Genomic DNA, 144,179 nt, shown 5'->3' on the forward strand with positions numbered 1-144,179 from the left:
CATTATTTGTCATAAGTAACCTTCTGTCTTATGTAACCATACCAAACGTAACATATCATACTAATTTGAGTGTCCCGGATGTTCATTTACTATGTTATGTCTAGTCTATGAGACCAGGCTGGTGATTTACAATGGCAGGCTTTGGTCTTTCATGAGTGCACTTTTTAGAACTGGCTTTTTACTCTCTGCCATTCTTGGTTTGGTGCCATTGTGGTTAGCCTCTGGGCGGAGTGGCACCACTTGATTAATGATGCTGACAGAATGTTTGTACCAATAGACAGAGAGGGCCCAAACAGCTACTAATCTCTGTTGATATCCCTACATCCAACTACTGTCCTAAATTCATTGGAATTGATCTAGACTTAAAAATAGAACTACTTTCAACACATGAAATAATATAAATGTCAGATATGATACCACAAAGTGTTTCACCAAGTGTGAAATATGAAAATGGGAATCATTTTACAGTAAAGCAAGCAGAGAGCTCACTGTAACATCGAAGCTGTTCTCCAAAAAAAGTATAAAAACATTCATTTAGAATAATTACTAAATTAGACAGCTTGAATTATTTGCCATCTGCTAATGGAAACTATTTAACAAGACATGATATACAGGCAGATGTGGAGTTCCCTTACAGAAAGGAGATCAAATTAGCCCTGCTCTGGCCCTTTAATAGCGAGCTTGTTGGTATTAAACCATAAGATTGTTTACTTATGACATGATTAAAGACCAGAATACTTTTATGGTGTTTTTTCTTAAGGGGTACATCTGTATGATTCTAAATAACTTTATTACCTTTCCTAAGAAATTTACTGTCAGTAAATTATATGAAAAACAAAACACTGAAGGCAGACCACAGAGAACAACTTGTCAATCAAAGGCCCTTAAAACTACACTAGATGAATGGGCCTTAAAGTAGGGTTTGGGTGTTGGTTAACGCCAACAACACCAATCTTGCATAAAAATAATGTTTTTGGAATGCCTTTAGCCCCCACTGTAGTCCCTGGAGAAACGTCAGGGTTTCACTCACACAATGATTAACCTAAAATACCCCCAGTAGCTTAACTTCGACAAACATATAGAACATACATGGCAACTATGATGGCTAGTGAGAGTTGTTGAGTGTTCTTATTGGAGCTACTGTAGGAGGAAAATGTGTACTGCTGCCAGACCTACCGTGCCGTGAAAAAGTATTTGCCCTCTTTCTGATTTTCTCTATTTTTGCATATTTTTGATACTGAATTTTATCAGACCTTCAACCAAACCTAATATTAGATAAAGGGAACCTGAGTTTACAAAGAACAAAAAATATATATACTTATGTTATTTATTTAATTAACAGAGTTATGCAACACCCAATTCCTCTGTGTGAAAAAGTAATTGCCCCCTTACACTCAATAACTGGTTGTGCCACCATTAGCTGCAATGACTGCAACCAAATGCTTCCTGTAGTTGTTGATCAGTCTCTCACATTGCTGTGGAGGAATTTCGGGCCAATCTTGCATGCAGAACTGCTTTAACTCAGTGACATTTGTGGGTTTTCAAGCATGAACTGCTCGTTTCATGTCCTGCCACAACATCTTGGGATTAGGTCTGGACTTTGACAAGGCCATTCCAAAAATTCAAAAATTATTGCTTTTAGCCATTTTTATGTAGACTTGATTGTGTGTTTTGGATCATTGTCTTGCTGCATGACCCAGCTGCGCTTCAGCTTCAGCTCACAGATGGATGGCCTGACATTCTCCTGTAGAATTCTCTGATACAGAGCAGAATTCATGGTTCCTTCTATTAAGGCAAGTTGTCCAGATCCTGAGGCAGCAAGCATCCCCAAACATCACACTACCACCACCATGCTTGACCGTTGGTATGAGGTTCTTACTGTGGAATGCAGTGTTTAGTTTTCGTCAGGCAAAATGTGACCCATGTCGTCGAAAAAGTTATACTTTTGACTCATCTGTCCATAGAACATTCTTCCAAGAGTCTTGATCTTCCAGACACTGCATTTACCAACGGTCAAGCATGGTGGTGGTAGTGTGATGGTTTGGGGATGTTTTGCTGCCTCAGGACCTGGACGACTTGTCTTAATAGAAGGAACCATGAATTCTACAGGAGAATGTCAGGCCATCTGTTTTCCCCACCCTCAACATCCCCCATCAAACATGTGCCCAGTTTTTGGTCATTATTCTATTTGTCAATATATCTTGAAGACAGTAATACAACTTTATTTCAATGCCAAACACTGCTCTGTAGTGTTTGTGCGGTCAACAAACAATTTCTTTAAGCTAGTGCATGCAATACACTTCCTGAGAAATTACAATTTTTATTCAATCTTTGTGCCTCCATCAGAAGGCCATTTTGTTATCTGCAGAGAGGGGTATTTATAGAGGCAAGATATTCAGCGAAGGAGCATGATCCGCTCTGTGTTCTCACTCCTGTGGAGCAGGCAATTTCACTTTGCAGCACCGTCCGCAGCTCCAGCCATACCATTCCATCAGCATAAATGCCTCAAAAACACTTACACACAAACTATACAGGTGAGAAAAACACTACTTCAGTGGGACTAGGAATGGTTTTTTAGAGATGTACTCCTGAATTGTGACTTCTATTTTCTTTTCAGAATTTTATATAAATAAAGACTTCTGTGAAGACTATTCGAATGGATGTTTTTTTGTTGAGTTGTTGCGGTTTCTCTATCATTCAGTAGCATCGAGACACAGAGGAATTATTACAAAAACAGCCTTCAGGCATACCTAAATGTAATGATAATGGCTAATGGCACCCTCATTAATAACGGGGTGCACATTTATAAGCAGTCTCTTTAAATACAGAACATCTCAGAATATCAGGACTAACCATGGAGAGGAAAGGTTAATTCAAACATAATTTCACCTGACCAATTCTCTTGTATGAAATAATCAATATCCCACACTTAGCCCTCTAAAATAAGAATCACTTTACAGATACAATTATGGTTGTCCCCTCTCTGCCAGAGCCACTGTCAACTGTGTCTTTTAATTCTGTAATCAGTTGCCAGCAGGACCCACTATCGCCGTCTGCATGCCGCGCGCCAGTCAATACAGACATCCCCAAATACACACAGGCTGGTTTTGTCAAATGTTTTATTGAGTGTAGACATCTGGGCTACTGTAAAACATGCATTATCTCTGGAAGGAGGAGAGGAGCAGGTTGCATTGTCCCTGCTGTCAGCTGTGTCAGGCCTGGCACCAGTGATGGAGATTAATGAAGTATCAAGAGAGTAATACGCTTCTTCAAATGCTCCTACCATTTGGAGAGGGGGGCCATCCTGATCTTAAATAGCAAAATCTGTCAACGTTTAGTGGACCTGTGCTTTGGCAAGGGGGACTGTATGGAATTCTCCTGGACAGAAAACAAACAGGGATAATGTGGCAGTGTGGGCAGTAGGTAGGACTGAGACAACCTGGCAGGTAGCAATCACAATCTCCAGCTTCATTCTGTCTAAAACAAAGAAGACGAATTATCTAACGGCACAGTCCATTCTGGTAGCCGTCAGACTGCGACTGAGTCACTTCTTGGTCTTGGGCTGGTTTGGTGTGTTGAATTTGAAAAATATGATGTTTCCGTCCTCCACAACGTAGGTTTTTCCTTGTTCTCTGTATTTCCCTGCTGCCTGTAAAATAGAGAAACACAACACCTAATTAATGACAGTAATGAAAAACAAGAAATAGCTATAAATAGCAAATTAGCAATGAACACATGAACATCTCACTCTCTCCTGAAAACAGTATATACACACACACAGACGTGGTCATGTTTTATTCATGGGTTGACTAAATTCCCACTGAGTGAATAACCCTCTTCTCTGTCAATTTCCATTCATATGTACAAGTAAAATGTTAATAACGTTGTTTCATTATAGCATCCTCATACTTCTCAAGGAAACAGAATAAGTTCCAACATTTCTTTTGTATACATTAGATGTGTTTGTTCCCCTTCCCGGCAAACTCAAAATAATTGACTTGAAGTGCTAATACGGACGGGTTTATGCATTCTGGTTCTGCACAGAGCACAATTAATTAGAAGAATCAATGTCCCTTTAAAGGCTCAGGAGACCATTTAATCCAGACTCAATACCACCAGAAACACTGCTTGGGGAGGGAGACAGGGGGAAAAAATCAATGGCTATTTGTGATTCTTGAGTATGTATTAAACCAGACACGTCTAACTGGTTCATTTGCACTTGAAAGCAGCCATCTGGAGGAGCAAGCTTGGCTTAAGCAGATATGATTACTAATAATGTGATATCCCTGTACGCTGGCCTATTCAAACAGCCCATTCCCACAACTGGCATTAAATAGCATTGGCCTTAATGCTGCAGTCAGAAATGCTCCTTGTCCATATATATACGAGGGAACAGGGATTTGAAAGAGAGCATGCAACAGGACCTGAGGCTCTGATGTCAGGCTTCTATAACAATAATGTTCAAACCCCCAGAGCCCCGCACATTTCACCCTCTACTGACACTTTAGGAACTAGTAACCAGCGATACATTGCAGATGATTTATACACATTTTACAAAGACTTGAGGTAAAATATTATTGAATTATTAAAATGTTTTGGTACTTTCCAGATCCCTATAGGGCTAGTAATGTAGTGTATGAATATCTGCCAGACAGAGGATTTGGCTGGCCTTTGAATGAGCTGAGGGTGAGATCTACTGGGTGATAATAGGAGTCAGTATGCCAAGCTCTCACTGCATGCCAGTGCTATCACACATCTCCTGCACAGGATTTAGGAGGGATTACTGCCTGACACTCATCTAGAAACTCTGATCTCCACTTTGTCCACATCCCTAATTGTTTAATCCATATATTCCATTGGTGCTAAATGACTAAAATGTCAAATGTAAAATGTGAAACAAATACTTACTGTTACTTTTAGACCTGCTCCCTTTTAAACAGAACCCGGGCCAATTTCAGGTAAAAAGTATTCAATTACATCAAGGTTTCATCTCATCAACAGCTATTGGCTGGTGGTCAAGTTTAATCGTGTTTTAAGCTTAAGTACCACGACTATCTACATAATAGGACTGAAGGGCTTTGTACCCACTAATAACAGTTGTCAGTCAATGTTCTGGGGGTAAACCAATAGAGGCACTTCCTCCAGACACGTGCTAACCACTGACACGGACAGATTCATGTCCTGCTGTGTCAAGGGCAGGACCATACAGAACAAACCAACAGCGTCAGACACGCTAGTCACGGTGGGTGTCGGGAAATTGCTACAATCCATTGTGTGACATGGAACACTTTGGAATGTTGTTCCTTGCCCCGAGCTTTCTTCTGGAAAAAGAAAACGCAATACCAAATAGCATTACCTCAACCAGGCGGATGTGAGGTGTTACAGATGAGGCTAATGTCTTACAGTTACCGTGAGCATTACCACACAATCACAGACTGAGGGGGGGAAAAAAACATTTTAAAGGTCCAACGCAGCCGTTTTTATCTCAATATCAAATCATTTCTGGGTAACAATTAAGTACCTTACTGTGATTGTTTTCAATTAAAATGGTCAAAAAGAAACAATAATAGCTAGGACCGTCGGGGAGTGGTCTAAGTGGGGAGGGGAAAACTGAAAACTAGCTGTTATTGGCAAAGAGATTTGGACTCTCTTTCTTATTGGTCTATTAACCAATTTACCGCCTGGTGATGTTACCAGGCAGGCCAAAACTCCACCCCACCTAAACAGGCTGAAATTTCAGGCAGTCTTTTCAAACAGCTCTTACACTAAACGGGCATTATCATCATTTTCACCATTTCACAGTATTATTCCGACCTCATAGTGTGGAAATATATAAACCATGGGAAAATCATGTTTTGACTGCACTGGGCCTTTAAGCATTCAGCGACATAACCTGCTGTATTTATCGCAGAGCTATTGTCTTCACAAATTCACCATGAAATACAGTGATTATATTTGACAGAGCAGCACCCATTTAAAAGCCACATCCCAGTAAAAAGGTCAAAACAAACATTGGCAGTTATAAAATAAGATATGCAGGCCACATTTATGTGCTGTTCATCCGTGAAACAGTCCTTATGTAAAAAATGTCACACTTTATTTAACTTGCCTCTTTATATCACTGTAACAGTGCTGCTACAGTGGCTTGGGGATTTGGCAGCAAAGAGTGTAAAGCTAACGGTCTGCTCTATAGATGTGGCTGGTTAAGGCCTGGTGGGGTACAGAGAGCTTCCTCTGAGCGGCTGGTCTGAGGTACAAGAAAGGCCTACCATGAGCCTGTTAGAGTAGATTGGGATAAAGATATGCACAGCAGGAGTAGAATGGCAGTGTTTAGAGATGGAATCAGTTGGCTTGTCAGGTGTGCTGGCGGAGTGTGTGCAGTAATTTCTTCCCCTGAGTAAAGGTGAAGATCATTTGCAGTGCGAGCAGTGTAGTGACTGTCAGCTCCGCTGATCACAGGAGACTTCCCTCATCTCCTGGCGCACCCGGACGGCTCACCTTGACAGCGTTCTCACTGCCTCCCTCTTTAAAATCCTCAAATTTCATTACTTCAGCCATAATGAAGCCCTTCTCAAAGTCTGTGTGGATCTTGCCAGCTGCCTGTGGAGCCTTGGTTCCTTTCTGTCAGGAGGAAGAAAGAGAAAGGACACACAAGGTAAATGAATTGTTTTGGAGAAGATGGATTACAGCACAGGACTGACATGCTGTTTGATAGGGGGATGGTGACGTGAGCATGGCTAGGGGGTGTGTTGGGGGGTTATTCTTGCCTCGCTCCTGATTTTTGGATAGCACAACACACAGTTGTGCATTGGTAGAGCAGCCTTGAGGCCGATAAGGAGTCAGAGCTGCTATCAATGCCCACCAGCAATTTCTGATTCCCATTCCAGGGTGCTATTGATTTCTGTCCAAGCAATCTTGCCTCATTGTGGGTTGCAACTCTGGCCTCAGGTCGTCAGAGAGAGCGAGAGAGAGGCAGTGTTGCAGTGGGAGAGACACTGTATTGACCTGGCTGTATCATACCTGGCCATTTTAAAATATAAACTTTTACTATATTTTATATACAGTGTACACTGTCTGCATATGTATTTGTAGAATATAATGCCGTTCCCCCCTTTGTCATGTTTGAACTTCCTCAAAATGTTTTCATAACACAGCAGATGATTGAAAGGACATGTAAAAGATCCCTTTATGGAATATACATTTCAATTTACATTATAATGGAATGACCATGGAAAATATAACATTGGTTGTTTTTTATGTCCATTCCGAGAACCAAAAACAACCGTTTTCCCTAACTGTTTTAGAAATTCTTTCTACATTAAATCCCATTTAACAGTAGAAGTCACAACTGTCTCTGATAAAATACGCAATTTATATGCATTGAAATAATGCCGGGGGAAATTGACAAATGACCCAAATAAGTGACATCCCTGCTCTGCATCATTATGACTTGTGCCTGTCGACCTGCTCTCCCTCTCTCTCTGCTCTGTAGCACTGTGCTCCGAAACTGTTGAGCACCTTTAATTACGTATATAATCAGGTTGGGGTCAACATATTTCATGCCAAAAGAATGATGTGTATTTAATGACTCCAATACATTACCATCCCTATGCAATCTCATTGACGGAGTGCTTGTAAGTTTAACTACCATTAATCAGCATCAAGGTTTGTCTAGGTGGAGAAAAATAGATTAGGGGCTGATTTTGTCCTATGGCACACTACAAGAGATACACATCATAGTAGTTAACAGCTATGCAGAGCAGCCTGATAGATAATGGTCACCTCGAGGCTGCCTAATAAAGCATGCTAAAGGGCTTAGCAGCACCACGTTACAGAGTGTAGTTTTTACAATGTAAGATGTATTGGGTTAATATAGTTACTCACTGATGCTTACCTGACTAAATGCCTCTCACACACAATCAAGGCTAGCTGTAATCAGTTATATCAAAGGAGACAAGCCCATAGGAGAGAAAGGCTTGGAGGAGTTCTGTTACTTTCCTAAATACACTGAGGACATCACTCATGGCTGGGAGGAGGTGGCTCATATATTTAACCACTATGTCTCCCAAATAAAATGTTGCGTTTATTGTCAATCTAAAACTTTCAACTCAATGTTGTCTTTTTCTTAAGAACATCCTGTAAATACTTTCAGTTTAGTTAGTTGTCATAAATACTGCTCACGTTACTTACATGTGTTAGGATGGACCAATGCATCAGTATGCTACTCCTGACAGGTAAAATACATTATTGGGATGGCCCTTAATCCTTTTATTCCCTCTAAAACATTTGCACAATACCAGTGTGCCGAACCAACATCTGTATCGATGTAAATCCTCCTGTGATTCAGTGTCACCCAGCTCTCGGTGGGCTCAGTAAACTGAGACACAGGGAGGAGGAGCCCCCAGCAGGGCCCACAAATGGTCAAATGAAAAGCCACATCAATTTCAGCACAGACAACCCCCGTCACACAGATTAGGCAGGCACAATGCTAGGCCCCCTTATCTCCCGCGGCAGGAGGAGGGCAGACAGATCTGCGCTGGATGGAAACATTCTCAGGACGTAATGGGCAAAATCAATTGTTGCCCTCCTCAATCAATGTAGCCCCCACTTTCACTGTTCAGCAGCTCAGCAGTAATTGAAGTTATCCTTGGCCTGTAATGACTAGCTAAAGCAGGACCATGACAAAGTTGAAAGTGGCTGATATCAGGCTGGATGCCAGCAGGGTGGAACGGTGTGCGGCGCGGCCAGCTACTAGGGCAGGGTCTTACCCGGATGGTCCATGCATGGACCTCATCTGGTCCAGCTGTGAGAAGTACTCCAACTGTAGGGCTCCATAGCCAGCCTTGATGATCCTTGTCAGAACGCTGTCAGAATAAGCAGGGTGAAAGCAATATCAATTTTCATGTTGTTCACGGTGCTGTAAATGCTAGGTCATTTTGGGTATTTTAGTATTGCTTTGATTCGTAGCCACCTCTGTGGCAAGACCACATCAATCCCAATGTATAAACTCATTAAATAAATAAAATAGGATCACTTGGTTTAACATAGAGCATTTAATTCTCCAGTGATTTGTTTGATTAATTGGCAAGCTTGCCGTCTCATTTAGCACCTTTAAGAATTCATCCCAACGTCTCTCTGAGCTCGGGAGAAAAAATCTGCTGTCACAATTTCTCTTCCTCCATAGAGGTTTTCACATACGAACAATACACCCAAAATGTCCAAGTTATAATTATACCTGTAGATGACAGATGACAGTTAAAAACTTAATTTAGAAGAAAACCCTTTGACTGAGTTGTTCCCGTAAAGAGGGATCCTTGCTTTATAATGGTAATTACTCTGCCATTTATTATTCTATCAGCACATGCAATTAAAGGAGTGCGTGGAGGGCACAGTTGATAATAAAGTGTGGGGAGACTGAATGCTAATTAACCTCTGAGCCTTGTGCTCGGTGCAGTACTTCTGAATCTCCTCTTCACTCATGTCCTGCAGGACACTCTCCACTCCTCCGCTGAAGGGGATGACCAGCGCCCCGGGGTCGTGACTGTCCACCCACGTTTCACCAACCTGGACAGTAGACACAACAACACAAGCAGGTTGGAGCTTCATAGTGTTGGTGTTGACTGACAGGACAGAACAGAGCAGCGTTTGTTATCTGTCGGCTGGCCTATGCATATTCATGAGAGAACAGCCGGGCCTGTTTATCATGCCGTTTCGGAACATTGCCCTCCCAAGGTCGCCCTGCGATTGAACAGTTTCACTCTGTTGCTGAGTTTCTGTTATTAGCAAGTTCCCAGTTCAGGAATACGTTTATGTGACATGTCATGTGTAGGTATGAAAGAATACATGCAATGACATCCCATTAAGAAAAAGCAGATTGTTGACAATTATATAGTTAAAATGGCAATGTTTTACTCCAAATCCATTACTGTAGGTTTAATCTTTACTGCAAAGGACAAGTAGATTTATTTCAAACCGTTAGCACCCAGTCCAATAATTGCTCTAAGGCCTGGAGGACGGATGTAAGTATAGTATTCCCACTTATGAACGTCTTAGTCATTCACTTCCTTTAAAGCCCTTTTAAGAGGGTTTTTCTGCCCTGCGACTCAGCGGGACACCTGACATTGCAGGACAAAGATATCCTCACAGTTAATGGTAACTCTCTGCCAGAACAATGTGTGAGGAGGGGGGTCGGATAATTATGAGATTAGCCCCACACGCTTTCAGCCTGGCCTGGGATTGGACAAAACCCAATGAGCAGCATCACATAGACCCATTTTCACACTTTGGGCCCGACACAGAGAGTTCTTTAGAATCTCGATTGATTCTAAAGGCCCCTGTCATTATCTGTAATCCTACTTTCCTGTTTAAAAACATATAAGAAATCAGGGAGTGACCGCACAACCTCAATACCACAGCTATTCCAATAACAATGTCACCCGATTATCATCTAGCTATTGGATCACTGGTTCAGTCAATCAACTCTAGTGTATTTCTACCGCTTACAACTGAACAATACAATCAATGCTAAATATCGGACAAGAATGACAACTTCCGGGAAATGTCATAGCAGCGTCATAGCGGCGGTTGCTTGGATGCTTTTTTTATAATTTGATTTATCTTACTGAGTGATGCCTGAAGTGCTTCTTACACCATCAATATATTCTCTCTGCAGTAAACATAACTATCTATCATCGCCTAATATTTCACTTCCTGCTAACACTGAGGCTGTGATGCCCTAAAACTAGAGTTGAGGATTTGACAGCCGCCACTATGAGCTGGTCACCACTTCTCATGAAGGGAAAGAAATTACATTTAGTAGAAACCTCCAACTTGAAAGCCAAGGAGATGACTGCCTCTCCAAGAGGGGAAAAGAATCCAATCTGGGATAATAACAGCTGTAACCTGTCACTTTTAGGAGCCCAGCCGTCTATTCGCTGGCAGATTATTTGCATTCCTCAGGTATCGCATTCTCTACAGGCAGCTGAATAATGATTCACAAATCACTCTCCCCACACCAGTCAAGGGCTGTGATCCTGTGAATAGACCATTGTACCTGCGACTGTAATTGGTGAAGACTTGACAGAACCGAGCTTCGCCAGCCAAGTAACAAAGAGGCTCTTGGTGGAGTGCTGAGGGATGATTTTAATAATGCGGAAGCCAAGATGGAGAATGTGAGCGCCAAATGAGCACGAGGGTCCCTGAGTCCTCGCACTGAGTGACACAAGAGCAGACAAACACCTTGCCACAGGAACAAGGTACACCCCCTTATCCCAACAGAGGGAACGCAGCACTGTCAATTAAGAGATTTGATGTTCTGTCAACATGACTTCGCCGACCAATTTCACGAACTTCACCACTGTCTAGTCACGCCACTTTACAATCGTATTTACGTCCTCTCCAATTATTTGTGTGAGAATGCATCTTGACAAATGAATTGGGTAAATGTTAATGCCAAAACATAAAAAATATTGCTTCTCTCCAAATCAAGAGGCTATTCCATCACGCATACATTGGTAAATAATGATGTAAAAAGTGTCATGTGATGTCCCTCATGTCATAGGGGGGACCATGCAGTTAATAAGTGAAACGTTGTCTGCACTCAGATGGGCCTAGGTAGGTCCTGTATCTTAATGTGCTGACAACTTGATACTGAGTCAGGGCCATCTGTCTCAACTATGCACTCTACAATCTAAGCAATGCCGAGCTTAATCAGAAACGGACAAAATGTTTCACTTTCCATATACAGTTTACACAATGTTGACTCTATCCAAGAATGCTTCAAAGTACTCCTACAATTTGAGAAGAAAATATGTTCCTTAACATACTGTGCAATTGAGAGTTCAAATGTGTTGTTTGGAAAAGCAGGGTGACCACTTTCAAAGATGCCAAAATATCAAAGTAGTTTCAATACATTACTGGGGGAGAGAACAAAAGACTGTGAAAGAAAATACACTGTGTGTGTGTGTGTGTGTGTGTGTGTGTGTGTGTGTGTGTGTGTGTGTGTGTATGTGTGTATGTGTGTGTCTTGTCACTGTCCCATTATGCCTCAGTATAGAGTGCCATCTCTCACAGCTCTGCTAATAGAAAGATTCAGCACTTTCAGGTCTAGATCTCCTTCTCTGAACAAATGATGCCTGACATTTTTATTCTTTTTATAATGGAATTTCAATGGCCTTCGCTGCAAATCTAGTGGAAACTTTAGCATATCAAGTAGGAAAAATTAAATGTTAACCACGTTTTAATGTGATTAAGGGTGACAGGGACATTATTTCTGCTAATCACTCACCGACCTAAAAGGCTCAAACAAGACTGGGGAACAAGCCATGTTTCTGCTGCTTTTCCTGCTAGTCTCATAAATAAATACAAATATATATAATTTAAAGGAAAATATAATATATCAATATCTTCTTTAAAACCGGCCTCCTCCAACCATTTCTATTCCTAAATGTATTTATTTTCATCTCTATTCAATCTAATATATATTCATGCAAATTATGCATATTTTTGGTATATGTCTTAATAATACTCTAAAGGTCTTTTTATGTGGTCATGTTGTTTAGATTATTCAAAAGAACCACATCCTAAACATGCTGTTATTCGATACCCTAATAGCCTTTTTGTGCGTAGCCTTGATATTTTATTCCACAATACCTACACCTACAGTAATATACGTTATCAGCTCTACAATAGACGCCTGCAGCAATTACAATACGTCTGTCTATTCAACGGAACAACCGTTGTAAAGTAATGACAACCTACTAAAAACAAAAGAGCTTCCAGCACAGAGTAGGCTGGAATGAACACTTCCCACAGGGGTGCCTTGTCTATTTCTCTTGTTCTGTGAGAGAATCCTGAAGGGGGAATAATTCCTGTGTTTCCGCCTGCCTGGGGCTGCCCTGGGCTTTGTCACAGCTTTGATCTGCTTAAACGACTCAGGAGGGGGAGACAATGGGAGCTCCTAAAGTACAGGTGCAGCTACCTGAGCCTGTGACCTGGGCCTGTGTCTGACCTGCATTCATACGGACCGGCTTTATTATCACTGCTTAGTCAGGTAAGCCTGTAAAAGGTGGGGACAAAGGGACCCAGCACCTAGGCTCGGAGTGCCTCCTTTCAGATGCAATTGAATTCTGACAGGACTGAGAAGTAATCCTCTAACAATCTCTTCCTCTCCACTACATTACTGACCCACCCACAGGTGGACAGACACACAGCCAAACAAAGCTCCTCAGCACTTGAACCTGGATATCGCACGCACACACACACACACACACACACACACACACACACACACACACACACACACACACACACACACACACACACACACACACACACACACACACACACACACACGTGCTGCTGAAGGATTCCCCATCTGTCTGCTGTTGCTGGCTTGCATGCCATGCACCAACTAATAAAATAATAACCCAGAGGCTTTGTTTCCCCCCTTCTCTGTTTCTCAGTTCCCGCTGAACGCTCTGGAGCACACAGCATCTCGACCAGCTCTCCACCCCTCCTCCCTCAGTGGAGGGGGGAAATGAGAGGTATGAGCTCATGGTGCCGTTTAAGGCTGGGAAGTCAGCGGCTCTGTGGGACACTTTTCATCCTCCCAGTGGAGCGCTCCTGTGAGGACATGAGTGCAGAAGCTCTCTTCTCTCCGTGGCCACGGCTGGATGGAGAGGTGAAGAGAGGCATTACACACAGCCCTGAGAGGCAGGCAGCCAGCACATAACCTCTCTCACATCACAGCCAATATTGTGAACTTGTTTCCCTCTTCACGGCTGAGGGAAACAGAGCAGTACCGGCACAATGGGAAAAGACTTAATTAAGAGTATCCTCTTGCCTCTCTTTTCTAACACTGCACAACAAGGCCATTCTGACAACAGGCCTTTTCGACTGTTTCTTCGCTAACAACTTTCTTTCTTGAAATACAAATACTTGAAAACAAACATAGACGAAATTCATAGTGAATTTGGCTTTATTGAACGAACAAACACTCCCTTTAAATATTGTCCTTTAAGTGACAGAGGTCGCACTACAGTAGAATAGCTCCAACCTAGCTTACTGCAATTTGTACGGGGTAAAAAAGAAAATACGATCAGAAATTCAAACAGTAACTCCCAGGAGTACATACATACTACATCACCCTAAATAATTCTGTATATGGGGCAGCAGGGCTGTCAGTCATTGCAATTGACTGCGAGCAAGAACACGAGGGGGGAGAAAGTCATCAAGATGTGACAATTGTGACAAGAGCAGGCAAAGTGTAGCGCAGGCAGCAGAATGTGGCGCGGTGGATTTCTCCATCTCTCCCTCTCTCTTCCTGGATGACAGCTTAATGTGTACCACATGCAATATTTATTCTCATCTTGTGTCAGACTGTCTACCCGTCCAAGGGAGTACAAAGAATGGCACTTATTAGAATAAAAGCAGAGGGAAGGTAATCAAGGACATATGGAACATCAGCCAATCACGCCCCCCCCCCCCCCCCCCCCCCCCCCCCCCAACACCCCCCCACCCTGTCCCTTTTCTTTTCCTCCGTTTCCTTTTTCCATTCATAACAGTTCAACAATCACTCTGATAACAAGCTTTCAGGAACTGTATGTGGCAACACTAAATTCATTTATTTATCTCATTAAAGCTGGCAGGCTTCAGGACACTTGCTGTGACATGTGTGTTTTGTTTTAACCCTTATCACAAAGATAATAAACAACACAACTTGCCACAGCCATCAAAATATATAATTAGCCTGACTTAAAACACATGGAGATTCTTATGCTCTCAATAGCACAAAGAAGTCTTCCAAGGGCTTATTTTTTCCCATCACGGAGCCGCTTCTGAATGCTTTGGAAGAGGTTAGCATATTGTGTTACAACAGAAATGGCTATTCTTATTAAAAGAACAGGGACTGAATGAGGCTGTGATTATGCATTATATGCTGACACATGCTTTATGAAGCGGATTCAAACCAAATCCAGTGTTGTCACTGCAGTTGATCTAGTTGAGTGGCGCAGTGGTCTAAGGCGCCGCATCGCAGTGTTAACTGTGCCACTAGAGATCCTGGTTCGAATCCAGGCTCTGTCGCAGCCGGCCGCGACCGGGAGACTCATGGGCAGCGCACAATTGGCCCAGCGTCGTCCAGGGTAGGGGAGGTAATGGCCGGCAGGGATGTAGCTCAGTTGATAGAGCATGGCGTTTGCAACGCCAGGGTTGTGGGTTCGATTCCCACGGGGGGCCAGTATAAAAAAATATATATATATGCATTCACAAACTGTAAGTCGCTCTGGATAAGAGCGTCTGCTAAATGACTAAAATGTAAATGTAAATGTAGTTAGTAACACAGAAAGTATGCCAAAACGTAGTGACACAATAATCAATCATTATGTGTCCTATGAGAGGGTCACGAGCAAGAGGTAAGAGATCTTTACTCAGTTAAATGGGACTTCTGATCAGTATCTAACCTGAAGCTATTCCCTCTGGTCAAGTATGTAGCCAGGTTCACCCACATGTCATTGTTCCAATCTTTATTACACAAGGGGATCGTTTTGGGGAACAAGTCGCTGTCTTGTGAGGTCAACGGAGAACAAACGAGTGTCTGCTTTGTTCCTATGGCCAGGAAGGAAGGCTGTGACACTCACCGTTAGGATCTCATTAGTGATAACAACAACCGAACAGAGCCGTCCCTGCCTGCATGTCTTCCCCAACAAGCCCCATCAGACCCAACCAGACCAGACCACAACAAAGGCAGCAAGGCTACCCAATGTCTTCTACTAATCCAAAATGGTGAACAACGAAAGTGTGATAGACCAGGCAGACAGACCAGGGATGGTCAATAACAAAGCCAAGTGAACTGATCCTCTGGGACTTTATTAGAGACCATCTGGTTTTGGTTTACTCCTCTCTGAGCCTCTCAAAGTCGTTCACACTCATTACAAAGCCTAACTGAAGGCTTCCATTAGGAGTTAGTGTGGGCAGCAGGGTACATGTCTTCCTACCATGGGAACGTTTTTTCAGGATACCACAGTACACAAGGGGAGAGGGGACGGCTGTGCACAGAATGAAAGGGGACCCACTGATCATATATCTCCCACATCGCTTTGAAAGGCAAACCGTGACTCCCTAGACAGCAGTTCCTTAAAACTTGGATGGAGCCAGTGGTTTTGCACTCAATAAAGATTCAATTCTGTTTATGGGAATTATGGTTTGGAGTAACAGAAGTGGCCTGCTGCCACCGCTTTCCTGTAACGGTTTTCTCAGCAGATCACAACAAGGCTTTCCCTCTGTGACAGTCTGCCTTGAAATCTCATGGGGACCAAGATGTGCTCACTTGCCAGTTCATTAACAAATCCTCTAACATTAAAGAAAATGTACAGTTATCATTACTCTGCACCAAAATAAAAGTTCAACATAAAGTCAATCCTGAAATCAAATGAATAGAAGACCTGAACAAAACATGGATGAGTAGGTTGTAGAGAGAAACCGAGGGACAAATGGAGCACATCCTCTAATGACAGTGAGATCTTAAAACTAAACGTGGCTAGACCATCACCCTGCTGAGACTCACTGCAGAGGTACCTTTAATTTAATTGCCAAAGCACCATCTACAGGCTAGCTGGGGTAGTTCACTAAGCAAACATACCTGCTGGTTCACTTTCCATATCAAGAGAGAAATGCACAGACAGGCAGTAAGAACAAAGTAACATGTCTGGAGACACAGGACATATGCAGAAAGAAAGCAATAAACATACGTCCATTCCACAGACAGACAGACAGTCACGTGCCTGACACTCACACACAGACAGATACACCCCTTGTATGTAAAAAGCCCCCTGTGAAGAGCCGTACTACCCTGCCATTCCTCTCCCCGCTCACGGTACAAACGCTGCACACTCAGAGAGGTCACGCTTTCCGGTTTTCTTAAAGGTCAACTTAAGAGGCTCCAATTTACTTTAAAGAACTTCATGAAAAAAATAACTCTTCACAAAAACAGGCTGGCTCTCAAGTGGAGCTTTGCATTTCCTAAATGTGATGGCAGTTGTTTTTCTGCTAAGGACATTGGATTAACTATCTAATCATATCAAGCCTAATGAAAATATTAAAGGTTGAAAACTCCACCGACCAGGAGCTTTTAAATTACCAGCTTGTGCCTTGACAAGTGAAAACATACAAACAGCAGACAAACACCCATATTATCAACTGAGGAGTAATGACCCTCTCTAACACACAAACAGCAGACAAAACACCACATTATCAACTGAGGAGTAATGACCCTCTCAAACATGTTCCAGGCAGCCTACTGACGCCGAGGGAAGAGGAAGCCTCTTGGTAGACTCTTGTAGATGCCATTCCCTATCACGCAATGCCTCTCAGTCATAAACACATGACAAATGCGGCCTTCATCATTTTTTACGAGCGGGGATGTGCAGGAGGCAGCTCATGGCTGGAGGGGAGAGGGGAGCTGCGCGAGCAGCAGGCAGCCCCCGCTCCACAGAGGAAAGCTGCATGGTAAAGGCTCCTCTGGAACATCACTCGGCCAGCCAGCCTTTGATCTCCACACCGCAATTACGCCAACATCCAAATGAGCATGGAGTCGCCTCCGAAACAGACTTCAAACATGCACATGTACACATTCTCATACACACGCACTGTACTGTATGGAATTAGACCCACGTGCTCCTCTCTACAGTAAATGATGTACCGTCTCCAGCAGAGAACCTGTGGATGAAAGGGGGCCCTGTTCCCTCTCTGATCCCACCATTAATGATGGCTGCTTGCTAACGCTAATACTGTTCATTCTTGTTGAAATGGGGTCAGCTTGGTATGGAGTGGTTAGAACACTGCACTCCAAACAGGGAAATCATGGTCTAGCAAAAGGACGTGGGCTACTAACTAGAGATGAGATGAGTGACATCCGAAAAGTGTCTAACATAGCGAACAATTATGTAAATCTGCTAGTTAGCTAGCTAGTTAGCCATGCTGTCAAAACAAACTATTTTACTTAATGTCAGTTTGTTCTGCTGCTGACATCTGCCTCTTACTAACAAACACTTGAATTGGCCCCTTCTCTGTCCATAACAGTGAGAGGCACACGACAGGTCCAACTCAAAAGTAGCCTACCAGTAGGCCTATTCAAACTCTCTGCCTGGCGCCCGTAGCCAGCACAGTGCACTGCATGCAAAAGTCAGGTGAGTGCGCGCTTCAGGCGAGAGGGCGGGGGAGGATTTCTTTTCGAAGTTTCAAGAGACATTTTATAAGCTAGTTTGATTTGCAATTCATTACATTAAAAAAAAATCTATTTTTAAAGAGACTGAATAAAATAAAATAATTCCACCTAGCTGCAAGGGTACTTTCTCATAGGAGGGCAAAAGGGAAAGTGCTCGAGCGCTGGTTGAGCCCTATCTGTGCACGTGCTTGTCTGTCACTCAACAAAAGGCCTTTTTCATTTGCAATGCTATCTGAGCATTGTGATCAAACAAGAAATTATTGAAATGGAAAGTGTGTAGCGAAAACGTATGCTTGTGACAGAAATATGACAACATACTATCAACAATAACAACTGAAAAGTCTGCCTGAAAGTGAATATGTGATTAACATACATTGCAAATACTGTACTATGTACAGTTGAAGTCGAAAGTTTACATACACTTAGGTTGGAGTCATTAAAACTCATTTTTCAACCACTCCACAAATTTCTTGTTAACAAACTATAGTTTTGGCAAGTCGGTTAGGACATCTACTTTGTGCATGACACAAGTAATTTTTCCAACAATTGTTTACAGACAGATTATTTCACTTATAATTCACTGTATCACAATTCCAGTGGGTCAGAAGTTTACATACACTAAGTTGACTGTGCCTTTAAACAGCTTGGAAAATTCCAGAAAATGATGTCATGGCTTTAGAAGCTTCTGATAGGCTAATTGACATAATTTGAATCAATTGGAGGTGTACCTGTGGATGTATTTCAAGGCCTACTTTCAAACTCAGTGCCTCTTTGCTTGACATCATGGGAAAATCAAAAGAAATCGGCCAAGACCTCAGTTTTTTTTTTTTAGACCTCCACAAGTCTGGTTCATCCTTGGGAGCAATTTCCAAACGCCTGAAGGTACCACGTTCATCTGTACAAACAATAGTACGCAAGTATAAACACCATGGGACCACGCAGCCATCGTACCGCTCAGGAAGGAGACGCGTTCTGTCTCCTAGAGATGAATGTACTTTGGTGCGAAAAGTGCAAATCAATCCCAGAACAACAGCAAAGGACCTTGTGAAGATGCTGGAGGAAACGGGTACAAAAGTATCTATATCCACATAAAACGAGTCCTATATCGACATAACCTGAAAGGCCGCTCAGCAAGGAAGAAGCCACTGCTCCAAAATGGCCATAAAAAAGCCAGACTACGATTTGCAACTGCACATGGGGACAAAGATCGTACTTTTTGGAGAAATGTCCTCTGGTCTGATGAAACAAAAATAGAACTGTGTGGTGCAGTGGTCTAAGGCACTGCAACGCAGTGCTAGCTGTGCCACTAGAGATCCTGGTTCGAGTCCAGGCTCTGTCGCAGCCGGCCGCGACCGGGAGACCCATGGGCGGCGCACAATTGGTCCAGCGTCGTCCAATGTAAGGGAGGGTTTGGCCGGCAGGGATGTGGGTTCGTTTCCCACGCGGGGCCAGTATGAAAAAAAACAACAAAAAAACATGTATGCATTCACTAACTGTAAGTCGCTCTGGATAAGAGTGTCTGCTAAATGACTAAAAATGTAAAAATAATGACCATCGTTATGTTTGGAGAGAAAAGGGGGGCCTTGCAAGCCGAAGAACACCATCCCAACCGTGAAGCACGGGGGTGGCAGCATCATGCTGTGGGGGTGCTTTGCTGCAGGAGGGACTGGTGCACTTCACAAAATAGATGGCATCACGAGGAAGGAAAATTATGTGGATATATTGAAGCACCATCTCAAGACATCAGTCAGGAAGTTAAAGCTTGGACGCAAATGAGTCTTCCAAACGGACAATGACCCCAAGCATACTTCCAAAGTTGTCAAAATGGCTTAAGGACAACAAAGTCAAGGTATTGGAGTGGCCATCACAAAGCCCTGACCTCAATCCTATAGAACATTTGTGGGCAGAACTGAAAAAGCATGTGCGAGCAAGGAGGCCTACAAACCTGACACAGTTACACCAGCTCTGTCAGGAGGAATGGGCCAAAATTCACCCAACTTATTGTGGGAAGCTTGTGGAAGGCTACCCGAAACGTTTGACCCAAGTTAAACAATTTAAAGGCAATGCAATTTAAAGGCCTCCTGTAGCTCAGTTGGTAGAGCATGGCGCTTGCAACGGCAGGATTGTGGGTTCGATTCCCACGGGGGGCCAGTATGAAAAATGTATGCACTCACTAACTGTAAGTCGCTCTGGATAAGAGCGTCTGCTAAATGACAAAAAAATGTTTTTTGCTACCAAATACTAATTGAGTGTATGTAAACTTCTGACCCACTGGGAATGTGATGAAAGAAATAAAAGCTGAAATAAATAATTCTCTCTACTATTATTCTGACATTTCACATTCTTAAAATAAAGTGGTGATCCTAACTGACCTAAACCAGGGTATTTTTACTAGGATTAAATGTCAGGAATTGTGAAAAACTGAGTTTAAATGTATTTGGCTAAGGTGTATGTAAACTTCTGACTTCAACTGTAAATTAATACAGTGCTGTACGCCTGAAAAACGGCCCTGAGTGTCCCGAACCAAAAAAAGACAAGACTGGCCTGTGTGCTTTCTACTGCGCTCCTATTTCTTCTCTGCTCACATTAAAAGCTGAGATTGCAATTTGTCTTGCTGTTTGCTTTGAATAGTCCTTAACCGTATCATCATCTCAACTGTTCTGGGGAAAAACACGGGAGCATGGCGACAGCCAAATGGCAGTCTGGCGTCTCAACAGCAGACTGCCTGCTATTAGGGCTGAGAGCAGCATTTAGTGTACATTTAGGGGCAGCTAAATCTATCTGTAATCATCTCCATACAGGTGTGGGCTCCACTCTGGACAAGGGAAGTGACCCATCACTTGTCAATCAGAAACACTTTGATGTCTGCATTGTTCCACGCTAAGCCCTCAGGACACAACGGCACTACTGTTTGCCCATTCGGAAACGCCCGAAATTTATTGCATTTTTCACAGTTTAAAAAAACCCAACAGGTAACATGAAAAAAGTATTCCTGCCCATGACTGATGTTCCGCACGTCATGAATCATCTGATTTATGTGTTTCTGCTGCAACGTTCCCTCCTCCCGCTGTCAGACAGACAGACAGACAGACATACTATCATGTCAGGAACATTTGAACAAACAGTCATCGGGTAAACAACTTCCCTCCGAATCGAACGCGTCTGCCAAACAAAGCAGATATAAACAAACGCAGAGACAAACTGTTTGACACCAAATCCTAGAGGGCAATTGAAAAAGTGTGATACCAATCCACAAGTTAGTGGTTATTGACAGTATGTGACTGTAGCGTAGATAAGACAAGTATTCTTTTGACCTGTAATGGCAATCTCCCACTCTGCTCTCCCTGTGGCCAGATCACAGCTCCACTCTCCCCAAGGTGCTCAAGTGAAAAAGCCCTCTCTCATCACTCATATGGCCACACTAACATTCTGCAACAGCCCACGGCTACACCATATGGCCCATATCTCAGGTACTACATGAACGGGACATCGAGCCACTGTTTACCAGACCAGAGCTAAACAAATAGATTTGGAAACATTCTGACACAATCTCGTTTAGTATGAGGTCACCTCTTGAGTTTATGAGACAGAGATAAGTCAGGCCGGGCTTGAGATGACAAGTCAAATAGAACCATCCCCCTGATTACACCAAGAACCCCTCTGACGTGTTTATTAGGAAAGAAATACGGTAGGTTAAAGCACATGTTTGTGAGTCACTGTGAAATTCTAAGTTGCAGTTGTCATTCTGATCTTACTTGAATTCCATGTAAAATATTTATTTGGACATGGAGAGTCAACCCAGTAAGACATAAAGTATTCATATTTTCGAAGAAAAGCAAACAACATCTGTAAACAGTGAACTCTTCAGACAAAACCAAACATTTGGGGGAAAACAATTGTAGACATCACAATATTTCAAGAGAACCATCCTTATGATTTATTGGCCCTCTCCATACGACATTCATTCCTTTTTTGGCTTTGAGTCTATGAATGTAAAATGTTTTGCCATTTAAAGCCTTTCCCCCTTTGATTTCGTATGGAAACGAGACATTTTTGATGGAAAATGGAAACCATATGGTCTTAGTACTTAATGAAGTGCAGAGGTTGGGGCTGCTTTGGGTTTGCAGGGTTGGCTGTGACTGGAGTGTCAGAGGGGGCTGAGTGCCATCTCATTGGTTTGGTGTCAGTAGAGCAGCGTAGGAAATGTAGTAGTAGACAAACTAACTCCACAGTGACTGGGGGATCACTTTAACATGGGGAGAATGAGGAATCTTCACAATAGGACTTTACTCTGAGCACTGTAGGCCTATTGCATCTAACATCACTCATAACTATCTGCAGTTACTGGTTAGAAGGGGGACACGCTTTTAAAACTGTTATTTAATATTGGAAATTGACAATGGCAGTTATTTGGAAAACATTGGTTAAATGTCTCACAGTTTGAGCTGATATTACATAAAATGATAATAGGAGCCATCAATTCATGGTTATGGATGGGAGAGATGTAAGGGAGTCAACAATTAATAAGAAAATACACATTTGTAAAATGGGAAGGTCCATGGTTGTCCATGCCGCAAGTAAAATCAGTGGGGTTCCACCCTATTTCTGAGGACTGACTTACCATTTGTTCTTTCGTCTGATGTAGTCTTTCTCTGAGAGGTTAATGAGGTAAATCATTGGCTTGGATGTCAAAAACAAGTATTTGTTCAACACTTCGATCTGTGACAGAGCGAGAGAGAGAGAGAGAGAGAGAGATAGCGAGAGAGAGGACAAGAACTGAGGTACCAAATTTTCCAAAGTAGCCTTTGAGGAGGATGCGGAGTAAAAAGTGAAGCCAAATCAAATTAGGATCTTGTCTGGACTCTGCAGGGAGCCTCTATAAAGCGTTTAGATCAATATTAGGCCGGACTGATTTCATTAGTTTGTTAAAAAAGTAAGATAGAAATTCCTCCCCAAAAAGACAGCATGCACATTAAATTGTGATTTGCTTATCAGACCCGTTTTGCTCAAAAGCAGCAGTCTGACTTTCAGGCCAGATGAAAAGATGAGCCTGATAAATGGCATTAATACATTTGAGTGTAACATCAAAGTCTTACCTCCTTCTCAGTCCAATCGCGACAGTAGCGGGCATGTTTCTTTTCATCCGCTACCCAGTTCTTGATTTTGAGCATTACATCCTGTTTGGGATTGAAAGAGAATGAACAAGAAGCCATTAAAGGAGATGAAAAAGAATATAAACCCAGCAGGGTACAGGGTAATTATTTCCTAAATGCATGGCATCCTGATGACCAAATGAACAATACCTGCTCTTATTGAAACAGGAGAGGCCAGGCTTTGACAGGGATGGCACGCAAAGGCCCCCCTCGCTCTCTTAAAACATAATAAAATGCCCTCTAGTGAGTCTCACTAAGTTCACCTGTTTGGCACACACTATATTCAATAAATGCCATCCAATAATAAAAGAATGAGGAGAGAAAGACAGGAAGAAAGAGAGAAAAGGTAAAGCTAGTTGGTTAGTAATGTGTGTATTATTTTCTCTGCAGTGAGCAGTCATATTGATATGCACTAGTCAGGTACTAATTACACACTGTTCCTACTGGAGAAAATATTAGGCTTTTTCAGCAATGTTTGCCACGTTCATTACTGAAGCAGTTGTGGGTTGAGATCCCACAGGCAAGACTGGGCCATGACAGGATCTGGGAGCGGGAATGGGTGGGAACATGGGAGGGAGGCAGTTATAAAATGTGTAATAAAGAAATTGAGCCTATTATTGTTGATCCGGCCTCACAGAAATTAGCGGAACACATTCTTTTTGTTCCTTTCAACTTAACCTCCCCCTTCATATAAAAACTCCTCCTCCCGATGCAATACTCCCCCTACCTCCTCTTTCCTCCCAAACCCTCGCAGCACTTCACAATCACACTCCCCTTTAAAGAACAGAGGAAAAGAGCCTGCTAGAGCCTCAATTACACAATGGCAGAAAAAGCTCCACACACTGACCCCCAGCCAGCTGCATTCACTCTCTGCACATCTCTCTCCGCAGGAATTCTAAAGGCCTTTTAGTCAGGCAGCCAGAGTGCAGCCAGCAGGGGAGAGAGCAGGAAGAGCTTCACACACTCCACCCGCGCCGGCCCAAGTCTTCACAGAGAGATTAATCATGTGTGAAATGGAAACAGCAAACGGCCAGCGACATAGGCTGAACCCGCTCCAGGTTTCCCTCATCAGCTCTGGGCCTCCGTGCAGCGCTCCTCTAACAGGCAGGTGTTAATAAAAGGCATATGGGTCCCACAGGGGTCAAACACATACGCCTGCCACCAGGAAACACTGCTGGGGGTCCTAGCTGCTGAATATTATTGTTTGTTACGGACAGGGAATTCTGGGATTTAGCGGACAAAAGCAATGAAACATTGTCCTTGTTCAATGTACATTATGATCTCAAATGGATTTAAGTGATCATAACAAAAATATTTTAATATGAGTTTGAATTGCCCATTATGTTGCAACATAATGCCTATTGTGTTTCACAATATATAAAGACATATTTGCTTGTGAGCCCACAATCAGCCAGTTGAATTCATGCTGAATAAATACATGCATGGTTCAACTGGCCGAGTATTCTCAGAAAAAGGCAGATGGCATGGTTTCAATCACTCTTGAACAACTGTCTATTTTGTAACAGGAATAATCAAGCTCCAGTTATAAAACACCCCATGTTTGTCTCAGTCCTATCAATATCCAACACATGTAGGTAGCTATAGAATATTGAGTAACATAATTTTTTGTATAGAAATGTGTATAATATGTCACACTACAGAAATGTAAATCTGTATTTAAATGTGTGTTAATTCAGAATTCAGGCATATTTTCGAAAGAGAGAGGACTAAGTGAGGAGCTCTGGCAAAACAAGCTGCAGCTACAGAAATCAGTGCCTAATTCTAAGTTCTCGTTAATTACTCAGTAAGTGCCAATTATTACAGTTTAAATTCAAATACATGGTATTTACCTGGTTACTTTATGGTAGTCAAGGCACTATAAAAGGACGTGCTGCTAAACCATTTGTTTCTTTACATGAAGGAGAATCATGGTATAAGGTGGCGGAAGTACTGCCTACATATCCTGCCCTAAATCTGGACATAAACAGAAGAATGAAGGATGCTCTCAGTAAACCCCTCCCCCCAAAAAATCAAACTCAGCTGAATGTGTCAAATACCAAATTCAGCCTGTAAGAAATGCAGCCTTTGATAAGGACCATTCTCTCACTTCTAAAGGGGCTTTCTATAGATTTTGCTTGGCAAGGCATACACAACCTTTGAAAAGTAATGTAGATTATTTTTATTCATTGCCTAAAATTGTCAGCAATTATGTGCGTCAGCGGCCACCTGCCTGGCCTGAATGGCTGCCCGTCTGCCGGGCTGCTAAGGGGGATTACTCTGAGGGGGACCGACCGGCCGGGGCCCCTGCAGCAGGTGAAATGGCCATGCTTGTTAGTGTAATGAGCGGTCAGAGGCTCCATGTTCCGGGGTTCTGAAATTGGGCACGCCGCTCCCTCTGAAAGGCCAGATTACCTCGCTTACTCGCCCATTCTGCATCAGGGTCACACTCACTCTGCCCTGCACAGAGCACATCATACAATCACAACAGAAGCAGAACTACCGCAGTAAATACTGCAAAGCTTCATTATATGTCAATATGATTATGTAGCTTTGGCTCCGCATGCATTTCGACATGATATACAGTATATTTCGATGGCCTCTAATCTTACACAGTCTATTTTGTGTCTCACCGCGGAGAACCGAAGAATGTTCTGTCAAAGCACATTTATTGTATTCATATCTAGATGTGGGATTGTGGGTCACCCATTGTATGGCCTCACCCAATTTCCAGAAACTGCTGTGGGTGAGAGAGCGAGCTAGTGAGAGCTGTGCTGTGATTTGAGTATTACTTCAGATGAAAAGAGGCTTGTGGAAACACTTTCATTAGCCCAGCACTGTGACCCAAGGTTAGCAGCTGAATAAGTAACTCTCTATTAATGATTTCTACAGCAGAAAACCCCTGACCCCTGATCACTTTCAATCTCAGAAAAAGAGAAAGAAATAGCTCAAAGGGAGGAAGGAGACCCTATGAAAGGGGGAAGAAGAACAGAAAATAAAATAAAAATACATTTTTCCTCATTGACAGTGTGTGTGTGGAACGCTGGGTTATTATTTGTGCTTGTGTGCTGTGTGGGAGCTGCAGTGGACATGCTGGGACATTGACTCACGTATTCAGGTTTGAGTTTCTTGTTGCTTCCCCTCACGGCCACCTTCTCCAGCTTCTCCATAATGGACTCGATCATCTCCTCATCCTTCAGCCTCAGCTCTACATGGATGATCTCAATGTCCCCTCCACGTGGACAATGTCCTTAAAACACACCTAGAATACAGCAACAGGATCACATCACTATAACACACTACCACATACACAAGTACTTGAACCTTTGCTGTAGCTACAGAGATACACACGCACACACATACATACCACAGGAAGTTGGTGGCATCTTAATTGGGGAGGACAGGCTTGTGGTAATGACTGGAGCGGAATCAGTGGAATGGTATCAAATACATCAAAAACATGGTTTCCAGGTGTTTGATGCCATTCCATTTGCGCCGTTCCGGCCATTATTATGAGCCGTTCTCCCCTCAGCAGCCTCCACTGATACCTACATACATACACGCACATGCACACACACACACACACACACACACACACACACACACACACACACACACCTGCTGCATCATCAGGATCAATGGCATCGACTGTTTCCCAGGTCACACGTTGAACTATGAGTATTGAGATCCCCAACAATGATTACATTCTCAGGGGAAAATTGGAAAAATAAATGCATCCTCTTCAAAAAGCACAGTGGGAGAAAACCATGGTAAATGTAATAGCCCAATCACAATCCTTTTGACCATTCTACAAAATACATACTTTATTACTGTATTTGTGAGCACTACTATGAATGATCAACTTGCAGTGTCATGGTAAATTCTTTTAACCGTTATGGGCTCCCCTTTTTACTTACATGGAAAACTTCAGCTCTTTGCCAACTTTAGTATCACAATATGTGAGTGTAGCCAAAGGCGTTTCTGTTTTTATTGTGCTGTGAAACAAAACAACTTTCTGTACCTGTGCCTGTGGCAGAATGTAAATCTGTATGGTGTGTAGCTAGTTATTTTCTAAGAGTGTCTGGCACAGCCTCTAAAAATGGTGAGCTATAAACCAAACACAAACAGTTAAATAATGCCCACCTAAAAAAATACAAAAATGTATTCATAACTAAAATGTTACTGTAAATATGAATACATAAATAAAAAGTGCCTTCCCTCTGCTAATCAATGGCCTAAATGCAATTGGCTTGACGGTGATTAGATAATGAAGCACTTAACCACATAAAATAGCCAGCCACTGATGATGTCCTCCTCCTGATTCTGGAGAAGAGGGTTCCGGCCATGGGGCAGGAAGGGGGGTAGTTGGGTGTGGGGGTTATCTGTCAGACGGGGACTGACATCCTTTAACACCAGTGATGGCCATCTCTCTGGCCCACTATCCACCATGTCATTAATTAGTGTCAGCACAGTGATCGTTATCATTCACCCAACTGGCAGCTGACAAAAATAATTTAAGGCTTCTCGGACATCCGGCTGATATATAAACCTGTTTTCTGAAACTTTTACTTCTATTAAGCAACATGTAAAACACCATGTAACTAAATACTAAGATGTTGTTTCTGTGTATGGTTAAGCTCATTAGCAGTATACCCTACACGTCTTCTACCTGACAAGCATTAACGATTCGTTTTTTGAAAATCATTAAAACTGTTTTAGTTAAACACTGACATCTTCAGTCACGATAATATGAAGCTTTATCATCCACCTGTGTAGCAGGGTTGTGCTACATTCAGAGTTGAATTGAGAATGCCTCATAAATTCCAATTCAATTCTATAAGTTGAATTACATTTGTAGTAAACAGGACACAGAATTGCAATTTGAATTTGAATGAAAGGAAATAGAATTGAATTTAGTGAAATTAAATTAAAATGCCTCTTCTATTCTATATTAGGTGTAATCTATAACAAAATACATATTGTACATAAAACATCAAACATATCGTTATATACATGCATATAAAATATTGTTGAAACAATAGATTTTCAGGACAAACTCTTAAAATGAATGATTAAGGAAAACAAAACCTATATGCAAATATTCAAAGTTATTATATTTAATGAATCACCTTTTTAAAAAAAAGTAAAATGGGGAAATGCTACATTTTCCAGAATCCATTAGTTTAACCCTCAAGTTGGCCCTAAAGCTTTCAAAAAGAAGCCAAACAAATGAAATGGTTTGTGGACATATAACTGCTTATTTTAAGCACTAACATTAAAAGAGTACAGTATATGAACATTGTTTCCAAAGAAAAGTGATATACTATTTGGTATCCAGTGACCTGTCAGATTCAATGAAACGTTCATGTTCTATGACTGAGTGGAATTTATTTGAATTGCACTGAATAAAATTCTACTTCCTGTCACTCAAATTCAAATTCTACATCACGTGGGGTTTGGCCAATTCAATTAGAATTTTAACTCATGAGTTGAATGGGAGTCAATTCCAACATTCTGAATTGAGCACAACCCTGCTGTGTAGTGTGTCTGTCAGGACATTGAAGCTCAGGTTAAAGCAATTGCTGTGTTGATGGATGATGCACGCTATGTTAGGCATCTGCGTGTTGCCAAAGAGTTACAATACTTAATTCGAACAGCACTCCTGCTTGAAGTGTTGACAATTCATTGTAGAGGACTGTTGACAGTTGAGGCACGGTGAGGAAAGTACGTCATTTGATTGATTCATGCCACTTATCATGGCCGTCATACTTCTGATTCTGAACAAGTTTCAACCATGATTCTTGTTGGAAATGCTGATGATTCATGGCACGGACGGATGTTTTAACAGGTATTAGAACACCACTGCAGTTTCCTGAGTCTTCCTTGTTTTTTAAACAAATTGAGTTACGTACTGTGTTATATTTAAGCAATAAGGCCCGAGGGGGTGTGGTATATTGGCCATATACCACAAACCCCTGAGGTGCCTTATTGCTATTATAAACTGGTTACCAATGTAATTAGAACAGTAAAAAGTATTTTTTGGTCATACCCGTGGTATACCACAGCTTTCAGCCAATCAGCATTCAGGGCTCGAACCACCCGGCTTATAATGAGTAATATGACTCTCATAGTTCTCAGCTACAGTTGAAGTCGGAAGTTTACATACACTTAGGTTGGCGTCATTAAAACTCGTTTTAAAACCACTCCGAAAATTTCTTGTTAACAAACTATAGTTTTGGCAAGTCGGTTAGGACATCTACTTTGTGCATGACACAAGTAATTTTTCCAACAATTGTTTACAGACAGATTATTTCACTTATAATTCACTGTATCACAATTCCAGTGGGTCAGAAGTTTACATACATTAGTTTGACTGTGCCTTTAAACAGCTTGAAAATTCCAGAAAATGATGTCATGGCTTTAGAAGCTTCTGATAGGCTAATTGACATCATTTGAGTCAATTGGAGGTGTACCTGTGGATGTATTTCAAGGCCTACCTTAAAACTCAGTGCCTCTTTGCTTGACATCATGGGAAAATCAAAAGAAATCAGCCAAGACCTCAGAAAGAAAATTGTAGACCTGGTTCATCCTTGGGAGCAATTTCCAAACGCCTGAAGGTACCACGTTCATCTGTACAAACAATAGTACGCAAGTATAAACACCATGGGACCACGCAGACGTCATATCGCTCAGGAAGGAGACGCATTCTGTCTCCTGGAGATTAACGTACTTTGGTGCGAAAAGGTGCAAATCAATCCCAGAACAACAGCAAAGGACCTTGTGAAGATGCTGGAGGAAACAGGTACAAAAGTATCTGTATCCACAGTAAAACGAGTCCTAAATCGACATAACCTGAAAGGCCTCTCAGCAAGGAAGAAGCCACTGCTCCAAAACTGCCATAGAAAAGCCAGACTACGGTTTGCAACTGCACATGGGGACAAAGATCGTACTTTTTGGAGAAATGTCCTCTGGTCTGATGAAACAAAAATAGAACTGTTTGTCCATAATGACCATCGTTATGTTTGGAGGAAAAAGAGGAACGCTTGCAAGCTGAAGAACACCATCCCAACCGTGAAGCACTGGGGTGGCAGCATCATGCTGTGGGGGTGCTTTGCTGCAGGAGGGACTGGTGCACTTCACAAAATAGATGGCATCATGAGGAAGGAAAATTATGTGGATATATTGAAGCAACATCTTAAGACATCAGTCAGGAAGTTAAAGCTTGGTCGCAAATGGGTCTTCCAAATTGACAATGACCGCAAGCATACTTCCAAAGTTGTGGCAAAATGGCTTAAGGACAACAAAGTCAAGGTATTGGAGTGGCCATCACAAAGCCCTGACCTCAATCCTATAGAAAATGTGTGGGCAGAACTGAAAAAGCGTGTGCAAGCAAGGAGGCCTACAAACCTGACTCAGTTACACCAGCTCTGTCAGGAGGAATGGGCCAAAATTCACCCAACTTATTGTGGGAAGCTTGTGGAAGGCTACCCGAAACGTTTGACCCAAGTTAAACAATTTAAAGGCAATGCTACAAAATACTAATTGAGTGTATGTAAACTTCTGACCCACTGGGAATGTGATGAAAGAAATAAAAGCTGAAATAAATCACTCTCTACTATTATTCTGACATTTCACATTCTTAAAATAAAGTGGTGATCCTAACTGACCTAAGACAGGGAATGTTTACTAGGATTAAATGTCAGGAATTGTGAAAAGCTGAGTTTAAATGTATTTGGCTAAGGTGTATGTAAACTTCCGACTTCAACTGTACCTGGTTTATATAAACATAGGCTACAGAGTTGTCAGTTCACCTGAGGAAACATCGTAGGTTCATACTCTCTTTGGTAGACTTTGAGATTCAACCCAAGCCACCTACCCAGAGTCCTCTCTACACTCTTAGAAAAAAGGGTTCCAAAAGGGTTCTTCGGCTATCCCATGGATGCGGTAAAGAGGTCAATGGAACGCAGACCGTGGGGGGTAGAAGAAGGACGCCGGATTGGCGCACATTCAACAAATCTGATCTAACAAAGTGGATATTCGTCCAATCCGTCATGATTGATGCATTGTAACAGGCCCAAAATGTGGTTACTAAAGTCTGATTTGGATACATTAGTCTGTTTTCGCTGCATAACATTTAGAAGTAGTCCCTTTTCTGCATTAGAAGAAGTCACTGCTAAATACTAATTCCTGTTCGTATAAGTTGGTAGTATAGCTAGCATAGAGAAATCGGTGGTGGTAGTCAAAGTCGTTTTTTAACTGTAATGCAGTTGATTGGTGACGATGACGTGAACAGGTATAGGGGTTGACATCCATACAAGCATTATACTCCGATTTTTACCTCAACATAGTGTGAAATACACATATAAACAATATCCTAAATGTGGGCTAATTTTGCTGGGGGGCAATGAGGAGATTCAGGATCTTTCCTCCACTGCATCTTTCCCCCACACGTTTCCATTGTTTTTGTCGAGTTTTGTTGACCTCTTTCCCACATCTATAGGAGAACCCTTTTTGGTTCCATGTAGAACCCTTTTGGGTTCCAGGCAGAACCCTTTTGGGTTCCATGTAGAACTCTCTGTAGAAAGGACTCTACATGGAACCCGAAATGGTTCTACCTGGAACCAAAAGTGTTCTTCAAATGGTTCTCTTATGGGGACAGCCGAAGAACCCTTTTATGTTCTAGATAGCACCTTTTTTTCTAAGAGTGTATGTCCAGGTTATTGCCCAGCTGAAAGGACCATTACACAGTACCTCCACAGCCCAATCCCTACTCCCCACCCTTACCCCTGGGGAGGGACAGTCTTGTCTGGAAGCCAGACTCCCTACTATGCAGAGAAAATCACATCTCTGACTGACCAACAACATGCCTAAATCCCTGCAAGTCCTGCTTGCAGTATAAAAGTGGGGAAAATTACTTTCCATGAACATAATCAAGAGAAACAATCAACATAAGTCCATTCTTTATGTGCTTGTTCCACTGTCTTCTTCTGACACTCGGACATTACACAACAGTATGTGGATTAAAAGAAAACAAGCAATCTATGGATATGCAACTGCTTACATCGCCATTAAATCATTTTGAACTACGATAGCGTGATTAGATCGACAACAAAATTACAGATGCACATGAAATCAAACTTTCCAGTCTCATTCGAGTCAACCGAAGCTCTACACTTTGGTGCAAGCTGTCATGATCATGCGTGTCGTTGTCGTGCTCATGGTAAAATGAACTTATCCAATTACACTTTGCCTAATCAGGCTGTTTTGGTTCCTCTCCTCTTCCAGAGGTACTCCACAGTATAAACAGTTCACTTACGCCACACAGAAAAGGGCTAATCAGTGGAATTATTGTTTTGCTGCTCCAATTTGCCAGCTCCCAGTTCTACACTGATTGGACTGAAAATGTGCTATTGTGTGCACGGTCCCTCCATTAACTTAAAGTGAAAATAATGCAATGTGAATCATTTGTGAGAGTCATAAATGTATATACAGACAAAGGATTCTGATTCTTTTTTGGGATAGATAAAACAAGAATGCTTGTGAGGGTTAATTGTTCTATAGGCTATATCTCTAATATATATTTGTTGGAAAGGCTGGACATAACAGTATTATAACTATAATAATAATATTTTGACACTGTTAATCTTCTAAATAAAAGCCCTCACAACAAACAGATAAATACTATATCAAGAAAAAGCTACATTAAAACAAAGAGCATAATTCTAACTCACTATTACACACACAGAATTCCTAAGTGGATTGTGATTTTGGCCACTATTTGATCAAGATCAAAGCTAAAGAAAGAAGCTCCTCTGTACTTCTAGGTTTAGGAGCAGCTGATCCACCACCCCTTCAGTGATCTACCGACAGTCTTTACTGAACACTACATTCCAAAGTAATTTACTTTTATTTCCTATAATTTCACATTTACATCACACCAGGCCCATTCAGGCCTTAGTAACTGGGCTACTATCTATGCATGAGGAGAAAGAAGGAAGAAAAAAACAGACGAGGTAAATCTCCACAATTAGGCCTTTAACGACTGGGTCTGGGTAGGCCTCTGTGAAGACGGCACTTATGAGACTGCGGCGCCACACAAAGCCACAAGGAAGACAGTAAAGAAAAGAAGAGGGGGGAAGAGAGCCTGGTTTCAGGAGTCAAGTCTATCTTCCAATTAACATTTTACTGCTTCATTTCAAATACTGTATGTTTTGTAGAGACCATTAGCAGGTGTGCCTTTATTGACAGAACAAAGGGCTTTATCTTCTAAGGGCCCGCGTGGCTCAACAATGCTCTGACCAGAGGACGGCTGAAAGGAGTGGAGTCTGGGGAAGCCTTGCCTCAGCAAAGTCATGGGATAGGACTCTTATGCTAGACCACCAGTGAGAGCACCAGTGGGAGCACCAGTGGGAGCAACAGTGAGAGCACCAGTGGGAGCACCACTGAAAGCACCAGTTGGAGCACCAGTGAGAGCACCAGTGGGAGTACCAGTGTGAGCATCAGTGAGAGCACCAGTGGGAGCACCAGTGGGAGCACCAGTGGGAGCTAGGGACTTTAGGGGGAAACAAAGCAGCAGAGCCTATCTCTCTAACATACAATTCACAGACATAAGAAATTACAAATAGGTATTAAACAAGGTTTGTTATGTCTCTAGTTCAAATCATTTGGCACAATAACGGGCTCATTGTTTGTCTGTACAGCTTGTTTCTCCTCTGGGGTGCTGACATGTGAGCTTTCAATGAACCAGGGTGACAACTGTTTCAAGAGGCCACATATTTTCAGTTTGTAGAGGTGAAACACTTGAAAACATGCAGCTAGGGGCTGATGTCATGACTTTTCTGTCAAGTACAAAGACAAGGAGAGACAGGAGAAACATGTCACAGGTAAATACTGATCAAACTGACTCCTCTAATGTTGCTACCTGGAGAGGCTATGTTGTCAACATAATTCAGTCAAATTACAGTCCTCACTGGGGCCGAGCTCCCTGCCATCCAGGACCTGTACACCAGGCGGTGTCAGAAGAAGGTAAAAAAAATTGTCAAAGCCACTCAAGCCATAAGACTGCAAAACAAGACTGTTAAATATCTAATCAAATGGCATTGACCCTTTATTGCACTAATTATCTTGCACTGACTCTGTGTGCACACACTGGAACCTACCCACAAACTCACACATACTTACACTGAGATCCCAACACACACATACAGATGTAGGATCTTAATTTGAGCCAGTTTGCTACAGCAGGAGAATAATCCTGCAGCAACAGGAAATGTGAATTATTATGTGGATTATAATGAATGCACATTTTTGTAGGGGTTGATAAATTTTTCATTAGGTCAAATCGAGTCTGAAATTTCAAAGTGGGAAAGACAAACTTTAGAAGCCTTTTTAAAACTCAAATACACTAAAAGTTTGCATTTCTCAGCAATAAAAGAGCGATCAAATTAACATCCTACATCTGTACACGCATACTACATAGGCCCCGTGTAGCTCAGTTGGTAGAGCATGGTGCTTGCATGTGTACATATGCCCACACACACATAGCACGCGCACACATACATACTGATGCCACACTCACACACACATTCACGCTGCTGCTACTGTCTATTATCTATCCTGTTGCCTAGTCACTTTAAATCAAATCAAATCGTATTTGCCACATGCGCCGAATACAACAGGTGTAGACATTACAGTGAAATGCTTACTTACAGGCCCTTAACCAACAATGCATTTTATTTTTTTTATTTTTTTAAGTGTTAAGTAAAAAAAATTCAAGCAAATAACTAAAGAGCAGCAGTCAAATAAAATAACAGTAGGGAGGCTATATACAGGGGGGTATCGGTGCAGAGTCAATGTGCGGGGGCACCGGCTAGTCGAGGTAATTGAGGTAATATGTACATGTGGGTAGAGTTAAAGTGACTATGCATAAATAAATAATAAACAGAGTAGCAGCAGCGTAAAAGCGTAAAAGAGGGGGGTGGGGGTGGGGGGGCAGTGCAAATAGTCTGGGTAGCAATGATTAGCTGTTCAGGAGTCTTATGGCTTGGGGGTAGAAGCTGTTGAGAAGCCTTTTGGACCTAGATTTGGGGCTCCGGTATCGCTTGCCGTGCAGTAGCAGAGAGAACAGTCTATGACTACGGTGGCTGCAGTCTTTGACAATTTTGAGGGCCTTCCTCTGACACCGCCTGGTATAGAGGTCCTGGATGGCAGGAAGCTTGGCCCCAGTGATGTACTGGGCCGTGCGCACTACCCTCTGTAGTGCCTTGCGGTCGGAGGCCGAGCAGTTACCATACCAGGCGGTGATGCAACCAGTCAGGATGCTCTCGATGGTGCAGCTGTATAACTTTTTGAGGATCTGAGGACCCATGCCAAATCTTTTCAGTCTCCTGAGGGAGAATAGGCTTTGTCGTGTGCAGATGTTGCCTGTAATCCATGGCTTCTGGTTGGGGTATGTACGTACGGTCACTGTGGGGACGACGTCATCGATGCACTTATTGATGAAGCCAGTGACTGATGTGGTGTACTCCTCAATGCTATCTGAAGAATCCCGGAACATATTCCAGTCTGTGCTAGCAAAACAGTCCTGTAGCTTAGCATCTGCATCATCTGACCACTTTTTTATTAACCGAGTCACTGGTGCTTCCTGCTTTAGTTTTTTCTTATAAGCAGGAATCAGGAGGATAGAGTTATGGTCAGATTTGCCAAATGGAAGGTGAGGGAGAGCTTTGTATGCGTCTCTGTGTGTGGAGTAAAGGTGGTCTAGCGTTTTTTTTCCTCTGGATGCACATTTAACATGCTGGTAGAAATTAGGTAGAATGGATTTAAGTTTCCCTGCATTAAAGTCCTCTGCCACTAGCAGCGCTGCCTCTGGATGAACGTTTTCCTGTTTACTTATGGCCTTATACAGCTCATTGAGTGCAATCTTAATGCCAGCATCGGTTTGTGGTGGTAGATAGATAGCTACGAAAAATATAGATGAAAAGTCTCTTGGTAAATAGTGTGGTCTACAGCTTATCATGAGATACTCTACCTCAGGCGAGCAAAACCTTGAGACTTCCTTAGTATTAGATTTTGTGCACCAGCTGTTGTTTACAAATATACACAGACCGCCACCCCTTGTCTTACCGGAGTCAGCCGTTCTATCCTGCCGATGTAGCGTATATCCTGTCAGCTGTATGTTGTCCATGTCGTCGTTCAGCCACGACTCAGTGAAACATAAGATATTACAGTTTTTAATGTCCCGTTGGTAGGATAACCGTAATCTTAGGTCGCCCAATTTGTTCTCAAATGATTGAACATTGGCTAATAGGATTGATGGAAGAGGCAGTTTACTCGCTCGCCGTCGGATCCTTACAAGGCACCCCGACCTACGTCCACGATATCCGTCTCTTTCTCATGCGAATGACGGGGATTTGGGCCTTGTCGGGTGTCTGTAGGATATCCTTCGCGTCCGGCTCATTGAAGAAAAAATCTTTGTCCAAAACGAGGTGAGTAATCGCTGTCCTGATATCCAGAAGCTCTTTTTGGTCGTAAGTGACGGTGGCAGAAACATTATGTACAGAATAAATGACAAATAACGCGAAAAAACACACATAATAGTACAATTGGTTAGAGGGCTGTAAAACGGCAGCCATCTTCTCCGGCGCCACTTTGAGGCTATGCTACCTCAATTACCTCGTACCCCTGCACATTGACTCGGTACTGGTACTCCCTGTATATAGCCACGTTACTTTAACTCGTTATTGTTATTCGTTATTCAATGTGTATTTATTCCTTGTGTCACTATTTCTATTTATTTTTTATCTTGATCTTTAACTCTGATCACATCTTTACTAATGCTGCAGAAATGTGCTTGGAAGCAGCATCCAGATCCATTGGATGTAGTGATCACAATATAGTAGCCATATCTAGGAAAACCAAAGTTCCAAAGGCTGGGCCTAATATAGTGTATAAGAGGTCATACAATACGTTTTGTAGTGATTCCTATATTGTTGATGTAAAGAATATTTGTTGGTCCATGGTGTGTAATGAGGAGCAAACAGACGTTGCACTTGACACATTTATGAAATTGCTTATCCCAGTTACTAATAAGCATGCACCCATTAAGAAAATGACTGTAAAAACGGTTAAATCCCCGTGGATTGATGAGGAATTGAAAAATTGTACGGTTGAGAGGGATGAGGCAAAAGGAATGGCAAATAAGTCTGGCTGCACAACCGATTGGCAAACGTATTGCAAATTGAGAAATCATGTGACTAAACTGAAAAGAAAGAAGAAGAAACTACACTATGAACCAAAGCTAAATGACATAAATAATTATAGTAAAAAGCTTTGGAGCACCTTCAATGAAATTTGGGGGGGGAAAAGGCAAACTCAGCTCCATCATCCATTGAATTAGATGGCTCATTCATTACAAAACCGACTGATACTACTTTAATGATTTTTTTCATTGGCAAGATTAGCAAACTTAGGCATGACATGCCAGCAATAAACACTGACACTACACATCCAAGTATATCTGACCAAATTATGAATGACAAGAATTGTAATTTTGAATTCCGTAAAGTGAGCGTGGAAGAGTTGAACAAATGATTACAAAAGTAATTCTGCTACCTACGAATAGTAAAGCCCCATTTACTGGCTCAAATAGCCAACCAATCATACTGTTACCAACCCTTAGTAAAGTTTTGGAAAAAATTGTTTTTGACCAGATACAATGCTATTTTAAAAGTAAACATATTGACAACAGACTTTCAGCACGCTTATAGGGAAGGACATTCAACAAGCACAGCACTTACACAAATGACTGATGATTGGCTGAGAGAAATTGATTATACAAATAATCTAGGGGCTGTTTTGTTAGACTTCAGTGCAGCTTTTGACATTATCGATCATAGTCTGCTGCTGGAAAAACATATGTGTTATGGCTTTACACCCCCTGCTATATTGTGGATAAATAGTTACCTGTCTAACAGAACACAGAGGGTGTTCTTTAATGGAAGCCTCTCCAACATAATCCAGGTAGAATCAGGAAATCCCCAGGGCAGCTGTCTAGGCCCCTTACTTTTTTCAATCTTTACTAACGACATGCCACTGGCTTTGAGTAAAGCCAGTGTGTCTATGTATGCGGATGACTCAACACTATACACGTCAGCTACTACAGCAACTGAAATGACTGCAACACTTAACACAGAGCTGCAGTTAGTTTCAGAATGGGTGGCAAGGAAGAAGTTAGTCCTAAATATTTCAAAAACCAAAAGCATTGTATTTGGGACAAATCATTCACTAAACCCTAAACCTCAACTACATCTTGTAATAAATAATGTGGAAATTGAGCAAGTTGAGGTGACTAAACTGCTTGGAGTAACCCTGGATTGTAAACTGTCATGGTCAAAACATTTTGATACAACAGTAGCTAAGATGGGGAGAAGTCTGTCCATAATAAAGTGCTGCTCTACCTTCTTAACAGCACTATCAACAAGGCTAGAGGCTCTAGTTTTGTCGCACCACAAAGAGGGACTTAGGAAAATTGCAATTGGCTCAGAACAGGGCAGCACGGCTGGCCCTTGGATGTACACTGAGAGCAAACATGAATAATATGCATGTCAATCTCTCCTGGCTCAAAGTAGAGGAGAGATTTACTTAATCACTACTTGTATTTGTGAGAGGTATTGACATGTTGAAAGCACCGAGCTGTCTGTTTAAACGACTAGCACACAGCCAGACATCCATACATACCCCACAAGACATGCCACCAGAGGTCTCTTCACAGTCCCAAAGTCCAGAAAAGACTATGGGAGGCGCACAGTTCTACATAGAGCCATGACTACATGGAACTCTATTCCACATCAGGTAACTGATGCAAGTAGAATCAGATTTTAAAAAACAGATAAAAATACACCTTATGGAACAGCAGGGACTGTGAAGCAACACATACATAGGCACAGACAAATGCATACACACACATTATAACATACACACTATACACACACGTACACATGGATTTTGTGTTGTAGATATGTGGTAGTGGAGTATGGGCCTGAGGGCACACACTTAGTGTGTTGTGAATTCTGTAATGAATGCATTGTAATGTTTTTAAAATTGTATAACTGCCTTAATTTTGCTGGACCATAATGGGATCCATAATAAATACAAACTCTGCATTGTTGGAAAAGGACCCGTGAGTAAGCATTTCACTGTTAGTCTACACCTGTTGTTTACGAAGCATGTGACAAATAACATTATATTGATTTGATTTGATTCACTGGCTGCTAACTTCCTGTGCATGTTTTCACATGCGAGAGGGGAAGAGCACATCTAAAGCGCTTGCATTCCTGTACCGCAATTCTCCTGGTATTCAAAGCAGTAAAACTACTTTATGAGTGAGTCTGTCAGGAAAAGCACATTATGGCCGTCTTCCCTACATCAAAACACTGGCAATGCAGACAGGATTATTTATGTTGATATGTTTTTATATATATATAATGAAAAAAATGTTGATAGCAGACTTACATGTAGGACTCATCTCACTTGTTTTGGGTTATTTTGTTTCTCAACAGATTGCAAAAATGGAAAATACATCTGTATCTTAAAAAACAGTTTAAAGACATCAGAAATTGTGTGTTTGTATATCTCAAGGACATACTCATGTTTCCGGCAAAATACCATATTTCAGAATTGATTGTAAAGAAATTACAGTATTTCATCCTATGAATATCAGTCGGCTACCTCAAGGTATCTCCCATTCCAATTTAATCTCAAGCCAATTGCAGTACATCCAAACAAACCAATGTATCAAATGCGTATCCTTTCAGCAATATTTTTGTCACTGAAAATGGGTGCCAAAGTGAAGAGCTGACATCTGACTGGAAAGATAACCTCTCAGTCTAGTTGGATATTTATGCAGTTGAAGAATGAATGTACTAGGGAGGCTCCAGTTTTCATTAACTCTGATAGACAATAATGGTGTTCATTCGCTTTTCATTTAAGTCCCCTCTGTCATTTATTTTAAGCCAGTGGGTCCGAGAGCGCCTTGATTGAAAGGAACCATCATATGCACATCACTGTTTTCCCACATCATTCAGAGAACAAACCATTTTAGATTCTTAACTACCATAGCGGTGCTGATTGCACAGGCAGCAGCAATTTCCTAACCAACCGCCACCTGAACAATGATGTGTTCGGCTTTCAGACCCTTCAGCCTTTCAAAGGTGAATCATTTCACAGTTTGGAACGAGATCTCCATAGCAACTCCTCTTTGAGGGGTTTAGAATCACCATCCAATAATTCTATGATCATCGGACCCAGCCATTCCCAATGGTTCTTTTCACAGCAGACAGGGAAGGGGGGCAGGAGGAGGAAGCAGAAAAATTCTACAGTCTATTTCAGGCAATTCATCCGCCAGCCCCATTAGAATTCAAAATATTTCGACCTTCAATCACCAAGCATGTTATCTGGAGATGCTGTGATCTCCAGTCAAGATGGGTAGACGTTTTAGTCTAATCACCCACGATGAGTGGAGGCTGACAAAAACTCTTCATTCTGCCAGAATCCAAATGCTCATTTAAACGGTGAGACAGTATATATCAACACAGGCCACAAACACACTGGAGGAGGATTCATGGACTCCACCGGTAAATAGAGCAAAATGCTGTGGATCCGCTCTGTGTCTCTAGGAAATCACATCACTCTGTAAAACAGCAGATGATATAATTGCAGGAGCATACACAACAGCACACAGGCTGCATTTCTAAAATAAATGATTGTGCTCTTACAGAACATAAATAGGAAGTAACTTATCCCATCATTTCTTTGCTCTGCCGATTAAATGCAACTCTGAAAAGGCTGTAATAATTGAATATACATATGTAGAATAGCTGGGGTCACTTCAGATACTATTTCTCTGAATACTGGAAATAGTTTGGAGTATGTTGTAATGACTACGAGTACAAATCCCACCTTATTCAAACTGCTCAACAAAGCAGTGACAAATGCTCACACATACAAAACATGAGTCTAGACTCTAGTTCAACATGAAGTACCTCTCCAGTAATGTAAACAAAGGGAAAACACAACCACTTGCACATTTTGTGGCTGTCCCACTGAACAAACATTTCTGTGGATGCAGTGTGACTATCTACAAGCATTTCGCTACACCACAAGAATTCCGCTACACCCGCAATAACATCTGCTAAATATGTGTATGTGACCAATAACATTTGATATGATTTGATTTACTAGGACGCTACAGAGTGCTGCCAATTCATTATGCTTTCATCACAGTTGTTTCCTTTCCATCATAAACAGTATTTTACAATGTTACTAGTGGATGATTCTGTTAGTCATATTTCTAATTAGGGGACACAGACACTAGTAGTGCCTAAAGGTCAGAAGTTGGGAATATCATTAAACAAAGCCAAAGAAATAAGAGGGTGAGTTGTCATCACCAGAGCTTCCTGTCTACAACTTCTCTGTGAGTCACATGATCACCCTCCACACCAACACCAGGGCGGCCTCCACACAGGAAGGCCAGCATACAGTCTCATTCCCAGACTCCCTTTGACATAATTTGGCAGATGGGTAAATAAAGACTACCAGTATCTGGGTTGTTGACTGGCACTTTCTTAAATTCAGATTTTCAAGTTCAACCTTTTTTATTTATCAAATTACAGACAGCAAGCACTCTCTGAAATACTTAATATTACTGTAACAGATTCAATACTTTCTCAATATTTCCACATGTAAGGTATAGTAATGCCTTGCTCTGCCTGTCTCTGCTGGTTTAAGTAGAATCTTGTTTAAACGTGTTCAAGGCATTCACTTAGAGTGAGAAGAGTGTGAGCCAAGAAAAACAGCTGTTTTCCAATTGATTGACCACATCCAGTCTTTGCGGATGAATGTACTACAGTGTATACTACTGATTTGGCTACGCACATTGAGCAATTAATACACATGGATGAGAATGACTCACAACTATGTACAGTATCAGGCTATGGTAACAGACTATTCATAAGCATACGATTTCTGATACTGCCTTTGGCCTGCTCATGCAACGACTAGGGACTAGTCTGTGAGCATCCTGTTTCTTCAATAAATAGTTGGAGATCAAACCAGTGTGAATTAGGCCATGTGGGGAAGCATGGTTGCTGGTGAGGGACACAAAAGAGTCGAGCAAGAACGTGTCTGTGTCTCAGGAAGAGGATCCAACAGTGTTCCAGTCACTGCAGAAGCACTGGGAGCACTTACTCTTCAAACCAGTCCCTTATGAAATGTGGGAAACTAAGGCATTCAACAGAATCAGCTTTCAGGATGCCATAATACCCCTTAATAGTTTTTGGAAGGTTTCGTTAAAAGCAAATTCAGTGTTTATACAGTTTTTTCAAAACCATAGGGGTTAAAAAATATTCATAACATGCGCACTACTGGGAGAATTGAGCAACTAGATCTGACTTGACTTCAAAGTTCCAACGCTAGGCTGAAAAGCCTGTTTGACAACTGCCTGGCTTCAATAAGGCTACAGCTGAGGTATGTAAAGTCGGAGAATGCACTGTTTAGAGTATAATCATGCACTTCATCAATATGCCAACAAGTTAATGATACAAATATACATCAATGCGAGAGTGTTGTTTGACTATAAAACAAATCAAAATAGGAACCTATCGCCCTTGACAATAATTAAATTGAAATTCGGGGGGGAAACTATTGTCTATGTCATTTAAGCTAGCCCTTTGTCTCCAAGGAATATGAAACAATAGCATGTAGGCCTACATTTACAAAGGGTTTCCATAATGGTCATTGGGAATAAACCGAAAGTTAAAGGGTTCCGTTTTACGGCTGATCTCCTGTACAGTATGGTTGAGGTTTCACAAACCTCCACTTCATTTGATCAGGATCAGTTCAACCAGTCCTCCAGTTTGGCACAGGCACGTGCACTAACAAGCACTTCACTGACACTCAGTGAGCGCTCTGCTCTGCACTGGAGCAGTAGCCCTTTGTAAGATGTTTGGAGAAACTCATTTCTAATTTTCAGACAAACATACCGTTCCAGACAAGAAAAAGTGTGCTCACCCCAACCGTATAATCAAGCAATATAAAAGAAGTGCCTGGAATATTGCAGCCTGTACTGCCTAACACCAGATAAAACATTTCTATAATTGCAAAACAAAACCAGCAATGTTTAATGGTTAACTTGTGGAACATACCGCTTTGTCTCTAAGGAGTCCACAGAGGGAAAACAATGGTATGTCAAAACAGATAGTCGTAAAGTCACAGTAAAAGCATCCACATCATTTCATCCCTATTTAGAAAGACTGTTTTCTACACACAGAAACAACAGAGTTGGCTTTGGTTTGAGGATCTGATTCATTCTTCCTGTCAATACAAAAGCAAGCACATACAGTGCCTAGTGAAAGTCTACACAACCCTTGCACAACTTGCACATTTTGCTGCCTTAAAATTAAATTTAAATTGTTTTATTAAATTGGGGAGTTTCCTAGCGATCTAAACAACTTACTCCACACTTTTAAAGTGAAAGAAAAATAATAGAAAATGGTCCAAATTAATACAAATACAAAAATGAAGAAGTCTTGATCGTGTATGTCTTCACACCCCAGAGGTAATCCTTGGTGGAAGCACCTTTGGCAGCCATTACAGATGTGAATAATTTTGAATACGATTTTACCAACTTTGCACAAGTCTTAGGGCAACATACAACATACAAAATTGCTCAAGCTCAGTAAATTTGGTTGGCTCAGTAAATCATTGATGGACAGCAATATTCAAACCTTGTCTTTGATTTGCAAGCAGATTTAAGTCAGGACTGAGACTGGACCATTCAAGAACAATCAACACCTCTTGGAAAGCCATTCTTGTGTGTCTTTTGCATTCAAATGTAATTGTCCTGCTGAAAAATACAACTCTATCCCGGGGTTAGGTATTCAGAAGACTGAGGCAGGGTTTCCTCTAACTTTTTACTGGGCCTTTGCTCCTTCCATATTTATTTTGATCCTGACAAACTCCCCACTCATAACATGATGCTGCCACCACAATACTTGAAAATACAGAGAAGCAACATTGCATTCACTCCACATTACTGGCCTGTATGGCAAAGTGAAAAGAAGCCTGTGTTAAAAAATCCATTCCAAACCATCCATTATGTTTGCAACAAGCCCATTAAGTAATAGTGCAAAACAACACAGCAAATAAATCCACTTTTTGGTCTAAATTAAAAAACTAAAGGTTTGGTTAAAATACAATACAATACAACAGAGTGAAACCCTCTGTATTTTCAAGTATTGTGGTGGCAGCATCATGTTATGGGTATGCTTGTCACCGGCAGGGACTGGGGTGTTTGTCAAGATCAAAGAAAATATAAAAGGAGCAAAGCCCAGGTAGAAAGTTAATGGAAAACACACCTCAGTCTTCTGAAAACTCAACCCTGGGATAGAGTAATATTTTTTCTGCAGGACAATTACACACAATTGAATGGCAAAGACACACCAGAATGGCTTTCCAAGAGGTGTTGAGTGTTCCTGAGTGGTCCAGTTTCAGTCCTGGCTTAAATCTGCTTGAAAATCGGAGAAAAGGTTTGAATATTGCTGTCCATCAATGATTATCGACCAAATTGACTGAGCTTGAACAACTATGACAAAAACAATGGATAGACCTATATGTTGCTACGCGACGCTCCTCAGCTCGGCAACAAAAACAACAACAACGGTGGTGGGGCAGTCAGTGGTGCTGTTTCCCCCTACTGCGGATTCAATCTCTAAGGCAGCAAAATGTGAAGACTGTGCAACGGGTGTGTAGACTTTCACTAGCAACTGTACGTAAGCACATATCATTTGACGCAAAACCGAATAATAACATCTTGGAAATACATTTCAATGCATCCATAAGTACAATGTCAAAACAGAGACATTCAGGTAGATATAAATATAAGCCTCTGGGAAGCCTCTAAACGGTGTTTAGAAACAATATTAACATGGCTGCTTCTCCCTGAGGCCACTGCAAACAGGAGACAACACAGTATCACAGGAAACATATTGTACCTGTATCTTTAATCTGAATATCACACATTTATCTAGTGATGTAACGTCTATATAGTACATGTTATACCAGTTAAAAACAGTACAACCTCACTAGAACAGTGGTTTCCCAGAGACAGTAGACAAAAGTAATGATTACAACGTATCCTCTGTAGGCAAGTCTCACCTAACATGACTTTGTCCTAGTGAATAAATCATTGCTATAGCTTAGTTACAGTGGGTGGTCCTCAATTGCATCAACAAAAGCAGACAACCTCCTCTCAGACCTATTCTCTAAGGAAACGATATCCTTCCATACCCAACACACCCTTTCATGGAAGTCATTTTCTTTACACTCTGGAGCGGCCACTTGATACTGTACAGTATATTTCAATGGTTTGTTACAATAGCTAGGAAAGGAGGCTGCATTGTGATGTGTTTCTGTGTATTTGAAGAGAAGATAAACTAATACCTTTTTAATCACTGGAGAAATCGTAGCCATGTAGAAAGCAAACGGCAGTGTGATATCTGTTCTACGGCTGTGAAGAAACATGAAAATGTCACAAGCAACACATTTGAGATATTCATCAGAGTCCTGAGGTAGTTCACAACGTACAGTCTGTCACACAAAGTCAGTTGAAAGGCTATTGGAAAATGGCCTCGGATCTGAAATGACACACTTATACTGTCCACCAAGTAATCCCTTGCAGAGAGGACCTTGGAAAAATATGAGAAAATTGTCTGTATTTTAACCCTGTCCATTTGGCTGATCTCTGCCTGTCACAGCCCAGTCACTAATCAGAGCTCTTTTCATATAATGGCAAAGTCAATAGCTGCATACAATCAGTAAACACATTTTAAAAATAGCCTCCATCTGCATTTTAGTAGCAGCAATTTCAATTATTCTAGCGTGTAACACTTTAATTGTGTAAGACAAAGACTATGTCGGAGGCACAAAAGAACTTCAGGCATTGACCTAGACAAGTGAGAAGTATTTTGTGGGGGTTGTTTTGCGGATGCACTCACATCTGTGTATTTACTGAGTATACAAAAGGCAGTTAGTGGGCATGATAAACCGAAAGCAATGCTGAATTGTACCTGACTTACAGAAATGGCCTTTCAGCTTTCACTGAACAGTGTCAACTAACCCTAAAAAGCCATTTATCTGCACAAAAATGAAGGCAAACTCAGCAAAGTTTCAATATATTTAGTGTGATGCAGGCTGGTATTGCATTGATTTCATATAATCTATAGGATATTTCATATAAAACACAGAAAAAAAATCTTAAAGTCCCAGTGCAATCAAAAATGTGATTTTCCTGTGTGTTATATACACTGGAGTATACTAAACATTAAGAACATGCTCTTTCCATGACATAGATTGGCCAGGTGAATCCAGGAGAAAGCTATGATCCCTTATTAGGAAGGTGTTTCTAATGTTTGGTATAATCAGTGTATATTTCCACACTATGAGGTTGGAATAATACTGTGAAAATGTGAAAATGATGATAATGCCCGTTTAGTGTAAGAGCTGTTTGAAAAGGCTGCCTGAAATGTCAGTCTGTTTTGGTGGGATGGAGTTTTGGCCTGCCTAAGGGGTATCCTATGTACCTGGTTTGAGGAGTTAGCGTGGTAACTTTGGTCAACTCTGAGTTCAACTCGGGATAACCAGTCATACATAAGTGGCTCACCTTTTAGCCAGGTAAATTTCAATGGCAACGAATCCATCAGAACTAACCTGCTCCGTGGCAGGCTAACTCACGGCTGAATACACTTACCTTGAATGAAATCACTGAGCCGCGAGTTGAGGACCAATAAAATCAGATTCCCTCCCTCTTGCAAAGATTGCATCATCATCCCTTCATTTGAGGAAGACGACTGATTAAATATTTAATTAACAAATGTTTTTTTGTGTGTTAGAAAATAGTAAAATGGTAAAACACCTATCACATTATTTAGTAATGACAGAATGCATTTCAAACGTAAAACTTTTGTATGACCTAATACGATTATTTTATCGATAGGAGTGGGATGAAAGTTGCTCATGCATTGTAAGCACACCAAAGCACATCAAAGATGGCATTAACTATAAGTAATAAAATAAAGATGCCACTTCTAAAAGCCTATTTCACACTGCTGAATTTGCAAGATACATTTTCCTTCATTTAGATTTTGGCACAAATGAAAACGTGGCACTGACTTGCCCATGGATTGATGGTTTCAACATTGTCTCAATGAAGAGTTCGGTGTTCGAACAGCGACATGCACGCGCAGCTACAAGCCTGCTAGAGTTAGCGGCAGGCGGACAAGCAATATCCACCATCGTAGTACGGATGAAGCCTGAGCTGGAATGTGATGCTAACTGAAGCTGGTTAGCTTTAGAAAACCCTGAGTAGATCTAGCTTGCTTCGCAGGATACCCCTCTGGTGACATCTCCAGGCGGTAAATTAGTTAATCGACAAATAAGAAATAGAGTTCCAAACCTCTCTGCCAATAACAGCTCGTTTTCATTTTACAGTCCTAGCAAAAGTCTTGCTTAAGAAATTGCTCTTTGCTAAGAAGCTATTTTTGTTTCTTTTTGACCATTTTAATTGAAAACAATCACAATAAGGTATTTAATTGTTACCCAGAAATGATTTGATATTGAGATAAATACAGCTAGATTGGACATTTATTCTTACTGTATTTTTGCATATAGGCTACTAACCTTTCTTGTGCTCAACCATAATCAACTGTGACATTTTGGGATCAAGTTACAATAATCTGTGGTCACAGGAAGCCACTAAAGACTTCCCTCTGAGTCTAGTTTTATTTCCCAACCTAAGAGTATGCTACCGATTGTGTGCAGTGAGTCTACCAAACCAGACACGGCCCCTTTCATTCCCTTTTCTCTGAGTCCAGTTCAGGGGAAAACTCTGCATAGGAATGTGAGTTTTGGGTCTGCACTATCCCTGAATGTTGTGTTTATCTTGGAACCCAGCAGACAGAACCATATAGGCCTCAGTAGAAAAGCTCTGTCAACTGCTTTCAACAAGAAACTACAGGGAGTTATGAAGTGCATTTTCTCTTTGCTACCTCATGTAAATTTAAATCGGAACACTTTCCTAACCAGATGAAAAGTGTGTCATTTTACAGAGTGACATGCAGAGCGCTATAGTCTGACAGGAGGGACTCACATGTCATGTGGAAGATGCCATCGCGGGCACTGATGTGGGAGAGGAAGGCGTTGCCCAGGCCCTGGCCAGCATGAGCTCCCTTCACCAGTCCTGCTATGTCCACCACGTTCAGGAAGGCTGGCACCTTGCTGCAGAACAGGCAGTGGGGTTAAGGCAGTGGAAAGGAAACAGGGGTTATATAAGTCAGCTAATGTTTAATATAACCAACAAAATACAGAAACAAGCCCACAGTTTGTGAATCAGTCTTTCTTAAGTTTTTGGATATGGATCAACACTACCAGGGTAGATTATTGGTGGTCAAACTTTCTAAGATTTCAATGAAAAATACATATCCCCCCAAAAAAGATGTTTGTCTCTGGCTATTGGGTATTAGCTATTTATCAGAGTAAGTGGTAGCCCTTGAGCCTCATGTCTCTATCAGCCTTCACACTCAATGTGGATAAATGAGAATAAAACCCAGCACAAGCCTGTACACAAAGACTGGTTCTACACCTCGCAATCATACTCCTACTACAACAACAGAGGTCGGTAGTAGTGCCATACCTTGATTTCATCATCAGGCACCTACACTCTGGAATGTATGGTTTGAGACACAAGAGCTATGACTAAAGGGTGCTAGTGTTTATGTCATATTGCTCATGGAAAAGTCATAGCAGAGTCATAAAGAAACATTTCACATTGCTCAGTGCTGAACATGTTATATTGCACTACCGTCAACCCCAGAGACAGAGAGACGTTGATTCACTGCTGTGATTTATGTCCCTCTCACATTAAACCAATAGGCTGGTCTAACCTCGCTCATAATGACATATGATAGCCAGCCACTGACACTTAAATGCTATGGCCTCTTACGTAAAAGACCAAATAACATGACAAACTGCAGTTATCATTATATGTATAGTAAAGGACTGGCAACTCAATGTCAACAACATTTCTGTATCTTCTTGCGGTGACCTATACATATTTGCCAGAGAGCCCAAGTCTGAAGTGTGAATAATATGTGAACAGTGAGACCCCATACCTGACAGGCTTGTGGAATTGGCACAGGAAATCATAGCGTTCATCTGGAATGGGCACTCGGCTTTCATTTGGGTCAATGGTGCAGAAGGGGAAATTTTCAGCTGCAACTTGACTCTTTGTCAGTATGTTGAAAAAGGTTGACTTCCTAGAAATAAAAACAGCACAGAGGTCAACACATCCCAGAAACTGTTGGTGGATCCAGATGGATTGAGAGTATGATGTTGGTTTATTCAAAGACCTCAGTAAAGCCTACAGGGCAGGAAGACAATTTCATCTCCACTATGAGAAAGAGGTCAATCTAATATATTGAACATTTGATCTTCAGAATCATAAATGGCCTGATTGTGAAACATTAAACCCAATTACAAGGTCAGATAATCCCATAATAGATCAATTGTGTTTGGAATCCAGGGGAAAATTACGTTCCTGACAGATCTGAGCTGTTGAACGGGTACAGCCAAACATAGCCCCATGTCGTGCTCACTGAGAGATTTCTGTTCCACAGCACAAGCACCTTAAGAGTGCTTCAGGTTGTGCTGACTACTCAATGAATGCAAGTGTAATAATGGCAAGGCAGTTAAATATAATCCATCCCCTCACCTGGTGCGCTCCACATTTCAAGGATTGGTTGGTTTAGACTCCAAAGCCTACAGGACTGGAATTGCCCAGATATTGCTGTGATGCAGCATGGATTCATCATATATCACAGGATTGTTCCAACTGTTATCATATATTTCAAGGATGTTTTAGATCACCCTCAGAAATATACAATCTGCCTTAGATTTACATTTGTTATTCTGCCTACAGTGGTGGACAAAAACATGTCACTTCAATCAGCTCTCATGTTGCTATTCATCAGCCCGTCACAGTGCATGAGGCCAGGTCAACAGCAGTGGTGGCTAGGCAGGGTGGGGAGCAGGGTGAGTACAGTGGTCATTTTGAAGCCCCAGGCCTGCTACTATTTCATACAGGAGAAATGATCTCCAATGGACACTCATGTTACCATCCTGATCCCTGTACAGTGGAAATTACAAGAAAAAGCCGAATACCATAGCGTGAGAGCTGTTGCTGCTTGGTAGGCTTTAGGATTTTACACCATGGTATCGTTTGTTGTATGTCTTTATCTGGGTAGGATCTTATAATACCCATTAATCAATCCAAAGCATTTTGTGTCTGTTTGTTCTAATCTTTTACGTTTAAGAGTGGGTCAATATTCTGAATTATTGAATGAAATTAGGCTAATATAATCCCAGACATTACTGGTGCAGGGTTTGCGACCTTTAGGTTCACGTGTACAGGAAATGCATGCACTGAGAGCCTAATGGCATGTGGCCTGAAATGAACTGGTCAATGAATGAACAGAATACCTTTACACTGGGTCATGGGGGCCATAAGAATACATTTAGTACTGTACTTAAAAATGCATAGGCCATGTTGTTAAGCAGTCCAATCTATATTTCCAGTTTACATGTAAAGACTATAGACATACCCTACATTGGGCAATCCGGCGATTCCTATTTTCAAAGAAGTCCCAAACCGTCCAATCAGTGGTGGTGGCTGCTGTCTATCACCTCCCTTCTGCCAAAAAAAACAATGTGTCAATGTCCATAGAGAGTGAGAGCTCATGGCATTATGTAATCTAGGTGACACATTCAGTAATCTAGGTGACACATTCAGTAATCTAGGTGACACATTCAGTAATCTAGGTGACACATTCAGTAATCTAGGTTACACATTCAGTAATCTATGTTACACATTCAGTAATCTAGGTGACACATTCAGTAATCTAGGTGACACATTCAGTAATGTAGGTGACACATTCAGTAATCTAGGTGACACATTCAGTAATCTAGGTGACACATTCAGTAATCTAGGTGACACATTCAGTAATCTAGGTGACACATTCAGCAATCTAGGTTACACATTCAGTAATCTAGGTTACACATTCAGTAATCTAGGTTACACATTCAGATTTGGCCTGAGCTACTGTAGTATACACAAAACACACCTTCTTGGGAGCCATGTCTTTTTCTTCAGTTTTCACTGCCTACTAAATCTACTCACAATTTACAGTGAAAAAACATATATTGCTGGTAATGTAAGCTCTAGAGACATGAAGCTAATAGCTGTCTAGCTAACACCATTTTCAGTCGACCGCACTCACACTGGCTAACGCCTCACTCTCAAAATAGGACATGCGTCTGGTCGAAATGAAAGATGACACTGGTAAATGGCTAGCTGATCCATGTTTCTACATTTAGAACACACTTGTTAATATTAGGCCTACTGTATTTATGAGCTGAGCCAAGCTTAATTTTGTCATAGAAAATCTCTGCCCACATTGGCAAATATGCACTATATGCACTGGAACATTGGTAAATACTTGTCATATGTGCTTGATTGTGTTGTCTGACACCACAGAACATAGACAACATATGCACACACCAATATCAGTAACCATAGTAGTTATTACAGGAGTCTATCCAAGTGTCAGGCATATAACCAAAATGACAGTCCCTCACACACAATATGACAGTGGCAGGGTGTGCTGGTTAGGTTGCACCTCTTATCAGGGAGAATTTAAATCGGTACAAGTAAGCAGCTGTTGGATTATAGCTCCTTTAACAAGGCAAACAGGGGCCGGGTGGCCATCTGGCATTTCGGGCAAATGCCAGATGGGCTGGTCCATTTTAGCCCAGTGGGCTTGTGTGGGGGCCTCAAGGAAAAAAATGGGCTGTGTGTTTGAAATGTCAGGGCCGATTTCTGGTTCCATTCCGCCCCTGAAGGTGAATCTTCTAGCCTACTCCTTGCCACAGCCTGGTTTATCAGTATGGTTTATCTCCCTCCCCAATAAAATTATATTTCATACTGAACACGAATTGGATTCTATGTCTGCCTGTTATACACCATTATATAGTGAATATAAGTCTTTCCCCACATATTGTTTTTTTTTTTTACTCCCTTGATAACCAGAAAAATTACAAACATCGGATGCAAAATGTGAAAGGCGTCCAACAATCCTTACCGTGCAAGAGCAGGGCTGACACGGAGGATAAACAGGTTGAATACTGTACATTGAAAATTCATGGAGAACAGCATGGCATGCAAGTCTTTGCATATGCAAAATAGACTCACATCGATGATCTGGTGCGTTAGTCTACAAATCGTATAAAAAGAGATACATCTTGATACAGATTTTACAAGACACAAATAACACGAGTTTATGAGAAAATATTGTTTTCTATATAAAATCGGCTACCATCACCATGACCCAAACAAGCTTGTAGGCTAGGCCTACTTTATTTAAAATTTCTGTCGGTTTTTGTAGACTCTCACACACCTGTTTTCAGATAATGATATCAATTAACATATAAAACGACTTACAATTCAAGCATGGCATCATTGCCCCTAAATTGTTTCCCCTCTTAGACAGAAACAGGTGTAGGCCTGTGGACCTCCACCACTCCCGACCATGAGATTACACCGATTAGTTAATTGTCCACAAATAAACTTTCCTCAAAGCCAAAGCAAATTAATCCGTGCAGGGACCGACCAGAAAACGTGCTCTAATCCAGCACCCTGAGTCGTTTAACATGCAGAAAACGAGCCTCTAATAATCTAGATTTGAAGCAAGTCAAAGGCCTTTTGTACCAAGAGTTTAAATGAATAGGTTTGGATTAATCATTTATCTTTTCTCGTTGAACGCCTTGATGGATGCACCGTCACTTAGCCTCACCACAATAGATGCACAGCGTTTTGTTCTACCAAATAAATCATTCTCATTGTTTAAGGTACATTGATCAATCTAATGACTTGTAATAGGCTCCTAATTGCCACAGAAAAGTGCTCTCGGATGGAGTCCTGCATGCGAGATTAAACTCAAAATTCCCACTTGAATGACACTGTTTAAATATTTTCCATGACAAGATTTCGTCAAGGATGCTGGCATTGCGTAGGCCTACCAACTATTACGCAGGCTATCACATTGTTATTATGGTAGGCTTACATGACGAAATTCCAATTTACACTGGCATTCAAAAAGGCAAAAAAGTCAACACAATTCAAAATGAGTATGTGCAATCATATGTGAACCAACACCTGTCATTTTGAAAAATAATCTAATCCTAATTGTTTTAGTGCTATTTTGTTACTATCTGCCTGCACCTCTAAAGTTTTTGTTCGTTTTATATTTCCTTACTTCTTCATAATATTTCCAGAAGTGTTTCAATAATGAGTTAGATGTTGAATAATGTGGGAATAATCACTCTAATTAAAAGCGAGCACTCCATCGAGGGCCTTATCTTCGCCTTGCTCATTGATAAATTATTTCTCTTTATTTAGAGCCAATACATAGAAATAAAACACAAAGAGACAGATAATACCAGCATATCATTATACATAGCAAAAATAAATAACAAATAATCAACAATGAATGACATGGTCCTCATTTTAACCAAAGTTGCATTACACTACAAAACATTTAGAATTGTAGTTTAAAGAAAAGAAAAAGAGAAAGAGAAAATAATAATTATACACATCAGACACTCACGCTGTTCGAGACACTTTGGCATTACAATCAAATTTGTTAATGCAGAATCGACATTTAATAGTGCTAATAGCACACCACAAAAATGGCCATGATTGCAAAAATGAAGCACTTTTCTTGGCTCCGTTCGTTGGATTTGATGAAATTGTTTTATATTAACCGCTCCAAAGGTGGGGATTTAAAGCAGAGAGAGCCTTTTAACAAATTGCGCTTGGTTGACTGGCAGCATTCAAGCTCAATAATGGTGCATTATTCGCCCGTTTTGAATACTGTAATGCACAGCTTTCGGCGAAGCCTTTCTCTGGAAAATTGCTTTAAGTTTTGAAGGGATGATAATTCACACCAAAGCAGGCCATTGTTACATTATGTCATTACCCCGAAATGTTTTAACAAGCTGTGAAACACGTTGACATATATTGCATTGTGATCTTTAAAAAATGTATCAATTCCAGGGAAGAAAAAATATATAGTCATTTGGCGGAAAAAAAGGTTAACGTTGATGCGCTCCCCATGTTTTCTCAATGGTTCAATTGTATCTCCAAACGTTATATTCAGATAGCCTAAATCTTTAGTGTGCAATGCTCTATGGTTTCATTGTGCCATATTAAATCAGCCTGCATCGTTGAATGAAATGCATTCGCCAGGCTGACATGAGGGAAACAACATCTCATGTGATTATTATGACAATGTCTGCAATATTTTTCGAATAATTTTATTTTGGTACAGTTTACAGGCTGTAGCCCTTAGAACATCAACCACTCATCAAGTTAATTGTCACTTTTTAATTAACCCAAAATCCCAACTGTACAGCCTCAACACACGCGCGTAAATTGGCACAGACAGACAGTGGGACGGGCGCGAGCGCATTCCGCACACACACACATAGATTTAAAACATGTCCACAATAGCCTCTTAAACGCACACATGGCAACACCGCTTCAGCCTATGGAAACTTTTAAGATAATTCACCTGTTGTATGACATACCTTGTATTGCAAGCGTCTCCACTTTAGTCAGCCATTATTCGTTGATAATGGGTCGGCTTATTGCACTTCTGGCCGGCTGATGAGTGTATGGGAACTTCTGCTGAACTTAATGGACGGTGTGAGCAAGCACATGCCCTGCGCCTATGAACACGATTCCATTCCTGAAAGTGCATGACAGCTTTGGTTTTGACAAATATGAAGGCACTGCAATTCGCATAGATATCTTTTTTTAAATAATCACCAATCCCCTCATGTCATGTCATGAAACATAAAACATTTTTGGGACTCCACGAGGGATAAAAGCAGGGGCAGCTATACATCAAAACATTATATTTTACAAGTATGTGCATATAGGCCTAGAGAAAACAATTTATATAAGAACCTGCAGTTGAAATAAATAAAAAATACAATTGGTCAGAAAGCTTTATGAAATGCAACAGAATGCGGCTTCATGCACCGGAAACAAAATACCTCTAAATAAATCATATCAAATTCTTACCTCTGGCAGAGAACTAGCTTACACCAAAATGAGCTCGATTCTACAATAAAGAGCACATTGAGCCTTGATGGGAGAATACATAAAATGTATAAAAATACCAAATCGTATCTTGCTTGACAGTCAAATCCGCACAACTGTTATTGATTGACGTGAAGCTTTAGCGTTTCTGTCCTTGGTCGAATCTCTCATTGGCTCACTTCGTCCTCTTGCCAAGAATCCAGCGCTTAGATTGGCTGCTTGCTTTTGCCAGCTGTACTTCAAAGAACGCGCTCTCTACAACTAGGTAGTGTAGGAGCTCGGAGCTCGGAGCCAAGAGAGAAATCGTGTGACTACGGAAAAGCAAAGTGCCTGAGTCGAATTGGAAAAGTACACTATTGCAGAACTGTGACCAATTCAACATAGCAAAGACCCTGGATATGGCTACGTCTATACTTGGGGTAAGGCGACAAAATATTGGTTTTCAATTCCGTGCGTAAAACATGCCTAAAGTAGGCTTTATACTTTCACACTTACTAAAAAGTATAGGCTACTTTGCGGTCATTATTCTTTTATCGTTGAGTTTTGTTGTTACTGTAGGTATTGAAAGTGCTTGTTTAGATGTAATTGTGACTCAAGTATCTGTTTATAGACAACTTTCCTCAATCAAAATAATTTGAGCTTTTGCTAACTTTCATAATAGGTTACCCACATGAGCAAACTTTCGAGACCTGCAGTAAACTCTCCACTGAGTGACATTACTGTATTTCCTCCATGATTGTGTCTGTTTATTTGGTTCAGTGGATATTTAGCTCACATTTCGATACACTCTTTATGAATGAAAATTTTTCACTAATTGCTATCCAAACAAGCACAACAACCGAACGGTTAGACGACCACATAGGCAGACGCAAATTATACTTATAGAAAATACATGTATCTTATTTACAGAAAGAAAATTGTAAATGTTGCTTGCAATGTTCTAAAGTACATTGATGTATGTCTTTGCAGGAAGAACCACGATTTGGAACTACACCTCTAGCTATGCTGGCTGCTACTTGTAACAAAATTGGCAATACCAGTCCCCTTACCACTCTACCTGATTCCAGTGCTTTTTCAAAAGGCGGATTTCATCCTTGGAAAAGATCCTCTTCTAGTTGCAACTTGGGATCCAGTCTCCCTGGATTCACTGTAGCAACAAGCCGCGGATCGACCGGACTAACATCAACTACTGGCACAGGCAACAGCGCGTTCTGCTTAGCCTCCACCTCCCCGACCACCTCTGCGTTTTCCACAGAGTACAGCAGTCTGTTTTCCAACTCAGCGAGCATTTCGTCCCAAGAGTCTGGGCAGTCAGCCTTCATCTCCAAAGTCCACACATCAGCAGAAACCTTGTACCCGAGGGTAGGGATGGCACATCCGTATGAGTCGTGGTACAAGTCTGGTTTCCATTCAACCATCTCGGGCGATGTTACTAATGGGGCGTCCGCGTGGTGGGACGTTCATACCAACCCTGGCTCATGGCTCGAGGTCCAAAACCCTGCAAGCTCGCTGCAGACCTCCCTGCACTCCGGGACCCCCCAAGCCATACACTCTCAGCTCAGTGGCTACAACCCTGACTTCTCCACTTTGACACATTCGGCATTCAGCTCAACCGGTATAAGTCCCACGGCATCGCATCTTCTATCAACTAGCCAACACCTGTTAACACAAGAGGGATTCAAAACAGTCATTCCAACATACACGGACGCCTCTGCCACCAACGCTATGATTTCGGGTTCCAGTTCTGGTTCCTCAAGGTCATCCAGGAGGTACTCCGGCAGAGCCACATGCGACTGTCCGAACTGTCAGGAGGCTGAGCGGCTGGGGCCTGCAGGGGCCAGCCTCCGGAGGAAAGGACTTCACAGCTGTCACATTCCAGGCTGCGGTAAGGTGTATGGCAAAACCTCTCATCTTAAAGCGCATTTGAGATGGCATACTGGCGAGCGGCCCTTTGTCTGCAATTGGCTTTTTTGTGGCAAAAGGTTTACAAGATCAGATGAACTTCAGAGACACCTCCGTACCCACACCGGTGAGAAAAGGTTTGCTTGCCCAGTATGCAACAAGCGCTTTATGAGGAGCGACCATTTGAGCAAGCACATTAAAACCCACACTGCCGGTGGTGGAGAAGGCAAAAAGGGAAGCGACAGTGACACCGACACCAGTAACCTGGAGACCCCCAGGTCCGAGTCCCCAGAACTCATTTTAGACGGGGTAAACCCGAGAATCAAGGGCCCATCTCCTCATGACGAGCCCTGAATGGCTGTTATTTGAATGACCTTGAAACTAACTTTATAAAGCAAATTACCAGTAGGCTATCAAAACTGGTACATGTATTAAAAACGGGTCTGGGTTTGAGAGACAGTATTGGACGAAAATAAGATTTTACGCAAAGCATTTGAAAATAATAATAATTTGATCTTAATTGAATATGTTCAACTCGTTATTCACCATCAAACGAAAAGGATAATTATTCTATATTATATGAAATTACTTAACTATAAAGCTGTCAACTTAAAAATTAACCGGAGTACTTTTTACGATCAGTGCGTAAAAGGGGCGAGCTAACCCAAATGAACTTGGTTGGCCCATGTGAGTCGCCATCATATTGTACATATTGACAACAAACGATGTGTTATTTTCATGTAAATGTGAATTATGATTGTTTCATTCGTGTTTGGGATCCTGGAATTCAGGGAGTTTACTTTCAATGCACTTTGTGGATATGTATGTACACAGCTTTTTCAATTCAGTTAACCATTTCATTTCTTTGCTACAAATATATAAATGTTTACTTGTATAAAGTCACACGTATAAGCCTTTCATTTTGTCATAATTAAAATGATCTCAAATCTGAGGCAGTAGTCGTGTGATGGGAATGTTTCACTATATTGTGTCCCATATTTGTTTTCATTATGCGAAATGAAAATAAATGATAAACAAAGGTAATTTATTTGATGGTATAAATTGTAAATATGAACGATTGCCAAACGTAAAATGTAGATAGGCAAGAGTGTTCCTTTACATAAAATCAATCATACATTGCTGATATAGGCAATCGCACATTGACGTGCATTCTCTCTGAGGAATAAATCAATAGTTAATGCCCCAGAAAAGACATTTCATGCCCAAATGAAAATCTTGTTAAATGGTATTAATTATGACTTGGAGCACATTGCAACCCCATGTGTCTTGTATTTGCGATTAGAGATTCGTGTATTATCAAATATCTAATTAATCTCCGAGACATCATTTGTTCAGCTTTACTTTATCTGGGGGCTTCCAGGGGGTTTTGATGACAAAGGCCTCCTGAATATTTATTTTAATTGTCCAAATTAACTGATTTAATTTGCATGTCAAACGGAAAGATGGCAGTCCAAGAATAAGGATAAAGCATCTCTAAGCTTTCCTTTAAACTCTACACTTGATTTGATGTTATGGGAACTGTTTCTAAACTTTTGAAAAGAAGAAGGGGTAAAAAGCCATATGCAAATGATGAATTTGAAATGCTCTTGTCGCGGCGCAGTCAAATGGTTCCTGCATGTTATTTGAATATCAGTGGCCCCGTATTGAAAGGGTTCAAGGATGCTCTCTGACTTCTTTGTGCTTACCCAGTGCAGCGTCCGATCTCAAAGAAAAACCCGGGGAATAATTACAGCGTGAGCCCAGGCCTGGGAATATGTTAGGGAGAGGCATCTCATCTAGATAACCTCTTTCTGAAGAGGAAGTTAAATTGACCAGAAGGCAATAGAGGAAAATTATTTTCATTTCCTTTTGTGTGGCTGGCTTTGAGGAGATCACGAAAATAATAATAAAAAATAAAATGTAAATTTTTCTATAACCACGAATTCGAGTTTAAGAATAAACAGCTTAAATTGTCAAAGACTAGAAAAGACAACGTATTATAGCCTATATTTTGCATTTAATATAAATGTGAACTTTTAAATGTAGCCTACAGGTGAAATAAAATAGGCCTATTCAATAGGCTATTATAATATAACCGAACATTAATGATAAATTAATGCAACCTGGAGTTAAAAGTTTATGTTTATTTGTGATAAAATAGAGGTTTATTTGCAGTGACTTTCTTTATGTTCTTTTTATTTATTTTTTGAAAAAATATTTTTGGTTATTTGGCCGCATAGGTACATTAAGTAAATTACTGTTTTTCTTGTGGGCAAATATAATATTTTCATTACACACTTTAGTGGATTTGAATTTCGTTCCATTTTCATGAAGACATAAATAAGTATTAGGCTGTAATTCATTAGCATAGTTTGCTATTATATGGCTACAAAAGGGCGTTAAATTCAACACGAGCCAAGTGCGTCAAAATGCTTCGGGGAGAGAGACGCCTGGGGTTGCGGACAGTAAAGTGCTGTCATTTATCGCTTTGTTGCTTTTCCATGGAATGCCCTCTCGCTGAGCATTAGGCAGAAGTCATCTTTGTTTTCAAGACACAATAAAGAGAGATCAAAGAAGAGAACCAGTGCGACTTTACCGGACACGGGAAACATCTCACTGCTCAAGGCCTCGGGCCATTCTCCTCTTGTCCCCAGGGTCAAAAAATGTCAATTTCACAATGGAAGGTCACGAAAAAATATTTGTATTGTGATAATGATAAAATAACAATTCATCAAACCAATTGCCATAGGTCCACAGCATTTAGGTACACACCTCGCACCATCATTGCAAAAGGTTAAATAGTCTGTCTATACAGAATATACTAATCTGAAGCGACTGAAATAAAATAAAACATGCAAGCAATTCTCGACTTTCCTTTTCCTGGTCAGGAATTCTTATCAAAGCATATCATATCGACGCAGTAATTATCAATCTCATTGTTATTGTTTGCCATAAAATATATGGCTCCAAAACAAATACGGACTGGTAGGTTACACAGTTCAATATGTCAAATCTCAAATGAACCCCAATGACCTCATTCTTTCTTCTGTTTTATCCGTCATGATGATAATGTCATGCAGGTAATGCAACAAGTAATCTCCAAAGGCCGACAGGCGCGCAATGTTGCGTAAATCATGGGCAGGAAGAATAAAGTTACATGCATTGATTTCGATTCAGAATTGGGTATTCATTGTTAAATATTTGAAACAAACTTGATGTCTACACACTAATCACTTACGCAGGCCTAATCGTATGCATCGCATAAGGAACAATCATAGATTGATTGTCATTAGTCAACCATGCCCCCGTTTAGGGCACTTCCAAAAGACCACTGTGAAACAAGCCTACATAATTAGGCTAAACTTGTAACACATGTAATGAAGCACGGTCACAACCATGTGAGCACTGTTGACTATATTTAAAGTTCGAGGTGCAATAATATTCTTATAGTATTCTGAAGCGGGTTCTCGGGACTGAAGTGACAACCATGAATAATAGTGCATGCAAGACATGCATTTGTTCAATAATCTGACAAACGGAAAACATTTCTGTGGTTCAAGTTATTTTAGGTATACTGCTGCCCTCTAGTGGAGGAAAATAAGAACTGTATTTGAGGAGCAGGGGTGTAATCACTAGTCCAAACAGTTTCAAAAACTGAACGTTTTTCAACTAAAACAATAGTTTCTATTGGACACATTCAGGTAGGTCCCTCCCCCGTTTAATTCCGTTTGCTTCTGTTCAACATTTTGCAACAGAATCGGCATAGTCTGAGTCACTGCTGCTCCCACGGGGGTATGAAAAAAAAGTGTGTGCACTCACTGACTGTAAGTCGCTCTGGATAAGAGCGTCTGCTAAATGACTAAAATGTAAAATGTAAATGTTGTAATGAATACGCCCCTGCACTCATTTTACTGTAGCAGCCAGCTAGCAGGTAACACCAAAACATGATGGATACTATAGGCTACTAAAACGTTGGTTTCTATGTGTTTGTTTAATGTTTAATAAGTGGCCCCCCAAGAAAAATCTACATATTAACAATAGCATCATAAAACCTTCAAAACATTACACTTTCGTGTCAAAAATGTTTACATCAGCAAAATAAAAAGGTATCACTGGCCCAATTTGTAAGATTGTCTACTCTCACAGTTCAGTGTTTTCTCTCAGCTCTCCCCCTGCTTCTGGCTCGTTTCTGCATCTCCCTCCCTCCCTCTGCTCCTACTCCTACTCCTCCCTTTGCCTCCCCTCTCTCTCCCTCCCTCTGCTCCTACTCCTCTCCTTCTCCTTTGCTTCATCTCTGCTCCTACTTCTATTCCTCTCTCTTCTACTTTTCATCTCTCTCTCTCTCTCTCACGCTCTCCCTCCCTCTCTGGGAGCTGCTACTGGTTCTCTGCCTCTCCCTGCTGTCGTGTCTGTGTCTCTCCTGACCTTCATCTTTCTCTCTGGACAGTACTTTCTGGCCTCGCTCCTGCCTGGCTCAGTCCTTGTTTCTTTCTCCTCTCTGGTATCGTCTTTGTGCTGTTTCTGTCTGGAGGTTGGGCTCCGTGACCTGCTCCTGTGAGAGGAGCCCTAGGTCTTACTCTTGACTCATCCATCACTCTCCGTGTTGTTATCACCACAGGAGTCATTTCTCTTGCCCTTCTTCTTTCTCTTCTGGCTCTCAGAGTCTGAGTCACTGCCGCTCCTACTTTCACTGGAGCTGTCAGAGTCTGAGTCACTGCATCTCCTACTTTCACTGGAGCTGTCAGAGTCTGAGTCACTGCTGCTCCTACTTTCACTGGAGCTGTCAGAGTCTGAGTCACTGCATCTCCTACTTTCACTGGAGCTCTCAGAGTCTTTGTCTTATTTTACAATAAGCATATTATATTCTAAACAACTAAATCTATGAATGGTGGTGCTCTCCTACCTGAGGAGCTTCTAATTTCTGTTTAGTGGTCAACGACTTCAGGAATTCAACCTCAGGATCCTCCTCTTCTTCATTGACAACATACTCCTATAGCATAAAAACAATTCGTAATAAATCAAACAATTAAAATAAAAAAGCATGCATCAAATACTAACAAAACATTAATAAAACTTCATAAAGAAGAGATGTCACAAATGTTTAGAAGCGAAGTAAGTAAGAGTAGAACAACCCCTGCTTCTGTTTGAGGGGGGATTATGGGGGAGGGGGGTTAAACTATATACTATTGCATCTGGTGTTGCAACACTCCTATAATTTTAGCAGTTAGTCTCATCACATCTGCCCAATTGACTAAACTTGCAGCGACTGGAAGAGCTCAGTGGTTTACTCTGATAATTGGCCATTTTTCAGCAATCACATTTAGACCGGGGATCTGCCATGGATATTGTTTGTCTTTTTCTTCAGGGTGGAAGAGGAACAGAAGATTACCTGCGATGGATCACAAACAGTAGAATTTCTTCCAAGGACACATTTCTTCAGGGCAAACACACTGTTTCACATCTCCACCATTAACTCGGAGGGGTGCATCGACGGACCTGTTAGCACAAATCACAGCCTCAAAGTCCCATTGATGTCTGTCCACATCCGTCACTGCTTCCACAGTGGGGAATTCAGGGGCGGCTTTGTTAACAGAAAGGGACACCAAATCAACTCACTCGTCTTCAGGCTGAGCAAATCATACAATATCACTCTCCCAAAGCAGTGGTTAGTGGAATCAGAATACACAAGAATTGCATTTTTCTCCCAGCACAGGAGGGGCTCCATTATGGCCCTCCACCATCAACACCATGCGCAAGACTCTCCCGCGGTAAACATGAATTTACTACTTCACTTCCTGATTGTAGGAGTCAGAATCAGCTCCACTCTGGAAGCTCTACAGGACACCAGGAGTGATGAAAACTACTGCTACAACATGTTACAAGACTTTCCACAAATGTCCAATGTAATACTGAATGCCCATTCTATTGGACAAATTATTATTGCAATTTGGCTGCAATAGATGCATCATAGGTTCTTTATTCAAATTATTTCAAAGTCGGTGCAAAAAAAAGAGAGGATCATTTCATTGTTAAGAATGAAAATATGAATATAAACGTCATAACATTTAGTTTAAAATAAACAATTAGCTACATCTGTGAAATATTATTTGGAATTACCAGTCAACCTTTTTCCTCTATTTATCCAGGTAGGTCAGATTGTTATTTGTACCTGCTTCCTCTGTGGGCGCAGCGCTGGCATTGATCCAAGACAGGCGGAAGAGAGGGCACTCTGTCTGTATTCACATGGCCCTATTTGTGACACTTGACGCATCTCACGTTGCGCACCTGAAAATCACAGGTCATTAGACTGGACTTATCCATTCATTCCATCACTTATAACACCTCCCATACGACCCAATTGCAATGACGACAAGCAAAGCATATATACTACATAGACACCTGCCATAATGTAAATTAACACATCGTTATCCCGAGTTAAATATAATCCTTTACTTTAGCACCACCAAGTGTCAAATGCCATCACATTTATTTTGTTAATAGGATAATATTTAGCCTAGCACTGAGGGTAATCACATTTAACAGCAGATTGTCATAAATAGGTATGTCATGAGTTAATTCAACACAAATGGGAAAACGGCACAATATTAATCTATGCAAAAGTTTCATATATTCACCTGAATTCCAAATGGTTGATCTCTAACAGCCATGTCATCCTTGGCATACGTACAAAGATGAAAGCGAAAGTATCACCAAATGCAAAGGTCAACTAATAGTAGGACTCAAGTCATCTGAATATTTATTTTGATCAACACAATTCGCAACTTACTTCTCTCGAGGGGACGTCTTTTGCCACGCAACTTGATTTCTGATTCTCCTTCCTGTAAAATAATATAAACATGTTACATTTTGAACAATAATAAACTAACATATGCCTTTAAATCTACAACATTGACCAAACTAGCAATGCTTGCTTTGAGAAACAAGTATGCAACTGTGAACAAGAGAGGGACTCTTATTAAACATTGCACCTCCTTGGTCTCCTCTTCTCAGTAGTGCAGAGTGTGGGAGGACGGAGTGCAGTCATATGGTTTCATTTGTATTATTCAGTATGGTAAAGATGCAGAACCAAGATGGATGTAGTTAACATTGTCTGCCGCAGGTGGAACTTCATACATGAAGTTGAGACCATTCTTCACACGATCATCTCCCATCAACAGTCTATGAGAAAGGTTTTAACAACTCAAAAGGCAGACAATGGTTATATCTGTTATATTATAAATTAGAGCTGTGAATTTACACAAGACAAAATATATGGTCGAAGCACGGGACATGCGTTCGAGTTCGTCTGATGCAGTGTAGCAATCCTAGCGAATTATATTATACATTATAATTCCCACCAAGTGGGTTAACCCAGCCTAAATGGCACGATGCATAGGTTGTTTGCCTGTTACTCTGCGACCAGAGTTTGCCTCCGTACGCCACAATTTATTTCAGTGGGGAAATAATGAGACTAAATAAAAAGGCCTATGTAAAGGCATAGATGGAACAATGGAGATCAAATGTATCTCGAACATGTTGTGTAGCCACAGATCATTGGACCATCTGTAACCAACCTGTTGTTCTAAGCGTCTTGTTCTTTTAGATACGAATTCATTAGATCCTCCTGCTTTTTCGCGAATGTTATTTTCTGCTCTGCTATCCATACCTGTGTGATGATACAAGGGATAAAGTTGGCGAAACATAACCAAGTCATATATTTTTTAGATAGCTATGCTATCTAATTTGCCATAATTGTCCTCATAACCAATTTAAATCCTAACGTTAGCTATCTATGAATCAAAGTGATACATGTCAGATGGGCCGCAATTCATTTACCTAGTAACATTTAACAAGTATATTGTCGGCTACAATTTGTGATCCGGTACTTGGCTGCAGCGACAGGTAACATGCACCAAACTGAAGTCAACTGATTATTTCAGATTGTAGTCTGAGCCTAGCAATGTCCAGTGTATGGTTAAATGATCGTGTGTGGGGGGCAGAGAGAGTATTGGAAGAGAGTGCTGAGGAGGACTGAGGAGGCCCTTCTTGGCATGGATTTTGTCAAGTGAATATCTGCCAGCTGAGCTCCAAAAGTATTGGGATAGTGATTTTTGTTGTTGTTTTGCTCTGTACTTCAGCACTTTGGATTTGAAATGATACCATTTAATATGAGGATATTTTCATCCATATCGGGTGAACCGTATAGAAATTACAACCATTTTTATACATAGTCCCCCCATTTTAGGGACCAAAAGGATTAGGTCAAATTCACTTATGTGTATTAAAGTAGTCAAAAGTTTAGTATTTGGTCCCATATTCATAGCACGCAATAACTACATCAAGCTTGTGACTACAAATTTGTTGGATGCATTTGCTGTTTGTTTTGGTTGTGTTTCAGATTATTTTGTGGCCAATAGAAATAATGGTAAATATTAATTTGTGTGTCTGTAACTTTCTCACTCATCATTATTCACGATTCATTCAGGATGATCAGTAATCATGGTAGCATCCACATTAATGTATAAGTGTTTAGAAACATATTATATTCTTATTTACAATAAAAGCAACTTCAAAATGCCACAATACATTATTAACCATTAATTTCTATTGGGCACAAAATAATCTGAAACACAATCAAAAGAAACAGCAAATGCATCCAACAAATTTGTAGTCACAAGCTTGATGTAATTATTGCGTGCTATGAATATGAGACCAAATACTTAACTTTTTACTACTTTAATACAAATGTAAGAGAATTTGTGCTAATACTTTTGGTCCCCTAAAACGGGGGGACTATGTACAAAAAGTGCTGTAATTGCTAAACGGTTCACCTGATATGGATGATAATACCCTCAAATTAAAGCTGACAGTCTGCACTTTAACCTGTCCCATGTGGCTCAGTTGGTAGAGCATGGCGCTTGCAATACCAGAGTTGTGGGTGCGATTCCCATGTGGGACCAGTATGGAAAATAAACTATGAAAATGTATGCACTACTGTAAGTCGCTCTGGATAAGAGCGTCTGCTAAATGACTCAAATGTAAATGTAACCTCATAGTCATTATCCTTTCAAAGTGCTGGAGTACAGAGCCAAAACAACAACAAAAATACTGTGCAGTATATGTTCCTGTCTGTAGTTTGTCATTCTTCAACTAAGTATTGCTCTGGTATTTGTTAATTATTGCTGGTAAAATAAAAATGCATTGCACTATGAAGCACAGAATGAGGACTCATCAATGTGATGGTTATGTCTTGGCAGACTTGGTCTGGAGAGAGCTGAGACTGCTCAGAAGACTGTGGATGTTATTGCTGAGCTGCTGGAGATATATGTCATGGGAGCAAACTGCATGAAGGACCAGTCTGGCTTTACCTACCACAATAGCTTCCTCATCTCATACAGGACTGAGTCCTGGGTGATTGAGACGTCTGGGAAGTACTGGGCAGCAGAGAGAGTGGAAGGTAATTAGCTATCAGGGTTTGAGCTTGCCCAACTTGAAAACTTTTTTTTGTTGGTAATATGTTGTATCCTCCTCTAGATGGATATCGTAAAATCTCCAATTAATACTCAATAACAACCAAGATAAATAAGGAACACCCTGGGAGTATGCCAAGAGCCAAGGCTGGTGGGATGGGAAGGCCCCGTTCAGTTTCGCTGAGACGTATTCTTTCATGACTACAGCCAGAATAGAGATGTCTGGCAGCCATTACTGCGAAGTGCGGAACCTACTGGAGAGAAGCAAAGGTTAGTTGGTTAAATATGAAGATTATGTACATCTTTAGGTTTAGTTGTTTGGGTCAAGTGTAGAAGAATTGGGTTTGATGAGATAATTTGAAACAGCATTGAATCCATATAGCATGCGAACAATTGACAATGAATCAGAGTATTTAGGACATATCACAGCTGAGACGATGATGGATATCCTGAGGGACAAGGAGAGTTGCATCAACATGGAGGGTGTGTTCATGACAACAGGAAGCATGGTGTCTGTCGTACCAACAGACCCCACCCTGCTGGGGGTGCACTACATCACTGGAACTCCTGACCCTGAGAGGTACAGTATGGAGCTCACACACCCTACCTAGCAATGTTATTGTTCCATCTCAAGTTTATGCAAATGTATGTCAAATTAAGGATCCTTTCTCACCCAACAGGTCGGTTTTCAAACCTTTTGTCTTTGTGAAAGACATTAAACAGTTGAAGCAGACTAGCTCTCCATGTCATGGTCCTGATGACCCTGTGAAGAAGATACCCCACTTCCAGAGCAAGCCACATCGCAAACATCCATTGTTTGTCGAACATGAGGGGGTGGTGGTGGCTGCAATCATTGATAGCACCAAGGTACGAAACCTTTCCAAATCTATACATCTTAACTCTTTAAAGATTAAGCAAATATTTGGCTTAATTTTGGATTGTATTATTTTTAGGACAAAGGAAAGAAGATCATGCAGAATATGAGAGTTAGAAAATGAGAATGTGGCTGAGATGGAGAAACTGTTAACAAATGGTAATGTCACGAATTCCGCCGAGACTGCTCCTCCTCCTTGCTCGGGCAGGCTTCGGCGTTCGTCGTCCCCGGAGTACTAGCTACTACCGCTTGATGTCTCGATGTTTGTTTGGTCTTGTCTTGTTAGTGCACCTGTTTCGTGTTATGTATTGATTAGGTCACCTATAAGTTTCCTTTAGTTTTGTTTGCAGTTGTGTGTGATTGTCCGCCTGTCCGTTGATGTATGGTATTTGTTCTCGTGTTTATAGTGTATTTACGCACTGTATGCGTAATCGCTCGCCTCCAGTGTTTGAGGCCCGTTATTTTGTATTGTCTTGTTGACTAGTAAAGTCGTTTTGACTGAGCTTCTGTGTCCTGCGCCTGACTCCAACACCGCATCCACATCAGCTTGTGACAGAATCACACACCAATACTATGGAGTCAGCAGGAGCAGCTTCGGCGACCGAGTCGCTGGAGGATCAGGTCAGCTGCCAGGACGCTAGGATCCAGCAACTCGGCTCCGCCATGCAAGAGGTGATGAACACCCTGCGCCGATGGGAAAGGGGAGGCGTGCCCACACCTCCTACCTTACCACCACCATCGGCCAGCCCCACCAGACCAGCTCCGGAGTCCAGTGGGATTCGGCTCTCGCTCCCGAGGGCGTATGATGGCACCGCAGCTGGGTGTCAGGGGTTCCTCCTTCAGGTGGAACTCTACCTGGCCACCATACACCCGGCGCCCTCGGGATACGAGAGCGTTTCTGCCCTCATCTCCTGTCTCTCCGGCAAGGCGTTGGAGTGGGCCAACGCCGAATGGAGGGGAATAGACGCCGCCACCATCAGCTACGCGGAGTTCTCCCGCCGCTTCAGGGCTGTGTTCGATCACCCTCCTGAGGGTAAAGCGGCGGGGGAGCGTCTGTTCCACCTCCGACAGGGGAAGAGGAGCGCACAGGAGTTCGCCCTGGATTTCCGGACTCTAGCGGCGGATGCGGGGTGGAATGAGAGGGCCCTCATCAACCACTATCGGTGTAGCCTACGTGAGGACGTTCGACGAGAGCTGGCCTGCAGGGACACCACTCTATCCTTCGACCAGCTGGTGGACATGTCCATCCGTCTGGATACCCTGCTGGCCACCCGCAGACGTCCATTCCATCCCCCAGCATCTCCGAGCCTAGCCATATGGAGCTCGGGGGTGCTGGCGCTAGAGAGAGGAGGAGAGAGAGCCCGAGGGGGGCAGTCCCCTGCACCAACTGTGGCCGTGGAGGACACACTGCGGCTAGGTGCTGGGGAGGGTCTCCAGGGAGTCGGGGCAACAGGTCACGCACTGGGGAGTCATTCCATGTGAGTAGGCGCCCCACTCACCCAGAGCTCTGTTGTTCACTTGTGTATACCTGTGGTATTTCCTCAGGTTGCATCTCATTCCCAGCATAAGGCGCTAGTCGATTCAGGCGCAGCTGGGAATTGTATTGATCGGAAATGTTGTATTAAGTTAGGGATTCCCCTCCTGCCCGTTGATGCACCCTTCCCTGTCCATGCCCTAGATAGCCGCCCGTTGGGATCTGGGTTGATTAGGGAGGTCACAGCGCCATTAAAGATGAAGACGCAGGGGGGTCATGAGGTGATCATTCAGTTGTACCTGATCGACTCTCCTGCGTATCCCGTGGTGCTGGGGCTTCCTTGGTTAATCACCCATGACCCCACCATTTCGTGGCAACAGAGGGCTCTCAAGGAGTGGTCTGACCAGTGTGTTGGGCGATGTTTAGGTGTTTCCGTTGGGGCGACCACGGTGGAGAGTCCGAACCAAGTGCCCGCAATGCACATTCCCCCTGAGTATGAGGATTTGGCACTCGTATTCAGCAAGGCTAGGGCGATGCGATTACCACCTCATAGACAGGGAGATTGTGCGATAAACCTCCAGACAGGTGCGGCACTCCCGCGGAGCCATGTGTATCCTCTGTCTCAAGAGGAGACGGCGGCTATGGAGACATACATAGCCGAGTCCCTGAGACAAGGATACATACGGTCCTCCACTTCCCCTGCGTCCTCGAGTTTATTTTTTGTGAAGAAGAAGGATGGAGGGTTGCGCCCGTGTATTGATTATCGTAGTCTCAATCAGATCACGGTTAAATACAGTTACCCTCTTCCTCTGATTGCGAGTATGACTGAATCATTACGCGGAGCGCGTTTCTTCACAAAACTGGATCTCAGGAGCGCCTATAACTTGGTGCGCATTAGGGAGGGAGATGAATGGAAGACGGCATTTAGTACCACCTCAGGTCATTATGAGTATCTCGTCATGCCATACGGGTTAATGAATGCTCCTTCAGTCTTCCAATCATTTGTGGACGAGATCTTCCGGGACCTGCATGGGCAGGGTGTGGTAGTGTACATTGACGACATCCTAGTGTACTCTTCTACACGAGCCGAGCATGTAGCCCTGGTGCGCCGAGTGTTGGGTAGGCTGTTGGAGCATGACTTGTATGTCAAGGCAGAGAAATGTCTGTTTTTCAAGGAGTCCATCTCCTTCTTGGGTCATCGGTTGTCCGCGTCAGGGGTGAAGATGGAGATTGACCGTGTGTCAGCCGTGCGTAACTGGCAAACCCCAACCACTGTTAAAGAGGTGCAGCAGTTTTTGGGGTTTGCCAATTACTACCGGAGGTTTATCCGGGGTTTTGGACAGGTAGCAGCTCCCATTACTTCCCTGCTGAAGGGGGGCCCAGTGCGTTTGCAGTGGTCGGCTGAAGCGGACAGGGCGTTTGGTAAACTGAAGGACCTGTTCACTTCGGCTCCGGTGCTGGTGCACCCGGACCCCGCTTTAGCGTTCCAGGTAGAGGTGGACGCGTCAGAGGCCGGGATTGGGGCAGTACTGTCGCAACGCTCAGGCACGCCTCCTAAGCTCCGTCCCTGCGCTTTTTATTCTAAAAAGCTCAGCCCGGCGGAACGTAATTATGACGTAGGGGACAGGGAGCTGTTAGCCGTGGTTCGAGCTCTAAAGGTGTGGAGGCATTGGCTTGAGGGGGCTCAACACCCTTTTCTCATTCTGACTGATCACCGTAACCTGGAGTACATCCGGGCAGCTAGGAGATTGAACCCTCGTCAGGCTAGGTGGAACATGTTTCTGACCCGGTTCGTGTTTAAGATAACCTACATCCCAGGGTCCCAAAACGGTAAGGCAGACGCCCTGTCCAGGCGGTATGATACAGAGGAGAGGTCCATTGAGCCCACTCCCATACTGCCGGAGTCTTGTCTGGTGGCACCGGTGGTATGGGAGGTCGATACGGAAATTGAGCAGGCGTTACGCACCGACCCTACTCCCCCAGAGTGTCCAGTGGGTCGGACGTACGTTCCGCTCGAGGTCCGTGATTGTCTCATTTATTGGGCTCATACGTCACCCGCCTCTGGACATCCAGGTATTGGCCGGACAGTGCACTGCCTTAGTGTTAAGTACTGGTGGCCAACATTGGCTAGGGACGTGAGGATTTATGTCTCCTCCTGCTCGGTGTGCGCTCAGTGTAAGGCGCCTAGACACCTGCCCAGGGGGAAGTTACAACCCCTGCCCGTTCCACAACGGCCGTGGTCTCACCTCTCGGTGGATACCACTATTCTGGTCGTTGTGGATCGGTTCTCTAAGGCCTGTCGTCTCATCCCAATGCCGGGTCTCCCTACTGCCCTACAGACTGCTGAGGCTTTGTTTACCCACGTCTTCCGGCACTACGGGGTTCCCGAGGATATAGTGTCTGATCGGGGTCCCCAATTCACCTCTAGAGTCTGGAGGGCTTTCATGGAACGCTTGGGGGTCTCGGTTAGCCTTACCTCGGGGTTCCACCCTGAGAGTAATGGGCAGGTGGAGAGAGTGAACCAGGATGTGGGTAGGTTTCTGAGATCATATTGCCAGGGCCGGCAGGAGGAGTGGTCGGGGTATATCCCCTGGGCAGAGATGGCTCAGAACTCTCTTCACCACTCCTCTACTAACCTGACCCCTTTCCAGTGTGTGTTAGGGTATCAGCCAGTTCTGGCACCATGGCATCAGAGCCAGATCGAGGCTCCTGCGGTGGATGAGTGGTTTCGGCGCTCGGAGGAGACGTGGAACGCTGCACACGTCCATCTGCAGCGGGCCATCCGTCGGCAGAAGGCGAGCGCCGATCTCCACCGCAGTGAGGGTCCAGTATACGCACCTGGTGATCGAGTCTGGCTCTCGACTCGAAACCTGCCCCTTCGCCTGCCCTGCCGGAAGCTGGGTCGGCGGTTTGTGGGGCCATTTAAAGTCCTGAGGAGATTGAACGAGGTTTGCTACAAGTTACAACTGCCTAATGATTATCACATTAACCCCTCGTTCCATGTGTCTCTCCTCAGGCCGGTGGTAGCTGGTCCACTCCAGGACAATGAGATAAGAGAGACTCCTCCGCCCCCACTGGACATCGAGGGGGCTCCGGCGTACTCGGTCCGGTCCATCGTGGATTCGAGACGTCGGATGGGGGGTCTACAATATCTCGTGGAGTGTGAGGGGCACGGCCTGGAGGAACGGTGCTGGGTGCCTAGGAGGGACATTTTAGATCCATCCCTCCTGACTGAGTTCCACCGTAGTCATCCCACGCGCCCTGCTCCGCGTCCTCCTGGCCGTCCCCGAGCCCGGGGTCAGCGCACGGCTGGAGCCGCGCGTCAAGGGGGGGGTACTGTCACGAATTCCGCCGAGACTGCTCCTCCTCCTTGCTCGGGCAGGCTTCGGCGTTCGTCGTCCCCGGAGTACTAGCTACTACCACTTGATGTCTCGATGTTTGTTTGGTCTTGTCTTGTTAGTGCACCTGTTTCGTGTTATGTATTGATTAGGTCACCTATAAGTTTCCTTTAGTTTTGTTTGCAGTTGTGTGTGATTGTCCGCCTGTCCGTTGATGTATGGTATTTGTTCTCGTGTTTATAGTGTATTTACGCACTGTATGTGTAAATCGCTCGCCTCCAGTGTTTGAGGCCCGTTATTTTGTATGGTCTTGTTGACTAGTAAAGTCGTTTTGACTGAGCTTCTGTGTCCTGCGCCTGACTCCAACACTGCATCCACATCAGCTTGTGACAGGTAATGAATACCCTACTTCGGTTGTGCACCTGTTTTCTAACTCAATGTGTTTTACAGTGTTTACAGCAGTGGAGGCTCCTCTGATGAGGAAGGGGAGGGCCAATCTCCTCAGTGAATTTCATAAAAATAAAAATAGTGAAACATTAAAGATAAAACTATACTAAATATATTCACGTCACCAAATAATTGATTAAAACACACTGTTTTGCAATGAAGGTCTACAGTAGCTTCAACAGCACTCTGTTGGGTAGCACCATGGTGTAGCCGGAGGATAGCTAGTTTCCGTCCTCTGGGTACATTGACTTCAATACAAAACCTAGGAGGCTCATGGTTCTCACCCCCTTCCAAGGACTTACACAGTAATTATGAAAACTTCCAGAGGATTTCCTCCAACCTATCAGAGCTCTTTCAGCATGAACTGACATGTTGTCCACCCAATCAAAGGATCAGAGAATGAATCTAGTACTGAAAGCATACAATCTGGTGAGTAGTTGACTCAAAAAGAGAGAGAAAGACAATAGTTTAACAGTTTTGAACAAACGAATTTCTTCCAAAATGAAGAAGTAAGCAAGAGAGAGCGAGCGAGAGATAGCTAGCTATATAAAAAAAAAAAAAAATCTCCCACTTTCACTTACTTAGCCAGCAAATGCAGCTAGCTAGTTTAGCCTACTCAAACATCCGGCACAAACAGAGAGGGATGCCATGTTAGCTAGCTGGCTATGGCTATCCAACACTGGAACTTTTCCAACTCAAGGTAAGCTTTTGGTTTTATAAATGTATTGCCACCTGGGCTCGCCGGTGTAACTGCTAAACTGCTTGCTGACAATACACTGTATGTACTGCATGATTGTAGCGGGTTTACTAACGCGTTAATACTAGTAGCAATATTGACTATGATGTTAGCTAATATGGTGACTACAATGTAGGCTGTGTGTAGCGGTTAGCGGTTATGATATGAAGGTTTGGCTTGGAAAGGTTTTTTCGCCTGGTCAGACAGCTGATGTGTTGTGCACTGAAGTCCACAAACGAAGGGAAAAAGTGAGGAGAGCGCGAAGATGCGAGAAGGAATCATGCTGTTTGTTTGTGGCTGCTATAAAAATAAACTGTGTTTGCATGTGATCAGGGGTATATTCATTCCGCCGATTCTGTTGAAAAACGTTTCTTAAACAGAAGCAAATATGTCCAATAGAAACTCTCATTTGCAACTGTTGGACTAACGATTAAACCTTAGATCAGCAAGATACAAGCAAGTGTGCAAGGTGGTATTGAATGTGTCACCTTGATTACTCACACTTTTTCTCTAGAGCTACCTTGATTACTCACCCTTTTTTCTCTAGAGCTGTGCACTTACGTTGTAAACTTTCATTCATAAGCTAGGTTGTAGCAACCACATGATGGGTATAGGGAACATGAGTGTCATGTAGTAGCCTAAACCTATCCATGTTATATTGAGCTGGGTGAATGGAATATGAATGACAGTCATCCAATATTCTGTAATAGAAATAAGGCCATGCTCATAAAAAATAATTGTCCTCCTTGATCTTAAAATGACACCGACCGCCACTGGTTTACAGTAAAATTTCGATGGGTCTTTCATATCTGAATGGCCAGGGGTTGTTTCAAGACCAACCCTTGCATATCCCACTATGCAAAATAATACAATGAGTATACCAAACATTAGGAGTTGAGGCGAGAGCTTGGCCTTGTTTTACCATTGAGCTGTTTACTGAGTGATTTGTATAGATTTATTTGAAGTAAAAAGACAGGACATCTTTTCATTGTCACACTACTGCCTTCAGGCATCCTGTTCCACTCTGAAAGGCCCTGCAGGTAGAGCCACACCCACACTTTACCACAACATGTATCCATCAGTTCTGTTTGAACCCAGTATAAAAGGAATCACATAAGCCAGAGGTGCAATACAGCAGTTTTTGCTAAAAAAAAAAACAGGCTGCAAATCATAGAGGAACATGCAGCAGTAGTTAACTTCAAAGTGCATGATACCGTACATTCTCTTTAAGTCAAGTGACATGAAAAAATGTATTGACAAACCATCATTAAAACATTCATAATGCAAAACAAGGTGAATACATGGCTCAATTAGCTTATTAGCAACAGTAATAAGCACAACCCCATTAAGGACAAAGTAACATGACTCCAAAATAACTCCAATAATAAAGAATATTGCATTTAATCTGGCACATTCGGTATTGTACTCCTTTTCTCTCAACAAACCTAAAACCAAAACAAACTGGAATGATAATTTGGTGTATTTAAAAATCCCAAAAGAAGATACATTATCAGAATAATGTAAATAAAAATAAATTTAAAAAACAATAGCCAAGAATCAAGGCAACAGTAAACATGTTGTCCCCCAAGAATGATTCAGAAATAAAAATATTGACTGGGCGGAGCTTATAGGTCCTTATGGGAAACATGTTGCTCATGAGGGGCTGCCTTCAGAAAGTATTCAGACCCCTTGACTTTTTCCACTTTGTTAGGTTACAGCTTTATTCTAAAATTACAATTGTTTTTTCCCCTCATCAATCTACACACAATACCCCATAATGACAAAGCAAAAACAGTTAATTTTTTTATTTGTGCTAATTTATTACAAATAAAGAATGTTAATATCACATTTACATAAGTATTCAGACCCTTTACTCAATACTTTGTCGAAGCACCTTTGGCAGCAATTACAGCCTCGACTCTTCTTGGGTATGACACTACAAGCTCGGCATACCTGTATTTGGGGAGTTTCTCCCATTCTTCTCTTCAGATCCTCTCAAGCTCTGTCAGGTGGGGATTGCTGCACAGCTATTTTCAGGTTTCTCCAGAGATAATAATAATAATAATATAATATGCCATTTAGCAGACGCTTTTATCCAAAGCGACTTACAGTCATGCATGCATACATTTTTGTGTATGGGTGGTCCCGGGGATCGAACCCACTACCTTGGCGTTACAAGCGCCGTGCTCTACCAGCTGAGCTACAGTGGACCAGAGGAGATGTTTGGTCGGGTTCAAGTCCGGGCTCTGGCTGGGCCACTCAAGGACATTCAGAGACTTGTCCTGAAGCCACTCCTGCGTTGTCTTGGCGGTGTGCTTAGGGTCGTTGTCCTGTTGGAAGGTGAACCTTCGCCCCAGTCCGAGGTCCTGAGCTCTCTGGAGCAGGTTTTCATCAAGGATCTCTCTGTACTTTGCTCTGTTCATCTTTGCCTTGATCCTGACTAGTCTCCAAGTCCCTGCCGCTGAAAAACATCCCCACAGCATGATGCTGCCACCACCATGCTTCACCGTAGGGATGGTGCCATGTTTCCTCCAGACGTGACGCTTGGCATTCAGGCCAAAGAGTTCAATCATGGTTTCATCAGCCCAGAGAATCTTGTTTCTCATGGTCTGAGTCTTTAGGTGCCTTTTGGCAAACTCCAAGCGGGCTGTCATGTGCCTTTTACTGAGGAGTGGCTTCTGTCTGGCCACTCTACCATAAATGCCTGATTGGTGGAGTGCTGCAGAGATGGTTGTCCTTTTGGAAGGTTCTCCCATCTCCACGGAGGAACTCTAGAGCTCTGTCAGAGTGACCATCGGGTTCTTGGTCACCTCCCTGACCAAGACCCTTCTCCCCCAATTGCTTCGTTTGCCGGGCGGCCAGCTCTAGGAAGAGTCTTGGTGGTTCCAAACTTCTTCATTTGAAGAATGATGGAGGCCACTATGTTCTTAGGGACCTTCAATGCTGCATAAATGTTTTGATACCCTTCCCCAGATCTGTGCCTCAACACAATCCTGTCTTGGAGGTCTACGGACAATTCCTTCGACCTCATGGCTTGGTTTTTGCTCTGACATGCACTGTCAACTGTGGGACCTTATATAGACAGGTGTGTCCAAATCATGTCCAATCAATCGAATTTACCACAGGTGGACTCCGATCAAGTTGTAGAAACATCAAGGATGATCAATGGAAACAGGTTGCATCTGAGCTCAACTTCGAGTCTCATAGCAAAGGGTCTGAATACTTATGTAAATAAGGTATTTCTGTTTTCGCTTTGTCATTATGGGATATTGTGTGTAGATTGCTGAGGAAATTGTTTAATTTAATCAATTTTAGAATAAGGCCGTAACATAACAAAATGTGGAAAAAGTCAAGGGGTCTGAATACTTTCCGAAGGCACTGTATGTACAACATGTCATGACTGTAGCTCAAACGGGACAGGAGATATGCTTGTTCAAAGTTTTCAGTTGATTACTATAGCGCCCTTGGGCCAATCAGTGTAATTTTGTAAATGCTGGGTCTCTATAGCAAGACGCATCATTCACCCAAGTTTCGTCAAAATCGCCCAATGGTGTCCGAGATATCACGTGACTAATAACGTACAAACGGACGGAGACAGATCCTTTGTCCCCCCTCAATTTCATCATGGGGGAACAAGGTTCAATCAAAGATAAAATTCTGCATCCATAAATTTGGACACCATTCGATCTACATTATTCAAATGTATTAAAAATAGATCTAGCTGCCATATAAATTATGGCCAAATGAAGGGTATTTAGAATACACAGCAACATTAGACATATGTTTTCAATACCTGACAAATACCATTCTTGTCATCCAAACTAAATAAAAACATGTTAAATCAGAGCCTTACGGTATACGAGTGTCATAAAGGGGATACCAGCTAGTCTGAGACGATAATGATATTTGACATCCGTAATTTGGGCCGATCATTATTATCTCTGCCTCTTTGACAACTGTTAAATCTCGTTATGCATACAGTACCACACAAAAACTCACAAAAAATAGTCAGTTTAAAAGAAAACTAACAAGTGCTCAATGCTTGTTATGACTGCACACACCCATGTGCAAAACAATACAAGCATTTAAAAAAGCAGCAGACTCTTCAAGTCAACCAATACTGCTAGTGCTCGGTAGGTAGCGACCTGGATTCAGGTCTGGTAGATAGCTGATCCCTTTTTCATTCTGTGCCTCTGGAAAACCCTTGAGACTGGGCCTACTCAGGGCCCACCTTACGCTGGGAAACGGTAGTGCAGCTCGTCATCTTGGAAGCCGTACTCCTGGGTGATGTGCTGGAGCACCCCACCCTGTTGCAGCCGGACCCCGTAGAGCAGTGCCGCTCCTCTGTCCTGTGACAGACCCATCTGCAACAGCCACTCCACCAGCTCACTGCCAAGAAAAGTGTCCACCACTGTCCTCTCCCCACACCTGTGGGTCAGAGGAAGGATTCACCAACGGGCCAGTTAGGCACTCCCCACAGCTGCCAGGTCGAAGAGGAATGAGAGAGAGAGGGAAGGAGAGGGAGCAGATACAGTGCCTTCAGAAATAATTCACACCCCTTCACATTTTGTTGTGTTAAAGTGGGATTAAAATGGATTTAATTGTCATTTTTTGTCAACAATCGACACAAAATATTCAAACGTCAAAGTGGAATTTGTAAAACAATTCATGCAAAATAAAACACTAATATATCTTCATTAGATAAGTATTAAACACCCTGAGTCAATACATGTTAGAATCACCTTTGACAGCGATTAAAGCTGTGAGTCTTTCAGGGTACGTCTCTAAGAGCTTTCCACACCTGGATTGTGCAACATTTGACCATTATTCTTTTCAAAATCCTTCAAGCTTTGTCAAATTGGTTGTTGATCATTGCTAGACAACCATTTGCAGGTCTTGCCATATATTTTCAAGCATATTTAAGTCAAAACTAACTGCCATATTCACTATCTTCTAGGTAAGTAACTCCAGTGTAGATTTGGCCTGTGTTTTAGGTTATTGTCCTGCTGAAAAGTGAAGTCATCTCCCAGTGTCTGGTGGAAAGCAGACAACCAGTTTTTCTCTAGGATTTTGCCTGTGCTTAGTGCCATTCAGTTTCTTTTTTATCCTGAAAAACTCCCCAGTCCTTAATGATTACAAGCATATCCATAACATGATGCAACTACCACTATGCTTGAAAATATGGAGAGTGGTACTCAGTAATGTGTTGGATTGTATTTGTTCCAAACATAACACTTTGTTTTCAGGACAAAACGTGAATTGCTTTGCCACATGTGTTGCAGTATTACTTAAGTGCCCTGTTGCAAACAGGATGCATGTTTTGGAATATTTTTATTCTGTACAGGCTTCTTTCTTTTCACTCTGTCATTTAGGTTAGTATTGTGGAGTAACTAAAATGTTGTTGATCCATCCTCAGTTCTCCTATCAAAGCCATTAAACTCTAACTGTTTTTAAGTCACAATTGGCCTCATGGTAAAATTTCTGAGTGGTTTTCTTCCTCTCTGGCAACTGAGTTAGGAAGGACACCTGTATCTTTGTAGTTATCCATGCTCAATGGGATATTCAATGTCTGCTTTTTACATTTTTTACCCATTTACCAATACGTGCCCTTCTTTGCGGGGCATTGGAAAACCTCCCTGGTCTTTGTGGTTGAACCTGTGTTTGAAATTCACTGCTCAACAGGGACCTTACAGATAATTGTATGTGTGGGGTACAGCGATGAGGTAGTAATTTAAAAATCATGTTAAACATTATTATTGCACACAGAGTGAGTCCATGCAATTTATTATGTGACTTGTTAAGCAAATGTTGACTCCTGAACTTATTTAGGCTTGCCATAACAAAGGGGTTGAATACTTATTGACTCAAGACATTTCATCTTTAATTAATGTGAAGAAAAAAAACTAGAAAAAAAAAAACATCCACTTTGACATTATGGGGTATTAGGTGTAGGCCAGTGACAAAAAAATCTCAATTTAATAAATTTTACATTCAGGCTGTAACACAACAAAATGTGGAAAAAGTAAAGGGGTGTGAATATTTTCTGAAGGCACCGTAGCCAGGATGGCACACCGAAACAAACGCAAGAGAGATGTGCTCAACACAATCCATGCACCAAAACTAAATATTTATATTAGGGATGATCAATGGGTATAATGCTGTTGTTACAAAAACTGTCAGACTGTCAAAACATACGCAAAGTTGTGAATAACTGCATAATATGGGAGGTTTCATATATACTGTGAGACGTTTTAGGAAATACACAGTGGGTGCACAGTGAAAGCAGTGTCTATTGAATCCCTGAGCAGAGCAGCCCTGTAAGGTGACTAATTGACCCCTCACCTGTTCATCTGGACAATGTCCCGGACACACTGCTCTTTGTGGCATCTGATGAATTGAGTGCAGGTCATCATGATGTCATCAGATACAACCAGTTGAGGCTGCTCCTCTGGCTTCATTCTATGCCACAGACAGGATATCCTGGGCACAGGTAAAAAAAAGTATTCTCAAGGCTTCTTATTCAATACACAGCTCACTACTCGATCGTATGAAATGCATGTCAGGGGGCTCTTACTTCTTTTTAAATGGCAGTATTATCAAATGTTTGTCCAGCCCAAAAATCCCGAATGAGATGAAGCTCTGAGAACAAAAAACACAGATATGTAAACACCACCACCATTGAGTAAATACAGTGGCTCCAAATCCCAATGTGTCTAGGGAGACCTACATGTACAGTACCTGTCCATAGTTGACCACAGCACAGAAGAACTGCAGCTCTAAGTAAAGTCTCCCAGGGACTCGACTAAAGAGCCACCACAGGCAACTGGACAGGTTCTAAAACAGGGGAGAGAGATTCAAACAGGGATCATCATACTCACCCAAAATTGAAGGACAGGACAGCGGTAAAACAACTCAACATACAGGCTCATTTCCATGTAAAACACAGGCCATTTCCATGTAAAAGGACCCATGAGCACCAACATGTGAAGTTCATAGGAGCACATCAAATTTGGTGTCAAATGAAAGCTAAGAGCACATTTTAGAGAAATTAAGGCATATATATTTTCCAACCATTCATCCTAAAATTAGGAATAAGCGAAGGCTTTGATTTCTGGTCAAATCTTAAAAAGGTATTAGAAAAACATCAAAACACATTAAATGCTGAAGTTAACAAAATGTACACATTGGTTTCCTTACCCTGTAAGTAGTCTATGGACAAGGTATGAAAGCAATCCATGCTTTGGTTTAGCTGCCCTGGCACCGTTTCCATTTGGCATAAATCCCATTCAAGTCATGGGACCGATATTAGCATTTTTCACGCATCATGTTCAAATCATCCGAAAGTATCTAAAAACAAAGTCACTTATAGATGTTTTGAATCGTGATGTGCAAAAAATGCTAATATCGGTTCCATGACTTCAATGGGATTTGTGCCACAAATGCTAAAACGTTAGCATGTGGAAACAGTGCCAGGGAAACTAAACTAAAGCATGGATTGCTGTCATACCTTGTCCATAGACTGCTTAGTGCTTACAGGGTAAGGAAACCAATATGTAACTTGGGAATTTGGGTGAACTATCCCTTTAAGACCCTTGCCAACTAAAATCAACATTTACATTTAATTTTGCAGAAATTATTTGCCTTCTGAAAGTTTAAGAAATATTGCCTAGTGTCTTCTCATTCTGTTACAAAAAACCCACATATCTTTAAGATAACAAGTAAAGGTAGACCTACCAATTATAGTGTTTTTACTGATAACAATTTTGTTAATGATTTATTAAGGGATTTAAACGTGTCATTCTGTTATGAAATCCATAACAGAATGACCGAAAAATCAGTAACAGAATGACTAAATTAGCTGAAATGGGAAATGATATTAGTCACAAACCACAGTTGGGTCACCTGTTATTGCCCTCCCTTCCACTGGCATACTGTTCAGCTCATAATTGTAAAAACAGTCTGGACAACCCTTCCCTCTCTCTCACCCAGTCTTTCTCCCTGTCTACCTTTCTCTTCTCTCCACTTAATAACCCTATCAGTCCCGAGACCCCAGAATATTTTCATAGATAGCTTTTAATAGTGGTCCTCTGTAGCTCAGCTGGTAGAGCACGGCGCTTGTAACGCCAAGGTAGTGGGTTCGATCCCCGGGACCACCCATACACAAAAAATGTATGCACGCATGACTGTAAGTCGCTTTGGATAAAAGCGTCTGCTAAATGGCATATTATTATTATTAATAATTTGTAGCTGAAACCATTCGGACTTTACAGACGTTTTTGTAAAAATCACACAGACTAATGGATGCAGAAGAAATAGATGAATCCAATTGTACAACCCAGAAGTCTGTAGCTCAAACACACAATGTTTAAAAGGGGTTAGAAGTCCAAATCGTGTCGGCATCGCGGTAGGAATCAATGGGTTAATGTCACCTCTCCCAGCTCTTACTGACATCTACCCATGAGCCCCCTCGCTTTCCATTTAATGTAACCAGCGTCCTCACCCACTGACCACAGACAGACACCGGATATCCATGGACGTTGAAAAGCAGTTGACATTTTGTCAGTCCAAATCTGAACCAATCATAGACAAGATTGGACAGCACATTACAGTACAGTAAAGAAACATAGAGTAGAGGTCAGTAAAGTACAGTAGGGTTTCCTAACAGTCTCAGCGTCATTCTGTAATAGTGAGTCACTCACAGCTAGTAGGCTGACGGTCAGTAGCAGGCATAGGAGCACATGGCGGGCCACTTGTCTGTCTGCCACCTGCCTCTGCTGCTCCTGGGCCAGTAGACTGCCTGGGGACTCACAGCCAGTCCCACACTGACCTGAGGGAGACCACAGAGCAGACCCACTGTTACTGACCCACAAGGTAATGACTGATACTGTAGGTTAGTTGACTGATTCATTTGAAGTGTGAAATTTGTTTAACAACATTTTACATAGTTTGTATACAAGAAGAAGAGATATGACACAATGAATTCAAATGAAGACTTGAGGGATGTAACGTAGGTTTCTTAAATCACTACCTGGCTGGACGATAAGTGTGTCATTCATGTTTGTGCTGACAATCATATCAGGCATGGGCTGGGACAGAGCACAGTCACACATATGGCACTCTGACAACACACACAGACATTTTTTTTTAAATCAGCATCATACACTTGATTAACTAGTATTATATACGTCATAAATCCAGCTAACATATACCTCTGTTGATGCTTCCGGTTCCGGCTGGCTCAAACATGTCTGGGATAGTTTGGGTATCTGGGCCACTCTGGGGCCTCAGATCCTCAGTAGTGCCTAGCATAGAGTCTCTCTCCAGGACATGGTACTTTGAGTCCCACGTGCCTCGACGGAGGCCCACCAAAGAGCACCCGCCCAGCACTATGCTGAAGGCAAGCACAACTGAGGTGCAGATGACCTGCAGAAGACACAAAGACAGAAGGTCAGGATGATGAAGTCATGTTCTATGAGAGGTGCTGTCTTCTTTCCCCAGTCTGTCTCACCTGGGGTCTTCCATAGAAGAAAGCTGAATCGATGGTGTCAGGCATCCTCACCCCAGTCATGAGGAGCACTGCTGCCACAAGGGCTGGGACTCTGTTGACATCAGATACAAACTGTGTTTGAGCAGCAGATTAAACAAAAAGGTCCCTTGGTTTCCAATAATTCAATTATTCAGTGGAAAACTCATGACTCACCCCCAGCCTGCAATCACCAGGAAGCCTGGCGCAACCTTTAGCTCACCACCTCTCTTCATCAACACAAGGGAAAGTGCTATCAGACCTAAAACAACACAACATGCACTCTATGGTGAGAGTATCATTGCTAGACTTAAAATCACAGTATGTTAACATACTTTATACATACAACACAAATGCATACTATAAGAGAAAATGGTGGTAATATAATGTTGATGGTCGTGTGTGTGACAGACATACCTGGCCATACATAAGTACTGTACAGTGAGCCGTATAACAGTGTGAATGTCAACACGTGTCCAATGAAGCTGTCTTGTCTCACAACAAAGTTCCACAAGATCATGCCAACACAAGCTAGAATCTAGATGCACGGAGAGGCAAAACGTCAATAGACAGCAGCAAGCAATCACAAGACGACATTTAGACAGTGATATTGCTATTACGGCTTTGTACTATGGACAATATGATATGTACAACATTATTCAGCTTACTCAGGCTGACTGGCTCTCGTTCAGGCAAAGGAGAAGTAAGAAATGTGCACTCAGGCTATCCGGAAGACTAAAGCTAGTTACTTTAAGGAGCAGTTCTCTCTCTGTGGGTCTAACCCCAAGAAGTTCTGGAAAACGGTGAAAGACCTGGAGAATAAACCCTCCTCACAGCTGCCCATGTCCCTTAATGTTGATGATGTGGTTGTTACTGACAAAGAGCACATGGCTGAGCTCTTTAATCACCATTTCATTAAGTCAGGATTCCTATTTGACTCAGCCATGCCTCCTTGCCCGTCCAACATTTCCTCATCTCCCAGTCCTTCTAATGTGACTAGTCCTGATGCTCCTCCCTCTTTTTCCCATGCCCCGCTACAAAGTTTCTCCCTGCAGCCGGTCACTGAGTCTGAGGTGCTAAAGGAACTCCATAAACTTGACACCAAAAAACCATCTGGTTCAGATGGTTTAGACCCTTTCTTCTTTAAGGTTGCAGTCCCTATGATCGCCAAGCCTGTCTCTGACCTTTTTTAACCTGTCTCTCCTCTCTGGGGAGGTTCCCATTGCTTGGAAAGCAGCCACGGTGCGTCATTTATTTAAAGGGGGTGATCAAGCTGATCCTAACTGTTATAGGCTAACTTCTATTTTGCCCTATTTATCAAAAGTGTTGGAAAAACTTGTCAATATTCAGCTGACTGGCTTTATTGATGTCTATAGTATTCTCTCTGGTAGGCAATCTGGTTTCTGCTCAGGTTATGGATGTGTCACTGCAACCATAAAGGTCCTAAATGATGTCACCATTGCCCTTGATTCTAAGCAATGTTGTGCTGCTATTTTTTATTGACTTGCCCAAAGCTTTTGATACGGTAGACCATTCCATCCTTGTTGGCCGGCTAAGGAGTATTGGTGTCTCTGAGGGGTCTTTGACCTGGTTTGCTAACTACCCCTCTCAAAGAGTGCAGTGTGTAAAGTCAGAACATCTGCTATCTCAGCCACTGCCCATCACCAAGGGAGTACCCCAAGGCTCGATCCTAGGCCCCACACTCTTCTCAATTTACATCAACAATATAGCTCAGGCAGTAGGAAGCTCTCTCATCCATTTATATGCAGACGATAGTCTTATACTCAGCTAGCCCCTCCCCAGATTTTGTGTTAAATGCTCTACAACAAAGCTTTCTTAGTGTCCAACAAGCTTTCTCTGCCCTTAACCTTGTTCTGAACACCTCCAAAACAAAGGTCATGTGGTTTGGTAAGAAGAATGCCCCTCTCCCCAACGGTGTGATTACTACCTCTGAGGGTTTAGCGCTTGGGAGTATGGGTAGACAGTACACTGTCCTTCTCTCAGCACATATCAAAGCTGCAGGCTAAGGTTAAATCTAGACTTGGTTTCCTCTATCGTAATCGCTCCTCTTTCACCCCAGCTGCCAAACTAACCCTGATTCAGATGACCATCCTACCCATGCTAGATTAGATTACGAAGACGTCATTTATAGATTGGCAGGTAAGGGTTCTCTCGAGCGGCTAGATGTTCTTTACCATCCGGCCATCAGATTTGCTACAAATGCTGCTTATAGGACACATGACTGCACTCTATACTCCTCTGTAAACTGGTCATCTCTGTATACCCGTCGCAAGACCCACTGGTTGATGTTTATTTATAAAACCCTCTTAGGCCTCACTCCCCCCTATCTGAGATACCTACTGCAGCCCTCATCCTCCACATACAACACCCGTTCTGCCAGTCACATTCTGTTAAAGGTCCCCAAAGCACACACATCCCTGGGTCGCTCCTCTTTCCAGTTCGCTGCAGCTAGCGACTGGAACGAGCTGCAAAAAACACTAAAACTGGACAGTTTTACAGTTGAAGTCGGAAGTTTCCATACACTTAGGTTGGAGTCATTAAAACTCGTTTTTCAACCACTCCACAAATGTCTTGTTAACAAAGTATAGTTTTGGCAAGTCGGATAGGACATCTACTTTGTGCATGACACAAGTAATTTTTCAAACAATTGTTTACAGACAGATTATTTCACTTATAATTCACTGTATCACAATTCCAGTGGGTCAGAAGTTTACATACATTAAGTTCACTGTGCCTTTAAACAGCTTGGAAAATTCCAGAAAATGATGTCATGGCTTTTGAAGCTTCTGATAGGCTAATTGACATCATTTGAGTCAATTGGAGGTGTACCTGTGGATGTATTTCAAGGCCTACCTTCAAACTCAGTGCCTCTTTGCTTGACATCATAGGAAAATCAAAAGAAATCAGCCAAGACCTCAGACATTTTTTTGTAGACCTCCACAAGTCTGGTTCATCCTTGGGAGAAATTTCCAAACGCCTGAAGGTACCACGTTCATCTGTACAAACAATAGTACGCAAGTATAAACACCATGGGACCACGTAGCCATCATACCGCTCAGGAAGGAGACGAGTTCTGTCTTCTAGAGATTAACGTACTTTGGTGCGAAAAGTGCAAATCAATCCCAGAACAACAGCAAAGGACCTTGTGAAGATGCTGGAGGAAACAGGTACAAAATCATATATATCCACAGTCAAACGAGTCCTATATCGACATAACCTGAAAAGCCGCTCAGCAAGGAAGAAGCCACAGCTCCAAAACCGCCATAAAAAAGCCAGAATACGGTTTGCAACTGCACATGGTGACAAAGATCGTACTTTTTGGAGAAATGAACTCTGGTCTGATGAAACAAAAATAGAACTGTTTGGCCATAATGACCATCGCTATGTTTGGAGGAAAAAGGGGGGCCTTGCAAAGAAGAACACCATCCCAACCGTGAAGCACGAGGGTGGCAGCATCATGCTGTGGGGGTGCTTTGTTGCAGGAGGGACTGGTGCACTTCACCAAATAGATGGCATCATGAGGAAGGAAAATGATGTGAATATATTGAATCTCAAGACATCAGTCAGGAAGTTAAAGCTTGGTCGCAAATGGGTCTTCCAAATGGACAATAACCCCAAGCATACTTCCAAAGTTGTGTCAAAATGACTTAAGGACAACAAAGTCAAGGTATTGAAGTGGCCATCACAAAGCCCTGACCTCAATCCTATAGAAAATGTGTGGGCAGAACTGAAAAAGCATGTGCGAGCAAGGAGGCCTACAAACCTGACTCAGTTACACCAGCTCTGTCAGGAGGAATGGGCCAAAATTCACCCAACTTATTGTGGGAAGCTTGTGGAAGGCTACCCGAAACGTTTGACCCAAGTTAAACAATTTAAAGGCAATGCTACCAAATACTAATTGAGTGTATGTAAACTTCTGACCCACTGGGAATGTGATGAAAGAAATAAAAGCTGAAATAAATCATTCTCTCTACTATTATTCTGACATTTCACATTCTTAAAATAAAGTGGTGATCCTAACTGACCTAAAACAGGGAATTTTTCCTAGGATTAAATGTCAGGAATTGTGAAAAACTGAGTTTAAATGTATTTGGCTAAGGTGTATGTAAACTTCCGACTTCAACTGTATCTCCATCTCTTCATTCAAAGACTCAATCATGGACACTCTTACTGACAGTTGTGGCTGATTCGCGTGATGTATTGTTGTCTCTACCTTCTTGCCCTTTGTGCTGTTGTCTGTGCCCAATAATGTCTGTACCATGTCTTGTGCTGCTACCATGTTGTGCTGCAGCCATGTTGTGTTGCTACCATGTTGTTTTCATGTTGGGTTGCTGCCATGCTATGTTGTTGTCTTAGGTCTCTCTTTATGTAGTGTTGTGGTGTCTCTCTTGTTGTGATGTGTGTTTGGTCCTATATTTATATTTTTAAATCCCAGCCCCCGTCCCCGCAGGAAGCCTTTTGCCTTTTGGTAGGCCGTCATTGTAAATAAGAATTTGTTCTTAACTGACTTGCCTAGTTAAATAAAGGTTAAATAAAATACAAAAATGATATGGACATACTGATACAATATGCATATGGGATGGATGTTTTGTGAAAACTAACAGATTTTCAAAAGGAAAGCCTTGCCTGTGCCAAGACCAGATTGACCGTGAACATGTGAGGTAGTCTCTTAAATTTCTTACTCAGGAACATGACAGTTACTGTCCAAGCCTGTAACGAAAAAGATAAGAGATCTCAACATTAAATATGCTTGTCTACACATACCATACAGAAAATGACAACATACTTCTTAATGTAAACTGCAATGGCAATTTCATAATCCCAGATCATAATAAACACCATATGCATTCTAGAGCAGTAACATTCAGTGAAACTACATCACAGCATATAAGAATGGTCATATGACCAGTCTAGAATGTCAAAAAATGGGCAGCCGAATGAGAACAAGAACAGAAAATAAACAGTCCTACATGAAAAGCTGCTCTCTGTGTTGCATCATGGAGGACAGCTGTTTTACTAGCATTGTGTTGCCTTGAAGAAGTTAAACTGAGGCAACATTATACGAGGAAGTAAGCCTCAAGTATCATATTATTGGCACCAGACAGAGACATCCTGCTGATGACTTTGAACTGCCTGGTTGCAAGTCATATCCCTATCCCTGCTGTTCATAGACTCCCTGCTCTAAGCTTTTCAATATCATTGTTTCCATTTTCAAATACTGAATCAATGTAGCCTAGTCTAGATAGTATCATCTAACAATATCACCTGATACCCCCCTCAACTACTGTCCCCCAATTGCCCCAAATACCACAATATGAATGGGATAATGTGAAAAGAAGCTTTAGTACAATCAACACTATAATTTCCTGAAATCCGACCACCCTGTCTGAAATGAAATAAATAACCAGCACAAAGCCAGTTGAAAAGTAAAGATTACAGTTAATGATAGTTCTTCTTTCATAATGATGGGAGGCAGGGAAAAACTCACCAGTGCAACTAAGCTGATGATGCTGACATTAAAGCTGACATTCTGCAGCGAATCCATCAATGGCTTAGGGTCCATCCATGGTATTGTCAGCAACCATGCAGAAACATACATAATGGGAGCTGAGAGAAATGTGCTTATTACCATCCCTGAGGTAACCTGTTTGAAAACAATACACAAGAAAATGTGACACTGTCAATGTCTTCATATGACATACATTTCTATCCATATAGGACAGGGTAGGTGACTTACAACTTGTAGCTCCATGTTATAATGAGCAGCATAGATGGCCACACTGGGGGCAGTAGGGAAGACTCCATAGAGGAAGGCATAGTTGGAGAGGCTGGAGTGTTCGAGACTAGAGCTGGTGTTGTCAGCGTCCAGCAGCTCCACCATCTCTCGACAGATCAACGGCATCACCAACCTCCAGAAGAAACACATGTTATTAAGTTTCATTGTAATGTTACGATTACGAAATGTTACAAGAGAAATGCCTGATTCATTCACAAGGAATCATCAGGTAAGAAGGAAGATACTTTATTTTCAATGGTCTGGCTTGTAGCCTGGTCCCAGATCTGTTTGTGCTTTTGCCTACTCCATTGTCATGGACTCCATTGTTTGTAAACAATGTGATTGTAAAAAAGCACCGTATAGCTTCATAACATGGTTAAAACAAAAACATGTATATCAAGGATGGTCAGTCTGTTCATCCATAGCTCTGTTACATTTCTCCAGCCCCATCCCTCAGCTGTTTACCAAAACAGTGGTGGGGTATCCGCTTTGTTATTGTTTGAACTGCAGATTGCCCCTTTAAGATTGTATGAGAATAAATAAATGTTTGAAGGTCAAAATACTGAAATGTGGATTGGTGCCAGTATTCAAGAATGTTTGTATTATACAAAACAATGGTAGTCATGTACCAAGGTTGCTTTGTGTGTAACAGACCTATACAGATCTACAGTTAGTTCTGAGTCAATAACCAGCGAGGAATAACATTACACAGAACACCTAACACTTAATTACAAGAAGATGTGCTGTCCTGACACTGTATGATTACAATGCTTTTTTAGGTACAGTATGAATGTGTATGAACTGTAGGCCTATTATGAATATTCATTATGGTAGCCTACATGTGTAATAATCTAGGCTAATATTCTTAAACTCAACCAATCCATCCTAAATCCCCTGAAACACTCACAGTTTTGCTGTAATGAGCAGGATAAGGGCTACAACCGTGGACCTGGTGAGCTTCCCCAACTGGCCCACCATGGAGAGGCCCAAGTAGAACAGAGCGGCTCCTCCAAAAGAGTTGGCCAGGCCGTCCACAAACTGCTCCATGAAAGCAGGGATCTTCTGATCCAGGATGAAGTGGAAGATAATGCCAATAACAACCATTAAGACTATGGGGTTCTTCAGAACCTGCAGGATGACCACACCCACTATCTTGAGTTTGCTCTGCTGCCGGTCTCTCTGGTCCCTCCACTTCTGGATCTCACAGAAGGCAAAGCCAATGGGGTTGAGAAGCATGAGGGACACTGGTGCCACCAGGTAAATGTACTGTAGGTACTCTGGGTGTGTGTTCTTGTACAAGGCCTCAACTGTGAAGAAAGGTACAGTTCAGGAAGTTCCCTTTTAGGGAGGAGAGCAGAGTGAAATCAGACTTTTTGTCACAAATCAACAAGATTTTTAAGTATGACATCAAGACATCTATTTCCTTTGTTCTGAGGTTCTGCCAGGAGGCTAACAATTTTAAAGGACTGAAACTGAAAGGATGGAAAGATTAATACAACACTCACCAATCGGGTATCCCAAAGCAAAGTCATTGCTTTGAGTAGCAAAGATGGAGAATAGGCCAGCTTTGCTGAAGCGAGTGTCAGGATTGGCAACCATTAGTGTAATCACACACACAATGAAAAACACAGACACCTTGGCGATGAGAATACTCCACAAAAATGGCCAGATGACATTCCCAAAGTCCAACAGTACCATGTTCTTAAAGAGCAATGCTGGGAGGGCAAACTTAGAAACAAAGTTCCCCAATCCTTTGGCCTGTGTGGATGTGATGATGTTTGCTCGCCCAGCAATGTAGCCACACAAGATGATCCCAAAACACTCCAGGAGTGCTGGAAAGAGCTTGTCAATAGACATGGTGGGAGGGGTGTCAGAGGGATCCAAGTACCCATATGAAAGGTTGAGGTTGTTACTGATGGCAGGGACCTCCATTGTGGCGCTGGTGGTTTAAATCCTCAGATATCAGCTCTCATGCCTGGCCACGCTGATGGGGTTGCTGGTGTCACTACCAGTTACTGAAAATTTTAAATACTTGGAGAACAGTCAAACTAACATTTCAATTTGGAGTCCCTAAAACTGCATCGTTGGGAAAGGGCTCGTAACTAAGTAAGCACTGTTGTATTCGGTACATGTGACAAACAACATTTAATTTTATTTTGATTTGAACCATCTATACATGGTAGTTACATAGGTATACCTAGCTTGTCAGCCTAATGAATTTCCCTACAGACTCACGAAGTTGCGTCCCGAAGCTAAGGTATAGCCACAATTTACAGCGGTTGCTAGATGTAACGTTAAGCACAAACAGTCTACAGTAGCTCCTTTGTAGCTATGTATCCTTCTCACAATGTAAAATGTTAGATACAAGGTATCACTCACAAAAAATGTAGATCAACTGTTCTATAATACACGTTAGTGAAAATATGGATAAACATGCATGCACCCAGGAATCTGAGCTAATTTAGGTATGATAAAAAATGGGTAGCATTGCTATTAGCTTGATGAAAAATAGAGCGCCATTCTGTAAAAAAGACTTACGTAGCTAGCTACTCGCAGCTACAGATAATCATGGCATGGAGTTCGAGGATTAGCATGCTAAATTACCTAGCTAGCTAGCCAATTCACCTTGCTCTAGCCAGTTAGTACGTGCGCTATTTATAAATAGGTGACATCATGATACGCTAGTTTGCCAAATGCCAATGTACCGGGTGCTATTTGGACTAGTCTACAAGTAACTGTAAAAAAAGACAAGACAACTTACCGGTACCTCTCTCTATGTCATAACACACCGCAATTTCCTTCTTGTTTTGACAGCAAACTACTTCACCAATCACATTAAACGACATGGGGGCGGGGGAGAAACAATTTTGCCTAATGTTGCACATGGGCCTCTCGCGTGGTCAAAATGCAGTCTTTTGAAGTATTCAGACCTCCATGTTTCACATGCAGACAGTACTTGTTGAGATACTATTGCATTTTTGATAGCATTGATTGTTCTTTCACTTGTCCATAAGGATCTTCTTTTATCCAAAATATGCACAAAATCCGACTTAGTAAATAGATATAGAAAATTGACAACCAGAGTCAAGTATAAGCTTTATTTAAATACTGTATTAAAGATTAATGAAAACATATAACAAAATACATTGAGGAACTACAAAAAATACCTTGATTACAAAAAACTTGATTAGAATGGTCACACAGATCAACTGCTCTATAATACACATTAATGAAAATATGGATAAACATGCATGCACCCAGCAATCTGAGCTAATTGCAAACCACCCAATAATAATTCATGTTTATACTGATTAACATGACGGTCAAAAACAGTCTTCATACAGCAATATTTGACTTTTAGAGTCACTAGGGCCCAGATCTTTTCAGGGTCAGGTCAATAAAAACGTCTGGCACTATACATAACACACCGCAGACCTCTAGGGCGTCATGCTGAGCTCAATGAGACGGCCTGCGAACACCCCCAGTGTGCCAATGATACACACCGCCATGAACACACACAGCAGAATGTGATCCAGCACCATGGCTACAAACTTCCACTCTTCAGCAGCCTGGGGAAAGAGGAGAGCAGTTAGAAACACGTAAACAGATATCTTTAAGGATAAATCTGTGGGAAGGATGGAAATTAATTCCAGAGTCTTACACTGTTGGACTCCTCATCAGATTTCATGGTCTCAGCGATGTACTTCACCCCCTCAATAGCACTGCGTACGTCTGGGTTCTTGGTGATGGGGGACTGGTAAGTGACTGCAGTAGGGGTGGGTTTGCCTGAGATGTCTGAGATGTCAAAGTCAGCACCATAGATTATTTTATCCTGTTTCTCCTTTGCAGGACGTTTCATTGTTGAGAAAAACATGAGGTTGGGAATGGTGTCAATGAAAATCTGGGATGAAAAAATAAGAGAGGACGTTATACTAAGACTGGTAAAATACATACAATGTGCCAAAAGGCAAATTAATGTTCATATTAATTCAGATACTTATCTGGCTCCTCAATCTAACAATATCATGGTCAAAGCAGAAAATACAGTCAACAATAAACAGTTATACAGTAAACAACTTCAATCATCTATATTCTGTCACTAGATGGCAGTACTGGGGAGGGCACATTTTTGGGGGGTACTTTTATGTAGACTTGATACCACAGTGTATCTGCCATGTTGTCTCATGAACAATTTGTGAATTCTGTATACTTAAAAATACATCCATTTCTAAACTCTCACACACTCATAACATTCACAAATCAGAATGCACAAGTCATCCTGTGGCTGTGTCATGTCATTTACAATGCAAATGAACCCAAATGTTATTGTTAGCAAAGCACCATGCTATTCAAACTTAAGACACTCTAAGACCGTTCATATGATTTTTAGATTTCAAAAACCCATTGGTAGAAATGTGCCAGCTGTGCCCACCTTGCGAACCCAGGGAGACATGGTGTGAGTGCTGGGGGAACGGTGGTGGGTGTTGATGACGATGACAGTGATGATAATGGAGGCTATGACGAAGACCATGGTGAAGAGCATGTACTTCCCGATGAGTGGTACAGCACTGGAGGTGGAGGGGATGAGCTCAACAATGACCAGCAGGAACACAGTCAGAGACAGCAGGACAGAGATACTCAGAGTCATCTTCTCACCTGAGGACACACATGTTCACAACACTCAGGTCCACAAAAGCAGACGCACACAGAAGCATTCATCTATGAAGAAAGGCACAATTGGAGCTTGCGATGAATGCAAACTATGTTCCATTATGACATAAGGTTATAATTTTCACAATTATAATTGTCACATACTAAATCAGTCATTCATACAGCACACAGACAACTGTGAGAGCAGTTAATAACTAGGTAAGAATGGGTAAAGCAAATACTACAGTCACACCATTGCTCCAGTGCAACTCAACCATGACACCCTTTACAATTGAATTGAAAAAAAAAATCAATAAATAGTCATCCCCCCTCTGGTTGGTCCCCTTCTCTCAGATTAATTACAAGAGGGTGTGAAGTGAGTGAAGTGATCATTATGATAATTGATCTTCTGCATCGCTGCACACTGCAGCTTCAGAGAGAGACTGATAGCAAGAGACTGACTCACAGAGACACAGGACAGTCATCATGGGGGTTGAGGTTAGAGGTTTGACATATTGTTCCTCTGGCAGTCAGTGCCATCACACCCTTTAGGGCACTAACTCATTCTGACCACAGGGAGGAGTAGCCTCTGTTACGACTCTTATAGGCTTGGTCCAATTGAGCTCCTCCGACCTCTCTCAGCCCTCCATTAGATGGGCAGGAATTCTGCTTATAAAAAATAACTGTGAGTTGGAGCCTGAACAATATTGCCTTACCATAGCTAAAAGCAGGAGTAAAGAAATGAGTCTTTTAATTTGTCCCATCCCATGTAGCCTTCCTTACACATAGGCTTATACACAAACAACCTCACGTAAGCAAACAGACACACAGGCACACAGACAATAGAATTCCGAGTATGTGTTATTTTTAGTTGAACAACTTCACACCCAGAAGCCAGTGGCGTATGCGGTTTCGCAGGGGCCCTCCGCAAGGTCTGAGCAAGCCCCAACCCCCCAATTTTATAGCTAATCTCATGCTATTCTACACATTTTTAAATGAGGCTAAGATAATTTAAAGCTAATTTCCTGCTATTCTTCACGTCCCCCCTCTAGGGCTGCCGGGATGTGTGCCCAAAACGTATTCACAGAGATTCTACAGTAGAATGTGAGCTATGTGTTGTTTTTGCTGTTCAGTCGAATCAGTTAACTCAGAGGACTTCCATTTTGCATCACAGCCCCTCCACAGCATCATACCGTAGCAGCAGCCCTTTCTGAGTTAGGCAGCCAGTGATGTATTATACATTAAAGGTAGGCCTGCTCACAGACATGGCAGTACACAGGGTCTCTGGGTAATGAGGCAGGCCTCCACACTGGGAACAGGGCCAGAGGCTAGCCGAGACACATCACTGTTACAGCTAATGTAGCTACTAGGAACTTCTGACGCCCAGAGACAGTTAGGAGGACAAGCGTGTAGTTGTACCAGCTGATGCAGGTACTTCACAACCACTACATAAACGATGAATGTCGCAGCTATGATGACAAAATGATTGAAGAGATGCAATACCAACCAGAGTCAGTGGGCAGATAGAAGACGAGGCCAGTGAGGAAGGAGAAGAGCATGCAGGGGATGATGACGTTGACGATGAAGTAGAGGGGCAGCCGCAGCATCAGGAAGTGGTAGGTGATGTCCAGGTAGGGCGTGTCAGGGCAGCAGGCGTAGTACACCCAGTGTTTCCAGCTGCGGTAGTCCTTCATCACCCACTCGCCACTCTCCATGAAGTTACTTAGATCAGGACGGTCGCTGTCCTGGTGGAGACAGGTAATACAAATGTAATATGGAAGCAACTGATCAGAAAGGGCTCAACCTTACTGGCAAGTTTTAGGACGGGGTGTTTTGTAATGCTTTTAGAATCATTTGTTAAATCAGCACTTGGCTGTATGTTCATAGCCAACTGTATCACAGGGGATCAATTAGAGAAATAGGACAAAATAGTGATGATGATTATTACGGGATTGACGACGACCAAGTTGCCATCATAGGTCCAGGTACCCAGCTTCATGCTGCAGTTTTGCAGGTCGAAGGGGAAGTGCAACACGATGATCTCACAGTAGCTCTTGAAGATGGCAGGGGGGTTCCATGTGATCATGCCAGTGTGCTCCAGCAGCACTTTGGTCTCGTGAACAATGGCAAAGTCACCATCAGCACTGCGGGCACACACATACACGGGCATCAGCACAGGAGATAATGTTAACACAGAGGGACATCACTTCCTGGGGCTTGGCATGGCCCTGCCATCACAGCATCCACACAGGCCAACCAACCAGAGCGGAGACTGGTACAGGTTGCTGTGGCATAGGAGCTGGTTGGTTGGCCTGTGTGGATGCTGTGATGGCAGGGCCAAACAGCAGTGTGTCAGACGCAGCATATGGTGTGAGGGGAACCTGTGATATAGAAGCCAGATTTAGCCTGAAGCTATGTGAGCTCTCACCCACTCCGCACAGGGGAAAAGGGAAAACATTGTCACGCTCTGGCTCCGGGACTCTGTATAGTGAGCCAGGGTGTGTTCATTATTTGGGTGTATTTCTATGTTTGTATTTCTGTTGGGTGCATTTCTATGTTTGGTCAATGACTCCCAATCGGAGGTAACGAGTGTCAGCTGTCGGCTCGTTATCTCTGATTGGGAGCCATATTTAATCTGTATGTTTTCCTGTGGGTGTTGTGGGTTTTTGTTCGTGTTTGGTTGTGTATTGACCGTCGACTGTCACGTCGTTGTTTTGTTGTTTTGATCGGGTGATCATTCAAATAAATAATATGTTCACATTCAACGCTGCGCCTTGGTCCTCCTCCTCTATGTATGACGATCGTGACAGAAAAACCCACCAAGATGGGACCAAGCAGCGTGTCCAGGAGCCGTCGCCAGGGAGATCCCTCACAGATCTCCTTCGCCTCCTGGACTGGGTCAAGCCGAGTGAGGAGGAGAAGGGCTTGACGCTATGGCAGAAGGGCGAGAGGCTGGCGAGGTCTATGGAGACCTGGTCCACGGGTAGGAGAGACGCCCCGAAATTTTTTAGGGGGGGCTCGAGACGTCGGACCAGCAGGAGGCCGCGATAGAGCGGCCCAGTGGGTTGCTGGAGAAGGCCGCCGGGTTACGGGGGCCACTGGTCAAAGAGGGGATGGAGGAAGTGGAGGCACGGCGAGAGGTACTGGCGTGTGTTGCCAGTCCGGTCCGGCCCGTTCCAGATCCCAGTGTGGGGCCAGTGGTGTGTGTCCCCAGTACAGTCCGGCCCATCCAAGCTTCCCGCACCAAGCCAGTGGTGTGCGTCGTCAGTCCAGTCCGGCCCGTTCCTGCTCCCCGCATCAAGTCTGTGGTGCGTCTCGTCAGCCCGGCTCTGCCCGTTCCTGCTCTCCGCACCAGGTCTGTGGTGCGCGTCGCCAGCCCAGTCCGGCCCATTCCTGCTCCCCGCATCAAGTCTGTGGTGCGTCTCGTCAGCCCGGCTCTGCCCGTTCCTGCTCTCCGCACCAGGTCTGTGGTGCGCGTCGCCAGCCCGGCTCGTCCCGTTCCTGCTCCCCGCACCAAGTCAGGGGTGCGCTTCGACAGCCCGGCTCGGTCCGCTCCTGCTCCCCACACCAAGCCAGTGGGGTGCGGCGTCAGTCCGGCACGGCCCGTGCCTGTTCTCCGCACCAAGTCTGTGGTGCGTTTCGTCAGCCCTGTCCGGCCCGTTCCTGCTCTCCGCACCAAGTCTGTGGTGCGCATCGCCAGCCCAGTTCGGCCCATCCAAGCTCCCCGCACCAGGTCAGTGGTGCGCGTCGTCAGCCCGGTCCGGCCCGTTCCTCCTCCACGCATCAGGCCAGGGGCGCGTGTCGTCGGTCCGGCTCCGGCCAGCGGGGCTGGACAGGACCAGGGGTACTTTGGGGGGTTGGAGAGGAGGTGGGGATCAAGGACGGAGCCAGAGCCACCGCCGAGGAGGTGTGCCCACCCAGCCCTCCCTTGTTTAGCCCGTATTGAGGCGCGGTCGCAGTCCGCGCCTTTAGGGGGGGGTACTGTCACGCTCTGGCTCCGGGACTCTGTATAGTGAGCCAGGGTGTGTTCATTATTTGGGTGTATTTCTATGTTTGTATTTCTGTTGGGTGCATTTCTATGTTTGGTCAATGACTCCCAATCGGAGGTAACGAGTGTCAGCTGTCGGCTCGTTATCTCTGATTGGGAGCCATATTTAATCTGTATGTTTTCCTGTGGGTGTTGTGGGTTTTTGTTCGTGTTTGGTTGTGTATTGACCGTCGACTGTCACGTCGTTGTTTTGTTGTTTTGATCGGGTGATCATTCAAATAAATAATATGTTCACATTCAACGCTGCGCCTTGGTCCTCCTCCTCTATGTATGACGATCGTGACAAACATCATGAAACCATCATCACATTCAGTCTGTCTGTCTGGTGACATTTTATCACAGAAAATATCAATGAGAGAACGGTAAAAAATAAAGACATTTGATGCAAATATGGCCTGAATCTTACTTGTTATAGAGAACGAGGTCAGGGCGCCAAATGTCAGTGGAAGGCACTCTTATCTTTTTGATTCCACCATAATCCTCAGGATTCCATTGCAAGTTCACATCTTTCCATTGCTGGAAAATGACGGTACAGAGTACAAAGAGCATAAATAGAAAATATCAGATAGATTATTTGAAGTTCCTGAAATGAAGTCTGATTCAGATTAAATTGACAAAGAGGGATCATTTCAATAGGGAATTTTTCAGATAATGTTTTATTACAGTTTCTTATGGGGATTTTATACTGTATCTTCAGAAATAATTATGTAATTCCTTCTAATAATTAACCATACTTACAACTTCCTTGTAATTACTCTCTTACAAAATAGCCAGAAAGAAAAATACTTTAATCTCATATTTATATATTTATATATTTATAAACCTGTTTCAGTCGAACATTGCTGTTAACAATCTGGTTGACCTCATCCTGTAGAGAAAGATAATTGATTTTAGTTTCTACATAGTGTTCACAGTGATGTGAATTGCATGATAAATATTGGTTGATATGGGTTGTTGTGACATCTTTCTTACCACACTGATGAGTTGAATGAGCTGCAGGCCAACTGTAACCACCACTGGGTCCTTGAAGTGAGCGACAGGACGCACCACCTTGTTGTAGCCAGTGAACAGAGTTTTCACCAGACGGGTCTCATCATCAGAGCCCCAGGCAGAACCTACAAGGAACACAGAGACAGCTTGGTGTATGGCTCGCATGGTACAGTTTGAGAGATTTGGGGTTTACAGCATCAGAAGACTGATAGGCAGTGGTTAATGTAAGTGCAAATAGTATATTTAGTATTAAAGGGCTTCCCTCCTTCCTTCCCTCAGACCTTCCTTCCTTCTCATCCTTCCTTCCTTAATTACTTGACCATACACTGTTATAGACCAGTGGTATACTATCATCGTGGGATGCTGAAGGTGATAGAGATGAGAACTCCGTCAATACAGATAGTGTTTCAGACATGCCATCCGCTAGTTCCGTTACATATTTGACCTATGCCAGAGCGGTATCCCGTTTCATTTTCCCACCTGCCCTTGAAATGAAGCCTAGTTTGTGCAAGAGCACACCCCCGAAAGCTTGAAAGACGTTTTGAGACATTCAAAACAGTAAATCGATGAAGATTGGCTGCAAATATACAGTGTATTTCACGAAACTATCGACTTGTGGAGTCAAACACTGATAGATAGCACACACATGCCCCTGTCAATCAACAGAGCCTAATGCTGGATGCCTTTTAAACTATTCCAACATATCCAACAGTCACTAGCTTAGCTAAGATATACCTCAAGTAAGATTTGAAATCTTATAGTTAACTAAAGGATAAAGCATTACTAAGAATCAATGAGAAATTATCTGATGTAGATATCCCATGATTAATTAACTAGATTTGTAAGATATTCAAATATTGGTTTAGGATAGACTATCACCTCAAATATCCTGGCAAAGGTATGTTATAACCGACAGAACAGTCAGTCAGCCAACATGCATGGTTAGAATATGGCTTACCTGCTAGAATGATTAGAAGATGAGAAACAAAAACTAGAAGATTCATTTTTGTGTTATTTTCCCATAAAATCTGAGGTATCCAATGTCCTGAGTCTTCGAATAGAGGGTAAGCAGCTAGTAAGGTAACAACATTATTTCTGTCTACTTTAAAACGTGGTCAAAATAATGGCAACGCTGACTTGCTGCTTCATGTTCTGTAATGGGGAACAGTATTGTTGTTCCCTGGCACCATATGTTATGAGCCACCACCAATAGCTGTCATTTGAGAGGGTCACATTCTTTGTCGTCCCTCACATGTTATAAGCTCTACATGCCTGGCTAATCTGGCACTGAAATATCTCACAGTGCAGTACTTCCCATAATAAAAGACAGTAATAGCCTATGGCTGCTTTCCAAAATGATGCTATTTGTTGTGATATATTTACAATCAGGCTACTCATGATATTTGATACTGGTCCCATTGGTTAACTTGTGTTACATTATAATGTCCTTTCCAGAATAATTATTTGGGAATCCTATATAAGTAGTTTGAGAAAAACACAATGATTTTACATGTCAAATACAGTAATCAAACCAAAGTTGTCCTGTTTGATCTCTAATAAAGATGTTATGTCTCCCTCTGAGGGTAATGTTGGACTTCAACATGTCCACAACATCTACCCCTTCTAGCTACTGCAATGAGTTTCCAGGTGACCAGGCATCACACCCCAACACCACATCTCCACTGTACACCTGCCCCTCCCCACCAAGGCAATGATGGGACCAGGCAAATCAATTTCCCTACAGCCTCCACCCGTTCAATCAGCCAGTCACTCAACCAGTCACCTCGTTCATCTTATTTAGTGGCAAATTGCAATTTTGGCAATGTCTGAATTAAGAGAGATCTGTCTCTCCACCCCATCCATCCACCCTCCCCATACCAATCATAGACCACCTGAATCTTACAACCTCTAAGTACCTCATGCCTGGACCCAACCCATGTGACCCTGGAGCAACCCATTGAATCTGCTCATTCAACCTCACCATGGTCAGGCAGTGGGACTGTGTCATCCTATCGTTGCGGTTGAGAACCAGTTTGTTCTTTCAGCAGGAGTCGGCCCTTATATAGCCCTGCGGGAGTTTCTCTCAGTCAGACCTATTTTAGTCTCTATTCTACATGTGATTAAAATGCTCTCTTAACATGAATAATAATAATGTGGTGTCTGTGGAACATCTGCTGGGCATGACCGAGCATTGAGCATCTCCCGCTGCATGTTTCTGCTCCCTACGAGATTATGTGGATTACGCTTTCCGTGGAGGAGATTATTACGTGTGTTACTGGGATATTTTCACACAATATTGCGCCTCAAAAATAGCAGTTTAGTTATACGTGTATTGTTTATGTTCTGAAGAAAAATTATAGTTACAATCAATGTATTCTATTATTGAACATGAATTACAATTACAGCTATTCTAAGATGTTGTAAGGGTATTTTACAGTAGGTAAATTGTTTCATGTACATTTTGTTTCATGGGTATGATTGGTGGGGGAAGGGATGGAATGGTTGTATAGTATGGGACGTTTGTATTTGGTGATGCAATTTAATTCAATGTATGCCTATGCAGTTTAAACATGTCCCCAAATTCCTACAATATGATAGTGACATACGCTATAGAAAAATATAGTAAATGTCCACATTCAGAACTCAACATACTACTACTGTATCTGGGACAAGCATTGCATCATACAGTACATACATTTTCACTTCACATGGCTGAACTGAATATTTCAGCATATTTTAGCATTTGGAAATGTAGGTCAGCCTATGCAGGAAAAAATGTCGCACAGCTTCATCCAATCAACCGAGAGAAGACAGTTATCTCATGGATCAGATGCACTAAAACATTTAGATTCATTAATGTGAATATGAATCAGCCATCTCATGGTAAATTTAGCAAATACTATTTGATCTGCATGAAGATAGGTCTGTCATAACATTATCACAGCAGTAGTCTGAACATGGGTTTCTTGGTTTGGTCTACTGGCTGCAGCTAATGCAGATGCATAATAAATAGCTGGAATTAAATCGAATTAGAACAAATTACAATTTTGTTGACCAATCAACCAAAACTAGAGCAGAATTATTTCACCATTAGTTCAAACCTAATGTAAATTATAAACCCCAGCGAAAAAGATGTCAAGAATTCCTGAACAGGTATAAACTATACTGAAGCATGAATACATTAGCCACAAAGATTTTAGTACAAAATGAGAACGTGTAAAAAAAGCATGAGGTGCTAAACACAGAAAAGCTTGGGGCAGGTTAGAGTTTATGGTTTTTAATAATCTAACCTAAAAGCGGAGTGTTTCCACTACGAGAACAATGGCAGAGCATTTAATGGGATTTCATATAATGGGATTTCACATGGGGCTTCACATGCTGTCATTCAGGATGGCTGTGGTTCTCCACCAGGAAACCATGGCCAGTGAGATCTCCTAAGGGGTATACTACAAAGCAGGATCAAGGAATTAGCCAGCTAACTTGCCTAAATATTTTGAATTAACTTTTAATTTTAAAGAAAGTTAAGCTTAAAATGGGCATGGTCTAATTGACTCAACAACCAAACACACATCTATAGTCAGGTCCATAATTATTGGCACCCTTGATAAAGATGAGCAAATATATATATATATATATTGGCACCCCTGTTTTCAATACTCTAGCACCACTGAGACTTTCTCTAAAATATTTTATGAGATTGGAGAACAGATTGGTAGGGATGTTAGACCATTCCTCCATACAGAATATTTGATTTTGTGGTCAATTAACCATTTATTTGTGGATTTTGATTAGTCCTTGGGTTATTGTCTTACTGTAAGATCCACTTGCGGCCAAGTGTCAGCCTCCAGGCAGAGGCAACCAGGTTTTTGGTCAAGTTCATGATGCCGTTGACGTTAACAATAGCCCCACAACATCAAAGGTCCACCACCATATTTTACTGTAGGTATGAGATACCTTTCTTCATATGCTTCTATTTTTCAATGCCAAACCCACCACTGGTGTGCATGGCCAAAGGGCTCTAATTTCATGTAGTTTTTTTGGCATACAATATAGCTCATTATTTGTATTATTTATTTTATACAGTAATTTTTGCTCATCTTTATCAAGGGATCCAATAAGTATGGACCTGACTGTTTAGCTTTCTTAATGAATCAGAAAATCAAACGTTTTTTACGGTTGCTTATTAAAGTTAGCTGGCTAACTCATTGATCCAATTTTATAGGATACCCCTCAGTGGAAAGTGTTTGAAACTCAATCAGGAAAAACACATGAACCAAAATAACAACAGCTTTTGTTCACTGGCAGTACAAATGCAAGGGTACACTTTGATCTTATAATGAGCCGCGAGTGAGGATGATAAGACATCACTGGTTTTTGGAAAATGTGTGGAAAGAAATTGCTTGTGGGGTAATTAAACCTAAAATGCATAAACCCCAAGTGACAATGTTTGCATATGTATCCAGCAATTAAAAATCTGGATGGAGAGAAGGCCGTGCCTAAAGGCATTGTGGGTTTTGTGTTAATCTCAGAGCGAATCAGTGTGATTGACGTATAGTTGGAGGGGATGCTGCACACGGTCATGTGGACCCTGGACCGTCTATAGCACTGTCTGTTCATCTCAATATGCAGATTGAGAGGAACAGCCCCCTTTATCAAGGTCATTTTGCAAGTGCGCGCAAATGTAGAATGCCTCAATGACTGCTGTCTGGACATATTTTACCATATTCTAAAATGAACATGCACTGCAATAAATGCTTATTCAACAGCTTCATTGTTACTGGAACAATTGAGATGACTCAGGGCATACCAGTTAATTTTCAGAAAGCAAGGTTTAATAAATTAAAATGTACATGGGCAAATTAAGTAAACAAATATTACAATAAAAAAAACATTAACTGCACAAATGTAGTAGTTTGAATGCAATAAAGTTTTGACTGTCAGGAAATGTAACAGAACATTTAAAAGTACACTGATTACTTGTTTTCTGATTGAAAGAGGCTTTGAATTTTCCCTAAAGAAGACTTGCATATAAAACAGCTGAAAAGGCAAAAAATACACATTCAGTCAAAGATCATTACAAAAGTTCAGAGAAGATACAGTAGTCTATTTCACATCCAGGTATACAACGTTTCACAAAAACCGTGCGGGAGATACTGTAAATCTACAGAACAAATAATAGCAGAGTAACAATTTCACAATCTTTACCACATGCTGGGTTACCGCTACAAAGCTATACAAAATCAAGACACGGCCAAGTCTGGTCCATCAGTGTTCTACACAAGCCCCGACAAAAATGGGGAGACAGACATGCAAGTTTAAGGTACATCATCATCCACACCCGTTACAGGGGAAGAAAAAGTATGGTTCAGCACTGATCCACTAGAAGTGGAAATGGATATATCACAAATGTAATACAAAGATTCCTTACTATTCAAGTCCTTTCACAAAAAAAGTGATTAGGCAGCATCAAGCTATTTTACGAAAAAATGTGGCTCTTTTCTTCCATATCTTTCAGAAGAGGATGTCTTCATTTTTTATGAGGAACTCCACCACCTGTCGTTGGTAGCGGATGTCGTTGAGTGCCGTCATGACGTCCAGGTTTGGGGCACGCAGGAGGGTGGGCCCGAAAACAATGCCCAGGTTTTCGGCATTCATCAGGTTGTCCTTCTCATTCAATGTTACCCTGAAGAAGAGGCACATCAAGGAGAGGCAATTAACAATCTGAGCACTCAATTATAACCATATGTCTCAGATAAACAAACATGCTCTTACATATCACCAGGGTAACAAATTGTTTTGTAGAGAAGAGAGAGGGTGTCGATCACTCACCTCTTTAAATGGGCCATGAGGTACCTCAGGGTTTCACTGTGTGCTGCAGGCAGCAGTTCCAGAGCCTCACGGAAGGCCTCTTGCTGCTTCTCTGGGTCTTCCAGCTCTGAGAAGCAAACAGAAGCACAGGATCAAAGCAGAGCAGTCTCTCTATCTACAGACCCTCACAAGACACTCTCAAAACCTCCCATAGAAACATCCGTGCTCAATGGTTCTCACTGAAATGATTTACTATCATGTGGGTTGTTCCACCTCAAAAAGCACAAGAAAGACGATTTTGAAACCCACCATCTCAGATTGTTCTGAAATTGTTTCTGTAGTTAGAAACAGATAAGATAAGCATTACTGAAAGATATATATTTTTTAAATATAATTTGATCTCTGAGAAATTAAGCTAATTGATTGCACCCAAATTGGCCATTTTAATTTATAGCTGAAGCTGTGGCTCTATATGTACTGTGACTAGTGACATTTACCATTAAACCCAACCCAACCCAACGCAACCCAATACCATTACAATTGCAAAACACTATACAGTGTGTGTTTGGGCCTTTTACCATTGAAGACCATTAGAGACCATAACATTGAAACCATTAGAACTGCTGTAGGCTAATGGTTTGCTTGTTCACCAGGAATGGTCTAACAGTAACTAATCCAGACCTTTTTTGAACGGGGCATTTCCTGGACACAGATTAAAGCGTAAAAGAAGAACACATTTATTTGCTTTCATGGAGGACTGGCTTGAATTGTGAGGATGACCACAAAATGTATTTTAATCATGAGCCAAATCTATTGGTTTTCTACCCAAAGTTGCAAAGGCATTGTTGTGAACTATTGAATAAAACAAAAGAGACCAACAAAATGGTTAAAGAGTGTGGCGGTATTGCAGGTACAGTGGCATCTAGTGGTCAAAACCTGGTACTTTCACAGTACTTTACGGTAAATAATGCAAGATAATTACTAATTTCTCTGAACAGGGGAAAAAAACCATCACCAGATTCACAGAGAATACATTTCATAGTAGGGAGAAGCAATACTCCAAGCCGCAGCTTCATACATAGAGAACTGATACTGTATACTGGTTGTTGGGGTGGGATTGGCATGGGGTGTAGGCGTCTGTGGGTGGCTTTTTACTTTTCTTTTGGATTCATCATGTCTTAAACATTGGTAGGAAGAATTTGGTCCAAATCGGATGTTGGGTACTATATTTATTGAATATTATCTGAATCCTATAAATTAAAATGGCCAATTTGGGTGCAATCAATTAGCTTAATTTCTCACAGATAACATTTAATTTAAACAAAATAATGTTTCAGGAATGTGAATCTTACCTGTTTCTAACTACATAAATACTTTCAGAACAATCTGAGATGGTGGGTGTCATGGCTTGCTGAAATGACATGGAACGACTCATGTGATGAACACAAGTGGGGTTTTCCCCTTCAAGGAAGAGATCAGTGTGCACTCAAGATGTGTTGTTGAAGTCGATATAACTGACTACCACACAATAATCGTTTTCTAAAACAGAACCATAAAAACTTCAAACGGAGAGAAGCATCTGATGCTCATTTTATGTGGACAGCATGAAAGTACATTACATTCTCCACTGAATGCCCAGGATTGTTAATAATGATACCTAAATAGTGGAAATGCAGTAAAGCACAGCAATGAAAACTCAAAAACATCATGATCTATTTTGCAGAATCATTTCTGAACACTCATAGAGCAAAAAGGAAGACCTGGATAAATGTTCACTGAATGCATCCATCATGCATCATGGCTTTAATGTTGAGGGATTTACATAATTCAACCACAGATATGAAAAGGCACACCAATGGCAGTTCTTCTTGCATGGTACATTTTCCGTGGTGCTGGTGCATGACTGAAACAATTATATATAGTTTTAACTAGCCGAGAAGAGGAAAAAGCTGCTTATGTTGAACTCACTTGCAACCTCAATGAACCTGGGGTAGGCATCGTATGAGATGACAGGAATGGGTAAATCCCTGAGGTACAGTTTAAGTGCTCCCGTGATGATGTTGATATCTTCATATGCGTTCGCAGAGATGTCTGTCTTCTCACCATCTGTGAAGAGATAGAACACATTCGTTAGAAAATAGGAAAAAACTGTCTGGACGTGCATAAGACACTGCGTTACATTTTTTTTGCTGATTGAACTCAAGGAAATTTAGTTTAATCAGCATGGTGTGCTTGTGGCGTAGTGTGAAGAAGTGAGGAATAAAGGGATGTGTCACTGTGGGGGATGAAATCTAGGCTGGTCCTCTGCTTTGATTCGCCTGGCCTGTTTTACTCTGACTGCTCCTGAGTTCTACATGGCATCCAGAGCAGGCCATGGCCTAATTCTGCTGAGGGTCTCCATATCACAGTGTTGTGAGCTGGAATGACACTCTGTCATGGGTGATCTCCCATACACTGGTCTATCTAAGGTTTAGCCCATAGCTCCAGGGTTCCCCCAATCCATTTCTAAACTCACTCTGCACTGGGCAGAGAACGGGGCAGACTAACTACCTCTTTAACTGGAGTAGATAAATGAAGTTGGAGGTTTAATACTACGGTGAATTACATTTCGGTCAGCTACGGTCTTTGGACTAGTCCAATCATTTGCCATCCCCAGAGCTGGCCCATGGCCCTGTCTGTAAATCCTGTGAGTGGACCGTGTCAGGACAAGCCGTGCTCTCCCAGATTGAGATTAATCTCTCCACAAATGTGTCACTTTCCCATTAATCCCAAATATGTAAACACATCGCATTGTCAACATTTAACTCAAAGATTAGTTCAATGTAAACCATCACATTGAGTACACATAGAGGCGCTAAGAGCTGACAAGCATGCTATTGTGAGAGGCACCCGAGGGGTTTGTTAACACCCAAACAGAAGGATAGGGTGTCAAAAGAGGACATACCTCTGTCAAATGCCGACTTGACATCTTCGACTGAATCACTGAATCCTGATATTCTGTAGAGCCCTTCAGACTTCAGACCTATGACAGAGAGATAGAGAGGGTTTAATGAAACATTCTGCTATACATAACATAACATAGGACTGAAGTGGGCATCCAAGAGCAAAATAAATACAGGCAAATTCACCTTCAGCGGTCACCTTGGGCAACATAGATAATTTAATTAACAGCTCTTCAATATGCATGAGAAATTAAGAATGTCTACAATAGCACACAGGGAATAACATGGACAGATGCAAATCGTTTTCTGCATCACTGGACAAAATAATAAAGACATAAATCAAACATAGCATTAGTTACACACGTAGATTACCGGACTAGACAATGAGGTAGAAATAAGGCTTCTACATCGTTGAGTGATTATACTGGAATGTTATCAACTGAAGCAGCAACAACACAGTAAACTATTCTCCATTACATATGTACAATTACCAGGCCTCCCATCAGCTCTCCACATCATATTAATGGATAGGACCAACATTACAATCATTAGTCCTTCACCTTCTACTACCTACACTGAATTGGGTTTGTGTGCAAGTCCACATGGTGATTGATACATCTAGCCATTACATTACTTTACATTACAATTCCATTACAATTCTCAAAATATAACATTTCCCGAAAAGGAAAGAGGGAGTGAATAGTGTAATTTTCAAGTATTTGAATAGAGCCATGGCCATCTATCTTCTGCTCACCTCTTGATTCGATTTCCTGTATGCACATGTCCACCACCATGGGTCGCTTGGTGTTGTGAGCTTTCACCAGGGTTGTGAGCTCACAGCTGTACACTTTCTTGACATGTTTCAGGTCTGGCACGCAGTTGCGGGGTACCATAGTGGAGCACTGCTTGTGGACGTTCAAACCACAATCTGAAAGAAAGGAGGAAGTGGAAAGTCAGAATGGACAACCTAAGAGGGATATCTTCTAATGATACTGTATCTTCCAGAGAAATAATAGACCAGATTGAGCATTGAAGTGTACCAAAATGAATAGCCTGCATCCCCCAAATTGCTCATTTCATTTTAGTCGACTGGCTTGGTTTGTTTTTGCTTGCTAAGGCCTACATCTTCTTGATCAATATTTGCCGTCAGCATGTCATTGGACCACTGGAGAATTCTGTCCTAGCTGATGGTCAGCTTCCAGGGGTGTTATTGGAGTCACCTTGAGCACTGGAGTGGAACACAGGTCCACAAACAATCCCTCATTCAGACAGTGTGCCGTTCATGCATAAAAATTATTCATAACAAATTCAACAAAGTTTAATCTTATAGCTACCAAATTTATTGCTACCAAATTTATTCAGGATTTTCCTATGTGGCTTGGTTTGTTTTTGTCATTTTTACACATAAAAATATTTGTAGCTCAACATGCTCCTCATTTATGTTCTTCTAAGCAGTGAATATGTAGTTTCAATGAGCCTTCCACACTGCTTTTGCCTTCAGTGCTAGTGACTGGGGCCTCAGAATCAGAGCAGGTTTCACCTTGTAGGGAACACAGCACACTAATAAGCACAGCAGCCCACAGAGAGCAGACGCAGAGCGACTCCTGCTCTACTTTGTAACAGAGACTCTTAGAGGGAATTAGAGGCGCACTGAAAATAATGTGGCCTGGAGGAGGGAGAGTCAGGCCTGCACGCTCCATTCTCCTCCATAATCTGGGCTCGCACACAATGGCCGTGCAGGCAGCAATTTGGCCGCGGCGGGCAACACTAGACCTAGTTTCAGAGGAAATATGAATATAATTTTTGCTCCTCAAATATCAATAATTAAAAAATCACAAAAAGACCATGATCTACCGATATAGCTACACAGATTTTGATTAACATGAGCCCTCAGAGAAATTTCGCAAGGCTTTATTCATATGCATTGATGCAGAAATGTAATTACCTTTAAGAGATGATTCTCTTAAGGGTATGAGACAGGCAGTGTAATAGAGGGCAGCCTCTCACCAGACACAAGGCTGCTGAACTGGTGTTGTGCATGTGAGCACGCAAGCACACACACACACACTGATGGCCCCTGGATCCCAGGTGGGGTGGGAGAGCCCCGAGGGAGCCTGCAGAAAGACACTGCTTTACTGCACTGTCAGCTCTGTTGCCATGGCGAGGAGAAGACACTCCAGTGAGGATAAGCTCTGCCCTGATTTGGCTAAAAGGGTTTGACACTTGATGTGGGGTAAGAGGTAAGGGGCCGGTCCCACTAGTGGCCAATCAACACATTATCATGTAGTTTAACCTTTACCGTGCCTGGGATCCCCAATGGTTCTCTATCTCACCATCTCTAATGGAAACAGCATAAAACACCATCTCTCATGGCAGCAGCATATATAATATTCTATGTAGTTTTCCATCATGCATAGAATTGGGATGAATAGAGAATGGGCTGTGTGACCTAGCTTTCTGGGTTTTAATGCGGGTGGAAATGGAGTTCCTTCCCAGTGCTCGGAGCCCCGCTCCACATTAAAGAGCTTTGTTTTCCTTCACGGGCATGATGGTATGAGACTGGGGGGCGTCCTCTGATGAGGAAGTGTGGCACAACAAGCACTGGCAGGGGCTGGCTTCCTGGCGCTTGCCCAAAAACACATACAGAAATAAAGGGGGAGCACATTTTTGGAATGCAAATTCAAACATCACATAAGACTTCACTGTCCTAGATTCCGGTCGCCATGGGTTTAGTCTGAAGGAATGGCAAAAAATTCTACAGAGAATCTCCAAAAATAGGCGCTTTTCATTCGATTGTCAGCTGCTTTCTAAGGCAACGCATAAATTATTCATGGCTCAGCTTCCACAGACATATGTGTGGCTCACTATGTCGCATCAATAACACGTTAAACACACACATCAGTCCACTTTAATGCCTTATTCAGGAAGGATCAACACCTGGGAACTTATTTTTATCAGAAAACAATGACAAAAAATCAGTATTTACCCATACAAAAAAAATTTATACAAAAATATTCTGGAAAAAATATGTGGTTTCAGACATTTTTAAATTATTTTTTTACATGTGAAATCTTCATGAGTCCAACACGTGGTTTTCAGACACGTGTGAAGTTTCACATTTACATTTTTCACGTGTTTTCCCTCGTCATTTTTTTCGTCCCCACATTACATTTATTTTCCACAAAAGTAACTCACTTAATAGAAGATTACACCATATAATAACACTATTACTCTATTCAAGGTGTTTAAAGCGGCAATCCTTAATTGAAACATTAACCAAGTGTACTCCCCGCCACAGTTTCGGAAAAAAGCTGAGGGATGGGGCTGGAGAAATGCAACCACTCTTAAATCCATAGACTACGCTAAGGATGCATGGACTGACCATCCATGATATCAACATTTTCGTTTTAACCATGTTTTTAGGCTATACAGTGTTTGTTTACATTTACTTTGCTTACAAACATTGGAGTAAATGTGGAGTTTTCTTACATGTGAAACAATCACGTGAATGTTTTTCACAAGTGAAACTGCATATCCAATTCCCACGTGAAAGTTAACATGTGAAACCACAAATTTCACGCGAAACTGCAATTCACAAGTAAGTTGAAAACATGTAATTCTCCTCACATGTTAAAATGTGGTGTTAACATGTGAACTCTACATTTAATACATATGAAAATATGGTTTCATATGTGAAATTTAAGCTCAACATGTGAAAACAGAATGTATTTCAAATGTGAAAATGCGATTTCACATGTGAAAATACGATTTTCACATGTGAAACTGCAAATTTGACATGTATTTTTTTGTAAGGGTGGTGTGTCCAAAAAATGTTTTCTCTCAAGCTAAATAGTTAATCCTTTCTAGAGACCATTACAATGGCAAAGCATGCATGCACTGCAAAAATATGATCCCATTAAAGTATTTGACATACTACATTCATAGGATGCCACAATTATGCCCCATTTTTACGTTATCCTAGCATTATGAAACGTCTTGTTACCTAATATCCTGTGATATTAAAAATGATATTAAATCACTATAATACATTAAAACAATAAAAAATAACATCACTTAGATGGGAACAAAGGAATCTCATGACTATACTGTACATCCTGTAAATGGCTGCAAAACATCAGCTACTAGTTATTGTTCACAAGGCAGCAAAATCCTTCAACTAGTAATATCAGTCTTGATTGGATAAATAGGCCTAGGCGTACGCGTTAGAACATTGTGAATCTATTCAGAGACCATCAAGTGAGTATTTCCACATGAATCCACACAGGCATTCTCAACCCCCCACTTCCCCTGCAACTGGAGCACAGAGAGAGAGAGAGAGAGAGAGAGAGCTAGAGAGAGCGAGAGAAGACAGAAGAGAGAGAGGGCGAGAGAAAGAGAGAAAGGGGGAGAGAGAGAGAGAGGGAGAGAAAGAGAGAGGGAGGGAGAGAGAGAAAGGGCGAGAGAGAGAGGGAGAGAGAGAGAGAGAGAGAGAGAGAGAGCGAGAGGGAGAGAGAGAGAGAGAGAGAGAGAGAGAGAGAGAGAGAGAGAGAGAGAGAGAGAGAGAGAGAGAGGGAGAGGGAGAGGGAGAGAGAGAGAGAGGGAGAGAGGGAGAGAGGGAGAGAGAGAGAGTCCAGGAGGGAGAGAGAGAGAGAGAGAGAAAGAGAGAGAGAGAGAGAGAGAGAGAGAGAGAGAGAGAGAGAGAGAGAGAGAGAGAGAGAGAGAGAGTGAGAGAGAGAGAGAGAGAGAGAGAGAGAGAGAGAGAGAGAGAGAGAGAGAGAGAGAGAGAGAGAGACAGTCTGAGTCTGGACGCCACTGTACATTATGATAATGGACTGATCAATATGACAGGATATGGAGTGCATATAGAGTGCATATAAGTCCACTATTAGTCTGACGTTGAGTGGAAAACAACTGCTTTGAACATTATGTGAGAATATGGGAACTCCAGGATATTTGCATTAAAGCTTGTCATTTGAACAGTGGAATAGTAGCCATAAGTAAACTCATTGACCTCTCATTCATTAGTACGGTAACACACAATCTGCTCTTAAAGCAAGGCATTCACATTAGTGGGAGTATGGATTACATCACACTGAGTAAATGCTTGATACTGAGTTCTGATTTCACTCTATTATACAACTCCTCTAATCTGTTCCCAACACATGGTGGGATTTTAGATTAAGGGATGCAATATGACACATACTTACAAACACTCACATTAAAAACCAGGTTACCCACATACTGGGGTGAGAACATCAAAGTCCATTACATAAATAGAGAACAGCATTTAGTTAAGTAACAGCAGCCAGCAGCAGCTGTATAGTGGCTATCTACTGTTAAGTATAGTACAGTATGTACCTGCACATTTGACTCCCTGAGCCTTCAGCCCCCACATGAAGTTGGCACAGTATTCACACCAGTGAGGTCCCCGGAACGTGTGGACCTGGAGGATAGAAAGAGAGCGAGAGAGAGAGAGAGAGAGAGAGAGAGAGAGAGAGAGAGAGAATGCGAGAGAGAGAGAGAGAGAGAGAGAGAGAGAGAGAGAGAGAGAGAGAGAGAGAGAGAGAGAGAGAGAGATGGCAGTCAGAAGCTGCAGTCATGTACTGCATAGGTACCACACCTTCCCCAGGTTGTCCTGGAGAAAACCACAATGCTGGTGTCTTAAACTAGCCAGATAAGGGGATTATCTGTGTGTGTGTTGTAGATGAGGGATGTTTAGAGCCCAGTCAAATCTGACAGGATGCCTAATCCACTCTAACCGTTAATGAGTGTCCAGGCTGAATAGTAGTGGTGGTGATGTGATGCTGATGGAGAACGGGGGAGGGTTGGTGGGCACCGTTGACCCTGTGCCAGTGTGAGGGGGTATGTTGTCATGGAAATGTGCTACGGCAACAGTAAAAGGATTCTCACGCAGGGAAGGGAGCTCCCACTCCACCAGGCAACATAACAACAGCTCAGCCAATCAGGAGTGCCTGATCCAGACCTCTGGGGAGGAGGCAGAGCTGCCACGCTCTGAGGTGTTTTCCTACACGACGGTGGCAATAATGGCCCTTTGATATGAGGTGAGAATACTAGGGCCATCACCAATACACTGTTAACTCACTATGGGAGCAGGGAAGGCATGAGAGGATTAGCAGTTCATCAGACTATACTATTTGCAGGAGGGACTGGTTAGAATCTCTTTTGTGATTCAAGGTTTCCAGGGAATGAAAACCTTATTCTATTTGGTTCGAATACCTGAGCCAACAAGGTGAAAAATCTGGTGATGTGCCCTTGAGCAAGGTACTTAACCCTAATTTGCTCCAGGGGCGCCGTACTACTATGGCTGACCCTGTAAAATAAAATATTTCACTGCACCTATTTGGTGTATGTGACAATAAAACATTTTTGTTGTGTGTGTGTGTGGAAAAAACAGAACATTTAATTAACCCATACAACTTAGCACTAGTTGTTGTGTCTGGCCTATTTGGTTAAGTTTGTCTCCAATGTTCATTTTTTAAATAATATTTTGTAATCATAACTTCAAAGAGATATGTTGGTTGTACAGATGATCAGGATGATTATTGATTTTAATGCTCTGTCAATAACTATTACACACTAACCATATCAGCCCAGATTGCTTCCTGTTGTGGAGGGAGCTTGAAACATTAGAGTTAAATGTGTGACACCCTTAAAATTGTGAAACGGAGCATTCAGCATGGAGGACTGCATGGCAGAGTAATAAATAAATAAGAAAGGAGGGAAGCAGGAAGGAGTACTCTAAGTGTCAGCAGTTCTAGAGCCTTTGAGGGAATGTTTCTCCCACAGCTCCCCACTTCATTAACTAACCCAAACAGTCAGAGCAGAGCAGGGGCTAAGTCTGCTGACTGGAGCCTAATGGGGATACCACTCCTCCACTGTTCCCCCCTTCCATCGCCTAATATCCCCATCTGGTGCCCAAACCAACAACAGTGGACTACAGACCGCCCAACATATTTCCTTTTGAAAAGGACTCAGTGGACAGATTCAAAACAGTCCTGTTTTCTCACGCTTTCTCTCGCCCCATAACCCCCCAAACAGACCTTCTGGTGGCCAACTGCCACCACAGCAACATAATACAAAAAAACCACCACCTGTCTACAACATGCTGAAATACAAGCCATATTTTAGAGTGGAATGGCATGAAGAGGTGAAACAGAACTACTGTTCCTGTGGCAATCTGTCTCACCTTGAAGTTGTGGACTTTTTCATACTTGTGCGGCAGGCTGTTATCCTTCAGCGTGGCTTTGCGGACCAGCGAGGTGAGCTGTGAATAGGCAAACAGTTTGAGAGGCTGCCAGATAGTGGCTGGAGGTTTCTGGGGTCCTGAGATCCTCATCCCCAGAGCAGCCACTAGGATGTCCTGCTGGTTGGCCTCCTGCTTAGCCTTGTGCACCAGGGACTTCTCTCCCTTCCGGATCTCATAAGACTCCCTGGATGGCATTCTGACAGTCAGGTTGGCCAAATCAGATGAACAAGCAGCAAACCCTATAGCGCAGTCCAAAAAGTTAGAGGCCCCCTGGAAAAGAACTGGATGTTTACAGCTAGTCTAAACTATGTAATATTAATTGCATTGTTCCAATTGGACAATTCTCAACTAAGTGAACAAAAAGAGCACATACAAATCGCAAAATCCGAAACGCAAAAGATCTGTCCTCCTTTAAATCCTCTCACCACAGAGAGAATTGGATGAACGATGCTCCAACGATTAGAGTCTCAAGTCCTGTGATGGTTGGAGTTAGATAGAAAAGAGAAGAAGCCTTGGGTGCTCATGTGTTCCCTGAATGTGTATGCAGATGAGCTGATGTTGTGTTAATCCTCTCCTCCCTGTGCAGAGCTGATATATTGTCTCTGGAACAGAGACAGCACAGTGTGTACTGTGGATGGATGCTGCCAGCACTACCAGAGTGAGGGGGTAGAGGAGTAGTCACAACAGATTAGATGGATCACACTGGCCAATCGTAGTGAGGCAGGAGGCTGCTTAAGCTTCATCGTTGCAGTTTCCCCGCCCCCACAACCCCCCTCTCAGATCCAAAGCAGGAGAGCTTGGGTAGGAAGAGTCGGAGTGAGCGTGGGTTGATAATGAGCAATGAATGAGTCATGCATCATCAATGAGCTGCCACTGCCCACAGCTAATGACAGAGGTGGGCTGTTGGAGAATGGGCTATTTTCAAAATCTGGTTACCAACCATTTCCTGTTCCAGGGACGACAGAGTCCTGTCCCCACTGTCCAATTTGATATACAGAAAAACAAATCTCATATTTTCAGGTATATCTTTTTTTATACATGTTTAAACCACATGAATTTACCACATGAAACATTTAAACCACATGCATTTTCACAAAATTTAATTCACAAAAATATGAATAATTTAGTTGGATGCGCTATGAATAGGGAGAGGTGATGCAAGGCCATGTTTTTCAACTGCAATAGTCTGCCTGTAAGCCTATATTTCAGTTACCATGCAGACATCCCAGGGAGAATTAACCCAGATGTGCTCATTCCACACAATTACAAGCTCCTTTGGGTACGCTGGAGCTTTGTTTTGTTTCCTGGCTTCAAATAGATAAACACATTAAAGTAATATGTCAATGAAGAACATAATGAAATACAATTTCATCTAAATTCTGTTGAAGAATCTGGTAAATTTTTCCAATATCAGCTATGTAAAAATAATGCACTGAATTTTGAAATTTTTATCACAGAATTATACTGAAAAAATTTACATTTCTCGTAATACCAAAATTCACAGATCCTGTAGTCTAATATTTCATTTTTAATACAAAACTTCACAGATGACTTGTATGATATTTCTTAATTACTATAATAAGAAATGGAAGAGGAAAACATTAATTGAGCCTCTCTCTCAGTAGGATTCTGTCTGAAATTGTGCTCATTTATTCTATTACTGATGCCAGCACGGATGGTATGCAAATTCTGCATCACATATAGAGCACAATTAAAGCAGCATTTTGGGAATGATCTGAAACCTGCTACAATCCACACAGCGAGTCAAATGTGATTATACTCCCCGATCCCAGAGGCTGATTTGGGCTCAGCTGTTAGAAAGCCATCCTCAAACCTCTTAAAAGAGACTGGAGGTGGAGTAGCCTAGTATGAGTGCACATAGACTCACTCTTCATGCAATCTATAAGGGAAGAGCTTATTGATGGTTTGTGTATCCCCCAACACAGAGAGATTGGGCAAAATGAGAGCTGCTAGAGACGAGCTCCACAAACAAACACCGGCTTTGAGGATCCCTGCAGGTATGAGCACCCAAGGCTTTTTCTCTCCCGAGTGGCGCAGTGGTCTAAGGCACTGCATCGCAGTGCTAGCTGTGCCACTAGAGATCCTGGTTCGAATCCAGGCTCTGTCGTAGCCGGCCGCGACCGGGAGACCCATGGGGCGGTGCACAATTGGCCCAGCGTCATCCAGGGTAGGGGAGGGAATGGCCGGCAGGGATGTAGCTCAGTTTGTAGAGCATGGCGTTTGCAACGCCAGGGTTGTGGGTTCGATTCCCACGGGGGGCCAGTATGAAAAAAATAAAAAAATAAATAATAATGTATGCACTCACTAACTGTAAGTCGCTCTGGATAAGAGCAGCTGCTAAATGACTAAAATGTAAAAAATTTAAATGTAAAATGGCATCGCATAACTGCTGTGTGCTTAACTGAGAGGGACTTAGCCTGGACATGAAAAACATGAAACAGAGGCTTCCAATGGAGCGCTCCTCTTGCACACTGTGGAACCCTCTCTCTTCAGGAGGTAGATAGCTACATGTGAGAGGCAGATGAAAGGGGGCCCAGGCCTTTCAATGCAGCCGTCCACCCTCACAGACCCTGGGTTCTTTAGGAGGCTGTGCAGAGTAATTATGTTGCCTGCTGTTAAGTATGGAGAGAGCATCTGACACCCAGGATGTGGCCTTACTTTGAACGCTCCTCTAATTGACACTGATTGACGGGACTCGTTTCTCAAACATGTCCCAAGTTGGGCCTCTTGAAGAAAGGACGGATGCAAAAGCAGTTAACTTAATACCTTTTGCTTCTCCATCTAGACACGTGTCCATCTGGGCAAGTCTGGGCAAGTCTGGGCATCTGGGTTCATTTGTCTCCGAATGCACCTGCCATGTCTCTGATGATGTCTCTGATGTGGTCTAAACAAGATTTCTTTACAACCATCCAACAACAAGCATTTTGTGTGGAGTCTCTAGAAATACATGTCACGCAAATAGAAAATACATTTCTGTTGGATTGAAATTCTTTTGGATTTTTTGTTGCACTAATACAAATGTACAGACAAACATGTTTCTTAATATTCTCATTCATAATATTCTCTTCACAAAATGAACAGTAAACTATTTGTGAGTTGGGATAGAGGTTAAGTAATAAAAGTTGTCTGTGGCGGACAGCAAGGTTGTTATATAATGTAATGTTCTCTTAATGCACTTCTCTGGCCTAGCACCATCACAAATGGGCTATTAAAGTGGACAGGGTTTCTCTCTCATGTTCAGGTCATAAACTCTTACTGGGCACAACTTCATAGACAATTAACTGGGAAATCAATGTCTTACTTTGAGAGCATAGATTAGGGGTTAAAGCCATTGCTAAAAATTAGCATTTTAGCGGAGTTAATTATCTAGATACTTGTTAAGTATGTTCTTAAAAAGGTATTACTGTATGTAAATGAGGAGGAGGAGTGGTGCTGGCAGTAGCAGGATGGATTCACACTAGAGGAAGGTTGAATAAGACTGAGGCTGAGAGAACAATTGTACATCTCTCCTCAGCCTTGAACAGAACCAAGGATCATTCGGAGCGTTACATAACTGATGAAGTAATCTGTGATACATAATCATGTTCTAATCAGAAGAGCAGGATCATTCTAATAATGGATTATGAGAAGGCTCTTTGTGAGGTCAGTTGATTGATCCCATAATAACTAGGGCAGTCCAGAATTGGCCAAATGTCAAAAAAAAAGAAAAAGGCTCAACATTTAAAGCAGGTCCTAACAACCCTAAGGGAAGAGTGGATGTCTGATAGTCTACAGTTCTCAATACAGTGTTTCATAAAGAGCTGTACCACTCTAGCCTGGGAACCCAACCTGGTCTCAGAGCATTTCTGTAAAGTAGAAGTAGGGAGTCAGGAAGCAAGTGCAGTTAGTGAGTTTAATGACGAAGAACATTGAACAATACAAAACAAGAAAAGCGTTTAAACATGGAAACATAAACAATATTGCCTGGTGGGTGATCACAACAGAGTGCTATATAAAGGGGAAGTAATCAGGGAAGTGATGAAGTCCAGGTGTGCCTAATGAGGCGCAGGTGGGCATAATGAAGGTTGCCAGGTGTGCATCAGGATGGGATGCCAGGACCGGTGGTTAGTAGACCGGCGACATTGAGCACTAGAGAGGGGTAGCGGGAGTGGGTCCACGGGGCCAGGGCCGGCTGGTACCCCAGGATGCACTGGAAGGGAGACAACACGGTGGAGGAGTGATGAAGTGAGTTCTGGGCGTACTCCGCCCAGGGGAGAAACCGGGCCCACTTCCTCTTCCGGTCCTGACAGTGACTCCTCAGGAACCTCCCCAGCTCCTGGTTGGTCCTCTCCACCCATTCAGCCCGTTGGACTGAGGTCGGTACCTGGATGTGAGGCTGACCGTGACCCCCAGCTTCTCCATGAAGGCTCTCCATACACGTGACGTGAATTGGGGACCACGGTCTGAGACGATATTCTCCGGAAGGCCATAGTGCCGGAAGACCTGCTGAAACAGTGCCTCGGCGACCTGGAGAGCGGTAGGGAGACCAGAGAGAGGGATAAAACAGCAGGATTTGGAGAATCTGTCCAGAACAACCATAACAGTGGTGAACCATCAGACGGGAATATCAAATCATATTTTATTTGTCACATGCGCCAAATACAACAGGTGTATTCACCTTACCGTGAAATGCTAACTTACAAGCCCTTAACCAACAATGCAGTTCAAGAAAGAGTTAAGAAAATATTTACTAAATAAACTAAGGTCAAAAATAATAAAAAGTAACAAAATAAAATAACAATGTGCGGAGGTACAGGTTAGTTGAGGTAATTTGTACATATAGGTAGGAGTAAAGTGACTATGCATTGATAATAAACAGCATTGATAATAAACAGCGAGTAGCAGCAGTGTAAAAACAAATGGGGGGGTCAATGTAAATAGTCCGGGTGGCCATTTGATTAATTGTTCAGCAGTCTTATGGCTTGGGGGTAGAAGCTGTTAAGGAGCCTTTTGGTCCTAGACTTGGGGCTCCGGTACCGCTTGCCATGCGGTAGCAGAGAGAACAGTCTATGACTTGGGTAACTGGAGTCTTTGACAGGTGGTGATGCAACCGGCCAGGATGCTCTCGATGGTGCAGCTGTAGAACTTTCTGAGGATCTGGGGACCCATGCCAAATCTTTTCAGTCTCCTGAGGGGGAAAAGGTGTTGTCGTGCCCTCTTCACAACTGTCTTGATGTGTTTGGACCATGATAGTTTGTTGGTGATGTGGACACCAAGGAACTTGAAACTCTTAACCCGCTCCACTACAGCCCTGTTGATGATAATGGGGGCCTGTTCGGCCCGCTTTTTCCTGTAATCCACGATCAGCTCCTTTGTCTTGCTCACATTGAGGGAGAGGTTGTTGTCCTGGCACAACACTGCCAGGTCTCTGACCTCCTCCCTATAGGCTGTCTCATTGTTGTCGGTGATCAGGCCTACCACTGTTGTGTCGTCAGCAAACTTAATGATGGTGTTCGAGTCGTGTTTGGCCACGCAGTCGTGGGTGAACAGGGAGTACAGGAGGGGACTAAGCACGCACCCCTGAGGGGCCCCCGTGTTGAGGATCAGCGTGGCAGATGTGTTGTTGCCTACCCTTTACCACCTGGGGGAAGCCAGTCAGGAAGTCCAGGATCCAGTTGCAGAGGGAGGTGTTTAGTCCCAGGGTCCTTAGCTTAGTGATGATCTTTGTGGGCACTATGGTGTTGAACGCTGAGCTGTAGTCAATGAACAGCATTCTCACATAGTTGTTCCTTTTGTCCAGGTGGGAAAGGGCCGTGTGGAGGCGCAGGTGGGCGTAATGAAGGTTGCCAGGTGTGCGTCAGGATGGGTTGCCAGGACCGGTGGTTAGTAGACCGGCGACGTCGAGCGCCGGAGAGGGGGAGTGGGAGTGGACGTGACAATTTCGTATTATTCTGTACGTAAATCTGAGACACTCCATTTAGTATGATATGTTAAGTTTCATATGGTATGTATTAATTTGTGGATGTCCATCACCATTTTCCGTATGATACAGTATGTTACAATTCGTATTATATGTTACGAATTTGATAAACGTATGATATGTTACGAATCTAGCTAGGTAGCTAGTTTGCCAACGTCAGTTTTACGAGGGCATGTTTGGCAGCATGAGTGAAGGAGGCTTTGTTGTGAAATAGGAAGCTGATTCTAGATTTAACTTTGAATTGGAGATGCTTAATGTGAGTCTGGAAGGAGAGTTTACGGTCTAACCAGACACCTAGGTATTCTACGTCAGATCCGCCGAGAGTAGTGATTCTAGTCGGGCAGGCGGGGTGCAAGCAGCGTTCGATTGAAAAGCATGCATTTAGTTTTACTAGCATTTAAGAGCAGTTAGAGGCTACGGAAGGAGTGTTGTATGGCATTGAAGCTCGTTTGGAGGTTTGTTAACACAGTGTCCAATGAAGGGCCAGATGTATACAAAATGGTGTTGTCTGCGTAGAGTGGATCTGAGAGTCACCAGCAGCAAGATCGACATAATTGATATACACAGAGAATAGAGTTGGCCCGAGAATTGAACTCTGTGGCACCCCCATAGAGACTGCCAGGGGTCCAGACAACAGGCCCTCCGATTTGACACATTGAACTCTATCTGAGAAGTAGCTGGTGAACCAGGCGAGGCAGTCATTTGAGAAACCAAGGCTATTTAGTCTGCCAATAAGAATGCGGTGATTGACAGAGTCGAAAGCCTTGGCCAGGTCGATGAAGATGGCTGCACAGTACTGTCTTTTATCGATCGTGGTTATAATATCGTTTAGGACCTTTAGCGTGGCTGAGGTGCACCCATGACCAGCTCGGAAACCAGATTGCATAGCGGAGAAGGTACGGCGGGATTCCAAATGGACTGTGATCTGTTTGTTAACTTGGCTTTCAAATACTTTCGAAAGGCAGGGCAGGATGGATATAGGTCTGTAACAGTTTGGATCTAGAGTGTCCCCTTTGAAGAGGGGGATGACCTCGGCAGCTTTCCAATCTTTGGGGATCTCAGATGATACGAAAGAGAGGTTGAACAGGCTAGTAATAGGGGTTGCTACAATTCCGCCGGCTAATTTTAGAAAGAAAGGGTCCAGATTGTCTAGCCCAGCTGATTTGTAGGAGTCCAGATTTTGCAGCTCTTTCAGAACATCAGCTATCTGAATTTGGGTGAAGGAGAAGCGGGGGGCATGGGCAAGTTGCAGCGGAGGGGGCAGAGCTGGTGGCCGGGGTAGGGGTAGCCAGGTGGAAAGCATGGCCACCCGTAGCAAAATGCTTATTGAAATTCTCGATTATCGTAGATTTATCGGTGGTGACAGTGTTTCCTAGCCTCAGTGCAGTGGGCAGCTGGGAGGAGGTGTTCTTATTCTCCATGGACTTTACAGTGTCCCAAAACTTTTTGGAGTTAGTGCTACAGGATGCAAATTTCTGTTTGAAAAAGCTAGCCTTTGCTTTCCTAACAGATTGTGTATATTGGTTCCTGACTTCCCTGAAAAGTTGCATATCGCGGGGGCTGTTCGATGCTAATGCATTACGCCACAGGATGTTTTTGTGCTGGTCAAGGGCAGTCAAGTCTGGGGTGAACCAGGGGCTATATCTGTTCTTAGTTCTGAATTTTTTGAATGAGGCATGCTTATTTAAGATGGAGAGGAAAGCACTTTTAAAGAACAACCAGGCATCCTCTACTGACAGAATGAGGTCAATATCCATCCAGGATACCCGGGCCAGGTCAATTAGAAAGCCCTGCTCGCTGAAGTGTTTTAGGGAGCGTTTGACAGTGATGAGGGGTGGTCGTTTGACCGCGGACCCATTACGGACGCAGGCAATGAGGCAGTGATCGCTGAGATCCTGGTTGAAGACAGCGGAGGTGTATTTAGAGGGTAAATTAGTCACAATGATATCTATGAAGGTGCCCATGTTTACGAATTTAGGGTTGTACCTGGTAGGTTTCTTGATAATTTGTGTGATGAGGTGTGAATGAAGGAGTCAGGCGCAGAAGGTAAAACACAGAAGTCCAGAGTTTATTCCGTTTACATAAATAAAACGCACCCAGCATCAATACGAAACTATCACAAGGGAAATATTCCACCTTGGCAATAACAAATGGAAGAGTAGCTCAACCGAGCTACTCGCTCTCACAATGACACAATCACTCACAAAGACAAGGGTAACAGAGGGAACACTTATACACATACTAATTAGGGGAATGAGCACCAGCTGTGTGTGATTGACAAGACAAGACATGACAAGTTGAGTGATGAGAATGGGATCGGCAGTAGCTAGTAAGCCGGTGACGACGAACGCCGAAACCTGCTCGAACAAGGAGAGGAGGCAGCCTCTGCGGAGGTCGTGACAATTTGTGTGAGATTGAGAGCATCTAGTTTAGATTGTAGGACGGCCGGGGTGTTAAGCATATCCCAGTTTAGGTCACCAAGCAGTACGAACTCTAAGGATAGATGGGGGGCAATCAAATCACATATGGTGTCCAGGGCACAGCTGGGGGCTAGGGGGGTCTGTAGCAAGCGGCAACAGTGATAGACTTATTTCTGGAAAGGTGGATTTTTTAAAGTAGAAGCTCAAACTGTTTGGGCACAGACCTGGATAGTATGATAGATCTCTACAGTAGATTGCAACACCGCCCCCTTTGGCAGTTTTAACTAGACGGAAAATGTTGTAGTTGGGGATGGACATTTCAGAGTTTTTGGTGGTCTTCCTAAGCCAGGATTCAGACACTGCTAGAACATCAGGGTTGGCGGAGTGTGCTAACGCAGTGAGTAACTCAAACTTAGGGAGGAGGCTTCTGATGTTAACATGCAAAAAAACAAAGCTTTTACGGTTACAGAAGTCAACAAATGATAGCGCCTGGGAAGTATGAGTGAACTTTAAGAACTGGTCTTCTAGTGCGTTGGGTACAGAGAATAAAAGGGGCCGATTTCTGGGCATTGTAGAATAGATTCAGGGCATTATGTACAGATAAGGATATGGAAGGATATGAGTACAGTGGAAGTAAACCTAAGCGTTGGGTAACGATGAACGAGATAGCATCACTGGAGGCACCGATTGAGCCGGTCTCCGCGTGTATGGAGGGTGGGACAAAGGAGCTCTCTGAGGCTGGTTGAGCGGGACTGGGGGCTCTACAGTGAAATTGTATAATAAGAACTAGCCGGAACAGCAATAGGCAAGGCATATTGACATGGGAGAGAGGCATAAAGCAATCACAGGTGTTTTTTGAGAGAGCTAAGATAACAACTGGTAATGGCGACAAAAGTTTGGGCTGAAGCTAAACAGATAAACAGGACAGATAAACAGGATGGGGGTACTGTGTAAAGGAACAGTCCAGCAGGCATCAGATGTGCAGCTGAGTGATCATAAGATCCAGTGAACTGCAATTGGTGAGACCGGGAGCAGTTTGAATGGCTGCTACAGCAAAGGCGAGCAGGAAGCACAGCTGTTGATTGCGTGTGCTAGTGGGCCGGGGCTAGCAGATGGATCTTTGTGGTCGTCGCAACGGGAAGCCTGTTGAAACCACATCAGACAATTATGTCGGCAGACCAGTCGTGATGGATCGGCGGGGCTCCGGGTCGACACTAGGAGGTCCAGTCCGGTTGACAGAGAGGTAGATAGCCGGGAGATGGGCCTGGCTCGAGGCTAGCTCAAGGCTGACAGGTGCTTGCTTCGGGGGCGGTGGTGATTAGCCAACAACATCCATTCGGTTGCAGCTAGCTAGTCGCGATGATCCGGTGTTAAGGTCCAGTGATTCAGTGATTCCGGCAGAAAATCCGATATATTATTGGTCGATAGCGCGCTGTGCAGACAGTGCAGACTGGCCGATAATAACAGAATAACAGCGCCGGAGAAGATGGCTGCCGTTTTACAGCCCTCTAACCATTTGTATTATTATGTGTGTTTTTCCGCGTTATTTGTAATTTATTTTGTATATAATGTTTCTGCCATCGTCTCTTATAACCAAAAAGAGCTTCTGGATATCAGGACAGCGATTACTCACCTCGTATTGGACGAAGATTTTTTCTTCAACGAGGCGGCCGCGAAGGATATCATACAGACACCCGACAAGACCCAAATCCCCATCATTCGCGTGAGGAAGAGACGGAGATATCGTGGATGTAGATCGGGGTGCCTTGTAAGGATCCGACGGCGAGCGAGTAAACTGCCTCTTCCATCAATCCTATTAGCCAATCTTCAATCATTGGATAACAAATTGGATGACCTAAGATTACGGTTATCCTACCAACGGGACATTAAAAACTGTAATATCCTATGTTTCAAAAAAACTCTAGACCACCTTTACTCCACACACAGAGACGCATACAAAGCTCTCCCTCGCCCTCCATTTGGCAAATCTGACCATAACTCTATCCTCCTGATTCCTGCTTATAAGCAAAAACTAAAGCAGGAAGCACCAGTGACTCGGTTAATAAAAAAGTGGTCAGATGACGCAGATGCTAAGCTACAGGACTGTTTTGCTAGCACAGACTGGAACATGTTCCGGGATTCTTCAGACAGCATTGAGGAGTACACCACATCAGTCACTGGCTTCATCAATAAGTGCATCGATGATGTCGTCCCCACAGTGACCGTACGTACATACCCCAACCAGAAGCCATGGATTACAGGAAACATCCGCACTGAGCTAAAGGGTAGAGCTGCCGCTTTCAAGGAACGGGACTCTAACCCGGACGCTTATAAGAAATCCCGCTATGCCCTCCGACGAACCATCAAACAGGCAAAGAGTCAATACAGGGCTAAGATTGAATCGTACTACACTGGCTCTGACGCTCGTCGGATGTGGCAGGGCTTGAAAACTATTACAGACTACAAAGGGAAGCACAGCCGCGAGCTGCCCAGTGACACAAGCCTACCAGACGAGCTAAACCACTTCTATGCTCGCTTCGAGGCAAGCAACACTGAAGCATGCATGAGAGCACCAGCTGTTCCGGATGACTATGTGATCACGCTCTCCGTAGCCGATGTGAGTAAGACTTTTAAGCAGGTCAACATTCACAAGGCCGCAGGGCCAGACGGATTACCAGGACGTGTACTCCGAGCATGTGCTGACCAACTGGCATGTGTCTTCACTGACATTTTCAACATGTCCCTGACTGAGTCTGTAATACCAACATGTTTCAAGCAGACCACCATAGTCCCCGTGCCCAAGGACTCTAAGATAACCTGCATAAATGACTACCGACCCGTAGCACTGACGTCTGTAGCCATGAAGTGCTTTGAAAGGCTGGTCATGGCTCACATCAACAGCATTATCCCAGAAACCCTAGACCCACTCCAATTTGCATACCGCCCCAACAGATCCACAGATGATGCAATCTCTATTGCACTCCACACTGCCCTTTCCCACCTGGACAAGAGGAACACCTACGTGAGAATGCTATTCATTGACTACAGCTCAGCATTCAACACCATAGTGCCCTCTAAGCTCATCACTAAGCTAAGGATCCTGGGACTAAACACCTCCCTCTGCAACTGGATCCTGGACTTCCTGACGGGCCGCCCCCAGGTGGTAAGGGTAGGTAACAACACATCTGCCACACTGATCCTCAACACATCTGCCACACTGATCCTCAACACGGGGGCCCCTCAGGGGTGCGTGCTCAGTCCCCTCCTGTACTCTTTGTTCACCCATGACTGCATGGCCAGGCACGACTCCAACACCATCATTAAGTTTGCCGACGACACAACAGTGGTAGGCCTGATCACCGACAACGATGAAACAGCCTATAGGGAGGAGGTCAGAGACCTGGCCGTGTGGTGCCAGGACAACAACCTCTCCCTCAACGTGACCAAGACAAAGGAGATGATTGTGGACTACAGGAAAAAAAAGAGGACTGAGCACGCCCCCATTCTCATCGACGGGGCTGTAGTGGAACAGGTTGAGAGCTTCAAGTTCCTTGGTGTCCACATCACCAACGAACTATCATGGTCCAAACACACCAAGACAGTCGTAAAGAGGGCACGACAAAGCCTATTCCCCCTCAGGAGACTGAAACGATTTGGCATGGGTCCTCAGATCCTCAAAAAATTCTACAGCTGCACCATCGAGAGCATCCTGACTGGTTGCATCACCGCCTGGTATGGCAACTGCTTGGCCTCCGACCGCAAGGCACTACAGAGGGTAGTGCGTACGGCCCAGTACATCACTGGGGCCAAGCTTCCTGCCATCCAGGACCTCTATACCAGGCGGTGTCAGAGGAAGGCCCTCAAAATTGTCAAAGACTCCAGCCACCCTAGTCATAGACTGTTCTCCCTGCTACCGCACAGCAAGCGGTACCGGAGTGCCAAGTCTAGGTCCAAAAGACTTCTCAACAGCTTCTACCCCCAAGCCATAAGACTCCTGAACAGCTAATCATGGCTACCCGGACTATTTGCACTGCCCCCCCACCCCATCCTTTTTACGCTGCTGCTACTCTGTTAATTATTTATGCATAGTCACTTTAACTCTACCCACATGTACATATTACTTCAACTATCTCAACTAGCCGGTGCCCCCGCACATTGACTCTGCACCGGTACCCCCCTGTATATATAGCCTCCCTACTGTTATTTTATTTTACTTCTGCTCTTTTTTTCTCATCACTTTTTTTGTTGTTGTTTTATTTTTACTTTTTTTGTTAAAAATAAATGCACTGTTGGTTAAGGGCTGTAAGTAAGCAAGCATTTCACTGTAATGTCTGCACCTGTTGTATTCGGCGCATGTGACCAATAAAATTTGATTTGATTTGATTTGATTTGATAATAGTCCAGGCTAGAGCTGGCTGGTAGGTAGTGCAGGCCACGGACAATGGTGAAAACCGCTAACGGTGGCTAATAGCAAGTAGCTAGTTAGCTAGTTAGCTGGCTAGCTGGATAGTTTCAACTGGAGGTTCTGGATAAAAATATAAAATAAATAATAGAATCCGTTCCACATTGGGTGAGGCGGGTTGCAGGAAAGTATATTTAGTTGAAGGATGAATAGTGTGATTGAGAAATATATACGAAAGAGACAAAAAAACAAAAAACAGGCTATTTACACGGACACACTACAGAGTACACGACAGCACTGCTATGCCATCTTGGAAGCTCAATTGAGTAGTTGAAAAGTTGCTAATTAGCTAAAATGCTAAAGTGGTTGAGTAGTTGAAAAGTTGCTAATTAGCTAAAATGCTAAAGTCGTCTGTGATGAGATTCGAACTCGCAACCTTTGGGTTGCTAGACGTTCGTGTTATACGCCCACCCATCCACCCCGACCAATGACATTACTTTCGTTTTTTTGCCGTAAGTAACCATTTGTCTTAGGTAACCATCCTAAACGTAACGTATCATACTAATTTGAGTGTCCCGGATTTACATTTACTATGTTACGTCTAGTCTATGAGACCAGGCTGGGGAACAGTCTGTTTAGCTAACATTCCACTCCTTGTAGTCAACATGATATGACAAAGAGTGTTTAGCACGACAGGAGTGGCAATGAGTGGAATGATAGCTAAGCAGACTGGTACCCAGACTAGTACCACTCCAAATTGGGGGTTATACATTTTTTTCCATAATTAATGTCCTCATTAGGAACTGTGATAGCTGGAATCAACTATGGCCTAATGGCTAATGGACTGAGGGGCATGGGATTGCAAGCTTTGCAAGAGAACGATCCACTGAAATCTGGCAACAGAATGGAACCATCCCTACTGTACCTGCTCATTATGCATCCCCCCACATGTCATTGAGAGCTTCCATAGAGGGGAAGACTAGAGTTCAGTATTGATTTCATTACAGCAGTGGCTTGGGCAACCTTTCCCCGAGAAATGGTACTGTGGCTGAAAATCTCACCATTTTTGCTTGCCTTGCAAAAAAGACAAACCATTCACACCAAGACAAATAGATTACCTGGCTGTGACTTTGTCTGTTGCCTCGACAGTGATGCATGTTGTGCAGCTATCACACTTTGCCATCCACATTGGATTCCACACAGCAAGGTTATACAAGGACACATCCACGCGGCTTATGGGATGCATAGGTACTGTACTGTGTGTTAATCCACTGATATGTGGGGTATAGGGATATACAATCTCTCTCTCCTGAACAAACGATGACCTTACATCAACTCAAAACACATGTTCATTTGGTTATATTAGAGATACTGTACCAGTCAACCTTGATAAGAATGACTTGTCGATCTCAATAAATATGTTAAATTGAGGGGAGTTTGTAACCAGCAAATGTAAACTTAGACTGACCATTCTCTGGTCAAACGTCTACTATGTCCTGCGTAAAATTGTCACGGATTCTGCCGAGGCTGCTCCTCCTCCTAGTTCGGGCAGGCTTCGGCGTTCGTCGTCCCCGGAGTACTAGCTGCCACCGTTGAATGTTTCTATGTTTGATTGCTTTTGTCTGTCTATTACACCTGTGTCCGTTTGTGTCTGATTACGTGTTCTATAAGTTGCCTGTGTTGTATTGGTTAGGTTGTGTGTTGTTTTTCGCCTGTCCGTAGTGCTGCGTGTTTTTCTCTGTTTTGTTGTTTTATTGTTTTACGCATAGTTGCGTAATTGCTCGCCTCTGTTTTGTTTTGAGGCCGTTCATTGTATCTTTGCCTTGTGGTTTCACAAGTAAACTTTGTTGGACTAAGCTTCGGTGTCCTGCGCCTGACTCCCACACCACATACACCTCAGCCTTGACAGAACAACACACCTGTATGGAGTCAGCAGGAGCAGTGGCGGCACCCAAGTCGCTGGAGGATCGGATCAGCGACCAAGACACCATGATCCGGCAACTTGGGGCCGCCATGAACGAGGTGTCCAACACTCTGCGCCGGTTGGTTACGGGAGAGGTGCCCACGCCTTCTCACACCATACCATCACCAACGGCCAGTCCTCCTCTCTCAGCACCGGAACCCAGTGGCATTCGGCTCTCGCTCCCGAGGGCATATGATGGTTCTGCAGCCGGGTGTCAGGGGTTCCTCCTGCAGGTGGAACTCTACCTGGCCACCATACAACCAGCGCCCTCGGGATACGAGAGCGTCTCCGCCCTCATCTCCTGTCTATCCGGCAAGGCGTTGGAGTGGGCCAACGCCGAATGGAGGGGAATAGACGCCGCTACCATCACCTACGCGGAGTTCTCCCGCCGCTTCAGGGCTGTCTTCGATCATCCACCTGAGGGGAAGGCGGCGGGGGAGCGTCTGTTCCACCTCCGACAGGGGAAGAGGAGCGCACAGGAGTTCGCCCTGGAGTTCCGGACTCTAGCGGCGGATGCGGGGTGGAATGAGAGGGCCCTCATCGACCATTACCGGTGTAGCCTACGAGAGGACGTTCGTCGTGAGCTGGCCTGCAGGGACACCAACCTATCCTTCGACCAGTTGGTGGACATCTCCATCCGTCTCGACACCCTGCTGGCTACCCGCGGACGTCCCGAGTGGGGGTCGTCCATTCCACCCTCCAGCACCTCCGAGCCGATTCCCATGGAGCTCGGAGGTGCTGGCGCTAGAGAGAGGAGGAGAGAGAACCCGAGGGGGGCCATCCCCTGCACCAACTGTGGCCGTGGAGGACACACCGCGGCCAGGTGCTGGGGAGGGTCTCCTGGGAGAGGGGACAACAGGTCACGCACTGGGGAGTCATTTCAGGTGAGTAGGCGCCCCACTTACCCAGAGCTCTCTGTTGGTCACATGAGTATACCTGTGAGATTTCCACAGGTGGCACCTCATTCCCAGCATAAGGCGCTAGTAGATTCAGGCGCAGCTGGGAATTTTGTTGATCGTGCATTTTGTTATAGGTTAGGAATTCCCCTTAGGCCGGTAGAAGCCCCCTTTCCTGTTCATGCCCTAGACAGCCGGCCGTTGGGGTCGGGGTTGATCAGAGAAGTCACAGCACCACTTAAGATGACGACGCAGGGGGGTCATGAGGAGATCATTCAGTTTTATCTGATTGACTCTCCTGCATATCCCGTGGTGCTGGGGCTTCCCTGGTTAAGCGCCCATGATCCTACCATTGCGTGGCAACAGAGGGCTCTTATGGAGTGGTCTGCCCAGTGTGTAGGGAGATGTCTAGGTGTTTCCTTAGGGGCGACCTCGGTAGAGAGTCCGAACCAAGTGCCCGCAATGCGCTTTCCCCCTGAATATGAGGATTTAGCACTTGTGTTCAGCAAAACGAGGGCAACACGGCTACCACCTCATAGACAGGGGGATTGTGCGATAGATCTCCAAACAGGAGCGGCACTTCCACGGAGCCGTGTGTATCCCCTGTCTCAAGAGGAGACAGCGGCTTTGGAGACTTACATAGCCGAGTCCTTGGCACAGGGATACATACGGTCCTCCACTTCCCCGGTTTCCTCGAGTTTCTTCTTTGTGAAGAAGAAGGACGGGGGTTTGCGCCCGTGTATTGATTACCGTAGTCTCAATCAGATCACGGTTAAGTACAGTTACCATCTTCCACTGATTGCGACTATGACAGAATCATTACGCGGAGCGCGGTTCTTCACAAAGTTGGATCTCAGGAGCGCGTACAATCTGGTGTGCATTAGGGAGGGGGATGAATGGAAAACAGCATTTAGCACCACCTCGGGTCATTACGAGTATCTCGTCATGCCATACGGGTTAATGAATGCTCCTTCAGTCTTCCAATCCTTTGTTGACGAGATTTTCCGGGACATGCATGGGCAGGGTGTGGTAGTATACATCGACGACATCCTAGTGTACTCTTCTACATGAGCCGAGCATGTAGCCCTGGTGCGCCGAGTGTTGAGGAGACTGTTGGAGCATGACTTGTATGTCAAGGCAGAGAAATGCTTGTTCTTCCAGGAGTCCGTCTCCTTTTTGGGTTATCGGTTGTCCGCGTCTGGTGTGAAGATAGAGGTTGACCGTGTGTCGGCCGTGCGTAATTGGCAAACTCCAACCACTGTAAAAGAGGTGCAGCAGTTTTGGGGTTTTGCTAATTACTACCGGAGGTTTATCCGGGGCTTTGGACAGGTTGCAGCTCCCATTACGTCCCTGCTAAAGGGGGGTCCGGTTCGCTTGCAGTGGTCAGCTGAGGCGGACAGGGCATTTGTCAAACTGAAAAACCTGTTCACCTCGGCTCCGGTGCTGGCGCATCCGGATCCCTCTTTACCATTCCAAGTAGAGGTAGACGCGTCCGAGGCCGGTATTGGGGCAGTCCTGTCGCAACGGTCCGGCACGCCACCTAAGCTCCGCCCCTGTGCGTTCTATTCTAAGAAGCTCAGCTCGGCGGAGCGTAATTATGACGTAGGGGACAGGGAGCTGTTAGCTGTAGTCCAGGCCCTAAAGGTGTGGAGGCATTGGCTTGAGGGGGCTCAACACCCTTTCCTCATTCTGACTGACCACCGTAACCTGGAGTACATCCGGGCAGCTAGGAGATTGAACCCTCGTCAGGCTAGGTGGAACATGTTCCTGACCCGGTTTGTTTTTAAGATCACATACATCCCAGGGTCCCAGAACGGTAAGGCAGACACCCTGTCCCGGCGGTATGACACAGAGGAGAGTTCCATTGAGCCTACTCCCATACTGCCGGAGTCTTGTCTGGTGGCTCCGGTGGTGTGGGAGGTCGATGCGGAGATCGAGCGGGCACTGCGTACCGACCCTACTCCCCCCGAGTGTCCTGTGGGGCGGACATACGTTCCGCTCGAGGTTCGTGATCGCCTTATTTATTGGGCTCATACATCACTCTCCTCTGGACATCCAGGTATTGGCCGGACAGTGCACTGCCTTAGCGTGAAATACTGGTGGCCAACGTTAGCTAAGGATGTGAGGGTTTATGTCTCCTCCTGCTCGGTGTGCGCCCAGTGTAAGGCACCTAGACATTTGCCCAGGGGAAAGTTACATCCCCTGCCCGTTCCACAACGACCATGGTCCCACCTCTCGGTGGATTTTGTGACCGACCTACCCCCCTCCCAGGGGAATACCACCATTTTGGTCGTTGTGGATCGGTTTTCCAAGGCCTGTCGTCTCCTCCCAATGCCGGGTCTCCCTACTGCCCTACAGACCGCTGAGGCCCTATTTACCCACGTGTTCCGGCACTATGGGGTCCCCGAGGATATTGTGTCTGACCGAGGTCCCCAGTTCACCTCCAGAGTCTGGGGGGCGTTCATGGAACGCTTGGGGGTCTCGGTGAGCCTTACCTCGGGGTACCACCCAGAGAGCAATGGGCAGGTTGAACGAGTCAACCAGGATGTGGGTAGGTTTCTGAGGTCCTATTGCCAGGGCCGGCCGGAGGAGTGGTCTAGGTATATCCCCTGGGCAGAGATGGCCCAGAACTCTCTCCGCCACTCCTCCACCAATTTAACACCTTTCCAGTGTGTTTTAGGGTATCAGCCGGTCCTGGCACCATGGTACGAGAGCCAGATCGAGGCCCCTGCGGTGGATGAGTGGATTCGGCGCTCGGAGGAGACGTGGGACGCTGCCCATGTCCATCTGCAGCGGGCCATCCGTCGACAAAAGGCGAGCGCCGATCGCCACCGCAGTGAGGGACCGGTGTACGCACCGGGAGATCGAGTCTGGCTCTCGACTCAAAACCTGCCCCTCCGCCTGCCCTGCCGGAAGCTGGGTCGGCGGTTTGTGGGGCCCTTTAAAGTCCTGAGAAGATTGAACGAGGTGTGTTACAGGTTACAACTGCCTATTGATTACAAGAATATTAACCCCTCGTTCCATGTGTCTCTTCTCAGGCCGGTGGTAGCTGGCCCACTCCAAGAAGATGAGATAGGAGAGACCCCTCCGCCCCCTTTGGACATCGAGGGGGCCCCGGCGTACAGGGTCCGGACCATCTTGGACTCGAGGCGCCGGATGAGTGGTCTCCAGTATCTCGTGGAGTGGGAGGGGTACGGTCCGGAGGAACGGTGCTGGGTGCCTAGGAGGGACATCCTTGATCCATCCCTCCTGACTGAGTTCCACCGTGGGCATCCCACGCGCCCGGGTCCGCGTCCTCCTGGCTGGAGCCGCGCGTCAAGGGGGGGGGGGGGGGGTACTGTCACGGATTCTGCCGAGGCTGCTCCTCCTCCTAGTTCGGGCAGGCTTCGGCGTTCGTCGTCCCCGGAGTACTAGCTGCCACCGTCGAATGTTTCTATGTTTGATTGCTTTTGTCTGTCTATTACACCTGTGTCCGTTTGTGTCGGATTACGTGTTCTATAAGTTGCCTGTGTTGTATTGGTTAGGTTGTGTGTTGTTTTTCGCCTGTCCGTAGTGCTGCGTGTTTTTCTCTGTTTTGTTGTTTTATTGTTTTACGCATAGTTGCGTAATTGCTCGCCTTTGTTTTGAGGCCGTTCATTGTATCTTTGCCTTGTGGTTTCACAAGTAAACTTTGTTGGACTAAGCTTCGGTGTCCTGCGCCTGACTCCCACACCACATACACCTCAGCCTTGACAAAAATACTATCTTTATCCAGGTCTAACATTAGGACAACAATGCTCTGTCTCTGACTGAAGAACGGATGATGATCAGCATACGCTAGCAACATTAATCCTCTCCAAAAAGCAATCGAATACATTGTCCACAGATTTAAATGTATCTAATCCCAGTAATCAGATAACCTCTTTTGATTTCTCTTCATGAAACTGATGAAGGATAGCAGGGAGGGACTACAGAGAGCATTGGTTGAGAAGTTCACAGTTCATGCAGTACCGTACACACCGGCCTAGTATTAATACCTGCATTTGTTGCGGCCACTCTGTCCATCTCTCTCAGTGTTCTGTGGTTATGCAACTGTGCTACCTGTATAACAATCCCCCGCATGACCACAGAGAAGTTCTCACAGCAGCAGCTCTCTGCGAGGCAACACATTCAAGTTACATGGAACGTTTCATAAGCGATAGCGCTGACAATGCTTCTGTAGGCTGCGTGGCCATTTTCACATAGAGACAAGACGTGCATTCAATTGTAAAGAATCAGAGAGCTCACCAACTCAAAGCTAGGAAAGAACGTGATGAATCAGGGGATTTCCATTTAAAGGGACCCATGAGCACAAACGTGAAGTTCATAGGAGCATATCAAATTGGATGTCAAATGAAAGCTAAGAGTCTATATTTTTACTTTTAATGAAGGCATATATACATTTTTTCAACCATTTCCTATCCTAAAAATTAGGAATAAGCAAAGGCTTTGATTTCTGGTCAAACAGATGGAAAAGGAGTCTTAGACAACATCTAGCAGAAAAAGTCAAACGGTATTAGAAGTACATCAAAACACAATAATGTTGAAGTAAAGAGGTAACTACTGAAGAATCAGAAACGTAATTACTGCAATTGAATTTGCTACAATGGAAAATCATAGTAGTCACAAACCACAGTTGGGTCACCTGCTACTGTCCTCCCTTCCACTGGCATACTGTTATGTTCAGCTCATAACTGTTTTTTCTTTCTCTTTCTTTCGTCTGGTCGTCAAAGCAAGAGTGTGAAAACAGTCTGGACAACCCCTACCTCTCTCTCTCCCTCTCCCTCTCTCTGCCGCTCTCTCTCTCTTTTCACTCTCTCTCTCCAATTAATGTCACCTCTCCCGGCTCTTACTGACACCTACCATGACACCTACCACCTACCCTCTTTCCATTTACTGTAACAAGCATCCTCACCCACTAAGCACCGACCGACACCAGACGTCCATGGACGCTGAAAAGTAGTTGAAATTTGGTCAGTCCGCCCTGGCCGGACCAAATCTGAACCAATCATAGACATCTATGTTTCACAAGTTTAGACAGAACAGTACAGTACAGTACAGTAGAGCACAGTATAGTACAGTACAGAACAATTAAGTAGAGTACAGTACAGTATTATACTGTACTGTACAGTAGAGTTCAGTACAGTAGAGCACTCTAGAGTACAGTATAATGTACTCAGTACATTGTACTGTATTGTATTGTACTGTACTCTACTGTACTGTACATATCTACTTTATTGTACTGAACTCTACTCTTCTGTGCTGTACTGTACTCTACTGTGCTTTACTGTGCTGTACTGTGCTGTGAAATATAGACATCTATGATTGTTTCAGATTTGGTCTGGTCTGGACCAACAAAATGTGGTCTTGTTTGGGGGCGGAGCTCATTACAATAATAGCCAGTGTGTAGAATAATACCCAAATATGCAAAAGAAGGATATTGCATATTTCTACCTTTGTGTATCTATTCAGAATACATCACCATGAAGAGAATGATATTATGCATAATTATGCAATTCTGTATAGTACAGATCAGGGACCCATGATGTTATTCTGTTACCGTAATTCCGTTAACGGATTTAAATCCACTTCACCTACTGTAGTCCAATAACCAAAATAGATTTTTTCAAACTCAAAGTGTCATGTCATAGCTGACACCCCATTCTTTCTGCAGACATCTTTTAATCTTATTTCGGAGCAGAGTTTTTGGAAAACATGTTCGCATAGAAAAGGGAGAGAAATTCTACTGTAATTCTGTTACCAAACTTTGCATCTGCACAGTTCTTCCAGTAAACATGTTCTTGTGAAATGTTCTGTGTACATTTCAGTAGTCCTTGAGCATAGAGTTGTATGGTTTGTTAAACTTTGAAATCAATGGTTTTTGTTTGACATATATTTTAAAGTGAAAAATCTGAGTCAAAGCCTAATTCTGTTACCCTGGAATTGCCCATTACTATATAATCTATAATCACAAACAAAAATAATATATTATGTTGAGTTCACATTCTTTAGATAATATTCAAACAAAGACAATTTCTAAATGTATGAAATGAAGAAAAGACCGCCTTTTGAAACGGCCAGTCCAGTACTGAGATGTCTGACTGCTGTGTCTGTGCACTACAGGATGTAGACCAGTGGAGTACTGTACTGTACTGGCCATATTGGGGTTTATCACGTTTGGTTGGCTGGAACAACATCTGTTCAGGAGTATAAGGTTCCCATGGGAACAGCACTGGTGTTTCTCCACTTACTCCATACACCAGCGCTTATCTTGTTTACTGAAATAAGCCTGCCAGTCCCGCCAGGGGACCAAGTTAATGTACGCTTCAGAGCTACTAATGTTTGAATAATTCAATCTGTGAATTTCATACACTGAACGGATATTACATCCTCAGCAACAGAAACACTTGAGTGAATTTGTATAACGGAAGTATGCCTCACACTCGCAAAGCCCTAGTCTATTCCAGGAGGAAAACAAAGCATAATTACGTATTCAAAGATGAATCAAGCACAGTAAATATTAGTGCCATTATCGCTGTTGATATGCAATAATCAAGCAATCTACCGCAAGCATATAGCTATCATCGAAGAAGTGGCATCCATTGTTGTTTATCAGTGGCATATGTTGCTGTTCAGAATACATTTAAAACTACTGGGAGACCTGTATGTGTTGTTTGGCTTGAGGCAGTGTTCCAACCAACAGGCACCAGGCCAGGAATATCAAATCATTCAGATTGACAAATAAAAGACAGGCTGGTGGACAGCTGGCCATCTCATGTCTCAGGATGATGATGTCTCCATGTTGTCTGCTTGTTAGCATATCAAAGGCAGAATGGCATCCAGCTACGTTAACACACCATAAGGAGAAGAAAAAAACATACCAACATGTTTAAGAAAAACAGACTGTACTGAGCATTGAGGAATAGGACAATCTGGTAAAGAAAGAGATGGTATGGAAAGGCAGGAATTCCAGTTCAACTCTTCCTGAGGAATTTTCCAGACACACAAGTATTTGAGAATTCCCAGCCTCCCTGTCCACAACAAATAGAAACTACATCTGTCCTCCTCAGCTCTCTACTAACGTCAGCCTGGTTTACCTAAGTAGCCGTCAGCACTACAACCAATTGGATAATAGAGAAAGTATGGGCAATACACAGTTAACACACAGTACAATATCATACAACCCAATCAAATATATCACCCATGTTCTGTAGCCAACCATTTCAAATGACCATGGCTGTATCTCAATGGATTTTCTAAATCATGCATACAGCCAAATGTCAGAACTGCATTGTTTTGGGCGTTGTGCATGGTGGCTCTATGCATCTATAGCAAGATTACCCAACTCACACTGAGGCAAGTTCGTTGTGGCAGCAAGTCAGCAGTAAGGAATTTCCTGGACCCAACTCTCGTCTCTCAATTGTTTTCAGAGCCATTCGCGATGGTCAGTTACGACATAAGTTCATCTTGGGCTGTTAAACAAGGACAATCTCTCCACTGTGTAATTCCGTTGCCCTGCTCTTCCTTGGCTGACAGTCAATTGTGAGAAAAATTTGTTTTTCCTTTAACTGTCTTACTGGGAGCCAGGGCTCATTTTCTGTCATTGTCTCCACTGGATGAATACACAACCCTATGACACAACCACTAACACACACACTGGCTTGTCCTAGTGGTCATGTGATCTGGACCCAGCATTATTTAACATTATTTAAAGGAGTAGTGCCTGGAGTCATTGCAATCCTGCATAATGCGAGCTAACAAAACTGTTGATATCGTGTAACAGTTTGGACAATAACTTGTAACGCACAACTAAATGGCTAACCCTTGCGGAACGGCCTAAATGCCTTGTTATTTTAACATAACGGGACACATGACATATTAAAATACTTCAGAGGTGTATAAGGATCACAACATGTGCTATACCTAATGGGGATAAATAACAATGGCAGTTGTTGTTTCATTCTGCACAGGGATTCAACAAATGCACTCTTTTATTCCGACCATAAAATCAATGCTACTTTCTCACTTTTCCAATTTCCTGAAACATGGTTCCAGTTTATGGGCAAGGAGAAAGGCTTTCTAATTAATACCAATTTCTCCCAGTCCTGGGGAGTGAAGGTGCTTAACCCAGCGTGAGGCCACACAGGAGAACGTGCCTCTGTACCTTTATGTTTTTGACCTCACTAACACAGACCCCCATATGACTAACAATACAACCCAGATCCCTTTACATTCCAACATGGGTCAGAATTTGATGACGAGAGGCCAGCCTAGAGCCTTGCCTTTATATTGTGCCTGGAAGACTATGAGAGACTGTGGCCTCGGGTGATGTGTGCTGTGCAGAAAAACAGACATCTCCTCGGTGTGGTAAGCAAGACTAAGATGGACACTCACCTAATCCCCTGTTATTGCTTTTCTGGTCAGAACATAGCGGTGACATTTGGTCTGTTTGCAATGGACTATATTCTCAATAACCTTGTGACAATATCAGTGTGTACAGAGCCAGAGTCCCGGCCTGACAGAACTGTCAGAGACTAAAGGCTTTGATATTTTCATTTCTAATTACAAGGGCTTTAAGATATTAGACTCCAGAAACATACCAACTTTCTGGTCAAACCCACAGAGAGGCCATTTCATTTACACAGAAGCTTCAACAGAACATCCCTATCCTCTCACACTCACCTTGAACCACCTCAGATGATCTGTGACCCACAACAAGGCCTATGCAAAGAATTCCATAGAAAACATCCAAAGGAATTTACCCTGTGACTTGCAATATCCCGTCACAATATTGTACCTCTGTCCATCAGAAATCTTGTATTATTAGATTCTAGATTCTATACGCTCCTTTCTCCTTCTTATTGGTTATATTTTCATCCTCAGTTAGGCATAAGGTTATTCAATTACTGCCTAGTCACAGCTGCAAAAGCCCCACATCTAAGAATAATGATATAGGCACCAGTTAGCTATTAAATGGTTACATTCAATATAACATCTCCAATAACATGAAATGCAAATATTGCTGACACCAGGGGGATGTTTCCATGTCTCTAAAAGGTTGAATAATTTCTAGAAGCAATCATTTCACTTAATGTAATGGCTGATTGTTAAAACAGTGATTATTGTGTCTTTGTTTCCCTGATTAATAAATTGGCAGACACCAGACGTGAATGTGAACAGCTGCATGGCTGCTAATCAGTCGGAACAATCCACACTAGATTGCAATCTTGACCACAGATTGGAGTTGGGACATTAGGGAAGACAACTGGTCAATTTACTAGCTTATACAAAAGGACTAACTGCCCTTACTGTCCTTTTTTATCTAAAATAAATTATTCCTTATAAACCTAGGAGTTTGCAGTTTGCGAAATGTAATCCTAAATCCTAAATGTACCATATTGACACTGATACCTGCCATTATGGTGACTTCTGTGTGCCAAGAGAAACATCTGCAGATGCATGCGATAGACTGTAGCCATTTCTAATCCAAGCACACAATTGAAAACCAGCCACAATGAACTAGATAGTGCAACAAATTGCTAGAAGATTAGGCTAACTGATCCTTAACAACACAGATTCTGAAATTATTCTAAAATGTGTGCAGTAATCAAGACAAGTGAACCAAAGACAGCGATACTATTTGGATTTCATAACATGACAAGAGATTTGCAGCTCCTGGCCTATAGAGTATAGAAGCTTTAGATAAAAGCAACAGTTACAGAACTTAGAAAATGCTATAAATAACATATTATCTCCTGACCTCCTCAGATCTTTGAGTGATAGACACACATTACCCCTTTCTGATAGAAGAAGAGAAACCACCACATAGTGACTCGTTTGCTTGTTACTTGTTATTGTCATGAGAAATCCATTTCCCCTTTAGCCTAACCTAAGAGTCATTTGATGCCATGAGAAGTTTACTGAAGAGGGTATTTCAAAATATGTAATCTTATTGACGTCACTTAAAACAAAATAGCTTTTCAGAGAACAGGTGATCTTGGTGTAACCAACTCTGCAGGAACAGGTCACTTCTGTTATCACAAAGTATTATTGCATGTCAGCATCTGTATAGAAAAAATAAAGTCAACTCCATGCATACAGATAACATTCAAAGCAATCTGCAATATACCCAACAACCAGGCAGGTTTATGTATAAAGCACCAACACTGAACAGTATGATGCTAAAATGTTATAAGCAGGAAAGGGACATTTAAAGGGCAATTAGCCTTTTCCTGAATTCATTATCATTAAGTAACGAGGGATGAAGTGGAGCACAGGCCAGCCTCCTCTGCCACTGGCTTCCTCCCATCTGGGAGCTCTCTGAGTGGTCTGGGAGCTCTCTGAGGGTGGACACGTGTCTAGCGGTTAAGAGCGTTGGGCCATTAACCGAAAGGTTGCTGGTTCGAATCCCAGTGAAACATTTGTTGATGTGCCCTTGAGCATGGCACTTAACCCTAATTGCTCCTGTAAGGAGCTCTGGATAAGAGCGTCAGCTAAATGACTAAAATGTCAAATGTAAATGTGTCTCTTCAGCACAGCCTCCCTGTGGAGGCAAGTGGAGGCTATGTGCTAGTAGATGGGGTTGATGGGCACACATAAGGTGAGGGCCATGAGGACAGCTCTCAATAGCATTGAAAATGAGGACTTCACCTACACAGGGAACCAGGAGAGGCACATTCTTGACAAAAGCACTCAAGCTGCCAAAGAGTGGCTGGTCTGAGAATAAATAACTTGGTCTCTTGCTGAGGCCCTGTGTGCGCTATCCTACAGCTGGGGCAAATGAAAGCAAAGTGCAACACTATCCATTGGAGGTTATGACAGCAGCATACAGGCCTATATCATATTACCCAGGCCATACACTCAGCCATTCTCTCTCAGAACTGATCAATATTGTGATCTAAAGCCTCATGTGTTGTGTACATATTTGATGGGCCATGGTACACTAACTGCAGTTACAAAGCAAGTGCTGTAAACCACCCTGTTTTAACTCAACTACTATCACTAAGACACATGTACTGGAGCTTGAACTAGAGCTGAGATGATAAACTGAAAATTATCAACGGACCAAACCGAACACTTATTGTGGACATTTTGCTTATAGCGTTCATTACGATAAATAACCTATAGGGCTCTACTAGAGAAATGTGAAGTTTGAAATGAATAATTTTGCTAATATGGGTGATTGCTAATGGGACAATTGATAGTGGTATTAGTAGTATTAGTTTTAAGGGTAATATATACAATTAAATAACATGTGGTGCACATTAATATAATAATAATAATAATACAGTGCCTTCGGAAAGTATTCAGACCCCTTCCCTTTTTCCACATTTTGTTACGTTACAGCCTTATTCTAAAAAGTATATATATACAGTGAGGGAAAAAAGTATTTGATCTCCTGCTGATTTTGTACGTTTGCCCACTGAAAAAGAAATGATCAGTCTATAATTTTAATGGTAGGTTTATTTGAACAGTGAGAGACAGAATAACAACAAAAAAAATCCAGAAAAACGCATGTCAAAAATGTTATAAATGTATTTGCATTTTAATGAGGGAAATAAGTATTTCACCCCTCTGCAAAACATGACTTAGTACTTGGTGGCAAAACCCTTGTTGGCAATCACAGAGGTCAGACGTTTCTTGTAGTTGGCCACCAGGTTTGCACACATCTCAGGAGGGATTTTGTCCCACTACTCTTTGCAGATCTTCTCCAAGTCATTAGGTTTCGAGGCTGACGTTTGGCAACTCGAACCTTCAGTTCCCTCCACAGATTTTCTATGGGATTAAGGTCTGGAGACTGGCTAGGCCACTCCAAGACCTTAATGTGCTTCTTCTTGAGACCCTCCTTTGTTGCCTTGGCCATGTGTTTTGGGTCATTGTCATGCTGGAATACCCATCCACCACCCATTTTCAATGCCCTGGCTAAGGGAAGGAGCTTCTCACCCAAGATTTGACATTACATGGCCTCGTCCATCGTCCCTTTGATGCGGTGAAGTTGTCCTGTCCCCTTAGCTGAAAAACACCCCCAAAGCATAATGTTTCCACTGCCATGTTTGACGGTGGGGATGGTGTTCTTGGGGTCATAGGCAGCATTCCTCCTCCTCCAAACACGGCGAGTTGAGTTGATGCCAAAGAGCTCCATTTTGGTCTCATCTGACCACAACACTTTCACCCAGTTCTCCTCTGAATCATTCAGATGTTCATTGGCAAACTTCAGACGGGCATGTATATGTGCTTTCTTGAGCAGGGGGACCTTGCGGGCGCTGCAGGATTTCAGTCCTTCACAGTGTAGTGTGTTACCAATTGTTTTCTTGGTGACTATGGTCCCAGCTGCCTTGAGATCATTGACAAGATCCTCCCGTGTAGTTCTGGGCTGATTCCTCACCGTTCTCATGATCATTGCAACTCCTCGAGGTGAGATCTTGCATGGAGCCCCAGGCCGAGGGAGATTGACAGTTATTTTGTGTTTCTTCCATTTGCGAATAATCGCACCAACTGTTGTCACCTTCTCACCAAGCTGCTTGACGATGGTCTTGTAGCCCATTCCAGCCTTGTGTAGGTCTACAATCTTGTCCCTGACATCCTTGGAGAGCTCTTTGGTCTTGGCCATGGTGGAGAGTTTGGAATCTGATTGATTGATTGCTTCTGTGGACAGGTGTCTTTTATACAGGTAACAAGCTGAGATTAGGAGCACTCAAGAGCACTCAAGCACTTAAGAGTGTGCTCCTAATCTCAGCTCATTACCTGTATAAAAGACACCTGGGAGCCAGAAATCTTTCTGATTGAGAGGGGGTCAAATACGTATTTCCCTCATTCAAATGCAAATCAATTTATAACATTTTTGACATGCGTCTTTCTGAATTTTTTTGTTGTTATTCTGTCTCTCACTGTTCAAATAAACCTACCATTAAAATTATAGACTGATCATTTCTTTGTCAGCTGGAAAACATACAAAATCAGCAGGGGATCAAATACTTTTTTCCCTCACTGTATATGTTTTTTAAATCATCAATCTACACACAATACCCCATAACGACAAAGTGAAAACTGTTTTTTATAATTTTAGCAAATGTTTTACAAATAAAAAACAGAAATACCTTATTTACATAACTATTCAGACCCTTTGCTATGAAACTCGAAATTGCGCTCAGGTGCATCCTGTTTCCATTGATCATCATTGAGATGTTTCTACAACTTGATTGTAGTCCACCTGTCGTAAATTCAATTGATTGGACATGATTTGGAAAGGCACATACCTGTCTATATAAGGTCCCACAGTTGACAGTGCATGTCAGAGCAAAAACCAAGCCATGAGGTCAAAGGAATTGTCCGTAGAGCTCCGAGACAGGATTGTGTCGAGGCACAGATCTGGGGAAGGGTATCAAAATATTTCTGCAGCATTGAAAGTCCCCAAGAACACAGTGGCCTCCATCATTCTTAAATGGAAGAAGTTTGAAACCACCAAGACTCTTCCTAGAGCTGGCTTCCAAACGGAGCAATCGGTGGAGAAGGGCCTTGGTCAGGGAGGTGACCAAGAACCCGATGGCCACTCTGACAGAACACCAGAGTTCAGAGAGACAACCATCTCTGCA

The 144,179-nt window shown here is 43.0% G+C and overlaps 4 protein-coding genes and 3 pseudogenes across 11 annotated transcripts; 2 read left to right on the forward strand and 5 right to left on the reverse strand.

Moving 5' to 3' along the window:
• Window positions 1-3,102: 3,102 nt before the first annotated feature.
• LOC311143413 (obg-like ATPase 1) lies at window positions 3,103-51,617 on the reverse strand (annotated as a pseudogene). Its single transcript, XR_014615551.1, has 11 exons — window positions 51,603-51,617; window positions 51,084-51,172; window positions 49,596-49,739; window positions 48,532-48,702; window positions 26,484-26,635; window positions 23,320-23,400; window positions 22,845-22,942; window positions 9,431-9,564; window positions 8,769-8,864; window positions 6,499-6,621; window positions 3,103-3,649 (listed from the first exon to the last, which is right to left on the reverse strand). The product of XR_014615551.1 is annotated as an obg-like ATPase 1 (transcript).
• A 4,346-nt stretch (window positions 51,618-55,963) lies between these two features.
• LOC311143513 (transcription factor Sp9-like) lies at window positions 55,964-58,489 on the forward strand. The gene is made up of 2 exons (XM_084179341.1): window positions 55,964-56,061; window positions 56,612-58,489. Exons 1-2 carry the CDS (start codon window positions 56,041-56,043, stop codon window positions 57,896-57,898), a joined length of 1,308 nt encoding a protein of 435 aa, XP_084035467.1. The 5' UTR covers window positions 55,964-56,040; the 3' UTR covers window positions 57,899-58,489.
• A 3,639-nt stretch (window positions 58,490-62,128) lies between these two features.
• On the reverse strand, window positions 62,129-64,227 carry LOC311143414 (corepressor interacting with RBPJ 1-like; annotated as a pseudogene). Its single transcript has 5 exons — window positions 64,180-64,227; window positions 63,714-63,829; window positions 62,934-63,040; window positions 62,448-62,534; window positions 62,129-62,351 (listed from the first exon to the last, which is right to left on the reverse strand). The product of its transcript is annotated as a corepressor interacting with RBPJ 1-like (transcript).
• A 1,296-nt stretch (window positions 64,228-65,523) lies between these two features.
• On the forward strand, window positions 65,524-74,408 carry LOC311143415 (secernin-3-like; annotated as a pseudogene). Its single transcript has 7 exons — window positions 65,524-65,609; window positions 66,802-67,001; window positions 67,079-67,284; window positions 67,432-67,594; window positions 67,695-67,881; window positions 67,968-68,047; window positions 74,398-74,408. The product of its transcript is annotated as a secernin-3-like (transcript).
• A 416-nt stretch (window positions 74,409-74,824) lies between these two features.
• Window positions 74,825-92,003, reverse strand: LOC311143469 (lysosomal cholesterol signaling protein-like). 5 transcript variants are annotated; one of them, XM_084179286.1, is made up of 16 exons: window positions 91,965-92,003; window positions 90,709-91,218; window positions 90,111-90,510; window positions 89,165-89,336; window positions 88,916-89,071; window positions 88,054-88,137; window positions 83,824-83,944; window positions 83,584-83,668; window positions 83,392-83,482; window positions 83,093-83,306; window positions 82,912-83,001; window positions 82,583-82,710; window positions 80,622-80,717; window positions 80,458-80,522; window positions 80,226-80,363; window positions 74,825-78,311 (listed from the first exon to the last, which is right to left on the reverse strand). In XM_084179286.1, exons 2-16 carry the CDS (start codon window positions 91,133-91,135, stop codon window positions 78,116-78,118), a joined length of 2,463 nt encoding a protein of 820 aa, XP_084035412.1. In that variant the 5' UTR covers window positions 91,136-91,218; window positions 91,965-92,003; the 3' UTR covers window positions 74,825-78,115. The 5 variants fall into 5 exon arrangements, with proteins under 5 accessions (XP_084035412.1, XP_084035413.1, XP_084035411.1 ...); XM_084179287.1 differs by having other exon boundaries at window positions 90,709-91,234; window positions 91,965-92,002; XM_084179285.1 differs by lacking the exon at window positions 91,965-92,003 and having other exon boundaries at window positions 90,709-91,958.
• A 637-nt stretch (window positions 92,004-92,640) lies between these two features.
• On the reverse strand, window positions 92,641-99,895 carry LOC311143240 (acetylcholine receptor subunit alpha-like; the record flags this gene model as incomplete). The annotated part of the gene is made up of 9 exons (XM_084179054.1): window positions 92,641-92,772; window positions 92,865-93,104; window positions 93,636-93,859; window positions 95,361-95,598; window positions 95,802-95,997; window positions 98,308-98,417; window positions 98,725-98,769; window positions 98,874-99,016; window positions 99,850-99,895. The coding sequence occupies 9 exons, from the start codon at window positions 99,893-99,895 to the stop codon at window positions 92,641-92,643; spliced, it is 1,374 nt and encodes a 457-aa protein (XP_084035180.1).
• Window positions 99,896-103,709: 3,814 nt separating this feature from the next.
• LOC311143309 (N-chimaerin-like) lies at window positions 103,710-115,560 on the reverse strand. The gene is made up of 7 exons (XM_084179141.1): window positions 114,849-115,560; window positions 113,000-113,084; window positions 108,396-108,569; window positions 107,644-107,721; window positions 106,668-106,805; window positions 104,721-104,826; window positions 103,710-104,574 (listed from the first exon to the last, which is right to left on the reverse strand). Exons 1-7 carry the CDS (start codon window positions 115,101-115,103, stop codon window positions 104,403-104,405), a joined length of 1,008 nt encoding a protein of 335 aa, XP_084035267.1. The 5' UTR covers window positions 115,104-115,560; the 3' UTR covers window positions 103,710-104,402.
• Between the last annotated feature and the right edge of the window lie 28,619 nt (window positions 115,561-144,179).

This window comes from Coregonus lavaretus, assembly GCF_964263955.1.
Source record: "Coregonus lavaretus genome assembly, chromosome: 16".
NCBI classification, from domain to species: domain Eukaryota; kingdom Metazoa; phylum Chordata; class Actinopteri; order Salmoniformes; family Salmonidae; genus Coregonus; species Coregonus lavaretus.

Coding starts and splice junctions, on each gene's coding strand:
- LOC311143309 (XM_084179141.1), bottom strand. CDS start 115,103: ATGCCATCCAGGGAGTCTTATGAGATCCGGAAGGGAGAGAAGTCCCTG. Junction 104,827..106,667: donor CAGGTTCATTGAGGTTGCAA/GTGAGTTCAACA, acceptor TTTGCTTCTCAG/AGCTGGAAGACCCAGAGAAG. Junction 104,575..104,720: donor CTCATGGCCCATTTAAAGAG/GTGAGTGATCGA, acceptor CCTCTTCTTCAG/GGTAACATTGAATGAGAAGG.
- LOC311143469 (XM_084179286.1), bottom strand. CDS start 91,135: ATGGAGGTCCCTGCCATCAGTAACAACCTCAACCTTTCATATGGGTAC. Junction 83,945..88,053: donor TCAATCTGGTCTTGGCACAG/GCAAGGCTTTCC, acceptor CCGTGCATCTAG/ATTCTAGCTTGTGTTGGCAT. Junction 82,711..82,911: donor CACACTTATCGTCCAGCCAG/GTAGTGATTTAA, acceptor GGTCTCCCTCAG/GTCAGTGTGGGACTGGCTGT.
- LOC311143513 (XM_084179341.1), top strand. CDS start 56,041: ATGGCTACGTCTATACTTGGG. Junction 56,062..56,611: donor TGGCTACGTCTATACTTGGG/GTAAGGCGACAA, acceptor ATGTCTTTGCAG/GAAGAACCACGATTTGGAAC.